General features: G+C 38.4%; 2 protein-coding genes across 3 annotated transcripts; one reads left to right on the top strand and one right to left on the bottom strand.

Annotated features, from left to right (window-relative positions):
* Positions 1-8,677: 8,677 nt before the first annotated feature.
* On the top strand, positions 8,678-12,322 carry RPL8 (ribosomal protein L8). The gene is made up of 6 exons (XM_086618540.1): positions 8,678-8,694; positions 8,936-9,079; positions 10,476-10,617; positions 11,033-11,251; positions 11,725-11,840; positions 12,124-12,322. The coding sequence occupies exons 2-6, from the start codon at positions 8,942-8,944 to the stop codon at positions 12,280-12,282; spliced, it is 774 nt and encodes a 257-aa protein (XP_086474666.1). The 5' UTR covers positions 8,678-8,694; positions 8,936-8,941; the 3' UTR covers positions 12,283-12,322.
* Positions 12,323-23,290: 10,968 nt separating this feature from the next.
* Positions 23,291-103,389, bottom strand: USP9X (ubiquitin specific peptidase 9 X-linked). 2 transcript variants are annotated; one of them, XM_086618559.1, is made up of 44 exons: positions 103,293-103,389; positions 101,230-101,375; positions 100,851-100,930; positions 94,560-94,672; positions 93,569-93,787; positions 92,284-92,399; positions 91,797-92,048; positions 91,581-91,719; positions 89,854-90,006; positions 85,843-85,947; positions 84,157-84,363; positions 83,107-83,243; positions 77,629-77,762; positions 72,953-73,040; positions 71,000-71,342; positions 69,512-69,607; positions 68,638-68,849; positions 66,678-66,918; positions 66,319-66,468; positions 66,087-66,207; positions 65,477-65,607; positions 64,952-65,230; positions 61,497-61,622; positions 58,830-58,955; positions 55,407-55,573; positions 49,447-49,555; positions 48,709-48,855; positions 48,446-48,592; positions 47,439-47,646; positions 44,204-44,424; positions 43,868-44,058; positions 43,250-43,423; positions 40,849-40,990; positions 39,922-40,672; positions 39,272-39,395; positions 37,766-37,991; positions 36,531-36,660; positions 33,022-33,207; positions 31,384-31,604; positions 30,189-30,277; positions 27,513-27,669; positions 26,870-27,082; positions 26,329-26,424; positions 23,291-24,877 (listed from the first exon to the last, which is right to left on the bottom strand). In XM_086618559.1, exons 1-44 carry the CDS (start codon positions 103,386-103,388, stop codon positions 24,743-24,745), a joined length of 7,644 nt encoding a protein of 2,547 aa, XP_086474685.1. In that variant the 5' UTR covers position 103,389; the 3' UTR covers positions 23,291-24,742. The 2 variants fall into 2 exon arrangements, with proteins under 2 accessions (XP_086474685.1, XP_009982043.1); XM_009983741.2 differs by having other exon boundaries at positions 47,424-47,646.
* Positions 103,390-144,179: the final 40,790 nt, after the last annotated feature.

Genomic DNA, 144,179 nt, shown 5'->3' on the forward strand with positions numbered 1-144,179 from the left:
CATGGTTTAGTGGTGGACTTGGCAGTGCTGGGTTAACTGTTGGACTCAGTGATCTTCAAGGTCTCTTCCAACCTAAACAGTTCTATGATTCTGTGGTTCTGTGAACAGGCTCCTGAGAGGCCAAGTCAGGTGAAACACTCTAGAGCCCCAGATATTGTGCTTTAAATCAGCCCCATATGAACATCTAAACCTACATAGGCAATTTATGCACGATTTGTGTGGTGGTCCTGAGCTCTGGGGTAGAGCCTGGAAGTAGACACGTGCCCTGGCAAGCCTCTCTCTCAGAACAGCCCCAATATAACGTCACCCTCCATTGTGTGATCCTGCCACAGAAAAGTAAATATTTTGGGACCGTCAGGATTACTAAGAAATAAGTAGTATTTTATTGCAGGGACTGATACACAAAGTTTCCTGTTGGCCAGCAGCCAAGGGGTTGCCTCCTCCTGGTGACATCTCTGAGCGCTCTCTGCATGCTTGGCTCCACTACTTTATTTTATGGAGATTTTTAGCAGACAGCATGTCACCGACCCCTCTGTCATAACCCTTCACCTGTCGTACCATCAGAGAACTGCCCTGAGGAAGTGGGGCTGAGACGTGTGCATGTGTACAAGCATGTGTATGTGCACACAGCTGTGTTTATTTTGCGTTGCATGTAAAAGAAAAGAGGATTATTTATGTTCTAATCATGATGTATTCCCCAAGCAAAATATTTTCTGCTCTGATTTATTGCTCTCTTTAGGCCTGCTCTCAAGCATTGTTCTTATATTTGGAGCCGGTCACATTTTTTCCATTTGGAAATGGAAATCTTAAATGTAATGGCATATTTAATGAAAAAACAATCCCACAGTTACTTGGAGGGAAGAAGAGTTTCACTTCTCTATTTTCCCATTTTATGTTTGTGGGTTTTTTTTCTCCCATCTTTACTTTTACTCTTTCTCCTCTCATCTCTGAAAAAAGGAAGGAAAAACAGTATCTGGATAAAAGGTAGGAGCAATATTTTTTCTGTTTTCTCATTTTTGGTTAAGACATTAGGAAAGTTCAAAAGGTTTTACCTAGACAAAGTCCACCGTGAAAAGTACCTGTCATTTTCTGATTACCACTGTTGTACCGTTAACGAAAAGTATCCAGCCAACAAATCTGCGTGAATTAAAAATGCTTGTGCACTATGTGGAGTCAGCATTTATTGGTGACTACAGAAGAAATGCCTTTTTTTTTTTTTTTTTACTTCATAGGGCTTTACAAAGTTTATGCAAGTGGCCTTAGAGCTTGGTTTTCTTTTTAATCTCACAAATATAAAAAAAAGATAGGTTCTCCCCACCCCCAGTCTTCTTTTGCTAGAGGATTGCTCTGAGGACCAAGGAAATCAAATTAGTTTTGTAGGTTGCACTGAGAAGATACAGGAGCATGCAGATCTTTAACCAATTGAGCTTTTCTCCCATGTGTTTCTCAGCAGTTTTGACTCAATCTCAGAAGAGTTTTTACACAGTCTGAATAAGTATTCTTTTAAAATATTTTTTAAGTCTTTCCCCCTTACTCCATTTTTAATTCTCCTCAGTAGCTCAGGATTCCTTTCTGGTTCGAGGCGTGAAATGCCTTCAGCTGTATTGCCTGCATGGCAAAAGGAGCAAGAACAAAGCAAGAGATTATGGAGGGGAAAAAAAAAACAACAACAAAAACCAACCAAACAAAAAAACCCAAACCCACAAAAACACAAGAAAATAACGATATTTTCTTTTTTAAAAAAGCTCATCCATCATTATGTCACAAGAAAAAAAAATAATACCAAAACATACACTTTTTTTACAGGTCTCATCTATCAAGCAAGGGAAAATCCTGTGCTATTCTATTTGGTTTCTAAGCTGAATGCACAAACTGCCCTGGCTGCAGCCTCCAGGGATGTTGTCAGCAAACAAATGCTGCCATTAAAGTGTTGGTAGGAGGTCCATCAGGAAATGCAAAGAAAAAAAATTTGGGGGGAGGTTGGGTAGGAAAAGCAACTCATAACTAAATCGGGAAGTACAGCTGGGTGCTCTTAAATTAGAAATCTTTAGGAGGTCTCCCACACATCCCTATAAGATTACAAGTTTCCTAAGGAGTTTTTTGAGCTGTGCATTGCTGCAGATATGCTGCACCTCCTCCAGCTTTTCGATCTCTTTCTTCCTAAGCTTCTCTATGGCTGTAAACCTCTTTCAGTTAACTCCCCAATGTCTCTGAGCAGCGTCTCACTGCTCTTCCGTCTCTCCTTCCAGTTCTCTTAGTTCCTCGGTACAATTTCAATCCCATATTACAGCTTCTCAAGAGGAAAGAGAATTAGTTCCCCTTTTGCATCAGCTGCCTCTGTTATTTACCTCATTAAGAAAAAAAGCTGATCCAGATGTATAACTAAAACAACAGGGTTTTTTTCTTAGACATTTTCTTGCATCGCTCTTCTCTGCAGGTAATTTTATTGTTGTTTTACAACACAGGTAGAAGGTATTTTTCCCCCATAAGAGTGTTACTTGGCCCTGAATCTGGTGGGTTGTCAATTTTTCCCTGTTTGCAGCTGAAAATAATTTTTCAGAAAACGTGATCATACTTCAATCTGAGAGGACTAGCACAGTATTTGAGCACTCCCTTGGAAGGACTAGTTCACAAAGGCTGTGTTGTGCAAAGATATCTTAATTCATGTGTAATGCCTGGATCTTAAGCACACATAACTTACATGCATGTAAGCAACTGGATTATCTCACCAGATAGGTGGGCAGTTTTTTCCAGGATCAGTGATTAGTTGAATATATCATTAGAGATAATGAAGGAAGTATTTCCTCTCTTATTTGACAATGCACAAAGCAAATTTCTTGCAAGACCGGTATTTCCAGAATACCTACAACAGCTACTGTGCAGACTTTGAGGTTGCTGCACACGGGGAATTATTATTACCATGTTTAGTGGGAGGAAAAGAATAACCGTCAATTACTATTTCCCAATACTTTCCCCGTTAAGACTCCAATTAATCTTGGTTTGAAACTAAAATAAAGGAGAACTCGTCATGCCCGTTGTTTCAGAACAATAAAGATCGTCAGAAATCAGGTGCTTTAGGGTACAAGCCTCTAGAGGTCACCAGAACCTAATTAATAAGGCATTGCTAAACTCATCTGGGAAGTGTAAATGCCTTTGTTTTGATTGAGACTTCCCACTTCTGCAGCTCTGGTTCTCCCCTCTCGCAAGGAATTCGGACTGTCATTAGATGGTGAATGACATAAAATGCTTGCAAACCCACATCCTCCTGGAGAGGCTTGGCTGTACAGAAGTCAGCTCCCTTTTGGGTAAGAAAACAGAGTCATCCAATATGCATCTTTTCCTCTCCGCACGGTTCCAATCTTACCTGCGTGCTGCTGTGATAAAACCTGCCCTGGCATAGCTGGAGTCTCTCGTGCACCATGGGCCATGTCTTTGGCACACCTTTGTAAGCCCAGAGAATGCCGTGAGTGTCACCAAAGTGAGAGGGATGCCAGCTCTTTCTCTTGTGCTGATGGTGAAAGCAGTAACTCAAAGGGGAGCACAGGCTGAAGGTGCAGTTCAGGTAATTGGCAAGGATTTTTCTACGTACATTTTTTCCCTTGCAAATTATGATCTGCAAACACAGGAAACCCTGTAAAGAGTAAGGTTTCTTTCTAGGCCACCCAGTGCTATTTCTACATACAGGGAAGGTTTAGAGAAGAGCTACAATTTAGTTATGATTAAGTGGTTTTGATGAGGCCAGAGACCTCATCTGCTCCATACAAGCACAGAAGGGAAAGCTCAAGTAATTTTCCTGGAGCTCCCTCCAGGGTTTAGGAATGAGACAGGCTGGGGAGGAGGGAGCTGGGTACAGTTAAGGAAGAATGTTTATTTCAAGACAGCAAACAGAAGCTGGTCCTTTCAGGACAAGTTCCTCTGAAGAGAGCAAAGGTGTATTTATTTTGGGAGTAGTTGCTGGAATGGAGGCCTGTTGTGTCTCAGCAGAGGGATTTTTGTCTCTCTGCTGAAAAGCCAGAAGAGTTGAGTACAGATGAGCGGCCTGTGACTTGTCAGGATGTTGAGGGTGGTGGAGGTGGGGCTGCTGTGAGAGGATCTTCACAAAGGACCCCTTTGCTTTTAGATACAGGATACTGCAGGCCCAGGACTTTTCCTTTGAGTCCAGAGAGTTTTTCTGGATGCACAGCAGGAGGTGAGGCTTTGCCCCTTTAACAGCCCTTTCTGTGGCCCTTACTTAGCTTCATTGACAGCAGGTGCCTTGTACCCCTTCTGACCTGCTTTGGGAGCAGCAGCCCACGGTAATAGGATCACCCTGAGTGTGTATGCTGGGGATTAGCAGGTATGTTATTTTTGCAGACTGGAACTGTGATGCTACAGCCTGACTGGAGTCCACATGTCAGTTCCTAATCCCATGCAAAGCCGTAGAGAGGTCAGCGAGACCATAAACAGAGGTATGTGCCCACCTGAAGGAGGTCAGGATTATTTTCATTGTAGCATACCTCTCCCAGAGAGGAAACACTCATATGAATCTTTGTTTGCGGAAAGCGCCACTCTTTATTTCCTTCCCTTTCAAAAGATGCACAGATAGAGTGAGGGGCTTTCCTTCTTAGTTTCCCTCTCAAGGCAGGGTCCTAGAGACACCTTGCTGCTTTTTCCCCCTCTCCAAAAAGCAACCTCATCAAAATTTCCTCAGTGGCTGCCATCTGTTGCAAGCAGAACACCACCCCTGTTGCTATTTACAGTGCAATTAACCTTTAGAAAATTAGCCGGTGACTGTCATGAAAGGATTAATTAAGGCAACACACCTTTGACTTGTTCCCACCATGCATGCAGTGTGCTGCATTTGCAGCAGCGTACCCACAGCTTCACCAAAACCCTTCCAGAATCATGGAGGTAGTTTTTAGCTTTTTTGCATTATCCCAGCAAATTTGCCAGCCACAGGGAAATGTGTGAGGAAGGGCTCTAACAGACACAGTCCCGCAGAAGTGGTTATGGACATTTAAGACCTGGCTTTCCCCAGCAGTGTGGGTGTTTCGCCGCTGCTGAATGTTACTGCCCTGGTAGCAAGGATGCAGGGCCGTGCCTCAGCCACCCCAGCTGAGTGTGGTAGTTTAAGCAGCCAAAGAAGGAAGGCACTGCCAGAATATCAGGCTGTGATGGGTAGCAGCTGTGCTTTGGAAACATATCCTATTTTGCCTAGCACTGTCAGACTTCCATCCAGATTTCTGTGCGCATGTCTAGGAGGCACGATGCATACACGCCGAGGCCAATGCCTCCCAAAAGCCTTAGACCTTGGCCCTTGTACAGCAGAGTTGATCCGTGCAGATGTGCAGGGTTATCTGGACATCCCCGTGCTTGCTGCGAGGCCTCGGAAAACGCTCAGGCAGATGAGCCAGTTCCCTCAGCTCCTGCATAGCCCGAGTTCTGGTGGGAAAAGAGGCCTTGGCCAGGGAAACCCAGCATGTTGGACCTGCCTCCGCTCCTCTTCCCACGCAGCTGTAACTTCTGGCAGAGAGGCACGGCAGCCGGTAAAGGCAGTAACATCTTAAGCCAAAGCAGCTGCAGTCGCCAGGGATGATGTTCTGAAGGCAAAAATCTCAAGGCTCAAAGCTGCACCGGAGAACAGCTGCTGCACAGCAGTGCTGTCAGTGGGCAACGCCAGGCGATTCCTGTTCTGGTGGGTGATGCTTTTGTCGTGCTATCGGTAGCCCCGTGTCTCATGCTGCGTTGTCCGTCACAGGCTTGTCCTGCTGTACCTCTGCCGCTACCACCTCCTCCTCACTCAGCAAAATCCCCTGTGGATGGGTTCTGGGGAGACAACGTCAGGCTGGGGAATGGGGGTTTAGTGAGGAGGGAAACAGCCTCGTTTCAAACCATGGCACCACCTCCGCCTCCTAAATTTTAACAGAATAGTGATGGTTGCTGGTGACCAACACTTTTATTTCTTCAGCAACAAGATTTGAAGGGTGTGACCCATAGCAACACTGTTCCGACAAACTGTGGACATCGTTTTTTAATTGCAATCAGGTGTGAACTACTTCATTAGCTTTCTTTGGATCTATGAATATTTGAAGGCACAGCTAAACAAGATATTTAACCTTACTTTAAGTTCAGTCCGCGCTTGGCTGGGTCAGGTATACAATGCTGTTATTTCTTAATTATGTAAATGTTTAGCTAACGCCTCTTATAGCAGGAGAAATAAATTATAAAGTTACATCATTGTTAATGCAGTTCTGTTATCTATTTGCATGTCTTCTGTGATTCCCAAACTCCATCAAGGCTAGAAAACTTAGGAGGCTTTCAGGGTTTCGCATCCAGGTATGTACCCTAAGGAAATCAGGAGCACATATAGAGATGAGACCTAGATGCATACTATTAACAGCCTCCTACTGGTTTTCTCTGACAGAAAACCACTCCAGAGCCAGCTTGGACGATACTGGCACTGGAGCCCTGGGCACACAGCATGCCCTGATCCAGAGGTACGTGTAAACACAGCCCGAGGTGACACAAATAGGTAATAACCATTCAGCGTTACTGGGAGGAGAAGCTGAAATAGCATCTGTTGTGATGGTGAACTCAGAACTCTTCACGCTGTTCCAGTACGGACATTTCTAACAATAATCAGAACATCCAAAGAGCTGGTAGGGAGGAGCAAGGGATTATTCCGGTTTCAGCCTTACTCTCCGTCTTGCAGCAAGATGTTAGCAGCAAGGTGACTGACCAAGAAGCCCACAACGTAACTGAGAGGTTGCAGCTTCACAGATGGTGACAGCCGTATGCGAGACTGCACCATGAATTAAATAATAATAAAGTTAATGTGAAGTACAGTTGATACAGGATAATAAAACAAATGAGTGTACATTACGCAACTACTTATCTTCTTACATAATTGATTACTAAGTCCTTTATTTAATTTGCCACAAAGAACATGAAAGAGGAGTGACCAAGGTAATTTGCTGGATATACCAGGCATTATTTGGATATTCACATGTTTTCTTAAGGCTCTGATTCCTGTCAGATTTAGTAGCAAAATCTAACACCACTCCTGCCTCCACAGCTGAAGCCAACAGGAACCATAGATCAGTCTCTAGTTATTCACACCCAGTGTATTGACGTAAACCAAAATAAGGGGCAGTTCGTTGTAATACATTGAGCTGCAATACGTGGAACGAGGGTCAGGCTGAAGAGCTGGCACACTGGCTGTTTGTTGGAGGGACAGTAACCTCCAGCAGATGGGCAGAGTGGACAACTGGCTGTGCTAATCTCTACCTGTGTTGGCTGAATCTGACAAGGATTGCGACTCAGAGCCTTTAGTATTAGGATTTTTTGCCTGTAATGAAGGATGTGACTTCCATTTGTCTTGGGAAGACTGATGGGGGAAAGCTTAACCTACCAAGAAATGGTGGATGCTTAGGTTCTTCTCAGTTAAAGCCAAGGAGAACAATTGCATATATGGGCCACGTATGCTGATGAACTTTTCCTCATTTCCAGTGAGTCAATCTAAAGTCAAATAGTCCACACCTCTAGTGAACTGGGTCATCAGCAGTGACCTCTTCAAGAAGAAGGGCTTCTGATACTGAATATACACCTAGTGGACTGTTAAAGAAGTTGAGGCACTTTTCATTCACTCTTCCAGGGTGTAGCACAAGTTGATAAGGAACACTAGGATGATTACCTCTGCTTTGCATTCTCTCTCAATCGTGCCCTAATTAATATAGATAAAAACCTGGCAAAGGCTGCTTAAAGCCGCTGCAGGGTTTTTATCTTCAGTCACTTCCTAGCCTGAAAACTACAGCTGTTAAACTGCACAACACAGACATCTTTAAAAAAAAAAAAATATAATCAGTCAAGGAGCCTCTTCCTGTGGACAGCATCTTCGGTCCACTTACTAAGAAAGGTTTTGGCATGGCGGCTTGGATCAGGAATGGTTCTTGGCTGGAGGCACTCGGTTGTTCATGTGAGGTCTCTAGGGAACGGGCCATCAGCCCTCCAAATTTTTAAACAGGAATTGCCTCACGAAAACCCCAAACAGGTGGAGCAACAAACTTTGAGACCCTTGACCAGAGCGCGGGGGAAGTTCCTTCCCAGCCCAAGCTGCATCAAATGGCGTCATAAGCCACCGAGAAGCTGCTCTCGCCGGCCGGCCGGCCGGCCTACCCCGGGCCGGGCAGCGGCCCCGGGCTCCCGCTTGGGCTGGGGCGGGGGGAGCAACCCCCGCCCTCCGCGGGTCTCTGCCGCGGCCGAGCCGACGCCTGCAGGTGGGCAGTGCCCAGGCGGGGCCCTCCGGGCGGGCGGGCGGGTCAGGCAAACCCCCCCCGGCGCCGCGTTACCGGCGCCGCCGAATCCATCCGGATCGGCCCAGGGGGACCAGAGGCCGCCCCAGCTCCGGGCCGGCGCGCGCCGCCCGGCCGAGCGGGTGTCCCGGGCGGCGGGCGGGCCGTTAGCGGCTCCCGGGGACGGGCAGCCCCCGCGAGCTCTCCCTCCGCCGTCAGCTGCCCCGCGCTGCCATCACCGCCGCTGGAAGCGGAGCTGCTCCCACGCCCCGCCCCGGAACCGCGACAGCTCGGTCGCCGGGTAGCGGCGCCGCCGCGTGACGTCACGGCCGCGCGACTGCCGCCTGCCCTCCCCGCGCCGGAAGGGTCTTGGCGCCGCGGTGACGTCGGCGCTTCCTTCTTTCCCAGCAAGGCCGGAGCAGAGGTAGGAGCCCGGTCGCCGCGTCCCCCATCCGTCGCCATCCGACCCCTCAGCCGCGGCGCGGCCGCCGCCGCCGCCCGCCCTGGCTCTGCCCCGCGTCTCTCCCGTCGCGTAGGGCGGGCGGGGGCCGCGTTCGGCCTTAACGTCCGCGGGGGATGGGGGGGAGGGGAAGGGGCAGGGGCGCCCTCGCGCACGGCGGCGGCGGCGGCGGCGCTGACGGCGCGCGCTGCCGCCTGCCCCATAGGGCGCCATGGGCCGCGTGATCCGAGGGCAGAGGAAGGGCGCCGGCTCCGTCTTCCGCGCCCACGTGAAGCACAGGAAGGGCCCGGCCAAGCTCCGCGCCGTCGACTTCGCCGAGAGGCACGGCTACATCAAGGGCATCGTCAAGGTAGGGCCCGGCAGGGCTCCCGGCGGGGCTCCCGGGAGGGCTGCGCGCCTGGAAGGGTTCTCGGAGGCGTTGGCGTCGCGCCGCTCGACGCCGCGCTCGTGTAAGGGGCCTACAGCCCCGTCGGCTGCGCTGGAAAAGCGTTTGGCCTCTCCTTACTCAGGCTTCTCCTGTTTTTTTCAGTGAGTCACGTTCCTCGAAATGTTAGATTGCTTGGGATTTACGGCAGCATTTAAATAAAAGAAGCTGGCGGCATGTAGACAGCAGCACGGTTTTCTGTCGGAGAAAATATTTCTGATAACACAGGAATAACAGCATGCTTTTGTATTGCCTGGGAACTCCCTGAACTTCATGGAACATGGGTGGGGAGAGTTGTCCACGTAGTTGGTTGAATGTTAAAAAAAACCCAGCCAACCAATATTCAAAACCGCCAAGTAATATTCGTCATCCTAGTTCTCAGCAGTAGGGGCAAGGCAGTACTTTTATTTGGGGTATGGTACAATGTTTCACACGTGTTATAGGTATTTCTTCAGGTGTCAAGTGATTTAGACTGCAAACGGTGCCATTGGGTACCTGGCTAGATGCCCTGAACATCTAGCTGTCTCTCCAGCACTTTAGATCAAAGTCAGCTGCAGGCTGTAGAAAGAACTTTATTCTCACACTCACTAGAATTGAGTTTGATGGTAAAAAGTAAGTAGGTAGCTTTGACTTGTACTACAGAAGTTTATGGGGAGTTTTGCCTGACAGGGTTGAAACAGCAGAAAAAAACGTTAATAGCAGACACCTAACAACATCTGAGTTTTCCTAGAAAATTGACAAATCTTAAAAAGAGCTTTAATTACTCGGCTGTAATCTACATAGATGGTTGTGTACTGGGATCTCAGTGTACTTCAGGAAAAGAGTTGACGTTTTTCCAAGAGAAAAAGAATTACCAAGTCTGTGCTTCCTCATGTAGGGCCTTATGTAACTTTGGTATACTTCATATCAGAAGGTTAGAAACATTTCCATTCTAAGAAAACACTTCAAGAAATTGCTGCTTGTTTGCGGTTTTGTCTCTGCCGAAAGGTGATTGAGCAACTAGTGAAAGTGAATTTCTTAGTATGGAGAGATCTGATATCTGCAGAATGTCAGGAATAAAACAGTTCAGACATGATTAGTTTCAAGCAGCACACTCAACAGAAGTCATTCTTTTGTGACACAGATACTTGAGGTTGTATTCTTACAAATGTGAATCTTCACATCATTCATGTCAGGAGAAATCAAGATTCTTCCGATAAAGGGGGATCTTAGTGAGAATTACATCAATAGTAATCATCTCCAGTTTTTCTAGTTCTTTGATTTCTGCAGAACCCATGACAAATGCTGTATCCTGTTCCAAAGCACGTATCTGTTCCAACAGGACATCATTCATGATCCTGGCCGAGGCGCTCCCCTTGCCAAGATTGCCTTCCGTGACCCATACAGGTTTAAGAAAAGAACTGAGCTGTTCATCGCCGCTGAGGGTATTCACACTGGTCAGTTTGTTTACTGCGGCAAGAAAGGTGAGTTAAGATGGAAAGTGTGCTGCCTCAGCAGTTTCAGAAGGCTGAAGCAGATGTCACCTGAATACACGAAGTTCAGGAACTATAAGTGCAGCTTCCACTAGCTTCAAGCAAACCTAGATTTCCTTCTTGGAGATGACGGTCTCCTCACACAGCCTGTTCGGATTAACAAGCCTAACCGCAGTTCCTGTCGAGTGTTAGCACTGTTCTGTCTAGAGTCCCATTTTGCCTGCCTTGCTGTTGCTCTGAACGTGAAACTTGTGTTTCAAGTCAAACAATAAAATGAGCCCCTGCCCGTTGCTCCCGAACCATTTACGCGATGCCCTTCTGTGCACAGAGGCCTGTGTTAAATAGAATTGCGATTCGGGTACAGGAGCCTGAATAAAGCTGTTGGTGCTCTGATTGTTCTTTGCAGCTCAGCTGAACATCGGCAATGTTCTACCTGTTGGCACCATGCCAGAAGGCACCATCGTGTGCTGCCTTGAGGAGAAACCTGGTGACCGTGGAAAGCTGGCCCGTGCTTCTGGAAACTATGCCACTGTTATCTCTCATAACCCTGAAACAAAGAAAACCAGAGTGAAACTGCCCTCTGGCTCCAAGAAAGTGATTTCTTCTGCAAACAGAGCTGTTGTTGGTAAGGACTGACAACGATGAACTTGTCACTGAGTTTACGTACTGCTAAGCAAGCTTTCAAACGGGGCCCCAGTTCCCAATACTGCCTAGAAAATGGTAGAATTTACAGACTGGACCCAGGATTATGCACAGGTACAGTCTGCGTGCAGCTGCCTAACTTGGATATTTGCCTGCGCTACTTTTGGTAATGGGAACTTAAACTTGGAGATTGTTTGACCTAGTGAGAGGACGGAAAAGCAGATGCCGATTGTCCTCAAGCTGTAATGGAACCACTCAGCCTGTAAAATCTGCAGTCCTCTGGGAGGAACTTGTGTGGAAAATGGCGTTGAACATACAGTTGGGATTGTTTGAGATTGGTCCTCAGAAGCTTATTCTTAGACCTTGAATATTATTAGGAATTAATCTCGTTCTTAAACTCTTTCTTTTGCACTCGTCTGTTAGGTTTGCATGTTTTCATTCCTGTAATTTTTTCAGGAATTGTTGCTGGTGGAGGTCGTATTGACAAGCCCATCCTGAAGGCTGGCCGTGCCTATCACAAATACAAGGCGAAGAGAAACTGCTGGCCGCGTGTCCGTGGTGTGGCCATGAACGTGAGTCTGTTTTCAATTAGCTTTCACTTTTCCTTTTTTTATGGTTTAGAAAGGATTTGTTGGATACAGGGAGGAGTCTGGCATACATCTGGAAAAAAAGCTTCACAGACTACCCTGCAATTGCACATTCAGTTAGGGTAGTTAGCAGCACTTGATAGTTACTGCACTGTATGAGAAATGAAGCAGTTAAATTTTTTGTTCCTTAAATCAGTTTTTTGCTGCTAAACATCATTACTCATTTCTGTTGTTAATTATATTGACAACTTGATTTCCTTTTCCACAGCCTGTAGAACATCCCTTTGGTGGTGGTAACCATCAGCACATCGGAAAGCCTTCAACCATCAGGAGAGATGCTCCTGCTGGGCGCAAAGTGGGTCTCATTGCTGCCCGTCGTACGGGTAGGCTGCGTGGAACAAAGACTGTACAGGAAAAGGAGAACTAAAGACCCGGTATGGAGTTTACAGAATAAATTTTTAAAACAGCTTGTGTGAAGTTCAAGTTATCTGTTACTGAAGTGTGGCTGAAATAGGGATAATACTCAACTTCAACAGGGGAAGTTGTGACTGGAGACGAGGGTTTTCCCCTTGCCTTCAAAAGCAGGAATTCTTTCAGCCAGCACTCTTAAGAGGGTATATAGAATGCAAAAGCATATTTGCTCTTCAGAGCAAGAGATTACTTCTGTTAAGGTGCAGGGTAGTTCACATACAGCAATCAAAATGATGCCTCAGATCCCAAAATGCCTGTGCCAGACCTCCACATATGAGTATGACTTTATGTTCATAGGAATTCCGTGGAACGCAAAGCAAGAAAAAAAGTTGTTTTCTATATCTACCCACAAAAATAGTAACCTGCAGCTGGCCACGCGTGTTTAGAGAGGAAAAGGTGATTAAAAAAACAACCACACACCTTGAGGAAAGGCACCAGATCACATCTGGGAAAAATCTAAAAAGCAATTTGACAAGTTTTCTTTCTTTTTATATATCAAAGTTTGTTCATGTCTCATGTTTTTGCTATGAGATCAGAAGCTCTTGCTTATATGTCTGTATTCTTCTGACATGGATCTAAATTTAATGCTCTTTTCTCCCAAACGGTATCAGAGGAAGAACAGTTAAAGTATTTAATGTTCAAATGACTACCTTGACAAGAGCCAAGTTAAGCAAGATTCCACAATACGTGAAATACCATAGAAGTTTCATCACAAGAGCCATTCTTTCAGGCTGTTGGTACAAAGAACTTCCAGAACAACTTCCATTAAATGCACCCAGAGGACTCACAGAAGCCGTGGTTTCCAACCGTGCTTGGATTTGTTGACTGCATATATTTTCTAGGGAAGGGGAGATTCTTACTGGGAGCACTTGCCGCCTTTGTTGCTGGTCCCCGGCTCTGACACGTAGCTCACAGGCTGCCAGGTCTCTACGGCCAACAGCTGGAATATCAGTGCACTAAATCTATAGGTACGGAATAATTGCATAAATAAATAAGTACTGTATTGCTGAAGGTGGCTACATTAATGTAACTACATTTAATGTAAATATACAGGATGCAATGCTAGAAGTCACTTCAAATTCACACAGTACAATGAAGATTTTGAAGGTCTGAGTCCATTCTCCAAACTGAGGAACAATTGTTGCACGTAACTGTTATTAAATACAATCTCTTGTTACGATGTTTGCTACAAATTGGAGGCTTATCTTTTAGGTTTGCCTCCGGTAGGCCTAAACACGCACACCACCTTCTGACTGCTGCTTTGGAAAGACTACCTGGAAACGAAAGCCAGGGTTGTAGAAGAACCCTGTAGTATGTTCCAGACATTACCCCATAACTGTGCTAAGCAGGGAGTTCATGCCAGTCAACTAAGGCTGTCTGTCTGTCCACGCATGAAAGCTGTAAGCACATGAAGTAAGTAATGAAGTGGTCCCTGGGACAATGCACGTTCATCAACAGGTGAAGCCAGAGGTGAAACAATGTGCAAGATGGTGCTTGAAAAAATTGCGGGGGTGTGTCTATGTGCGTGTGTAGGCATCAGGCTGCAGGAACCCCCCAGCCTGGTGGAACCACGGCACAAGTAGGCTGAAGGTGGCACAAAGGCCACTGATGACCTGACAGGACAAAATATAGAAGAGGGCTATCAGAACTTGATTGTTTCAGAGGGGAAATTAATCCAGAGGCTTCAAGTCCAGTAACATGTAACTTAAGTTTAAAAAGCCACAGTGATATTAGCAAGCGACCACAGCACAAGACAAACATTCTCCAGGGGCAAAATGCTTTCCCCAACCCCAGCCCTGTGGCTGCTAAAAATCTATGAAAAGAAATGGGAGGGAAGAGGGAATGAAATAAAGCGACTGGCAAAAAAAAAAAAAAAAAAAAAAATCAGAGGCTCTAAAGAAACCAACCTAAAATGAAAAACTTCCATAAACTGCAATGTGTTTTCCAAACTTAAGATCTAATCTAAGACGAGCTGTAGAATAGAGGGTGAACTTCAGCAGGTTACACGATAGGGGATATTAAGAGAACTAACAATGGTGACAAGGAAAGAATAGGAAAAAAACAAACCAAAACAAAACAAAAACCCCAAAAATAAACTGCTGAGTTACTAACAAGCTTACTTCAGCCTTGGAGGATCTGTGAAGGCACCGAATGGAAAATGAAAGTGGGACTGAAGCTAATGTCAGTCGCTGGCCTCCACGTGGGCTGAATGGAGTGTCAGCCACCTGTGGCAGGCAGGAGGTCCAGCTGAACAGTGTAGCAGCTCCTTCTGAATTTACACTGTAGAAAAATGAAATTAAACAAGACAGGGACACTGCAAAGAAACAGGGCGCCTTCCTTTACCACCTTGCTGGCAAGATCCTTGGTGTAGGCTTACTGCTTTCAAACAAGAAAAATGCAGTGCAAACGCGGCAGTATTGGGAAAACTGATAAGAGCATTTTGTCAGCAGGATCTGTTGTATTTAACCATGATCTGTGGCTGGTCCTGGGATTCATGGGTGAGAGATTTTACCATGCAGTGAAGCAAACTGATGGAAATAGTCCCCCTTGCTTCCCACCTTGGCTGGTATCGCCTCCCTCACGCAGGACACAGATGTCTGCTGCAACTCTGGGGTTACACACCTCAGGTACCGCTAAAGCCATGAGGTGCCAATCAAAGAAATCAAAGCTCAAGCGTTCCCCTTCTGCCTGCTTCCCCTGCGTCTGCATGAGTCACCAGCTCCCTTCCAGCAGCCAGCATGGTGGTCCCTCCATCTCCAGCTCTAAACCCCCTTTTCTGTTCAGAAGTTGCTGACCACAGACAGCAGGAAAGAGAACTGGTAACGTGATGGTGAAGTGGATGGATTTCTGAGCTTTACTGGAGAAGCTTTAATAACAAAACCACTTTTGAAGCTTAAGTTAGCAAAATAAATGCAAACAATGCTCAACAGACAACACATGGCATCCCTGCGTGGTCTTGAGCTTCTTCTACCCCCATAACTCATTGTATGCTTTTATGTTCACTCCTAGTAATTACATTTTAAATGTATATCATGTTCAGCAACCTCTTGCTCACACTAGCTGTTCTTACGAGAATGACAGAATACACAGTTGATTTGCTTATATGGTTTATATCCAAGATACTTACTTCATGGATGACTGTCTCAATTCCCAGCCCTAAGGCTGCACAGAGGACATGAGCTGCTACTATACATATAGTCAAACTTCAAAAACTACAGCCATGCTTATTATTAAAATAGTAATAAAATCTCTCACAAAGATTAGCATGGCTACAAGGACATAAAGAATCTTAAAATGAAGCAAACTCTGTTTCAAAGAAAGATGTTAAGTGCTCATGCAGGAATTCCAGTACAAGACACTGTTTGCTGAGAGAGAGAGACAGAGGATACATACCAGTGAAGCACTAAAAAGTCTTCCTTTAGGAGGGCTTCAAATTTCTACCTACTGAAAGACCAAACAGCATTTTCTTTATACTTTCTTGAGGGTGTATTGTGAAACACCAAGTTTCTTCCTAAGCATCAGCATCTATCACAAATTCTTTCATCATAATATAACACCTTCATTAACATTATTATCCCTTTCCGATCTACTGCTCTACCAGTACCTCAGCAGCCTGATGACAGTTTCACAAACAGCACAGTTGGCACTGAGACACACACAGCAGAAGCAAGACTTCATCCAGAGAGGGGCAAGGCTCACCTCTCCAGTGCTTTCTATGCCTCCACCTCCTAGTCCTACCAGGACGCCTGGAAACTAACTGCTTGCTCTTGATAAATCCGAAGTGGCGTGCGTTCCTGGAACACTCATGGCCTGCTACACACCAGTGCAGGGAGGGAGGAGATACAAAGGGAGATGCAAGGAAACTTAAGGTAGAAGAAGTTCAGAGTAAATCCATGCAGAGAGTTTTTGCAAAAAGAAGAGGGAAACAAGCTTCAGCAACAAAATCATAACGCTGACTTTGTATGTTAAGGTTACCTGGTAAGTGAGCATCAAAACCAAGAGAAATGCTTTGGGCCGTATTTTCAGCTAATGCAAAAACCAAAGGAGCCTCAATTCTAAAAGGTTTCAGGGAGTTGGGTGATCAATAAATCATTACATTATTTCACAGTCTCCATAGAAGTTACATTAAAAATCGGCTTTTTTATCTTGTGGCATTAACAAATTGAGGGCAGAACACATTCACAGGAGTCTCTTTATGTTTGTGCTGTCTTCATCAAAAGCTTTCTTCTCCCAGTTTACAGCAACCCCCAACCGGTAATGATCTATTGGCGTACACCCAAAATTTATCTTGAATTATTAGTGCTAACGTGCCGATGCCCACAGAATTCACACACATATCCACTCAGACGGGCTACATCAGCTGAGCAGAGCTACCATAAACTCGAATGTTACCTGCTTCCACGGATGTCTTGTTTAAATTCTTTTTTATTTCATGCTAGTACTACAAATTCCCAGTAATCCGCCATTGTTTTGTATTTTCATTCTTCTTCAAAGCCAGTGCCAAGAGCAAGCATAGTAAACCAGAGGTTTCCATTAGTTCTCCATTACACCCACTTCAAATTCATTTCAGGCGATGGCCCATGCTCTGGTAGAGCAAAGCAACTGGGTAATTGGCATGTTGGGGAGACACAAAGGTGACAGCAGCTATCCAGCAGCCTGTACGGGCTTTTAACAACCAGGAATGTGAAAGGACACTTGGCCCTGGCATACCCACTTGGTACGAGGAGATGCAAGTGCAGAAGCCATTGGCCCTCAGCAAACATGAGGATGGAGTGACCCCAGGAACGTTCCCATGCAGCCAACTCTTCTCCAGCGACTACAGTGCAATCGAGTCAGTCCTCATGTGCCGTAACAGATTCAAAGGCAACAGCGAACCTGGCTACTTCCCCCGAGTTGAGGACACCCCAGCTTTATTTCCCTGTCTTTGTCACAGTGAGTCTCTTCCGTCAACAACTTCATTATACCATATTTTAATGAATTCAACACAAGAGTCCTCCACTAGCCCATTCTTCAGTTAAGTCCACATTTTATTTATGGTTTGCTGTTGGTACTTCAATCAGATTTATATATACATAATCTAAAACCTACATCAAAATCATGTTGACTGCTCTGAAGACCGAGAGAAGTGACACGATTGAAGTTTTCTTCCACAGCTATATGGTAAAGTCTACATTCCCACAGCAGTTTTTTGGTTCAGGTTGCAGAAGTGTTCAGAAAGCCAATGCCAGGCCTCTCTCAGACTCGGAGTGGGAGGGTTACACAGTTCTCTTTCAGCATTTCAGTCTTACACACAACCACGGTAGCAATCAGTAACATTTCTGTCTAGACAAACACCTGGGCTGATGTGCAGAACACGGGCTTTTCACAGTCCGACATCTTCTCCCTTTCTAACCCGTCAACAAAGGCAGAAACCAACACACCTCCCTGCAGCTGCGTGATTTGAACGGTACTAGTTGCAAAAGGGTTTTTATGCTACTTCACATGGGTAAGGAGGTAGCAAGAGAGACTGAGTAGAAGTGGTTTGTGAGTCCACATGGTGCCACCTGAAAAATACCAGTTCCTTCATTTTGATGCAAACATATGTAGCTCCTCTTGGAGCCACAGTTCAAATGATTCTGTAATCCCTGCGGGGAGGCAGGGACCGCCCTGTGCCTGCCCAGCAGACAGCCTGACCAGGTATTTCTGCACCAGTATTGGCCTGACCCAGAAGAAACCGCCATGCTGCTGAAGCCACTCACTCACTGGTGTATCAGCCTGCAGCGGCTCGGCAATGAATGTCTAGAGGTAGAAAGTATCAACAGAACAAGCTCATGGAGCCTCTCGCTCATGCCACTCCCTGTCTTTGTTTGCTCACAGGATTCAACTCGGTAGACGGGTCTTAGAGAAGAAAAATAATAGGAAATGCTTTATATGCTACTTAATCGAGATCTTGCTGGAAATCAATTCTTCGGTGCCTGGGGAGGCCCGTGGTTCAGGCAAGATCACACTACGAGGGCTCACACCCCGCTGCTACCGGTGGTGCAAGCCCAGGCAAAGCATGCTCAGCCTTTCCAATTCCCTGGAGACTGCACATAGCTTGACCTCTCTCCCTTCAATTTCACCTCTTCTTCATCACACAGCAGGAAAAGTAGACAGAATTTGAGAGTATCATTAAATCGAAGTCCTAGCCTTCGCGTTCTAAGCTTTTGAATTTCCTTCCAGAAGACTGAGGACTCTAAAGCACCTACCAGATATTTAAATACAATCAAGTATATTAAGAAGCGTCCAAGTTTTTTTTCAATCAGCCTTCTTTTCCAAAGTAGATTCCAGCGAGACCCACCATCTTTATTCATCTGTAGGAACTAACTGTTCAAGACAGAAAATGAAGCAAAAGCAAACAAACAAAAGAAACCCCAGTAAGCTACAAGCTACTTGAATTCAAGACTGCCATCAGTAGCATGAATTTTTCATATCCCACATAAATTCTGAGAAGATTTAAGAGATGACAAAGCCCTCTTGGTCAAGGCTGCGGCTGCTGCTACTGCACACCAAAAGGCTCCGGTTGGGAGCACCAGGCAGCCTGGCAAACATGGCTCTTTCGGAGCAGCTAACAGCAGGAGTAGGTAGAAAAGGAGGTAAAAAAACCCAGCAGAGCAAGTGAAGGGATTTGATTCCAAGAAAATACAAAAACATTATGTAGAAAGTGATCCTGGCAATCCAGAGAGAGAAACTTGGTAAGAAAGAATGGCAAGAATTGAACAGAAATTTAGACGTGATGGACAAGAACCGAGCAGCATCTCAATAAATAAAGCTACCAAAAAGGCCAACACCTTTAAAAGCTGCATCCACAGAGGTATCACTACAGAAAAGGAACACATCTCCTCGCTTAATGGCTCATGTGAAACCACTCTTAGAATGCATTCGTCCAGTCCTGGTCACCGCATGAAAACAGAAACGGCACCATCACAACAATGAAAATGGACACGCAGATTAGGGAACTGGCTTATTTGGGAAAAACATTTAAAGATTTTGCTCTGGTAAGGACTAAAGGGGACATAACCGCAAATGCATCAGGAAGCTGCAAACTGTGCAGCTGACTCTGCTGAGGGCAAGGCAAACCAAGTTACTGGAACAGCAATTGTAAATTAAGAATAAAAATTAACATTATCAGACATTTTAAATAGTATAGACACAGAGAAAAAGGGAATGATCTTATTTTCCTGCACTGGATGTTTTTCTATGGTTAGGTTTCGGATGAATTCATAGAACCTGTTTTCCTTTTTTCTCCTAATTTCATTATTCATTGTTAGCTCATTGTTGAGAACTAGAAGACATTTGGACATTATTTTGACCACTGCAGAATGACACTGTCATTTCAGAATTGTGCTGATGTAATTAAGGCTATATTAAATTCTCCCAAGGAAACAGCCCATAGGTCAGTTTTATTATTAAAAAGGGGCTTTAAGGAATTTTGAAGCTAAAAAATACAGAGTTGGGTATTTAAAATCTGATGAAAAGTTAGCCCTTATTCAGGAGTGTTCTTCTCCTTCAGAAACAGATTCTCCTGTGCTTGTTTTGATTTCATTTTGTGTAGATAAGTGTAAATAAAGCAAGTAAGAGAAGTCATCTTTTGTGCCACTCGCTGACATCTGTGTCCATCCCTGCAGCACGCCACCAACTTCAACTCCTTATGGTGCAGAAATCAACACGGCTCATACAAATGCCGTTGAAATCCACGGATCCAACACAGCTTGCGTTGGAAAATGAGTTTACAGGATGAGGATCTCTGAATGTAAGTGCTGGAATCTATGCTGACACACTTCTGTGACCAGCCTACCATAACAGGCACTACAGGGGCAGGACTGAACACTTGCTCTTGTGAAAAAAAGACAAAAAAATGGCTACTTGACATTTTAAAATAGTCCAAGGGAAATTTTTGTACCTTAGAAATCAAAGGACGTCTACAGTACAAACCTTAAGAAGTTACAGAGTGTAGAAAGTGACAGTGCTCAGACTGGGTTAGAGCCCTTCCAGTGCCGTGGAGCTGCCTAGTCCGTAACAGCGGGCAAGTCTCAGTGAAAATGAATGTATTAACACGACGAGCCCCAAAGACCATTACACCAGGAAGGAGTAACGAACGCCCTGGAACAGTATGGAGGGCATATATAGCGTGTGTCGCTTGTGCTGCTGCTGCTGCACAGCGATCTTTACTGCACTAGTGCAGACCCATTCCAGCTGCAAGCCAGAAAGAAAACACACTGAGCTTTCAAGAGCTGTTTGCTGTCATCCTCCTCAGGAGACCACTTGCAAGAGGAACAGAAATCATGCAGAAGGACGTAGCCGGGTTTCTTTCTCCTCGCTTTCTGTTTATTGTAGTACCACTGTGCAGCACGTAGTATTTACAAAACAATTACTACTTTTCCCCCCAAAACTCCTCTTTTGCCTTGCTCTAGATAGAAGACAGGTTTAGACTTTATTCCCAAGACCTCATGGTTGTGAGAAAAAGGTATCGTGAACATGACAGCACAGGAGGTAAGAAGACAGGCAGCCAAAATTACTGTTGTCCTGATTATACTGTGCTGGAACAGGGCCACCAAATGGGAAACTCCCACATCTGTCTTAAGAAACGCGAGGTCAGCATCGGCATCTCACCATCTCAAAAATTCAGGTGTGTGTCTTTCACCACAGGGGTGAATTTGCTTTCAGCGTGGATTTGCAAGTGAGGACCAACAAGGTTTAACTAAGATATTTCAACACTTAATTGATTACTCTGCCAATCTCCTAACATGCCACTTCTTCCCTCTAATTCAGACAGTTAGTCTTCAACTTTCATTCGAAGTTAAATTCACTGCACCGAAAAGCCTCGCTGCAGTGCCTAGTAACTGAAACACACGCCAGCAGAAACGCTGAGCCACTTTGCCTTGACACAGTTTATCAGCCTATTCATTTCTGGCAACAAGACTCGGAGGTAGACATAATTTATTGGAACCAAAAATAAAGTAAATTGCTACAGCAGCCAATTTTTGCCCATTTTAGCTTTGGCAGAATGGCTAATCTCACTCTCTCCTGGAACTCTGGAAAGATACAGAAAGTTTTGGAACTGCAAGTGCTTTTTTGTAATACATATGCTGAAACACAACAGGTAGGCACAACAAAGTGGCTCAGAAGGCATAACAGCAATTACCACAACACAATTTTCTCATGTCATCTAAAGTAAAGTTTCACTCTGAAAAAAAATACGAGATATCTTTGTCAAATTTCATTTCTTTCTGGCTCAACTTCAGTAAGATACATTAGTTTTAAAGTAACGAAAACTTAACTTTTCAGAGCTGGTAGTTAGCAGGGAAAATGATCTGAAAAATTACTTTTCTGCTTGTGTATCACCAAAAAATGAGGTTCTGCATGGCAAGTAAGCTTTGACTGAACTCTGTGCAATCTCATTGCTGTCAATGGGATAACACCGGTGCAGGTGACCAACTTTGTGACCAAAGCTTCGTACAATCACTGATACACAAATGGTAACTGACTTCCTTTTACATATGGCTGTACTGATTTTTTAACACTAACAGCAGCAAGTGTTAAAAGCTTATTTTAGTCACTAAACAACAACCCAAACGTACAAGAAGGAGAAATTCTGCAGAGTTAAGGTAATGGATTTCCCCCTAGGTCAAACTACACATTAACCACCATGTAACACCACCTATGGATTTTCAGTTTCTGTGTATTTGATGTTACATTGTCAGGAACACGATCATTGCTTTACTATTTATTGGCTCATTTTATGGAAGACCAGAGATTCCCTAGTAACTGTTCTAAACAGAAAACAGGACTGAAATTAGCGATGGGGGAATTAAGTCTTTAGGCACTTTGAGGACTACTATTTTAAAGTGTGCCATCGATAATGAGGTACTGTGTATCGCCTAAAAATGACCACTGCCAAAATGCTGTGACAGTTACATGCATATGAAACTTTTTGCTTGTACAATATTTGTTAAGTACAATTCAAAATTGTTTTGCCCAAAGTGAAGAAAACATTGCACCTTTTACTGTAGCTATCTGCTTAAAAGCAGCGGCTGCAACAAACAATACAGGCCATCCTTCTTCAAGTCACAAAGATGCACAATATTTTCAATTTGCCGCCTGAAAAACAAGCGCCCCTGCAATCACTCTGAAGTCAGGGACAGAGGTGTGAATGACTGAAGAGAGTCACAGCCTTAAAGTGTCACAGGTTTGACATGTCTCTACAATCATTGCACTATTAAAAGCAAACACATTTGGCAAGGCTGAACTAGCACATTATATTTTACCTATATAGTAAAAAATACATAATAATCGCCTCTGAGATAGCTCGTTTAAGAATTACTGGTCCAAATAAATATGAACTATTTCAACTTGAGTCATCAGGCTAGAATTTTTGAATTAAAACCTCCAACAAGCATTCCCAAACATAAACGGGAACACTTTATCCAACTTTACTAAGTCCAGGTAAAATGGTATTACTAAAAAACTATGAAAAAATCTGAATTAACTTGAGCACTAGGGAAAACATGGAAGCATAAAAGCGATCATCGCTACGCAGCGTATTCAAAAATCTTCTGTGTCTCTTCCTTCTTATACTAAATGCACAAGAATGCACTTGCGACTGAATTTTCCTTTGTTCATTTCAAAACTACAGAGCTTTAATTTGATAAGCAGCTTTGTTTCTATCAACTCATTTGTAAAAAACACCATCAAGCTTGTGCTCATTAAATATATATATGTATATATAAAAACATACAAAAAGTACAAGATAAATCACATTAAGAAACTTTTACAGTGTAATTGTCCTGATTATTTTATTCTTAAGGGCCAAATTTTTTCGTGCACAGAATCTCAACGTGACTGTTGTTCCAGAATTCATCATAGTGCCACTGCACAGAATTCACCTTTCTGTGCAGTCCATTAAAAAAAAACCCAAAAAACAACACACACCACAGGACAAAACATTCTTCTTAAATCAAATTCTATTTGTGAATTCAGCAAAATAATTTCTATAAAATAAAACAGCAAAATATTTAAATAGTATAGGGTGGGCTGTATCTGTTTTGCAGGGGTATTTGGTTTTTAGACAGGTTCCAAAAAAATTACACACATTCAAGTTACCAATTTTCATTTAAATACAGTATTTACTGATGCGTTTCTTGAAGTCTTTAAACAAATGTTTATTCTGGAATAGAGATACCTCAGAATTGTATTTGACTAACCAGTAGTTTCTTTTATAATTAAACCCTGCTTCTAATGTTAAGATTTCCTGTATAATGGTTAAAGAGCTAAGACAATTCTCGCTTTCAAGTAGAACTGTGAACGAGCAGAAAACCAGCAAGTTAACTTGGTGCAGTGGCACTCACAAGTACTGTGTGATTTCGTTGACTTCCACTTCACTGGGATGCAGTAGAAGGAAAGTGTTAGAAGTTTATCTAATAAGCTCTACCAAAGAAACAAAACAAGCACACCAAATACAGTCTATTATGCTCCAGGCATCCTGGCATAGCAAATTTTTGCATATTTGTTTTAAATCTTTTAAATTCCTATTACTGAAAACTAAGTGTTCTTTATCCCACCCAGAGACAGAACTGTCAAACATCGGATGTGAGGAACATATGTGAAACTGAAAACCACTTGTTTGTCACATTTTCCCTCCCCATTTTATAGTCTAGGTGTAAGAAGAAAAAGTTTTGAGCAATACAGTTGTCACATTGGGACAACTGCTGTCCCGCTGTTTTTTTCCCCCTCGTTGGCTACACTAACTTGGTGTGAAGCCATGCTAAATGTTACAGCATAACTATAGCTTCAAAGTGATTAACCTAATACCAGAATGAAAAAGGCAATGAAAAAAGATCTAGAAACAATGTTACATCACCAATTTTCCACATCAACCAAATAATTAAAAGGTTACCAGCCATTACGTTGCTCATAGTAAAATCGACTCCAGTGGCAAAGAATTAACATGAAACTATTTTTGTGGTTGACATGGATAGGCTTTTTCGTAAAGGAGTTGATCCGACTGCCATGAGGCAGGCAACACTGGTTGCAGAGCGCAGCAGATATATCAAGAAATTATTTTTTTGTTTTTGTAGATCTGTGAGTCTCATCAAGACAAAAAAAATGTTTCTTGCTCAAGAATTAACAGTCAAACATTAATATACTATATACACCTTTGCCATTTACACATTAGCATCAGGCCATTTATTACAAAACACTATACACTTTCCACTGCAGGCGGGTTATATATTGACAGCAATTTTCTGCAGATAAGACAGTGAATAGACTCTCCACTCCATGTTGATTAGGAATAGTTTTTCTAGTTTTAAATATTAGCCAGACACAGAGAAAGGTTGGACTGTAAGGCCTGGGTGCACAGTCTTGATGGAGCAAGTTAATTGATTATGTGCATTTCACTAATCTTTTGTCTGAGGCGGGGAAACTTCTTCACTGCCTTCATAATTTTCTTGTGCTCGTTGGCCAGTTCGCTGAGGGTTGTTCATATGATGTGCTGCCGGGCCTGTATATGGCTGTCCATGCACGTGGTTATTCTGTAATAAAGCATAAACATTTTAAAGGGACATTAAACTTCTGGACTGTTTCGTAACCCGTTACTTGCTTTACCCTTTACATTCGGGCTACTGAAAAGTATTCTCAAGCACGTTCAACTTCTTGTGTAGTACTGTCTGTATGAACACACATCAGTTTCTTCATTTCTCTGAACCACATACTTCACTTACCTTTTTAATTTACACAGAAGGTAAACTTTCAACTTGTAAAGATGAAAGGATTAGTTAAAATAGTAATCTCAGCTTTTGAATAACAAACATTTACATGCAAAGCAAAAGCAGCAAGAAAGAGAGGGAGACGAAAGAGGCCGCCTATGTGCTGCAGACATTAAACTGTGTGCATGTTTTATCAAAAGATTCAACCGGCTTGATTTTTCTTTCCTAAAACAATGGAAAAAGCATACCTGTACTTATGCAGCATACTTCAATTTTTGAGAGACAATTGTAATGTTACAGAACTGAATGAAATCTAGACCAGTAGTTTTCTTCAGATTTAAAATTTCTTCAAATTTTAAAAGTCATACACACATCTGGCAAATGAAAACATCTCACCTATCTAGTGTTTTGCAGAGTTTAACCAACTGTGGAGAAACCAGGAATATGAGGATTGTGCGTGTTAGTGAGAAATGCCATCTCTTGCAAGAAAGTGAACACATCACACGGGTAATGGTGAGGTTACGGTCTGTGTCTGAACTCAGGAGCTCAGAAAGGAGTGGGAAAATCTGCACGACTTACCAACCGCTCTGCTGAGAACATCAAGTAAGGAAAGCAAGATGGAGAGGAAATGGGTTTGGGCAGGAAAGGAAATCAAATTAGAAGATTTGGAATATATAAAATGAATTGGAATAAAAAAAGGCAACTAAGTGGGAGATATACTAATTTAGTCAATTCAATAAAAAACCTGGTTATGATTTCTTTCAGATCTGGCTTTCCACTGAAAGGTATTAACAAAGCAGCCATATAACAAAAAAACAGATTTACGCTTTATATGTACTTAAGATTTAGAGATCAGTGTTCATAGCACAAGTTATACGCAACAAAGCCACTGCCATTTTTCTGAAAGCCTTCCAATTACTCAAACTGAAATTCAGGCCTTGAGGCTTGATTCTGTATTTAAAAACAAAAAAGCAACTCATAAAGTATTACCAATGTCAACAAATATGACAGAATCAAATTCAGTACGCACTACACTGATGACATTTGTCCCCATGCTATGGACGATTAATCCCTGATCTGGTAACATTAAAATTCTCACCTGAAACTCCGGTGGTGTAACTGTTCCTGGCAAAATGGAGGCGTATCTTTATTCCTCCAAGTGTGATATTTGACAATAATATGCTTCTGGCTAAATGCCTATAATTTGAGTTACCATAAATGCTAAAAAAAGCGCTAATCTGGAGCTCTGAATAAATGGTTCAACTCTGAGCTTTTACCTGTTGATACTGGGAACCAGGTGAATGGGGATACAGCGGGGCATCTTCAGGTGGAGAAGACTCATGTTCATCTGGGGCATCAGGATCATCTGGTTCCTAAAGTTTGAAAAAACATTTACTTAAGTAAAACATATTAAGATTATTCTATTCAGAACCAATCCTACATGCAAGTGATTGTTTCAAACATGCTTTGAGAAAAATTCCACCCCATCGTTTCACCCATAGCTTGTACTCTGTTACATAAAAATTCCCACTATCAACATGTTATTGAAATAATAGACCCATTCATAATCTACTTGAAATGGTCAATTTCAATTCCATACTGCTAATTCTGTTAAGTGACAGATGTCTATAGAAACAGTAATAAAAGCGAAAAATGCACAGGAGTATGTAACTGAAGCCAACAAAACCAGAAACCTGTATTTATGAAATACTTATAAAATGCGTTATTTCTATGACGACTGGAGATTGTTGGCAAGGTTAATTATTTGTAGAAGCATTTCACTCCAATTTTTCATCAGAAGTCAGATTAATTCTTTACCTCCTCTGGACAGAGTTCACAAGCTTTTGCAAGAGTCATTCTAGCACTGTGCGACCTCTCTAGGAAGTAGCCGTTTGATGTCTCATTGCTTTGTATTGGTGGAGACCAATTATTGTAGGTGTACTGGGGATTGCCAGTGTACGGTCTACGCTCCAGCTCATCTCCAAGCCATTCTACTGCCCAGGTCCATTTTCTCTTCAAATCTCCATTGCTCTGCAGGTGGAATATTAACAATTCAGAATTATTTCCTCTGTTCTTCAAAATAAAAATATTTTGCCCTTCCTATACATCAGCTATCGGAGAACAGACCACCAACACATATGCCGCTGTCTAAAAGACTCCCTGAAATACGCTTTTTTGCAAAGAAAACTTCAGATTTGAAACGAAGTCTGTAGATCTGCAGGTGCATCACAGAATCATGAGTGCGAGTTTAACCAAATTGCTCTCAATTCCATCTACTGACCTTCTGATACGGGAAGGTTCAAAGGATAGTTGTACCTGAAGTTGTAATTTCATCAAGGTGATGAAAACTGAATAATGGTGGTTTTGTTGTGTTTGTGGGTTTTTTTTTTTCTTTCTTTTTTTTTTAAATACACAGAACTGGAAAAAAAAAACATTAAGAAACAGAATGAAAAGTATTCACCTGAAGGATCTGGTAGGCTACAGGACAGTTGCTGAAGAGAGCTACCATGCACTTTATACACTGGTAAGCTCTTTTCTGATAATGATTCTTAGAGCGCTGAATGGTGTCAAATAGTCCATCCCTGTCATCTGGGATTCCCTTAAGTGCATTGTGAATCCTACAAGAAAACAAACAAGAATAAAATCAAAAACACCTTCAAGTGTTACAATGTTTTAGTATTTGAATTAAGGCTTCACTTTCAATGTAATTATAAAAACAGTAATTTGTATTCTGACTTCCAGTTTTAGTTAAGAGGTTGGTTTTTTTTTAAAGCAGAAAACTAACTTGACACATCACAGACATAACTTATAATTTTAGCACGTTTGGTAATATTGAAACTCTCTGAATGAGATATATAAAACTTCTAAGTATGATTAATTCTGATCACAGCAATCACCTTTAACCAGTTAATTTTTGTTACTCATTTCTAAAATTAACTGCATTTACAAAACAGACCTGTTAACCCAATAGGTCCTTACAGAACTGGAACAGTTAAATCCTCAACAGCATGGTTACTTGTGTTATAGTCATGCTTCTCAAAGATGCGCTCTTTTAGATGTGATTTCTCTGAAGAGGAATGAATGGTACATATTTGTGCACGGGGACAAGGGACTTGGGCTAACACCTGGAACTAAGCCTACTTTCTGTGCCTTCTGCTCTTGAACGAGGGGTAGAGGAATTAATTGCCACCCTGAAACTGTGCAAGAACTGAGAATTGACACACTTTTGGCTTTGGAAAAAAGTCGGAGGAGTGCAAGGAACCAACACTGACGTCTTGAAGAGCTACGTCCTTTACTAGAAAATCAACTGCCCTCTTTCCCGATAGCCCTGGCAACAGTCAGTGAACAGACTCCAGGCAGCTGACAACCTTGGCTCCGTCTGTAAAGTGATGACAAGCTTTACTTCAGCTGATTTAACTTAATGGTACTTGTAATATTATTATCCCAAACTTGGCACTTGAACTTGTCAAATCGAGAGAAATTTATGAGAGCAAGTCTGATGCTAAAGAACAGCAGCAGCCATCTCACAGAACAAGAATATAAGGAGCATCAAAGGATGCACACTAAGATGAGATGACGCTTGTTTTCTATGAGTTAGAAGACATTACATTTACTATGGGCAGTTACACTATTTGGGTTTTTTTTAAAGAGAAGACAAAGGTCATTAAAACTCTATGATTATCACAGCAAAACCATGAACAGGACAGAGCTCAAGCTACTGCCAGAAGTGGCAGGAAGAAGTAAGAGCATGACTGCAGATGGCCACTTAATACCCCTCTGCTGAAGCCTAACACAATTTCAACGAACACTGCTATTCCTGAGATGGCGATCTCGAATACGAAGTGATGAAGATCTCCAAGTATAGCGAAAGCCATACCATAACATTCAACCTCCTTCACACTCTGTTATTTCAAACACAGCACTATCCCAAACAACCACTTTGGTGATTTCTCACCTGCGTTTCCACCCTAAAACGTAATTTTATTTCACATCTATTAAAGCATGCCCATCCTCCAGCATTCTGTGAACTTAAAGACATCTCATGGAAGTATTTGTTTATCAGGAGAAAAATATAAAAAACCTGCATTGTATATGCATTACACCTACATATATATGCAAAACTGAAAAGCCTATGTATAAAGGGTATTCTCATCCCTTACCTAAGCTGTAATTCCTATAAAGAAAATGAGGAAATCCCTCCAAATTAAGTCTTCATGTTTTGGAGTGTGGTAAGCCAGACCACCATCTTCTTTTAGAGTATCTTCTAAAGCAAAGCTAGGCAACTGATAAAATCGTAAGAGTGCAGTCTACTTCCACAGGTTAAATACATGAGTTCACTCCAACACCCTTATTGCACATGGCAAGCGTACTCTTACTCCAAGTATTTTAAATGTCCTATGATTCTATGGTTGCAACCGATTTAGTAAACCCTACAGTCACTTACCATGAAATAGTGACATTTTGAAATATTGACAGGTAGTAGGTTGATTACATTTATTTGGTGTTGCCTCATCTACTACTATATAGAACTTCTAAGACATTGACTATTCTCTCAAATAGTCAAGTATTTGCAACAGTTGTATTTTTTAATCTCAACTTTCAAAAGTCTTATTCTGTAGACATATGAAAATCAGGTTTGGAACTGGATAAATATTTAACATATTGAGCTTAAAATCCTATTGAAATGTGACCACATAGAGCATATGTATGAAATAAGCTTTTCTCCAAAGTTCACACTTCATCCATGCCTAGGTATCACTACTACAACTGACGTGCTTCTTAGTAAGCCCAGGCTATCACTGGACCTTCTTCAACGAGATGTTCCTAAGAATCAACCTAAGCACCTCACAGTGAATACCAATGAGTTTAGCCTAAACGGCACCTTCTCTTGTATGTGAAAACATTTGGGTTTATAGAGCTAAGTAGCAAATTTCTCGACAGTAAGGAAGATTAAGGTGAAAAATTGTAGATTTGTCTCAAAAACTGAGATAAAAGCCTTAAAATAAAGGCTTTATTCCTTTATTTTAATTTAATATATACTTAAATCTTTTGAAAGGATTAGCAACAGAACCACTGTGAAAACAAGCTGTACAAAACATAATAGTGTTGAATTATAAGAACACAGGTAAATACTAACCTGTGAGTTTGCCAAGAGTCCTCAATTAACAGGATTTGCAGAAGCAGATCCAAATAAGGTCGAAGCTCATACGTATATGAATATGCAACCTTAAAAAGTAAAAATGCAGAGAACATAAGAAAGCATTTCTTGAAACATGTAGATTACATGGTGCAATACAACAATACAATTCATTTGAAGTGAAATTTAGTGGAATTTAAAAGGATATTTCTAGACACAACGCATACTTTTTTTTTTTCAAAAAAAATGTTGATCATGTCAGTTTTTTGGGGGTTGTGGGGTTTTTGTTGTTGTTGCTGTTTGTTGTTCATTTGTGTTTTAAAAATATAGTAGGTTTTGTAAAGGATAAAATGCTTCCTTAGGAGTTTAACACAATTGATCTGAAGCCCCAAGCATGAAATGCTGAAGAAGCTACCTTAAAAAAATTACCTTTAGGAAAGCAAAACTACAAAACTGTATTTTTCACTGATATTGCTACTTTTAGACAGTATGTTCAAAGGTTATCTTCAAAGGTTATTCTAAAATGTAAAACGCATGGTTAGCAAAATACCAGTAAAGTGATTTTTGTTATGATTCTTTCAAGTGCCAAACAAAAGGACACAGGAAAATGTGATGTTTACATGGAAAAAAAATGGGTGAATATAAAGACGAGCTAGCAGAAGTCAAAAATTTTTTTGGAGTGGTAAAGTGTGACTAACGTTACAGAGATTACAAAGGAAAAACAAGACAGTCCCAAAGGTTCTTTCCTGAGTCTGAAGCCAAATATGTTCTGCAGACTTGTAAAAAAGAACCTTACAAACACACTCAGAATAAATACAAGAGAAATCTTAGGAAATGATTCTAGCTTTCTATGCAACATAAGAAGCTCTTTTATGGATAATGACAGAAAAGCTGAAGGAAATACTCTTGCAATACATAAAGACCACCTCAGTCTACTTATTTCCCATCCTTAATGTAGAGTTCTTAACTCATAAAAGGTCGATCGCTTTCCTAAACTCATAAAAAGACTTCCCATTGTACTCTAACATGATGCATAGATCTAAGAGTGTAAATATTGACAGAGGATGTCACCTTAAGGAAAGTTTATTTATCAAGCATCTGTTCAGTATTTAATACAACATTGCTATATATAAATACAGAATCTTGCAGCATACACGTTTATATTGTCATCTTTCTCCTGGCTTTTTATTTTTACCTGCCAAAGAAGCTCACTGAGGACAGTGGAAGAGAACTGAGGATTCTCCCAACAGCAGAAACGAAGCAACTTGATGGTCTCTTCAGAGTTGCTGCAATCTTCAATAATTTTCTTCACATAACTAGTTCTCACAAACAAAATGTCTGCTACGTTCTGCTGAAGTGCCATTATAGGCTGAGATAAATTAGGATCGCCGTAAGGGTTCGCAAGTGGGGGATTTCCTAGAATAAAGTTATTATAGTTGAAAAGGTACTGAAGTATTTTCATTGTAGACACAACAAAATAGAAATTGGTGTAGCTCATCAAAAAAACCCAACAGATAGGCAATAGGAAAAAATTCAGAGAAGTATCTGTCAGAACAGTCTCATCTGAATCTCTAGAGTGTAGAGAAAAGTAATACACTCTTGAAAGAATAAAAATTCATCTATCTTAGTTAGTAAGCCTCGTTTTGCATAAGGAAAGACTGTTGATTTGCTCCTGATGTTTCTAAATTTAGCAGTGGTTTTAGGTATTGTTTGAAGATGCCCAGAAGTCCAAGGGAGAACTTTTCTAGCTTAACATGTTGAAGCAAAACCATAATTTTACTCTGCGAATAGTAATCATAATTCGTAGTCAGAGTAATGTTCATACAAAGTAATTTTTTTTAGCACAACATTATGAATACAATGAATATACAGGTATTTTTCACAGGTAGAATATCTTTTCAGTGTAAGCCTCAAATAATGCACTGGAAAAACAACCAAATCAAAATTGCCAAACAGTTCTGAAGCTTATTATAGCACAATAAAATTTTCAGTTCATTAATCTTACTACTGCACATTCTAGCCTATTGACTTAATAGCCTGACACATCAAGCTGTAATGAGTTTGCCATTAAATAGCTTCTCTACAGATTCCTAATTAGGTTTTCTAAAATATGCTTAACAGAACATGTACATATTACAAGCTATAAAGTCCACGTAGCCCAATATTCTGTCACTATTTCTCAAAAATAACTGCACTCTATTCAACTACTGCAGATACTAATGATTTATACTGTGGTTGATCAATTTCTAGCTGATTCTTTATCTTTAATTTCTAAAAGTGCTGGCTTCTGTTTGTTTTCTTAACTGTGAACAAGCATCAATTCATTTTCAAGACCTCTCGACAACAACGCAAGATCTCTTCACTGATAAGCAGAATTAGCTATTTCAGAGCCTGCTGTTGTGTTTTTCCTGTACAGATTACTTCTGTACTGGTAACATGAAAGTAACCTATTATTTTACTGCATACTCAGATTCAAAAGATCGTTATGCAATTCTTTACTACAAGCTTAAACTATTCTAAAATCATTACTATTTTGTAATCAACAAACTTATTACTTTACTACTCAGTTGTTTTCCTGTATCTTTAAGAAATAAGCCAAAAAGCACAAAACACAGATCAGATTTCTTCTGTCTTGTGCTTTTTCATAGGTTGCTATAGCAAATCAGTTTTGCTTATGATAAAGAGATTTCTGTCTTTAAACCAAAGGAGCTGCTAAACATAAAAGGCAAACATTTTTCCACCTAATCCAGTTTACGCATAATAGCTAAATATGCACAAAAGACATTTACTGATACATTCAATTAATCTAAGGAAAACTTAAAATTCACTATACCATTGATAGAAGACTGCATCCGTGATGACACATTGCAACAACGGATCAGTTGTGACACAACAGTGTACAGCTTTCCCAGTTCAGCATACTGGTATTTAATTGGAGGACCTGGACCTTCATCCAGAGCCACAAGCATGAAGGTTGCAGGAACATTTAGTTTCAGAAGTTGTGTCTTCTCTGCTACACCTTTCCATGGGAGAGAGGGAAGAAAAAAGATATATCTTGTTTCTGGCACTGACAGTATTTTTTTTTTTTTTTAAAAAAGAAAAATAACTACAGTTTACATGATTTGTAACTTTTCAGTTGCTGGGTTTTATTTTAACCATCATTTATGCTTTCTAGGGAAAAAAAACAATCAAATCAGTAAAGATGCACAAGAAAATTACGTTCAGCTAAAAAAATCACATTGAAGGAGAGTTGTAAAGGACTACAATTTCTTAACAGTGCTCATTAGAACCTAAGCAATCGGCATTTGTGTTAATAGCAAAGCCTCTGAGGAGTCTTTTGGACAAAGAACTAATATTTTAATTGTGAGGCCCAGGATAGAATGAACATCCTGCACAGTATATTTTGTTATTTTTCCGTCATGTCCTAGATACATCAATTACACATTTAAGACACTTTCAACTGTGCCACACTATATAGTAAGTGTAAATAAAAGTGACAAAATCAATTTAAGAAAAAAAAAAAAAAAACAAACCCGAGAAAACATCCAAAACTAACCAAGAACCCAATCAACTAAAAAACCAAACATGCAGGTAGTTTCACTGCAAGAGCACCTCGCATATACTACACCAGAACTTACCAGTAAATTCAATATGCCCCTTTTGATCTTGTATTTGGGTTCTCAATTTGGTTAATAGTCATGATTTTTCACATGCTTCCAAGTTTTTTCTTATTCTGAACTACAACTGCACCTTACCTACCATCTTTCTGATACGAAGGACGAATCCAGATAGCACCTTATTAGAGGTCTTTTATAGTTAGGTCCATTATGTTAGTTTTGCAGTTACATCCTTTGAAGAACTGATCTCTCGTTTGCTTTGATGTGAACAATATACTATTTGATTTCTCGAAAGGTCGGACAATTTAATCTTTTTCACAGAACTTGGGGCATTGCATGAATGATGTATTGTGGCTTTTGCAGAATGAATGCTCCACATCCACATACAGAAGCCTTCAGTTAACAGTAGAAAGACAAGCAAAACTGCTTAATGTTTTCATGTTTATCCTTGCAGAATAGATTGTGAAAATGATCAGACCCACAAATAAAATTTAGTTACGCTTTTCTGTCTGGCTTCTGGGTGCTCTCCTAGTCAGTGGCTTCAACTACACTGACCGGCTATGAAAAGCTAGTAAAGAAGAAAAGATAAGTAAGAGTAGAAGAATTGCATGTCTCTTCTCTGTAATGACATAAAGTCCACTCTGGGGGTCTTGATGGAACCCTGCCTGACAGAGAATGCTTTGTTAGACAAAGAATATGAAAGCAACATACAAAAGCGAAATTAACACAATTGCCTAGATTCATTTATAGATAGGAAATTACATTTCTTTCGTGTGGGTAGGCAATTTTAAAGAGCTTCCAGAACTCTGTGTGTGTGTCAATTCTATGTGGATATACTGAAATAACTCCATTTGGACTGATACACTTGCTTAACACCCTAGCCACAAAGTAATCTAACAGAAACTCAAATTTGCAACTGTCCTGCATGAGCCAACAACCAGCAACGGCTGAGCTGCTCAGTATTATGGGCATTCTGTAAAATTTCCAAAGGAACTGGATCTCCTAGCTTCATACTACTTTAGATGAAAGGACGAAAATATCTTGTAAGATATTGGAGTAAGACGGAGAGAGTATTCTTCCACTATGGAAGCATTAGTATCATATCTTGTTTAGAATTTGCTGTAGAGAAAGATGCTTTGTCACTTAGGCTACCACGCGTTAAAGAGAAACGGGCCCCTGGCAGAAGACTCAAATAACTGGGGAAAGTAAGAACCAAGAGCTCTGCGACAATTCACTAGATATGAACCTGTGACTACCCTCATCAACTTGAGAGTGCAAAAGCAATCCTCTATTCATTTGATGTGCATTTTATTACTTTCAATCGCTCTTCCTCAGGGCAAGTATGTAAAGCAGCAACAGATTAACTCACCTGAGAAAAAGTTTATTCAATCAATCATCAATTGATTTTCAGCATGCTGACAATGCTAAGAGACAGCATGATTACAGCTGTTCGTTTCAATGTGATTAGGACTGATCTCGGCTTAACTGCAAAAATGGTTTTTGTTTGGAATAATTACTTCAGATAATATTAGTATTAATTTATTCTATTCTTAGTATACAGGCTAGTGACTTTCTCTGCAGAACACCTACATAATCCAGAATTTAATATAAGTTTTTGCATACTTCTAAATCTATACTTATTTCTATTTTCATAACACTGGATAACAATTAAGAATCTGAAGAAAAATGGGTGATTCTGGAAGTGCCACAGCCAATATTTCATGTGGATCACCACAAAACTGATAACCATCTCATCTCAGTTACAATATGTATAGTAGGTCTTAAGCGTAGCACCTGCAAATATAGGTAGTCCTACTAGTCCTGCATTCAAAGGTCTTAAAAAAAAAAAAAAAAAAAAAATCAATCATCTCTGATCATACTCAATCTCTAATTTAATTTTTCATCAGAAAATTCAGGACTCTAGTCTTTATGAAAAGAATCGCTGTCTCAAGTATGGGAGAACTTTACTTAAGCCTTTCTGTATTGCAAAACCACCAGCTTTTCTTGCCTATTTATCTTGGAGGAACTACAGTACCTGATAAATTTTTAGTAGAATTTCCTGATTCTTGCATTATTTTACCTCATATGATGTCTATGGAGAAAGCATTCTCGCAAACAATGGTGTCTATGAGCCTACACAGACTGAGCTATTTTCTCAGCCTCCCAAAGAGTTTTTAAAGGGAAGACAGATAGAGTCAGTGTTTTGTGTTCGTATCTGTGAACTTCAAAGGTGAAGCAAAGAAACTAATATTCAAAGGGCACAACTGGAATATATAGATAAAGCATGACCCATCTGTATTGACGTTTTCATAAAGGAAAATCATGCATTCCCTTTTATGAGCTTTTATCTTCCTCAACTTCTTCAGGCTCAAATCAGTTGACAGTCCCACATGCTTCTTGGGTCTCATGATCTCCCTGCAAACGAGCCCTGAACAAAGCACCATCTCTCTTGCCATTTTCTCACCCCCACATTCTCTCAGAATGACACACTCTTATTCCTCCAAGCTTCTTGTGTTAAATCTTCCAAGGATGGCAGGAAGACTAAAGCCTCAAGCTCCAATCTGGATGAATGCAGATGCTCTAGAGTGCATTTATATGGCATTTAATGATAGCAATCTGCCTGAGGCTGAAAAACTGGATTCTCCTGCTGTTACCTGTGTAACTGGTTCATTAATAAAAAAGCTTATTACAGTGTCATCAGTAAAAGTGTGTGTAATTTGCTTACCTAGATTGGCATACATCACAAACAGATTGAAATACTGCTGCAAATGGCGCCCATGTTCAGATACTTCCCTTCTTAGAAGATTTAGTACCGCTCTCAGTAAGTGATCACTTAAACTTAAGTTATCATAAGCCTATTAAAAAAAATGTTTTAATATTAGTGGTTGAACCTATCAAATCTTTATTTAGGTTATACTTTCTATTATGGTAGAAAACAGAACTGGTTAAAAGGTATGGGATTCATACAAGCTCCAAAACACTAGCAGCTGCTTAGCCTTCTGTATCTCATAGACAGACAGACATACAGGGAGTAAGACTCTCATCACTAAATACCATATAAGTTCAAGAAATTATGCAAGTATAGAAGCTTTTAATTGAGCTTTTTCTCCAATAGCAGCTAGGCACATGCAGTTCCACTGTGGACTTCACAGACTAAGACAGACAACCAAATCACCTCTACGGGTGTATCTCAAATACCTCACTAAACAAAACATTGTCAAAGGATATGTAGCTTTAACTGAAAACAAATTCTTTGCTGAATACCTTCTCAAAATGTTTCCATTACTGTAAGTGGAACAATACAAATAAAAAGTGTCTTACTGTAGATGTTGAAAACATGACCAAGCAAAGGCTCAAAAAAGTTGATATTTTAAAACAGTCCAAACGAAAATATTGTTCTGACAAGTATTACATTAAAATTTTGGCTGTTTTTTTTGTTTGTCAGTTCTAGGTTATAAAATTAGGCAACACACTGTCTACTCCTATGCAAAGTTACAATTTTTGACAATTTCAATGTTGCAGGATACAGGGGAAGAAAACTTAGGAAACTCCTACATGTTTTAGTGGTTTTTAGGTTTTTGCCTTTTTTTTTTTGGTGTGTGTGGGGTTTTGTGTTTGTTTTTTTTTTGAATTCTAAATGAAAAACAAGAGTTCACTCCTCTACACATTACTTTATGATAAGACATTACTTTCATTTTGCAGATTTCACACTCGTAACTCAACTCAAAGTTCTCACTACTTAGTCTTCACAGAGGTTTACAAATGAGGGGAAACTGATCCCCTCTGACAGCAACTCTCACAGAAACTGGTCAAATTTACTTAACGTATGAAGTGCAAAATGGACTGTATAGCTTTCCTGTCAACACTGATGCATCGACTCCAGAATTTACTGTACATTAAATAGCGATAATGAAGAAGTAAGAGTAAGTTTCAAAAGTTTTTAATTAGAAAATTAAATACCTGACTGGAAGGCCCAGGAGAGGCAAAAGGTGAAGGACATGGTCCGTCTTGCAATGAAAAATGTGCAATAAATACTATAAGTTTTGCAAATGCACCCCTCACTTCAGCACTAGGGCATTCCAAAAGATACTCAGAGAAGCGGTTTGAAACATTAAAAAGGACGTTGTGTGCAAACCAAAAGCGTACATTCTTGCTGTGACGAAGAAGGATGCATAACGCATCATACCTGAAATAGACGACGACACAACTGAGAGATTATGACCAAATATAGACATTAATGAATTTTGGCAGACATATTCCTCCGCAGAATTTGAAGAAAATACATCTTAAAGGTGATCCCTAAACATTTTTACTCACAAAATGCTTACAATCAGATAAATTGTAATTCCTGTTGTGATACTGTTACTAGTAATCACAAATTTAAAAGACACTTCAATTAAAAAACTAATCACTCATAAGAACTAAGACAGGATTACATCCCCTAACTCCCAAACTACTACTCAATGCAGGTCCTACATTAGCAGCCATTATTCCCTCTGTCTTGGAACTGGAGGAGAGGGCGACAACCAGTGGAGAACATGTGAGGTGGATTTCATGAGCTGTGTATAAGACATTAACGAAGTATCCAATCTACGAGGAATTTATATTCTTATTTACAGATATAAAGAAACCCAAAACTCCAAAGAGTAAAATATCTGTTCCAGAGAGGGTCTTATGTGACTGTCCTTCCCACAGCAATATTAGAACTCCTCTTGACTTCTTAGAATAGCAGAAGTAACTTAGCTACTCTCAAAGTTGCTACTGGAGAAAAACTTGAGGTGCATATTTGCCGTGTATTACACAACTACTTACTAGTAGCTGTTAAAACTACTGGTCATCATGAAACTAGATGTTCTCTCTAGTTCTACCAGCCATAACCCACATTTCTCTCCCCAACACAGAATAACCTAGCTTAAAGACTAAAATGCTGTGGTGCTATGAATAAGACTGTATTGTTTGTTACATACTACAGATTTGAATTACAGGGCCTGTAGCAATGTACTTAAAGCACTCTGCTAACAGACTCTAGAAGATTCTATACACTTTTCAGAAACAGAACACAAATATAAGCTGCAAAAAAGGGCTGAAAAGAGCTTTGCTTAAAACTACTCAAACCATGAACAAACCATTCTGGATTAAAGTCAGAATAAATAACCTATTAGTTTTGTGCTAGGAATAGACTCTACTCCTTTGTTCTTTTAAGACAGACAAAGGTAGATTTAAGCTCTGTTTGAAAATCAATTTTGAAGCTGTTCAGCTCAGTAGCTCTTTATAAGACTCAGTTTCTTCTCAGTATTTTCTGTTCAGGTTTACCCTGCTTTTCATGTGCTCTGTGGCCACCTACTTGGAGGAGGGACGAAAACAGGACAGACCACTAACACCTTTTATATTCATATGTATGTAACTGGGATCTTTTAACAGACATCAAACTTCCAAAGCTGTAATTGTTTTTAAAAGACAAGATACCAATCACTAGCAGGGCCACGGACTATTTTCTTTGTATGAAATCCTGTGGTGAAGAGAAATCTAGCAGCAAGCTGAATACTAATCATAGTTATTTCTTCTGCTTCAGGCAACAGATGATCTTGTCCTAAAGAGAAACCAAAATACTCACATGTAGACAAAATAAAAGCAATTTACTTTTAATAATTTAACTGACTCCAGATTACTATTTTGTCTAACGCTGTTCCAATTTTAACAGGAAACTTGACCAAAACAGTCTCTAGCTTCTGTAACGTATCATTTGAAAATGCAAGCTTTAAGACAGTGACAAGTACCGGGAGGCTAACATACCTCTGATGTCTATAAGTTCAGCACCTCGCCTTTGAGAACTGTCGTCAGCATAGCAGTCCATAAACTGAAGCATTTTAACGTGACTTAGTACGTAAGCTGAATAATAGCTGAGAGTTTATAAAAGTATTTTTTGCTAAATATTCTGGCATGTTATCACTGATGAACAACTCAACAACAGATGTTAAAGTGCCAAAGTCCAGAAAGAAAAGAGTATTCAAAGCAGAACGCACAAAATTTTCACTGGCTACACAAATTCTTGACAACCCCAACCAAAACTCTTCTTGCAATAAATTCATCCATAATTACCGCACTAAAATACTAACCTGGAGGAGGATTTAAGTAGACGCTATTACAAGTAAGCAACTTCTTTATGAACTGGAAATATTCTAGGCTGTACTGCATACGATTGTGCATGAACTGCACGTTCTGCTTCCGTACACTTCGTTCAATGGCTGATGGCATTTTAATCTGATGGGGTTTAGTGGTGATAGCGAGTTCTGAAATATATTTTATTAGTTCATTGTCTTTGTCTATTGTGTCCATACGTTCATAAAAAAGAATATAGGCATTCCACCACCTCTTCTGGCGTCTGTAGGACATACGCTTCATCATATGATCAAACACTTCTCCCATGTATTCTCCACCAAAACACTGGTTTTTCATTTCTTCATCATCATCCATTTTACACTCTGTCACATCTCCGTCATCAAATTTATACCACCGATTTTTCTCACCATCTCCACCATTCCTCTGGATAATGTAAGAATAATAATGTCCACCACTGGCCTGGCCACTGTGTACAAGTACACCAACAAGCCTGTATTTCGTGCTCCCAGAGTGTTCGTTTTCTGACTGTTCGTTTTGTATTATCTGATTTTCAGGATTGACGTCATCTCCTTCCAATTTAGCTACACCTGCCACCGTGTAAGGCTCCATGTCCAGCTCTCGCGGAAATTCAAAATAATCATTGAATTTGATTGCACATTCCCTTTCCCAGTCATAATCAAATCGTTTCAACTGGATTGCAAGAACTGGAGGCAACTTCTTAATCAACAAACGTTTCACTGTATCAACCTAAAAAAAGACATGAACAGTTACCAGCTCTTAAGTTTCCATTCATACACTCTTATCAACAACCAAATTCAGTAATTAAAGGATAATTTTTTCTCCCTTAACACAAACTAAGACTGAACTTAGTACGGCTGTAACACCACAGCTGTACACAAATTTAACATCTAAGGAATCGTTACCTTTTTGTTGCATTTTTCACAATGATATGCATTTGCACCTTCCAATAAATCTCCTTTGACGTACTGTTCCAAAGAATCAAGAAGGTTTTGGTGATTTCTTATATCTACATTCAGAGTTGTGAAGGATTCCTCGCATTCATACCTACCAATGAACAGACAGATGTAAGAGCAAGGTAGAAATGTGTTCAGCTTTCGTGTTTTACAGGAGCTACACAGCACCTTACTGCAACAAAAGTTTTATTCAGCATTTGATGTCAAATTCTGGCAAAAGGAGTTAAACAGTAAAAAAAGAACCAAACTCTTTTATTGTAGTCTTCCTCTGATTACATTACGTATCTGCACATTGTATTTTCTGATCTGAGCTAACTATAGTTATTTTATGAAGATCATAGAAATGATGACTTGTATGTCTCCACTGAAAAGATCATGGAAGTTGAATTTTTTAGCACATCTTGTTTTTAAAGCAGCTAAAGAAGCATGACAGACTCTTGGCTAAGTTAAGCTAGTAGAGAAGCACAGATAGCAAAGCAGAGTATTTTTCCATTGCTGAACTTTACTGTCAGGAATGAGACTGACAAACATAAACACTGTGTCATACCTAAAGACATCAGTTCAAACCAGATTCTTAAAAAAAAAAAAGCTTTTTAATTTTCCTATCTGAAAAAACCTGAATAGCTGCCTTCATAAATCCACTTTGCATATGTATGACTGGCTTTGCCTTACTGCGTTCTGATATAACCTTCAAACAAATTCCCAGCAAACAACCAAACAACCAGCAATGCTTGAGACACAACTAGTTAAGACATCTGGAAAACAAATTTTTGTTTTTATTTTTACAGATAAAGAAGCAATGAACAAATTTAAAAAGTTGCATCTATTCCAACATAACCCTGCAGGGCTTGTTTCTCTGATGCGCAATCAAGCATACAAAGTGTTTTATAACAGTGAATAAATTAATATTTAGAAACACTTCAAATAAAACAGTAATACTCATTCATCTATTAAATAACTTCCAAATTTAGAAAGGCTGTTAATCTGCCATACCCCAATCCAATAGTTTAGTTTATAATCATTTTTCTCCTCCCTAAACTACAATCAGAGTAACGTTTTTATTAAGAAGTACAATTATGCAAATCCAATAGAGTCCAAAAAAGACAAGTAATACTTCAACATAGCACATAATATCAGAAATGAATGGTAACTCATGTTGCTTCACATCTGTTTCTTCCATTTAATTACCCATTGCATATAAAATAAAATCAGTGCTTTTATTTTATCTTGCAATATCTCAACTCGTTTCTGGTCACACATTTTAACCCATGAAACTTAAGACGTTCCACTTGTAAGTTCTGCTAAATTCACACGAGCTCAACTGAAGCTGAAAGATCACCACAAATCAGTTTGTGTCAGTGTTTTTCCTGTATTTTAATTGCTAATTGCAGGATAACACTAAATGACCAACTTTCACAATAAAAAGAATTTCCAATGGTAATATGCAGAGAGGTTTATATCGTTTAAGAATCACATAATTTGGAAGATGTAGTGAACAGTAATAAGTTACTGTGTGAAATTCTGTATCACTAAGAAAAAAAAAAGCCAACTCTTGAAAAAGAACAAGCCCTCATTAGGTCATCTTGAATCTTGCACACAATTCTAATCATCCACCTCAGAAGGGATATGGAAGAAAAAGTCTGGAGAAGCACAACTGCGCAATGCCTAGTTCTATTACTTTCACAAAGTCTTTGTCATTGATCACCATCACCAATATAGCACTACAGACTTACAGTCTGATTTGGTACAGGTGTTTTTTGTAAAAAAACCCTACAAAATGCCCTACATGAAACTGAATTTCAGTATTAACATTTGAAGTTAATTAAAACCAGCTGAAATCTTAAGAAAAAGATAAAACTTTCTACATCATTCTCCTTAATGATAGCTTACACAGTGAGTATGAATGGAGTTTTACTCACTGAAATTAAAAATTCATAATTGGGTCAGCTCTACCACACATTGTGGAAAACAGAAGACAGCAACAGCTGTTGGCCATGTCTTAAAATCTTATACATTGCATTTTGCCCCTAAGTTGCTATAATTTTTAACATGAAAAAGTTGTATCTTTTCCCCCAATGAAATACCCAATGCTTCACATACAATCTGCTAAGTAGAAGAAACAGTAGTCATGTATTTCATGGCACTTTAAGACAAAACTTAAAGTGTTGAAAAAATGTAGAAAAAATAAGGTAGCAAATTCTATTAGCTTTGAAAAAAAAACGACAATAAACAACCACGACAAAAACTCCACTCTTGATCCTGTAGTCACTTCTATATATATATATATCCTTCTATAAGGATACAAACACAGGTAGTTCTTTTGTAAGAAAGAGAACCTTAAAACACTTACCGATGTGGGCATCCTTGACAAATCTTCTGATCAGCAAAGGACCCTCCTAAAACTTTACTTAACATTGCTGGATGGCCCAAAGCTTTTAAAGCTTCATCTAAACTGTCCACCAAGGAATTAAAAAATTCTAAAGCATCATGTTGTTCACGTAGATTTACAGGTTCACCCCAAAGTCTGAAAACAAAAGCACGTTCTTGTCAAATATTTTTTGTTTTGTTCTCCAAAAATTTCTTTTCTAACATAACATTATTCAAGCTATTAATCCCTCCTTCTTAGTGGGTAAACTTTTACTGGTTTGTCATGTAGTACACCAACTGTTACTCTGTCCCTGACATTTACTGGTAAGCAAAAACAAGCTTTTATGTATAACTTTATACTTAATTCAAAGTCTCAATATCAAGGTCAAGAACTGCTAGAATTCAAAATAATCATCTTGCTACAAATTTTGGTTTATTAACAGACTTCTACAGACTGGTGATGAGGTAGGATAACAAATATGATGCTGCACAAGTTCTGCTGTTTTACACTTAACATAGCTATCATTTCTTCTACTAGGATTAGTTCTGTTGCATTTCGGTGATCCAGTGAACAGACATCAATACTAAACTTTCTATTTACCTAAATTGTTTCCAAAACCCTCTTGGTACGTAGTACTGTAGCCTGGAAGCTGCTAAATGACCAAAAATTACTTGGAGATGCCTCAGAACTCCAATATTGTATTCTTTTCTATCTTCTGTTTTACTCAGTGCTGGTTTGTCTTCATACTGATGTGGATAACCAAACACATCATCTCGTGGGTCAACATTGCTCTGAAAAGCAAGTAAGAAGTATTACACTATTGTCCCCACTGCAAACAGTGGAAAGCAAAGCATTAGTAACTTAAATTTGTTATAATGTTTTCATAAAAAAGAACTGGATTTTAAAGATAAGCAAGTTCTATGTAATTAAATTTACCTCATTGTCCTGCTTTTCATCCCCAGACATGTCATCATCTACATCACTGCCTGTGCCTTCAATTGCAAGAATCCCATTCCTGATGGCTGGAATCATGTACAGCTGCTGAATGACAGAATTCATGTAACAAGTGGCACCAGCGTTTTTTAGTCCTACAAATCCCTTTGGCGGTCGAGGCCCAACAGGTGGAAGATATTCCCATTCTGTAAGCGCTTCACAAGCTAAAAGAAAACAGCAGAATGTGATTAGGGAACTTTTTTTTATAAAACAATTTAGACCATCAATGCAGTACAAAGAGCAGTTGCATAAAATTAGCTTAGTCTGCATCATACTGCAGTTTAATAAATAAAAATGTTCCACCAGGAACTTAATTGCTAAAATTAACACAACTTCTATGAACAACAGTTCTATCTCTAATCTTAACATTAAACTATTTTCTTGTATTGCATAACTAAAAAGGTGGTCAGACAAAAATCCAGTCTACGTATTTATCCAACAGAAGTCTTCCCTCAAAAGCAGCAAGTTTCTTTGCCGAAAAATTAAGCTGAATGAAACTAGAACACACAACCGATTTATAAGCCTGTCACAAATTTATAATCCTTTTAAAATTACAGTATTTCACTTCTGCTTTGCTTTTCCTTGCCAGGCTGGGAAACAGTTTTAGATAACGCTATCTGCATCACTTCTGATAGATTTTTTTTTTCTCCTCCTGAGTCTTCTCCCTCAGACCTCTCACATCTCTTTAGAGTACATTTACAATCACAGGTTTCCCACACTGACCAGTTGTTCTGTTTAACAAAAAATTTCTGATGTAAAAGGAAGTAAGAGAGCATGCATGTTTACAAGCAAGCTTTACTTGGTATATGAAACACACAGCATGCACAGTTCACACATGTGTTCTCTCTTCTGTCTGATGTACCATGGAGATCCGGCTTTCTATTGTGCTTACCAAATATTTGAGTGGAAGGAAACACCATAAAATCCTTTTAATTGTGAGACGCTAACAAATACACTACTTCCCAACAGAAAAGAGTGAAGAAAAAAGGATGAGGCACAGAGGAAAAACATAAAGCTGCCCTTTTCATTTGTTCATTTGAGATGGAATCAAACAGGAAGAGACTGAAAAACTAACTCAACTCACTGATACCACCAACTGGGCAAGTAGCACTGTCATTCTGAGAGAGAGTGGACAATTCCCTCTCTAGTTGCTTATAGTTTTGCTAAACTACGTAAATTCAAATATTCTGTTAAATCACAGAATGGTTTGGGTTGAAAGAGACCTTTAAAGATCATCTAAGTCCAATCACCCTGCCAAGGGCATGAACATCTTTCACTAGATGTGGTTGCTCAAAGCCTCATCCAACATTACCCTTAACACTTCTAATGATAAGGCATCCACAACTTCTCTGGGTAATCTGTTCCAGTGTCTCACTAGCCTTATCGTAAAGAATTTCTCCTTTATGTTCAATTTAAATCTACCCTCTTTCAGTTTAAAATCGTTGCCCCTTGTCCTGTCACTACAGGCCCTTGTAAAAGGTCCCTCTTCATCTTCCTATAAGCCTCCTTTACATACTGAAAGGCTGCAATAAGGTCTTCCCAGAGCCTTGTATTCTCCAGCTGAACAACCCTAACTCTCTCAGTCGTTCTTCCTGTATCAGTTTGAGTTTGGTGTGTGTCACCCCCCTCCCACCCTGTCCCTTTTTGTCCTGGTTTTAGCTGGGACAGAGTTAGCTCTTCTTTTTAGCAGCTAGAAGAGCTCCGTGTTTGGTTTTACTCAGAGGCTCGCTCTGAGAAGAATGCTGATAGCAAGCTGATGTTTGTAGTTGGTACTGAGGTCTCAAGGACTTTTCAGCTGCCGTGTTCTTGCCAGTGTGCAGGAGCACAACAGGATAAGGGGGGAGCATGGCCAGGACAAGGGGTCCACGACTCTCCTTACGATTTGTACTTGGACTTAAGATTGACGGCCAAACTGGCCAATTAGTATTCCATATCATGCAGCGTCATGCCCAGTATAAAGGTGAGGGACAGCCGGACAGAAGGGCTTTTTGCGCTTTGGCTCTTTCGCCGCTTTTGCTCTTTTGCACTTTTGCTCTATTGCCTTCCCCCCACTTCCAGTACTCCCACTCTCGGAGTACTATCTCTCTTTCCTCCTCTCTATTTTGGGGCCTCGCGTTTGTCCGGGATTGCAGCTTCGGGACAAGACGGGCTGCGGATAAGAGGGGGTGGTGAGCATCTACACTGCGTATTAAATCATGTGTATTAAATTGTTCTTATCTCAACCCACGGGTTTCCCGTTTATCCTTTAATTCTCTCCCTCATCTCTGGGGCTGGGGAGGGTGAGTGAACGACTGGGGCGGGGGTGTGTGGTTTGGTCGCTGGAGCGGCCTAACCCACGACACTTTTTTTCCCTGTTAATATTGCAGCCAAAATGGTTTAGCTATCCCGTTTAGGGCTGCAGAAAATACGCTGCTTTTCATTAGTAACAAAATCTGTGTTAAGTATGTGCCTTCTGTCATCCTTGTGAAAATCAGCCCAAGTGTTTCACTTGACTATCGGCTTTTGAAACACTAACATTTCTAAGTTTTTGTGCTTGCAGCAATTGCTATAATCTTTCTCCAGTGAGAACAAGAAAGTTCTTTAAGTGCAGAGCTGTGCTGACACAAGGCCAAAACTGAGAGAACAAATATTTGAGAAAGGACTATGACAAGCAAAGAATCAGTACAGAGCTAAAAAGGGAAACAGAACAGTGGATCTGTGTCTGTGTGCGACAATGACGACCAATTAGGTGAGCAATCAAGAGACTGGCACTAAAACTAAGCTGAAGATACCTGATGAGGTTCTGGGATTGGTTAGGCAGAGCCTGAAATGATGAGACAAAAGTAGAAGACAGAGACCAAATGAGGTTCCTGGGAGCTGGTATAGACAAAGGGGAATAGCTAGAGATTGGGGTAGGGCGGGTCAGACTGTGTAAGTGATTTGGGAGGGAACTTGGATGCAACCATATAATGTCAATCAGTACATTTACTGCATAAAGAATAATAAAGGCTACACTAACAAACTTTTCTAAATTTTGTGAGCCTGATTTTGCAACATTAAAAGCAGCCACAAACAAACCACAAACTAAAAAACCCAGCATTAGTTCAGTTGATAATATAAATAAAACCTATATATAATATGCACATTCAAAAGTAGAAAATAGATAATTAAAAATATTACATACTAGTGATTGCTGTACCTATGTAATACATTTCAGTCAAGGTGTCTACTATCTGTTTGAGATTTCGGACACATCCAACTGCTAGTGCAACTAGTAGCTCAAAGCCAGCATTAATAGTAGCTGGTGAACTACAGACTGGTATGGCCTGCTCAGCAGGCAACTCTCCATTTCTCATGTATTGTAGATAAACATTGGATGCCGGAAAGATGAAATCATCTATCAACTCCTAAAAAAACAGAAGAAAATAAATCAGTTGTTACCATAGAAACGTACACTATTTTACAACAGAATAAGAGTTATTATATAAATGAATGTCTAAGAACCAGAGGAGTACTTAAAAAAAACAAGAGTTAAAATTGACACCAATACCATAACGAGCTTTTATACTTAGAACAGAGTAACTCCATCCTAAAGTGGTTCCCTGCAAATCCACTCCCCCACTGCAAGTTAAAATAAATCTGTATTATTACTGATTGGTAAACAGTTTCTTTTGCCAAACTAGTATCATCTACAAAGCTCTTTATTAATTAGTGCTGAAAAAAAAAACAGCATTGCTTTTGTGTAATATCAGAGGCACAAAGAAAACATGTCTGATTAAAGAGATGCTCAGATGTCATGCATTTGTTCAAACCTGTCGTAAACATTAACAGCACTAATTAAGGCCATGTGGAGAAAAGACAATATAGAGGAAATGAAAGAAAGCAATCCTGTACAGGACTATCCTGCATATAGCTCACTATTCTTGTGTGATGTCTGCCAAGTCTTGGAATAACAGTTCACTAGGTCACAGAACTCTACACACAGTGGTTCCCAAGAATGTGAATGTTAAGTACTCTCATGAATGAAACGTGTAATTTTTTAAAAAAAATATTTTAAAAGAAAATATTAAACTCCAACTAGAAGCCCTTGTCAAACAGTTAAATTGGGACCTTTTATGGTTACAGACCACAAGATGCGAAGCTTCTTTTTACCTATTTATAGTGAAAAAATTGAAAAACTCCATAGGTCAAAAAACTTGAACTTACTTTAATGAGATTAGCACCTCCTTTTTCACAACCAATATGGTATTTCTTCTCAGGCGTCTGGAATGCTAACAACTCTTTTGTTACTCCAAGGTGACCCTCTAAGATAGTTTCTTCAACACCTGTTTCCCCTGTTCTTTTTACTTCATCCTGCCATTTAAGAGAAAGTTAGGATACTCTAATATACACTTCCAAGCTTAAAACTGTACTTTACAAGACAGCAGCAAAAAGCTGATTATCATAAATAAATTGATCTTAAAACTTACCCTAATCCTCTTAAGCCAGTCAATTTCATTATTGAGAAGAACTTCAGCATTGGGTACATTAATATTACTGTTGTAAGCATAGTTAAGAAGATGTCTTAAGAGAGTGAAGTAGTCTCCAGAATGCTTAGCTCTTTCTCTTGCAGTACTCTATGTAAATCAAAACCAAGTTATATATAATTCACATGTTTCTACTTACAGTGTAACACTAACATATTTTCCCTAAAACTGGAAGTAAATATGAAAGAAAAGAAGTGTAAGATCATTTTTAACCTTTTAGAAGTTTACAATTGTATTTAGCTGTTAACGAATTACTTCTGGACTATTTTAGTTGCAATTTCTATACCTGAACAGGAAACAAACAGTGAAGTGATCAAACGTTCAAGAGAGCCATGAGCATGAAGCATTGAAAAGCCCTGGCAGGCCCAGCAGAAGGCTGCAATAACTGCAGGTATCTATCTGATCTGCTAATGATTTTTACTTGAAGGTTAGTATTCACTGAAGACCAAATGCATATAGGAAAGCTTATTGTTCATGTTCTTATCAGAAAATGCAAAAAAGTCTCTTTCCCCCTCATCTAACTCAAATTGAAATCAACTGTGCTGCTTGCCTATAGGTCAAAAGGAATCTATATTTTAATGACTGTTGTTAATAGCCATTTGTCTTTCTTGTACATATTTTGTGTTACTACTTTTTACAGAAAATCACATTGTTCTGAAGCTTTTACCTCTAAAAACTTACCCCTAGAACAGTAAACAGCAGGGTAATGAAGAAAAGGAGAGGTCTCTGTCCCATGCAACACCTGGTAGCCATTAAAAAGAATTGCTCCTGTGCCATCTGACGAACAGTTCTGTAAATCATTTAACAGAAACATTAAATACAATCTCCCTATCCAAACAGGACACTAAAAAACCAATTAAATTCGTGCTTATCTGCTTAATGCCATTTTCTAAAATGGCACATAATGTAATAAATGGGAATACTAAATGGGAATACTTTAATTATTCATTATCCATCATATTGTTTCTCCTTGTAGTGAAATTTTAGACACATGAATTACTATTACAAAACCAGTTCCACAAATCAAATATTTAAAGGTAAAAGAAAAAGAAACTTATCAGCACCTAACCACTAAACCTTCACGAAAAGAAACTTATCAGCACCTAACCACTAAACCTTCACAACTGCCAGCAAACACTGGATCACACAACAAGTAATTTACAACTCTAAGTTTTTCTGTTTTTTCTAATTAAGCACCAGTTGTGCCTGAAAGACAAAATATAACTACCCTTGTAAAACTGCTCTTATGTTTTACTACAGCAGTTTGCTGATCAAAATTTATCATTAGTAAGAAATGAGGAAAGATGATCCCCTGAAAATTCAAGTGGCTAGAATTAAAGGAAATTTTCCATCTGAGAACTTCATCTAACCACTGGAATAACATGGGCATGTATAAGCTTAAGGGAAAAAATAATTTAAGGCAAACCCTATTCTTTGAAGTTGTAAGATTAATTGTCTGAGCACTGTTTGTAAAAACCGACAGAAACAACTCAGCTTGGATGGGGAGAGAATAAAAATCAATGCTGTGCTTTATGAAAGTATCTCAGTATAAGAAACTGAATTTTACAGTGTCTTTTTGGTGTGGCTGTCATTGTTTTCTGCCCATGAGATCACTGTGGAAAGCACACGAAAGAATCCTATTTTCTTCAGAGTTCTTTCATGTGCAGTTAACTGTGCTTCAAAAACATGTAATGACCATGAGGTCAGAGCAAAGATGCACCTAGGTGAGCACCACATCTCCAGTATACACCCAGGAAGGTGCAAAAGACGACAGAAATATGCAATAACATTTCTCCAGAACACACACACAGCTTCTAGCAATTCATGGCTCAGGAACGCTACCAAAAGCAGTATTTCATAGCCCTCACTGGACAAATCCATGAAAGAACCCCTCAAACTATTTTCAAACTGAAGGTTTACACTGCTTAAATGTCATGCTTAAGAAATTCTTATACAAAGAAACACTGTTCTCTATTTACTCTCCCTTTGCTACTTCTGGATGTTAAACGTCTCTGTGGTATTCTCCTCCCACCATTTATCTCTTCTCCAATACGAAGTGCCCCAAGCTATTCAGCTGTTCCTCAGATGGAAGTCATTTCAGAGCTTTGATCTCCCTTGTCATCCTTCTCTGATCTTCGCAAGTTCTCCTACACTGCTTTGAGTTGCAGAAGACTGTGGGGTGGAGAGGGGTCTGTTCTGTTCCCAATAATAATCGACATTTTATGGGAGCTGATTGCTGAGCTGACATTTTCATAAAATGTCTCACAGAAATTTCTTTTGAGATGCAACTCTTCAACTGCTTGGGACACATCACACAAACACTCCTCAGGCTCATGCACTTAAAGGCAGAATGAAACAGATAAAGGTGGTGTTTTCCTAAAGTAAGAAACGTGACCAACGAAACACATACTTCATTCACACTGTTACATCTCTAAGGAGTATGCAGTATTTGAACACAAGTATTGTATTTTCGTGAGGCTACAACAATCTAAGAGCTCTTAAAGGAACCACACGACGGATGCAGCTACCTAAACGCAGGCACCTAGTGTAGAACCGCGTAGAGCTGGCAGATAGGACACAGTTGCATGATGAACTCTCACTCACCCAGTGAAACAGCTGGAGGCCAAATGCCTCCATTAAGACAGGCAACCTGAGTCCCATCCTATTGATAGCTCCAGGATACAGATTTCTGTCTAGTTAACAGAATTCAGCCTCTTCAATGGTATGAGTGCCATTGCTTTATATACAGACAGTAAGGACTTCTATTTATTTGAGTCACATACATATGACTGCCAAACACTTTGTAGCCATCAGTGGAATACTTCTGGGTTACAGAATCATTTAGGACTAACTGTTGAGCTATCTACTGTTGACTGAATGAGTCTTGTATTCAGGGGTCACCACTATAAAATCAATTGCCTAGGAGAGCAAGAACTGCTCTAGTATCTAGTAGTCAACATTTTGCATTCTGTTTCTCGATTTATAGGTAGAATGGTTATGCTATAAGGAAACAGCAGAAGCTCCATACAATCTCAATCTCTGAAAGAAATAAAAACCATCAATCCATCTGCTCTTTTCCAGAATGATCCTATTTGTCAGATCTGAACTTGATAACCTTCCTTTTCTTTTATAGTGCACCACAAACATTTTCTCATATGCATATTTTTGCTCACATTGGTCCCTGATTGAGGACAGGAGATTAGAGAACAATAGCTGAAAATGGAAGGATATTCAGAATTGTCTGGTATTTGCTAAACTTTCTCTGCACTGCAAACACTAAATTTGTTTCCACATTAATTTAGAAGAGGAACTTTTTTTAGCTTAGTTCAACTTCACTGTCTTCATTTTCAAAGCAGTCTTCCATTTCTACTTATGTTTATGCTACTCTAACCATAATGTAATAATGAACAGTTGCATTCTAAGTGAGATTATCATACATATATCTCAGAAATTTTACAAGAATACGAGAGCACAGAGCTCAATGGTTAGCTTCTTGTACTGACAGTATGAACCATTTTTCCATACAATAAATTCAGCTTATTTCCCACTCTAGTGGAGAAAGAAAGCAGAGATAAGGAGCTAAGCATAAGTCCACTTGGAGAAGAGAAGCTCTTAAAGATTTTATCCCCTCTGACAAAAAACTCAAACAAACTACATCCATTAATGCTACTCTTATTTTTAAATGGCAAAAAGCTAACATATCTGAGGAATTAAGCCACTGGTGTTCAGACTTGGAGCGACATACCAACAAAACGTGGAAAAAGAAGCTTCAACTTGGGGACACATCTGGTTTCTTCCAAATTTTAGGAAGAAAAGTACAACGGCCAACTATTCACTAGGCATAATAGTATGAAATAGTTGGGATTCAAATTCAGTCAACAAAGTTCAAATTAGCAAGATGAGTAACCAGTGAAAAAGACTGGCAAAATCATGGCAGATATTCCCATCTGTAAAACAAGACTAGTTTTCGCCAAAAAGACCTTCTACCTCCATCACAAACTGTGTTAGACAGAACCTGCACAATGAAATTCAGAGACTAAACTGTTTAAGACTTATAGATTAAGAAGTTCCCGATTTGAACCAATAGATCACTTCCTTGGGGAAATACTACCAGTGCAGAAAAATTCTCACAAAGAGCATCTGCAGTTTCCAAAGACTGAAAGAGTGAGAACAAGTCATTTTAGGAGTAGGTTTGTCATTGGTACTATTCTGTTTGTAAAATCAGAACACTGCTATCTTGCTAGTAGCTATTTTAGTATGTTACATTGTGCTGTAAATATAAACCAAACCAGATTAATTATTTTTTTAACCAATTAACAGTTAAATGTACTCATTCTATGGTTTTTGTTTGTTTTTGAGTAAACATGAATACAGCTATTCTGTGAGTTTTTGCAGCAAAACAGGCATTATGGAACCAGCATTTTTGGAGTGAAAAGGATAACAAAATAGATTCATAGTAACAAAAGAATATACTAGTCTTTTCTTTTCAGTTTTCTTGATGACAAAATCCTAGCCTGTTAATCCAGACTGGTGAAAGTGATAGAAACTTTTAACCCTGTCACCTGATAAATGGTGTCAGAGAGAGAGATACCCTAGCGGTGATGAACACTTTCTAGCCTATGTAAACTGACAAGAATCTCAGTTTATGATATTCAAAGTTTAAAGAAAGGTTTTAAGACCATTTCATGAGAGACATGTCACACCAGAAGCAGCTCCAGAAGTTTTAATGTTGTAATGCTGCCAATAAATAAGCACGGAGATCACAGATTTGGCCACTATATTAGATAATAATCTTTAAGTTCTCCAAAGTTATTATTTGTGCAAATACACTTCTTATTTACAAACTAAACCTGAGAGCTGCTCACTGGACTTAATATGCAAATAAATACTTCTGTCTGCAAAGTGTTGATATCAAACACTAACTGAAATATAAACAAATGCTGGTAAACATTTGAGAAATGTCACTTAAATTCTAAGTACAACTCCAGAAAGTCATATAACTACAGTGAAATTTATTATAAAAATTATCACCCATTACTTATATTTTTTCAATTAAGATAATGTAAAAAAGCCACAAATCTGATCAGCCTTTGGACCTACACTAAAAAAAAAAAAATAAAAAAAATCAAAAGATGGGCAGCACTAACACTTGCTCAAGCTTTTCAATTGTACTGGTTCTCCAAATTTGACATGTGGCCAACATATACTTACTGTCAAAATAACAACTTTATATCAGCTGTTGACAGTTTTAAAAATAAAATTTAGTGATTTCTTACTCATCCGCCTTAAAAGTTACCAAAAATAGCGAAAGACAGCTTGTTTCAGTTCATGTGTAAAATTAAAACATTAGTTCGTCAGCATGTTTTGTTAAACTTAACTAATTTAAGTGATAATAACAAGCTTCAGTGAAGCTGAAAATTCAACATCCTATATCACAGGTTGCAAACTATTAAAGCTTGTGGGATTCCGCTAACAACACTCCACAGTTTTATCAAAGTGTGCAAGTAGTCCACTGTAAAGAGATAACTCTGATGACACTGTTGATCCTTTTGTTATGGTGAATATTCCTGAACATAAGACTTTTCAATCTGTTTTATCTAGAAAAGTAAAAAACCCAAAACATGGTGCTGAAATTCTGACCCCAGTTATCTTAGAATGCCACAACCTGACTCCATTTAAAATGTGCTGAAAGGGTTAGACACTTTACTAATTTCTGATCTCTGTCATTTCTCAAAGTTAAAATATTCATTGAACAGCAATGGAGATATCTGACAAAACTAGAATTAAATCTTTAGTAACAATTCCCAGTACTAGTAACCTTAAGTTTAACAACAACATACAAAAACCTTTCCACCTGAATGGCTTCTAAAAATACACACCCCAATACTTCACATCGCAATGTCAGACGGGCTGGAAGTTACAAAACACGCATCACACAGATGCTGTCTAAGGAGAACTGTAGGAATAGCCTGAAGATAAGAGATCCCTGAGCTCTACTGCAAGATTGCAAGGCAACTGAACCACATTGCTCTTGGCAGCTCCCGCTTGTTTTCCCTGTCCATCTGTCCCCCACCAGTGCTAAGAGTTCCACCAAGACGCTGATACTGCACCAGGTTAACAGCTCCAGTGTGACAGCTCTACAAAACACATGAGTTTCGTGAAGAGTCACAAGTGTCCCACTCTAACGCAAGAAAACCATAGGATTAAATCTTAACGTCCCCCTCTCCTCAAACAGCCAAGCACTGTGTCTTATCTTTACTTATCAGAAAAAGTATAGGAAAGTTCTTCTATACCTAAGTCACTTAAATATTCTAATGTAGTGAATATTCACATGATTTCTGAAAAACACGAAGTACTTCTTATTTCATTCTAAATAAGTTGTCCTAAAGCCATCAGTAGCACATTATCAGACATTCATCTGGCTTGACAATGTTCTCCTTAGAAGTACAAAGAAGACGGGACTGATAGAGCTACCACTTTAGGATAGGTATCCAAATCACAGAATTATATTGCTAAACAATAAACTAAGGCAACTGCAGCAAAATCACTTAAATAAGAACTCACTGCTCTGCGTTTAGGCTTCATATTAATTTTGAATTGTAAAATAATATGTGATTAAAAACCCCACCAGTAAAACTTACTTGCTGTGACAGTGCAATAGCAAATCAATGATAAACGTCTGCCATGCCTTTTCTTTACTGAGTGCATCCAGTGCCGTTGGAATCAAAGCAAAACACAGGGTCATCACCTCCAATGCTTCACAGCAAACCTGTTCGTCTTCCATGTCTGGTTCATTTCCTGCGTTTGTCTGTGAAAATAAACAAGACAGTACAAAGTGGGTACAGAAAAAAATCCCGAGAAACCCAACTGGCTCCAAGGTATACACACTGAATATAAACACAAACCACAAATTTGTGTACTAAGTGATTATCAGTGCCAAATATTTTATGCACTCCACTCAGATGTGATTCAAAGCACTATGTGGGATGACCTGAACTTCCAGTACTGTGCTTCTCAAAAGACGACTCCAAGCACGAACTTAAGGAGTCAGAGGTTAAATAGGAAACTTGCAGGCAAAAGTTACACCAGTTAGTACTGTTCGGGTTTTTCGTTGGTTTGTTCTTGAGTTTTGTTTGCTTGTTTTTTAAATTTTTAAGTAAGATGCTTTTCTTCACTCCTCAGAACATGGAGTTTAAGCTTTGGAAACAGTTACTATTTAAACAGAGAAAAGCTGTAGAAAGCCTGTAGTGCTGCGTAACCCACCAAGAAGTCCAGTTTTACAAAGTTCTGATACTTACAACTTATTTTTCAAAAACACAAAACAGCAGAAACAAATTTCAAACGTAGGGGTTGTGATGACTTTTGAAATATGAAAGGATAATGTATCTAATTAGTACATAGGTGATCCTTTCAATTAAACATTTGAATCAAGTGAGTTGATTTTGGTGCATTTTCCCAAAATAAATACTTTAAGAAAAAAAGCAAGTGCTCTCTGCCATCTAAGCCAAAATTAATTAACTTGAAGTTCTGAAGAAACTGAATGCGAGCAGGTTTCAATCTTAATTCATCAGTAATCATGGCTGCAGGTTAGCAACATTAACCAGAGATATAAAATAAAATTTGTTTAATATACGGAAAGGTTATCAAGAAGGAGTAGGTAGAAAGAAGAGTTTATAATCCAGAAGAGAAAACTAATTGTAAACAGCAGCAGAAGGGGATATAGCATGTCTCAGCCTGTCAACAGCCACTATTTTGTCTTTGCACAACAGCTAAAAATCAGGGACAGTCACTGCCACTGCATCGAGAGGATGTGGTTAATTCTGACACATCTCAAGACATGAAAGTAAAAGCAGAATGTTTCCGACAAGTTCAGGACTGCACCTGCTCTGCACTGAAGCCCTGTTTTGAAAAAAAAAAGTTATTTCTGCATGGGTGCAGGGATCTAGTAGAAGGCAAAGTGCATTTTATACTCAAAGTACTTCCCTCTACTCAGGCACCTATAGCTGCCGGGTCTGTACAAGCAGTACACTGCAGATGGTAAGGGTCTTCTCTGACCTAAGGAGGAAATGGTGGTTTCATACCACTGAAAGTTGCATACTGTCTTCTTCAACCACTGGGAGGACTCCCACACTAGAATTTTTCAAGGCAGGAGACTGTAGAAAGATTATGCTCTTAGAATAATTTATCTTGACTTTAAAGTTTAATTGAATTCACCAGTTATGTTGAGAAGCTTCTTATAGCGCTCAGAATATTCTTTCAGAAGTCATACTTGATGGGACTACTCTGAAATGCCTCTTAAAAACACATTTACCATAGCTGCCTTTGATGTTTTTAGGAATCCTGACATGTCATTCCTGATTCCACAAAAATTGGTGTCCTTTTGCTCTTAAACTAACATTTAATGATAAATCTCTACCCCACAGACTTAGAAAAATGCTCCTACAACCTATGAGCTAAAAGTCTAAGGTTTAGTGATCAACTTAGAAAACTGAAAGCATTTTTCTTAAAATACTTTTTCCTCTAAGCCAGTGTTTGCCAGTCACTGCTACGTTCAATCTTTATAAAGCTACCATAGGAGTTACTTCCTCCCATCTATAATCCAACACAATTCTCCTAAATTAACAACGTGTCTTTTCTTGCATCATAGTCTTCTATTTCTGCAACACTTTCCCCTCTTTTAATGTTATTTTAACAAAGTGTACTTTATTCCCTTTTCTGCAATTTCTTCTTCTTTTTAGTTTCCAATTTTTTCCTTCAATTCTTGTTTCCCTTTTGCTTAGGATAAACCAAATACATCTATTACTGCCATTTATTACTAATGTTCATATAAGTGTCAATAAAAATTATAATTAAAAATGACACACAAAAAAACCTTTGAAGGACGATTCATAATGCACAGCTTACATTTCACCTATTTTAAAACTTCAATTGTTTGAAAATGTTTTTACAAAACTTAACTGTACAATTTTTGCCCAGAAAAACGTCACAAAAGCCCATTTAGGTGTGTTTTCCTTTACGTGTATTTTCTCTAGTGCACTATTGCTCTTAAAACAGATGTCTAGATATAAGAGCATATCTTCATGTGCCTGGACTGTCACGCTAACTAAATCACTTTCTACATCCAAGTTGTATCACCTCTCCGCTCAAAAAATAGCCAAAAACCCCTCAACTTATTTCATGAAGTCATTCTCATGGCAGTAGAAGCAGATGCCACTATACCACTAAATAAGCTAAACAGAAAGGTGTTGCATTTTGCTGAAGTAAACACTCTTCCTCTAACTGATCATTCAAGCACAATATGTCAAGAATAAAACTTCCCTATATATTCCACTCCCTTATGCTCTCAGGCAAGTATTGATGAGTGCGAAACTTGATTTTATAAGGTGAATAAATGAAGACGTTTAGAGAACAATTTGGTTTTTTTTAAATCACTGGCAAAATAGAGTTTACTATTATTTCCTATACCTGTAAGCAACATATATTGAACACAAGGTGTGTGGTAACATACCAATATATAACCCCCAACTCCAAACTATTTGCATAAACCACGAGAAACCATGAAGATGGTGTACATATCTACACAATAAAAGGAAAAAAGCCATACAGGATTAGCAATTATGTTGTTTTACCTATTAGCCATGTTTTATCTATCAGCTCTTGTTTCTCATTCTAGACTGCATATATGCTTCAAATCGATTTCTGTAGAATAGATCTTTTAAATTGGAACACTAGAAAAATTAGCATTGCAAAAGAGTGCTTATTTCTTATTTAGTTACGGTATCTAACTGGGCTGAAAACATGCTACAGCAACTTACAGAACTGGCGCATTTTTGAAGTGACATCAGACTCAAGTTACAATTAAATAGTTACTGAGAAAAGGAATCTGGAATAGAAAATTAAACTGCAGTACAACAACTGACATATCATACTAGACTCTGAAATACATAATCACCAAGGTAACTACCTAAAAGCTCATCACACTCTAAGCCTAACCTGGCTGACACTGTCCCTTTAGTAAACAAAGGAACAGTTATATAGAAAAGAAGTTGCTTAGGAATTCTTACCTTTTCATAGATTTTGCTAATTTCCTCATTTGAGCTGAAAACCAGCTGAACTGACCCACAACCTGATGCCCAAACAATTTTTTGTACTGCCCTAATAACACAGATATCAGGGATGTATTTTGAAGCCTGAAAAAAACGAGAAATAAACAAAAAAAACCCATTAAAACACAGTTGCAAATAACATTACAATGGATTCTAACTTCTCACAAGTGCATTTATAGAAAGTTTAAAATATAAAAATTCAAAATTTAACAAAGAATTTGCCCTTAAAGAGAGGAAAAAATGTATCTTGAAAAGCATTTGTACTTCATATATGTAACATTTCATTTTTTAAAAGCAGGTAGCATGTATTTTAGATATATTACAGAACCTTACACCATAATGCTACAAATACCAGGAATTATAAGAAAGTGAATATTTTTGATAAATAACCAGCAACTCTTTGATTCTGAGTAAGATTTAGTAGAAACTACCAACTTCAATGCTAAAACATTCTTGTTTTAGGGAAAAAAAAAAAAATCTAACAAACCACCATGCATGCATCTAGAAAGCAGCTAGCCTCTTAAATAATGTAACAAGTTCCAGTTATTTTAGGGTTTGTCCCCCCCCATGACAGTTATTGTGCTAGCTAGGCAAACTAAAGCTTATCAAGTATGTGATTAATATATAAAAGGATGGTTCTACGTTCAAGTTATACAAGGTTTAAAATTAGTAAGAACACAGATCTTATGAAAGCAGACTCACTCTTCAGTATTTTGAGCACAGTTGGAGTTAACACGCAGTAGTTTCTACTGACATACAAACATTACAAAACATACTACAACTGCCATTATATACAGTTTGCATCAACTTTCAAAAAAACCCCGAACCTATATGCAGTCTACAGTCACAGTAGAACTGTCAAAAAAAATGGGCAATCTTTAAAAGCAAATGGCCAACAGTTCCCAAAAATTTCAAATTCCATTTTTCTAATGCTCAGACTTAATAAAAGAAGGAATCTTTAAGAAGCTTAACTAATAAGCTAGCTGCATCAGGAAACCTGAACAATACGCATTCTTGCTACTGATACGGACATTAACAGTAGTTCCAACAAAAATAACAGGCATTTCACCTTTGCCACAAGCAAAGCAACTTTATAGTAGCAGCATTAAAAGAAAAATTTGTCACACGCACAAAAAACCATTTTCTTTTTTAATCTCATTGCAGTTTTGAAATCTTAAAGTATCAAAATTTTTTTTTAAAAGTGAAAGATTTCTTTGTGCTGTAGTCTACTGTCTTCATGTCAGATTTTATTTTTTTAAAATTTTAAAAATTAAAAATTATTATTTCTTTTAAATTGTGAGGTTAGCTGTCAAAGAGCCTTTGACCATCAAAACACTAAAAGAAAAAAAAAGTCTTTCAAAGGCAAACTACAATATGTATGTAATATAGCAGTTTTCACAATTTCAGAAAATTACAGACAACACTAACAGCAATATTGTGTAGACTCTTGTAGAAGAGATTCAGATTTTGTTTGATGTGCCTGGTAAAGGAAAAGTTAGTTATTTATTTATTAGAAGCCTTCCAAAAAGGACAAAGGCACAATTAAAAACCTTTTTTCATAACACACCTCAAAAGACATTTCTTCTGCGGAAGGAAGTTAATTAAATCAGAGCTCAACTGGCCAATTTTAAACATACAATCACCTATGAATAAAATACCACCACTAATGGAAGGCAGATGGTTCAGTCTTGCAGTTTTTAGCACATTGTGCTTTCCTTAGACACTGCTCCTCGTTCAGAAGAAATAGTGTACTTTTCCACATTAAGATGGTAATGCACGACTGCTTTTATTTAGATAGCTCAGAACTGTTTTAGAGAGAGCTTTGCAGAGATTCTATACAGTACAGCAAAACAACATTCACTGCTTCCACACGGGAAACTGAGGGATCTCGATATACTGACGAAGAGGAAGTCGCAGTAGTTCCAATTTTAGCTTCTGCTGAATTCAGTACAATTCAATAATGTGTTCGTTAACATGACTCATAATTCCAAACCCAAATGGGGTTTGGTCATACCATACGGTACCATACAGATAAGACTATTATATATCTGCAAAGCACACTGTTTAACCCTACTGAGCTCCACAATCCCATTTCCCTTGTATCATTAATGCATTTTCTATATATAAAGACACACTGGAAACAATTTGAGATTTTTATCTTTCAGCATTTAAAAATCATGCTCAATATTTGAGAACTCCCTCCCCTTTTCTGTGTTTCTCTTCAAGAAGAGAATGCTCCTCAGAAATCAAAAGATGAAAAACAAAAAAAAGAAGAAAATACCACAAAAACGTTCCCAAAATACCCATTAACTTCTTTAAATCTATTACATGAAGTTTCTGAAGTTCTAAGTGTAACAATATTCACAATTCATTGAAGAGCTTGTGCAGCTTGCCTATTTCACTTAAGCCTCTTTACACTATTAGATACTGAATTTCATAATTGCATATGCAAAGAATTCATTAAATACTTTTAATTAGTTAACATGAACCATATGACTATTACCTAAAACGTTTCATGACATTTTAGAAGGAAAATCCACATCTTACAAAGTAGTAAATTTAAGGATTTAAAAAAAACCCACAACACTACATGAAAAAAGGTGATGCAGAAAGGAATTCACTAACCTCATCAGATATTTGCTGTGCAAGACGTATTGCTACATTTCTTAGCATGCATTCTGAAGTTGGATTAGGAATGTTTTGTAGGGCATTTTGTAGCACCACTGCCTGGTCGTGCGTAGCCTGGTTTATCTGAAAGAAAGTATTTCTTATACTTATTTTTACATGGAAAAGAGAAAGCAAGAACATATGAAAACACAGTTACTTGGAAAAGTTTGGTACAAGTAGAAAAGATTTGAAAGGAAAACTACTTTCAGAAACTGCAAACACCATGAAAAATAAAGCCCTTAGTTTTCAAACAGATACTATCGCGTCTGAAGACACTGTATGCTACAGTGCATGATCACAGAGTACAAGTAGTTAGGAGGAGATGCACTTGCTCAAAACTACTTATGTTTGGGGGTTTATTGATCAGACTATTTCAAATTAACAGAGCATTCAGAATTACAATGCCTCCTTCCCTTTCTGTTGATGTAGAAAAGGAAGGGTTTGCTAAAATAATGGGTCTCCCTCTGGATTTGCTAATAGTGTCCAGACAGAATATGGCTGCAGTGTTCATTACAGTCAAGTACATGTTAAACATTTGAGTTAGTGCTCTATTGAAGAATTCTGTTCTTCATCATCCCTCCTGTTCTTTATAATACTTTCACAACAGAAACAGCAGCAAGATAAGTTTTTATCTTTTCTGTATTGGTTTGAGCATGGAGTTCTTTCTCCTTGGGCTGACAGAGCTCCGTAGTTTTGACAGTTCAAATCTGAAATGGCTGTTTCCTTCTCATAGACAAACTTGTTTGAGAAGACTCTGTGCTGTGATTAGAAGTTAAAGCTTCTTGTACAAAAGAGTTTTTCCATTTTCTGGTACCATTTCATCAAAAAAAACCCATCTCAAATGCTGCTCAAAAGACACATTGTGAAGTTGGTCTGTACACCTGGCACTGGTCATATCCCTTCACTTTCTCAGCTTCACTAAGACACTTGATTCGGGGAGCAAAATCACAGAGCTCCCACTGAAGACTGTGACAGAGCTTATACAGTCAATTAGCACTCAGAAGCGGGCTGTGAAAGAATCAAGTAACACATATGGGAGCAAATCAGGATCTACGTATCAGAATACTATGTTTAACAACATTATTCATTGAATTTCCTTTGAAAGTAAGGAAGAAAATTAAAATTTAAAAGGTCCTAGTGAAAACAGCAGACCGGTAACCGGAAGAGTGCAGACACAGTCTTGTTTACCTCCTTCTCTTAAGTACTGACAGAAAGCCAAGACAGAGTTATGCTATGCTATGTTATTGCAGCCCAGAAAGCCAACCGTGTCCTGGGCTGCATCAAAAGGAGTGTGGCCAGCAGGTCGAGGGAGGTGATTCTGCCCCTCTACTCTGCTCTTTATGAGACCCCACCTGGAATACTGCATTCAGCTCTGGAGTCCCCAACACAAGGAGGACATGGAGCTGCTGGAACGAGTCCAGAGAAGGGCCACAAAGATGATCCAAGGGCTGGAACACCTCTGCTATGAAGACAGGCTGAAAGAGTTGGGGCTGTTCAGCCTGGAGAAGAGAAGGCTCTGGGGTGATCTTATTGCAGCCTTCCAGTACCTGAAGGGGGCCTACAAGAAACCTGGAGAGGGGCTTTTTACAAGGTTATGTAGTGATAGGACACAGGGTAACGGCTTTAAACTGAAAGAGGGTAGACTTAGATTGGATATAAGAAAAAAAATTTTCACTGTGAGGGTGGTGAGGCACTGGAACAGGTTGCCCAGAGAAGTTGTGGCTACCCCATCCCTGGAAGTGTTCAAGGCCAGGTTGGATGAGGCTTTGGGCAGCCCGGTGTAGTGGAGGGTTTCCCTGCCCATGGCAGGGGGGTTGGAAATAGACGATCTTTGAGGTCCCTTCCAACCCTAACCATTCTATGATTCTACGATTCTATGCTACTTATGCTTTAGATGTGTTAGATGAAAGGTATTTATAAATATCCCACCTCTATCCCAAGCTGTAAGCTTATTGGTGCTGCAGTAATAAAATGTATCAAGACCAAAGTCCTTCAAAAAGGATGATGATAGTATCAAGAATAACCATGTTTTTTCCAACAAATCAGTTAATAATTGTTGTGGTTTCAATGTTTCCAACACTTAACAGTGAATGTCAGTAGTCACGGACAAATATTACTACCTCCTAAGTGGTCAGCACAAATCTGTTTCAAACAGTACTTCAAGACTGTAGTTTCAAACAATACTTCAAGATTCAACTGATGTTGAACTATGTTCCAAACTCGCTTTGAATAAACATCATTAGAAAATAGGGCAGCAAAATTCACTCATTTTAAATAGACAAAGGACAGAGTGGCAAACATGTTTGCTTTAAGACATTTCTACTATACTCTAACATCAGACATGAAAAGGGATCTTCACCTCTTTGTAATTGTCAAGAGTTTTGACTTCCTTGAAAATGAATGAATGAATCTGGTATCTTCCAACAGATGGAACTAACCAGAGCAGATATATTTATTTTTCAGACTTAAGACGAATGTACTTCTCTGCTTCAGAGATGGACCTTAGTAAATATTCCAGAAGAAAGTGCTCCAAAGTGGAGCCTTCTATGTATTCTTGAGTATAGGTTGATAGCTCAAGCAACTATTTGGGATGGAACCTCACAAAAAGAAAAAAAAAAAAAACACAAAAAACCAAAAATCTAGAATACTTGGAAGCAAATGACCAAGGAGGACAGCAGCAAATTTTGATTTTGGAGGTCTATGCTGCACACTTTCCGTAAGAGGGTAGAAATAAAATCCTGACTCACAACATATTTGTCCAGATGTAGAAAAACTAACTAGCCATATTAAACATGCACAAAATCTACTATAGACACGTAAGATCACGGTTCAGAACACCTGTGTTACACTTTCTCTTTGCAACTACGAGAAATCTTATCGTAGGACACCTTTGCAAAGTTCATTGTTCATAGCTGGATGTACCTAGTTCTCTGCAATGGACAGATTTAGGAATCTACCACGTCAAGGGCTTATTTTTGTGCAGAAGGAGGACTGGCATGACTCAAGGTCCGTTCTGTTGGTTTATGCTCTAATCATGAATAGGAGATACAAGAAATTCAGAGGCACATCCTTCAGTAGACTCAACAGCTCAAAAGAATCTGAGTTCACATTTATGGAATAGATGTACTTGAAAACAGAAAGTTACCTGTACTGACAATCATGCAAACCACTGAAAATCATATACAGAGCAGGTGGATCTCACACCTAACTATTCTACAGTCAAAAAGAAAGAGGATTTGTTTAGGAAGTTGATCTTTTTTTAGAATCATTAGACAACATTATCCGAAAGTACCATGAGTCCTTGACATGCAACTCGCTCGAAGAGATTGTCAATGGAAAGTAGGCAGATGCTGTTAGAGACAATATCAAAACCAGAGTACACTGCTATTTGCATCAAGGAAGATTTATATTACCGGTGAAATTGTACTTGTGCCTTCCACAACTGGCTGACAAGCTTCTGCCACAGCTCGAACATGGCCGTATCCAATTGCTGTTAGCAATAATTTGGCTATTTTTAGAGCATTAAGGTAGGCACCCCTTCGAGTTTCCATATCTGCATTTGGCAGGAAGTTATTTCTAGTCAGCATGCTCAATACAAGAGGCAAACCACCACTTTTTAAGAAATTGTATTGGAAGTCACTGGCGTCTTCTCCCAGAGGTGCACTGGCAGGCATCAACAAGGCATAAACTACCTGTAAAACAAAATACAGAGTTAAGTAACAGGAATGCACTAGCATCAATATAGATGATTGAACATGAGACTATGCTGGAACAGCACTTCAGCAATGGCCACACACCAGTTTATTCCAGTAAATTGTTAAGTATTTTCAATTGTTAATTTCAAACCAGAATTTGATCTTAGGCTTCCACAATGTTACAGAAAGGACTGCCGAAGAGAGAGTTGAAGATTTTTAAAGAAGAGGCAAAGCATCACAAACCTCTGTTAGATACAGCACTTGTGAGGCAGAAGGACCAAAGAATAGAGAATCAAGGGATGGACTGAGGCTGCTTTCCCCAAGCTTTGCATGATCTAAACAAATAGCTCTTAGTTTCTCAACCGTAGTGTTATCTGCAATAAAAACACAGCTTATAAACATTTTATAACACAACTACTCCAGAACAAGCCAGTAGTATTTACAATTATAAACCTGAAAAATTTTAAGTGTATTTTTGCTATATTTGTACTGCAAGAAGTGTATCTGACGGACAAGAACAGTCTACGAAGTCTTCTGCAATGATTATTTCTGTCAGTACAAAGTGATCCTATTAAAGTAGTGCTACAAAAGCACTTCAAAACACAACACTTCTCCCCATTTTCACTGCGCTGCACTCCGGTACTGAAGCACAGTACCAACTGCAAACTATGCAACTTTATACAATATACAAGAAATAACTATTTGGGAAATACAATCTCATGACAACTGTCATGAATTATAGTATCAATAAATTATCAGAAAGTGGAAAATTCCTAACTTCATTTTTATATAACAGGTGAGAAATTATTATATAGGATATTACAATATGAAACAGGATAAAATGAAGTTTCACCTGGTGGCATGAGCTTCATAAGAACACGCGCTCCATCTCTAAGAGGTGGCATATTTAGGCTACTGCCCAAGTCTGCAACTTGCCAAAGAAAAGAGATGTATCGAGGATGCAGCGACATGATCTTAAAATAAGCAAACAAACACAGGCCCCCCCCAAAATCGTTAGTTAAAGACAAAGTATAGAGAAAAAATGCTTTTAAACTGTTCATTTCAGAATCTATGTATGCGCTTACCACTCCAGGCAAACAGCTTTCAACTTCTGGATTTGGACCATCGCTGTAGTGATTGCCATGGTTGCCCGGAGAACCAGTTGAAGAGTCAGAAGAACTATCTGGACTTGAGGGCATATTAGAATTTATCTGTGTAAGCTTAGCCGTAATTAGCTGAAAAACACAATCATAGTTTTAATACTATGCAAAAATGAAGATTCTTTACTAAATAAGCATCTGATATAATGTTAATGGCATAATACAAGGAGGAGGAATGGAAATATTTCACAAGAGTAAGTGATCCTATGCGTGGTAATTTTCAAGCATTTACAAAAGGGAAGCGACATCTGAACTGACATAAATAATCAACCTGCAAGACTTACCGTTTTATCTTTGAGATTCAACTGCCCAATTAATTTTCTGTCATCTGCAGGGTCCACCAGCTCACCACCAATGAACAGTTCTACTTTTGTGTGCGCACTATTGGCTTTAATACGATTGAGAATACAACGCCGTACTTGGCCAATGGTGTCGTTTGTATGAGACCAAATATCCAAATCTTCCACCTGTCGGCCTTGGTTTGGAAAACGAACTACCAGTGTGATATGTTTACCACGGAAAGCTCTGAAAATAAACAAACCAGACAAAAGTTATTTTTACCCTCAGGAGATAAATTCTTTTTCCTGCCGTATTTGTGTTGCAGATATTTCAACGTCAAATCTTTAAGTATGGTGGTGTACTCCAGCACGAGATTATTTTGTGAAGGTGCCAGCAATTATGCAAACATAACATACACAGAAACCTTCAAGAAGCCACACTCAGCACAAATGCATTAAAGATATGGTCAACTTTACAGTCAGGTTAGGAACATTAACAGAATTTTACGAAGTTTTAGATTCTTTCTCTTGCTTGTAATTTCCTGATCAAAATGCGTAAATAAAGTTCAGACTGGCAACTATATTTTGCTCTTTTAGCAAAACAACTCAGTTTTAAATACACCAAGATCAGCAAAAGCCATCGGCTCATCAAGTCTTAATGCCTTCTGTCAAAAGTTTTAATATTAGAATTCCAACTTTAAAACCAAAATGCTTTAAAAAAAAATTCAAAGAGGTCAAAAAATAAGAAACGTTTTCACACTAGCAGTGATCGCACTTCACACAATGGCAGGGAGCTCATTAGGAAAGATGTGCCCAGATAAGCCCAACAAATCAATCCAATGCAACAAAAGAAGGCAAAAATTTCTCATAAAAGCTCCTTGCTAACAAGACCTGTGAAAAAGTTAGTCTAAGCATCCTATATAAAAAAGATGCACCTGCAATCAACAAGAGAACTTGGTTAGGACTAATCAATCGATATATTAAAAAAAAATGCCGTAGGAGCACTACAAATTAGTGACACACCATGAAGAAACAGGAGCCTCTTCAATTTTCTTGACAAAAAGGGCATTTAAAATAACGGGACAACAAACTCCACAATGTCTAAACACGTGTAAGCTGCATCATAAATCCACAGCAATCTCAGTGTATTCCTTATGTATTTTTAGACTTACTTCCTATAGATAGCAGCTACTAACACTGAAACATTTAAACAGTTTTCTGTTCTCTTTCCCCTCTCAGGAAACAGAGTATTTTGTTTGCGAAAATACCTACACAACATTGGATTTAAGTGTTTCCTTTTTCTTTGTACCGAAGAGTTACAGAACAAGCAGTTAGGACCTAAGTTTTCACTCAAGATCAAGTATAACAAGAGTGAAGGTATACAGAAAATAAATATACCTCAAAGCGCTGTTCTCTTCTTCCCCTTTTTATGAGGGACTTACACAGAATATTTTTATGAGGAATTTACATAGAATATTTCACTTAATCCTAAATTAAAGCTTGCAAAGTAAGATTAGCACCTCTGTAAACAACTCTGGAAGATGAAGATACACATTAACAACATGGTTTTTTTATGACACAACCATGAAAAACAAAGAAGGTTTGCCCATGCTAACTTAAAGAATGGTATTGCTTTTAAATAATTATCTGAAAAAAAAAGAAACACCTCCAAAATAACTAGTCACAAGGTATGTTGTGCTACTTATAGAACGAAACACCAGAAACAAGTTTATTCCCAGGTCTGCTGTCCCTTTTATATAGGCCTGTACTTGCCTGATCTTTCAATTTTATTTTTTTTTTTAACTACAGAGCAGAGTTTAAATGTATTGGCAGAGAAAATGGAATTTTCAATCTCTATAAATACATTCCCTGAATAGAAACCCTTTAGAATGTAAAAATCACAAAGATACTAGTAATACTTTAGTTAACAGAAATCAAAATCACAGTAGTGCATTTTCACACATACCTTGACATAGGTAGAATAGTTCTCTCTTCGTGGTAATCACTGTCACATTCATTTATGTACTCTCTTAAAACAGTCAACACTCTCACCATTCGTATTGCTTCTTGTCTTGCACAATTGATACTATCTTTATCCCCATCCAGTACACATAATGTATCATAGGAGGCTTTTAGACGATCAAAACAGGACTGAATGAAGTCTTCATGAATCACTACCTAATTACATTAAAAAATTGGTGCAATTACAAAAAAATACTAAAACCCATCTTTTCAGTAAGATAATCCAGTGGTAGAAGTGAAAAAAAAAAAAAAAAGAATAAATCCCCCACAAAACCAAACCGGTAGGTTAATCTACAAAGCTGTTTTATCAATGGGAGTTTAATTTAGCGTGTGTTTCAAAAATCTTGCATGTCATCAGTAGCTGTAACTCTACAGTGTAAACTTGTATTTAAACAGAAAAAGTGAAAGGTTGCACAGAGAATGCTACATTAGACTTTCTCTTATTCATTTCCTCAGACTATGCTGAAGAATCTCTAGCTGACAATCTAGTAGAGGTTAACTTACTTTACACTAACACAGCACATTTACAGGCTACCAGAACAACTACCCCTACGCCCTCAATCAGGTAACCCAGTTCTGGATTAAAAAAAAATATCAGAGTTCAGTCTGTAAACATCAGAAAAAACCTAATTCTGAATCTGACCAGAACCTGGTGGCTGGACTCAGGAGTCTACTCTCCAAAATTTGAAAACTATTTTCTGTTTTCAAAGCTGTCGAGTATAAAAATATCACCAAATTCAATTTTATCACTGTTTCTCTATCAGATTATATTCCGGTTTTCCTCTGCGTGGTGTTTTTTGTTTTGTTTTGCTTTTTACCTGATTAACTTGTAACCTTGGGCCAAGATTAGTATAGATCTCTTTAAGAAGATCTATTGCTCTGTTTGCAATGTCATCGTTTCCCTGAATCACAACCTAGCATAGCAAAAAAAAACAAAAAAAGAAAAGAATTAGAACATATTAAAACTTTCTGGTATAAAATTTAAAACCAAAATTACTAAATAAGTATCTTGACACAACAGTATGCCTAATTATTTTATGAGGTGAAAGTAGCTAAAATGCTTTGTTACAAAATACAATCAATACAACTTACGTTAAGAGTCAAAATCAAGAATTAACTGAAGGAGTTCAGAGTTTGCAAAAAGACCTGGTGCTTTATAAACGGAACGAAAGTAGTGTTTATATATTCATCTTCACATTACATTTCCATTTTCACTAGTTGCAAAGAATAAGACAACTATTTATTCAGATGCTTAAACAATCTACATCACCAAAGATCAAAAATAGAATTTAAAAGCATTTCAATGGCTGTGAGTGGGTAGAAGGGGGACAGGCAAAGGAGTTCTATTTCTAACCTGATGATCTATATTTTAATTACTAGCAACCAGGTCTGAAAGTAGCCCTTACAGACAACCCCTGCAGGATTCTTAGCTGAAGCTTCATGAGTTCTGTCATGTGCCACACAGCAGGGTAGATCCAAGCTAAAACATGCTAGCATTATGTGGGCACTTTATACATCAACATGATGTGAAAACTTACTTGTATAAAAATTGTGATCTACTTTCGTTTTAACTATTATTATTATGATTAAAACACCTAACCCTTCAACAAGTCACAACCAAAATTACTGAGGACTGCTGTTTTATATGTGGCACATTTCACAAAACACAGCCACTTTAATCATGCTACAGCATGCTACTGTGGGTTCTAATGCAGCTCTTGAAAACTAGAAATACTGTGAAAAAATTAAGTATGAAATTAGATACTGATGTTTCCCACCAAGAGATCTGGCAAGCTTCAGAAAGCTACAATCTTTCCATTGAAATGCTATAACCGTGTTTAGGCAAAAGGCTGTGGATATAAGAGAAAGAATCAGACCAGTGATCACTTGGTCTAATCTCAAATCACTCCATTTTACCATACTAGAACGAATGACATGAACTAGTTTATCAAGTGCACAAACCAAAGTTTAGTTAGTTCTAATGTGTGTGTGAGGAAGAGAAACCCACAAGTCACTTGGAACGATCTTTTCTTCTTCAGCAGTATAGGCAAATTTCTAATCTCATGTGCATACACAAACATATTCGATGTTTCAAATAACTTTCCATTAAACATCAGTCTACAAAGTTACCAACTTGCACACTTGATGGGAAGACAGTGGAGTCAATATCCATGCATTTAGTTTGAAAAAATAGCTTTTTGCATTTTCAGTCTACAACTAATACATGACATATTCCTAAAAATATAAAAAGAGACTGAGAAAGACTTGGCAGTTAACCTTTCAGATGTTTCCTCCAATTAACTTACCCTCCAAAGGTAGTCTAATCCTATCAATTCCAGATCATCCATCATATAGGCTCGTCTCTTTGCTACTAGCTTTCCTTCTCGACAGTTCACAGCTTTGAAGAAACGTTCAAAACATTTCATTCCATTTTCTGTTAATAGGGAAGGATCCAGCTGAAGCACATTATTTTCAAAGAAGTCCTTATTAATGTCAGGGTCTAAGTCTGGTTCATCCCCCATTAGTTTGGAATACCATTTAAAACAGGCTTCGCGATCACAAAGATAAACTGCATTTTCAGCTAAACACTTCCATATTTGCTTCGCCTGAGGGGCACAGAGCCACAGCTGACCATCCTTCAATAAAAAGCTTGAGTAAAACAAAAAGACAATTAACAGCACTGTCTAATAGACATCTGGAGTTACAAGTCAGTAAAAAGTACAGGCAAAAAGCTGTATATGCATATTATACATGTATATATCGTAAGTACAATCCTAAAAAGTTTATTTACATCATCAGTCCACTCACAATTATCCCCATGATTTCTTAGTAAGTTTGAATGGATTAAGACGTTATAGTCAAACAAAAAAGGAATAAAATTCCACAAAAAATGTTTTACACAGAAATACCAAGCACTGTTTACATATTATATACTAACAAATGCACATCTCCTAATATAAACTAGTTTAAAAGTCAGATCACAACGTAAGACATTAAATTATTTCTGCAACCATTCACTAGATTTTAGCACTCATATTAGCAAAATCTCAAAACAAGGTGTCAATTCTATGGAATAGAGTCATAGGCAAAAGTCAATGAAGTGGAAAATTTTCCTTAAATTGAAGTAGGTTTTTCATTTGTGTTAAATTATGATTTGAGAACTTTGATTCTGAGAGTTAACGCTAAGAATGTTTCAGGAAGAACAAATTATAATCAAAGCTCTTCAGAACAATTTTTCTAATTCAAAATACCTTTTCTTTGTAAAAGAAATCAGGGACTAAGTTATGGCATTGCTTTTCAGAAGCTGCTATCTACATATTCTACATTTGACAGCTACGGGACTTCATTAATTCCTTTATATTAACAACTAGTCAACTTAAAGATTTTATAATTTTTAACATGCAGAAGCGATAAATGAAGTCTGCTATTCATATGCTATTGTGTAATTTAATTAAACAGTTGTTTAACACTTCAGTTTAATTCATAAAAATTATTGGTAAAATTAAAAAAAATAATAATCTCAGAAAACAAGTGAAAAATACCGCAGAACTTAACCAATTGACAGATCATGTATTTTTATTTGTCTAAAAAAAGTTAAAACCAAGTAAGAAAAAGTCGAGTGAGACAGAGCCTAAAAAGCATCAACATACTGCAGCTCTGTGATGTGCAGAGATTATCTTACTTAGATAAGGGTTCTCTTAATTTTACTCAAACAGCAGCTGGCCAAGTCATCCAAATAATTTTTTATTCCAACTTCTTTCTAAAGTTCAGTCGCTGACAACCTAACACCAGAGTCTGACACAAGTATATGTCAGTTTATGATCAGGGACTTTGGTGTGGTACAACAAATAGGGACACATGGGCATATGCCTACATGAAATATTTTACATTTTCAGGTAAGTTATCCCAATATGTATGTAACTGTACACACATGGTACTCAAGTCATTACAGTTCTGCACACAGACAGAAAAAGCCCATACAAATCTTAGTGTGGAATCAGAGCCTTGGATTGCAAAGATCCCCACAAACTTTATCTGAATATGCCAATACTAGCACAAAAAACCTCTCGGGGGAAAAAAAAACCAACACATCATCAAACCAAAACAAAAACATCCAGTGTATCTTTACATTTGAGTTTTGAAAGAAGTTAACACAGCAACTTTAAAACTAGGTAAGAGAAAGAGACACTGGGGTCTGTTTGTTTTTTTCTCTCTGAAGTATTCTTACAGAAGTTAAGCAAATCAAGTTAAAAACTAACCGTAAGAAGTTAAGTCGCTCCTGCACTTCCTGCACATGACTGTATCTGCTTCCTGGTCTTACAGTCTGAGGATCATATTCACCATGCTCTGCAAACACAAAAGGTTTTATTAGACAATACATTCAAAAAAAGAGATGCTAAGTCTAAAAGACAGGATGTGTTTGAAGACTTGTTACTCTGAACATAATTAAAACCATTCAAAGAACAATAAACCTTCAGCACAATGTATGAAAATAATTTTCAGCAGCCTGCTATCAGTTAACGTTTCATCCTAACTTAAAATGGGTATAGGCAAAGATTACTGAGGTCTGTAATCAAATCAACAAACACTTATGCCCAGATACACGTGATCATCATTCAGTGTAAGGAAAGTATTACAGAAGAATTAAAACCTGCATTCTACTTATTTGAATCAATTTTTCCTTATTTCAACCAGGCAGTTTGAAGGTCAGTTAAAATAGAAGTATACCGAGCATATAATTCAGATTATCCAGTGTTTTTTCTGAAGATGCTTTAGTTTCTTTACAGAGCATCTTTTCCAAAATGAGTTTCCCATTTTTAGTGTTTTTCTCCTCCAGAAGAAATCACGACTCCAGTCCTTTAGCACTGCTGTAAGTAGCTATGTATGTGTCATCACTTAGAGGAGGAAAGTATACAACAACTTTATTTACTGCAAGTTTCCAAGTACAAAAAACAAATGTCTGCAATACTGACAAGCTTGAAACAGAAGTTGAGAAATTTTAAATCAAGGCAACAAGCAAAAATATTTGACAATCAGCTGTTTGCTTCATTGGAACTTGATTTTGGTGTGGTTGTGTTTGGGTTTTTTGTTTTGATTTGTGGTTTGTTTTTTTTTAAGGAGACACAATCTAGATCTATACTTGCACTACCTTGATCTGTACTAGTAACATTCCACCATGACACAGGTACATTATGACAGCTCCATTATAAACTAATTGATGCTCTGTTTCTTATTTGCAAAAGTATACAGATTGCAGGGGGGACACATGGATTGACAACTCCAAATAAGTCTAACAGCTACAGTGCATCACCAGTGATCCAAAACTAGGAGAAAAATAGTTGTCATAAATACGGTTCTCTACATACAACCGCAAAGGGGATATTGGCTTAAAAATTAAATAAAAGGGAAAACACAAGACCAGTAGTTAACTGATGTCTACAAAACTAGAAATACTACATTCATCAGAAATCTTTAAAAAATTTAAATTATAATCCTAATGAAGTGAGCATAAATGGATAATTATCAAAAGAAGACGTGAAAAAAATTCTGAAAAAATAATCTAAAAGTAGCAAAATAAAAATTAAGTATTAGAAGTAGGAAACATGAAAAATATGCTGTGGATCTAGCAGAAGAAACAATTATGGTAGATAAGTATATTGCAGAGAAATTAAAATTAATTACTTCGACTGTTGTGTGTTTTGGTGTGTTTCTGTTTGATTTTGTTTTGTTGAGGGAGGAAGTGGTGGTGGTGTTTGTTTGGTTTAACTATGGGGACCATCTGGGCTTTTTTTTTTTCTGAATAGAAATTAATTCACAGACAGAAGCATCAATAACGGCAAGGATAGAAAAATTTAAGTATTAAACACCAGTCAGTTGCCCAAAGGCAATACGGATGCACTTAAGAATTCTGAAAAACTCTGAACTATGAAAATATTCAGTCTCCCTAAATACCCTCCACTTCATCTTCCTTCCACATTCGCCCAATTTATTTTCTACACTGCATCCCACAGCAAGCCTAAGTGTGACCTTCTTTAAAAATTCTTTCTACATATAGGAGCACAAGAACGAACAGAGAAATTATAGATCAAAAAATGAGTAGTTGAAAATTTAAGTACAATTAGTGATAAACACACATAGAAGATCACATGGCACAATTTCTACAAATAATTACATTTTATTAACATTTTGAGTTTCCTGATTACTTCAGAAAAACAGAAGGTAAAGAAGAACTGGCTAGCAACCTTTACAAATTTTCAAAAGGTCTTTGATAAATAGTCAAAAAGATGAAACTGTGCCCTCCTCCTTCAGGACTATACAATGCAACAGCAGTTGTCTCATCGCATGGAGGACTTTGCAGAGCTGGAGGAAAGGCTGAGTTCAATAGAAGAGAAAGTCATAGATCATGGAAAAACATCCTGAAACACAGATTAGGCTTTTCTTTAACTTTAAAAAGGCAAGCATATAAAAGGGAGTATAACAGAAAAGAATATGCATTAGTGAATAAAAGGAGAATAGGAACACTGTTCTCCATCACAGAACACAACTATGCAAGCTTTCAAGGAAAATACGCATGGCAAATTCAAAATTAATTAAAAAATAAATAATCACAAATTACACAGTAATTGTGGCATTAACTACCAAAAAGGTCTGTGGGAAATTGGATTTTATTTTTTCCTATGGTACTTGTTTGACCTCTGCTGTTTGGATGTTTGCTTTGAATTTTCTCCCTTTGTCTCTTCTTCTCCAGCTCAGCTTAATTCTACGGCTGTCCAGTTCTTTCTTTCTGTCCTCACAATCACAATCATCTTTCTTCTCGTTTCATTTATTCCCTTCTCTGTCCCCCTGCCATCTTTTCTCCTCCTCCAGGAAGGCATGGAAGGAAAACTTCACAGTACTCTCTATGTTCTGCTCTATTTAGTTTATAAAACTGAAACTGAAAGAGACGTTGCACAAGAACTGTGTAGTGCAGTCTTAGAACAGTATCTGCAACATCAGGAGATACTTTCTGGTTGCCCTTACCAATGTAATAAAGCATCTAATAAAAAAAAAAAATCCATACAATTATTCATCTGTTTTTATACTCTGATGCAAACGAGTAGAAGTTCTGCAGCAGCTTTGTTTCAAGAAAGCACAATTTAATTGCTTTGTAATTAGATTCAATTTAAACTCTTTGCACACTTGTAATTCCTATCGTGCTGAAGATGTTTATATTACTGCTTTACCAAGTCATTACAGCTGGGGAGGGGCAGAGCAATGGTATGTCAGTTTTGGCACAAGAAAAAAATTATGAAAGACATTAGCCTATTTTTTCTGCCAAAGTCATGAACAATTTGATAGGTAAACAACATTGAAGGCAAAAGTAATTTTTGACAGAGTTTAAAAATAACTGAAATTAATGAATAATAGTTCATACATTAATAGTATGTGTAGGCTTTTTTTTGGCAAAGACAATATTGCATTAGAATATTGATTATGTTTCCTTCATAACCCTGAGGTCAAAACCTCAGATTTCACAGCTGGGCAAAGTCCAAGAGGAGAGAATCATAGATTCTAAGCAATCCTTATAGTTAAGATGGGAAGTTCATTATAAATGAAATTGCATTTTTGTATCACTTCAGCAAAGCTAAAGAGCACTCCAACAGCTTACAGAAGTTACATGAAATAATATGTGTTCTATTCCACCTTCCCAGAGAAGACTAAGCTAAGATAGTATGGCTTGAGAACAGAACAAAGCATTTAGTATGATTTTACAATTAATTAGTGAAATGCTATAATTAATTAAGGAACTTAAATTAGGGTAAACTCTCTCATGTATTCCTGAATAGAGAAATATAGCCGCAGTATGTAGATTTAGCTTAAATGTCATTCTCATTGACCTATACCTGGCTGAAGCTACCATCTCATACAGCACCACTATACAAGCAAGTCTTAAAAGATATCCAAAATACGTCCTTGATCAAGTACTCTCAAATTAAATTAATTAAAAAATTACAGGTGTCTAGGCAACTTACCTAAGCATTGGAAGAAACACACACACATGCTTTACAATGTGCAGATATCCTGTCCTCTCTGAACAACCTACATTGAATTCCTACATAACCTACTGTATAATTTTTGAGATGTAACTGAAAGGCTGGTAGGATGTTATGATGCCAGAGTAGAACGGTCCCTAGTTCCAGTCCATAGAGCAGATGAGGGGGTGGGGCAGAAATCTCCTCCTCTCACTTCTGTTGGCTTAATTCAATATATTAAGTATTGTGGTCCAGTGTAACAAGGAGTTTCCTGGTTCACCATTTTCCTTTATTTCCCTACTTCTACCTCAGTAGCTAGAAAGCTAGTCGAGAATAAGAGTGTAAACTCATCAGCGAAGGGTTGAGTTTGCCTGAAATACATAAATACTAACATGATGTGCTGCCCAAGTGTGGCTCATAACAAACGCAGCAAGAAAGCAACTAAACAGAAATCGAGTTGCATGGTAAAAAGAAACGGTGTCCCTGTGCTCTAAATTCCTTCTCCCTGACAAATTCCAAACACTGGCTTCAAATCAAGGTGATTAACAAACTTCTCAAAGGAGCCCACAAAAATTTGAAGTGAGACAAAATCCAAGATTATTATTAGGACTTTCCACAAAAATAACCACTCTAGCCTAAGTAGGACAAGACGACGTTTATAATCCACAAATAAACAAGAGCTGCCAATTCCCCATATTCTGCTATAAAACACACCACATTTTCAATCATGAAACAAAATGCTTACATTTTAAGCTTTTCTTGCCCAATCAGACACCACAAAGGCTATCTACCCCGCAGATGCTTGAAAATTAAACAAATAAACTCAATAGTTATTTCATTACGAAAATTGACTTTTAACTCCATTTTCAGCTGGAGTTTTCCACACACTCTATTTATGAGGCAATTTTTATTTTAAAACTTACCTTTAGCGTACTGCCTCATGCTTTCCATGTAGGCAGACAGATTTTCTGCAACCAATGTGACGAGGGCATGATTGTGCTGAAGTTGATTGATTAAGTCATGTCGGTAAAACACATGGGGACTTCGTTGAGTTTGACTGAAATGAAAATACAAGCATTGTAAGAAAAGCAGAGAAGTCTTGCACCTAACAGTTCAGAAATCCATTTAAGAAATTCATCTTTGATGTAAGTCCCAAATTTTCCTAAAACATCTCTAATAGAAAGCACATTAAGTCTCTGACAATGTTTTTCTTTTTTCTTCTGACACATCAACAGTTCTTACCAGTTATTAAAAGCAGTTAGTTAATGAGCATTATACAGTTATAGTATGTATGAAAAATATCAAAGCAATCCGAGCAGCTCAGCATGCTGCAGGGAGAATATCTGCAGCAAGACAGGAACAGAAACACCTGCCCACATATTGCATAGTAAAGACAGACCCTCAACTGTAGCATAACTACAATACATATAACCACAGTTTCTTCCACATCCGTCTGATATTATTTTCTAAATTTAATATTAAAACACTAAGTAAAACTAGGTCAATTTTCAAAACGAAAGCTCATCATCTTAAAACTATAGTGAAAGAACACTAGTGAATAATCACACTAATTCTTTCAATACTTTGAAAAAACTGCACAACCCTGCATTGTTTTTTTTCTAAAAATATCTTTCTGAAAAAACGTTGGTACAAACATAAAAAAGCTAGTTATGCAGAGACTATACTCTTAAAAAAAAACAGAAAAGTTTAAGAAAAGAAATATCTCAAATAAATAATTAGATGACAATTTAAGTCTGTTCTCAAGATCTGACCAAAAATGCTGCTCTCAAACAATACTAGACATATTTAGATTACAAAAGCAAACTGCAAGAGAAAATACAGAGCCTGAGTCCAAAACTCAGAAGCCATGAACACTATAAAATTCTAGAACTTAGCAATTAATCACCTCTGCAGAACAGTCTCAAAATGCCTCAACTTCCGTAGATCAAAGCACTGATGTTGGCTAAAATATGCAAAACTTGTGCTGCTCTTCCATGGTAAAGAGAAAAAGAAAAAGATGGGAGGAGGGGGGAAGAAAGTAGAACAGAGGCGTTCTTCATTGTATTACCACTCAGTTGATCCTATAGCCTGCCCTGAAGAAATATAAATGTGATTTTGAAACTATTCTCCTTTCCTTCAACATTTAAGAAAGCAGACCTCAGAATTAGTTGAGTGGATTACAGGCAGAAACTCTAATCCCTCCTAGGAAACAGGGTCTCCATACTAGATGACCTACAGCACTCTACAGTATCGCCACACCTTTTGTGAACAGTAGGGAAGGCAAGAAATCCCAGTTCCAGCACCAGCTGATAATGATCTTGTAGCTGATAACACGTACAGTGAAATGTGGTTAATAACAACAGATAAATTGATTCACTGGGCCAAAGATCACTGTCAATCTGGGTTTAAAAGACAGAAGCCATTAACATCTTTCCAATAATTTTGTTATCTGTAACCAACAGAATTTGGCCTGCTAAGCGTAGAGGTCTTCAGAAGATAAAACTTTGTAACATGCAGAGCTTTCCAAAACAGTTTCAAAGAGAGACTTAAAATACAAATTGTGTTAAAAAAAAAAAAAAAAGACCCAGACATTTGTTGGAGAGTATCCATTTGTTGCTTCCAAAATGGATGGAAGCATGACATGAAGGAAGAAAACATACAGGACTTCATATACCCAGAAAGAACATCCTCCATTTTCACTTTGAGAAACTTTCTAACTACTTCATTCCATCTCCACCAGCCCTCCTTGCTCAGCATAAATCAATAGCAAAACGAGCAAAAGATTGGATGTCTCTATTTTAATCTGGCTACCTGAGATGCTACCTCTAGATAGAGAGATGCGTTTATGAAGGACAACAGTAAGTAAGGACACCGATTCTTTGGGAAATACGTATGATAAAACAACTAATGGAACAAGCAGAAGCAAGATGAGGTATTTTGCTGAATCAAGCTTTTGGCTGTATATTTATGTACTCATAATATTATGCATTTGTATCAATCTTAGAAAGTATCACAAAAGGGAGGCATGATCATCAGAAGACTAAGCAAATCTTCTGCACTAGATGTTTTTTACTTTTCTCCTTTCTCAACTACATGCACAAACGGTACACTTGGACACATGGATTCATCTTGGTTAGCAACTACTTCTAAGAGTGGAATAATTTTAAGAACTAGAGTTATGAGCCATGAGTTGTGAATTCTTACACAGCATTTGTAAGCAACATGTAAGATGTTATTCTGATCATCTGCTAGGATGGAGTCAAAGGCAAGACGATCGATTTTAGGCACAGAAAAAAGCTGATCTGAGGAGACTTTCTAGCACGCTTTCTAGAATTAACGCAAACTCCACATGCGACTATAGAATCATTCCTTAAGCATTTGAGATGAGACTAAATGATAATGTTGCCATTGGGACATATTCCTTTAGTAATAACTTCAATTTTTCATGCTCCTCAGTTAACAGCAAAGCTTATCTTTTCATTGTGTTTCTACTAAATGGCTATCAAAAGCCAACATATAAGAAAAACTATTAGCATTTTGAAATGGGTGCCAAAGTACTTTGGAAATACTGAAAAGGACATCCAATAGTTAGAATGCATGTTTATTTGCTAGAAAAATACTGGCAAATTGACAAAGGAAAAATTTAAAAACAATTAATTTAAATGAGTTTTTTAAAAAAATATTCATCTGCACATAACTTGCCCAACATATCACTGCACATGTAACACCACTTTTGAAGTCATGAGTTCTACTATGTCATGAGTTCTACCACTAGATAAACAAATGCTATGTACCATTACAAGCGGACATGAAAGGTTCAAATAGCAGTGACCAGATCCAGCAAATTCTACTATTTAGGCTAAAAACTGACTTAAAGCTAGCATCATTGATGCCTTAAAGTACTAACAAAACCCCTAAACTCTTACAGAAGGTCCTCTCAATGTTCAATTAATTCTTCTGAGCAAGTAATTTAGGAGACCAGTCTTATACTGCTTAAATAGATACAGGTCAAGCTTAAGTGCTTGAAATTGGTCTACAGGAGGCTCTACCTCCATGAACCAACATAGAGAAAATTAAGATGATTAATTATCTGTACATTAAAGGTCAGTATGTCAAGTAATAAAGTTGACTATTCCATAATATCAATAAGTATCCTTACATCTAAACAAGAGTATTTTCCTACGCTGTTGCAATTCTGGTTAAGCTAAACTTCCTGAAACACATAACATTTCCTTGTGGTCAGGGAGTCAAATTTGGCCAAAGCAACTGTACAACCAATTTGTCACTTTGCTCAACTGCATGAATAACTAGCAATAATTAAATCCTCCTCCTCAAAAGAATCTCTACAGTGCCAATGGCATACGACAATTTATACTTATTCTTGCCAAGGATCCGCAGCCTTAGTCTTTCCGGACCAAACCTTCAACTGCCAGTACCAGTCCACTGAACCACCCCAAAAGAGTACTATACAGAACATTGGATTAACGTTGTACACAGAAAGCTCTGTGAAATGTTTGAGGCAGTTGTCATAAACATTTGTTTTAATCTATTTTCAATCCAAATTCTAGAAGGATGCTAGAAGATTAAAGTTTTAAGTCAGATAAGGTAAGCTGATAGAACAGGTACTACATACATGCATTGCAATTTCCAAACTGTATCAGTTAATAGTTATCAGAAAACCAGAGGACTGGAAAGTCACTGATTACTTCAAAACGACATTTTCACTCACTAGGCTTCTCAGTCACCTGGGCAGTAATACTACCTGACTAAAAAAATTCCCTCAGCGGTATCTTGCTAGCAAAGGCTCTTCCACAGGAAAAGGTCTTTTTAAGTCCCTTGATTAAAACTTTGCATTAAAAGTTTACTTTCCTGCCACACGCGTTTTTCAAATTCTGCACAAAAATGAGACATTATCACATACTGCAATGCAGACTTCCCTGAAATCTGAGAAATGGAAGAGATGGTCTGGCAAAAAAAAAAAAAGAAAAAAAAGAAAAAAGAAAGAAAAAAGAAAGAAAAGAAGATATATTCAAGCCATCTCACTGTACATATACCATACAGGGAACCTACATTTCCACAATCAAAAGAAGTCAGGTTCCTCCAGAGATTAATTCCGAGCAGAAACCTAATCAGTGCCTTGAATGAACTCTGTGTCAGTAATTACTTAAAGCAAAACCTTTTTGTTAAGGCACTGTGCTAAAAAGTATCCAACTTGTTCAAGTACCATGAATAACCAGGTAGCAACATTCACCTAGATCTTACAGCATGTAAAAGGTTAAGGACTCCAAGACACAAAACCCAGACTTACCTGCTAATAAGCAGGTAACTTTGTAACCTTGTTGGAAAAATTTCAAACAATCATTAATGTGAAACCATAAAGGATTAAAATGTCATGAAAACTGAGAAAGATGTTGCAAGCTAAATGAATAAAGAAATCTCCAAAAGCCAGGAATGAAATATTATCACAGCTCCTTGAAACAGTATCAGTGAGAACACAGCATTGTGTAAACTGAAGTCTTTTCTTCAACTTCCCCTGCCTCAATCCTTCTTGTAAGCAGACTGTAACAGCAACACTGATGTGAATAATTTACCTGCTTACAATAATTAAAACAAAGCAATTACACAATAACAATAAGCAAATAACATTTTTCTAGAGTTTATAAAAAATCCCATGTGGATACCAAAAAACATCAGTGGCACAGAATCTCAGATATTTCTCTAGTGCAAAGATACTTAAAATTATGAAAATAAGCACAAATATTTTAACAAGTCCAAACAGGCCACAGTTTTTCTTCTTTCCTTCCTTTTAAAAACAAACACCCTCCCCTAAAAAAACCCACCAAAAACAAAACACAAAACCAAAAATAAAACCAACCCACAATAAAACAAACCCAACGCATTTGTAATCTCTTCCATTCAGGACAGAGAATCAGCACAGTATTTTTTGCCAGACAAAAAACAGTCACCTTTGATTTCAAGAAAATAAACTACATGATCTGTATAAATTTATCAAAGAATAAGGATGGGTGGGTATGTCTGTGTGTGTGTATATGTGTGCATACATACATACGTGCACATAAAATATATTTATGCTTTGTAAGCTAATTGCATTGTTAGGCAGAGAAGTCCATGGATAACAGAAAAACAAATCCACGTTTTCCACAAATCGGATTACTATTCTAAAAATTAATAAAAGTATGTTTGAGGAAACAGTCAATGCTCTCTTAAAGAACCTAGGTGTTTGAGGCTATTTCTAAGCATTAAAACAAACTCAGTAATATCTTCAACACAGGTTATGATTTCACCTAAGCTTTCCCTGCCTCTTGTAAAAAAAAAAAATTGCCTCATTCCAATCCATTCAACTGTTAACAAACAAAATTTTATTTGCATTCCATTCTTACCTCAAGTTTTGTGGTGCTTCACCAAACAAACTGCAAATTTCTCTAATCTGTTTCAGTGCAGGAATGACCCATTTGTCATTTGTGCGAAGCTCTTCTATAAAACGATCTATCCACTGGATCTTCTGTGTATCTCGATCCTTAAAGAACAAGTGCTTATAATTGAAATCAAGCATATTGCAGAAACTATTATCATACTTTGTTTCCAAGATAGAACCGAATATACAAGGCCACACAAATACTACATCAACTCAGTTCTGAAGCATACAAGCATAAGAAAAGTATCTGAGCAGCACTACATGTTGGCAGAAGCTATCAGTGCGTTACAAACTCCCTGCCTTCAAGCACTCAAGCATTCAGTATGTGTTTAAGAAAACCTGTAGCTCAGTAGGATCATCAGTGTTCAAATAATTTGCTCTTTCCCTGCTTTCAGTTATTTCTACTTGTACTCAGAGTAGACTGCTATAAAATATCAAGAAACAATGAGAAAACGTTTCTTAACAACTAAGAAATAAAACCTGCTAGTGGCTGTCAAGACAGATAATGGATTAATTACAAATCACAACGAATTATTATTCTGGCAGACTTCCACAGAAGTTCGGGTGGGGAAGCAGAGCATGTAATAGTTTTCGGTGTCCTTTGCTAGGTCCTTTCTAATATTATACAAGACACATAAGGACTTACTGACACTACCCCACCCCCACCCCCAAATTAGCACCATCAAGTTGGGAAAAAAAGGGGCTGCATTTCCTTTCTTCCTATATACTTCGGTAGGGTTCTTTTCCAATTCTTCCCATGTGGTCATTACAGCATGCCACCAATTGCAACAAGACCGGCAAAATGATGTATTTCACTCTCTCCAATTAAAGCATGAACTGTGTTATTTAAAATATATCCCACAACATTTTAAAAATACCTGAATGCTGGTAGAATAATACACATCTAGGACAAGGAACACTTTTGTTAAATTACCAAATCCCTTGAATTTTCCACGGGGGATGGAAGGAAACTGTCAGTGACTGCTATCACAATAGAACATACCAGATTACTCACCTGTGAACAGCTGTAATCTAAGATTTTAATATGGGCACTAAGAGCCTGGTCCATGATATCAACTGGTACATCATCACTATGAGCCAAATTCCACAAAAGGTTCAGCACTTTGTGTGCCATCACACCATCCTTGTCATCCTCTGCAAGACGACGAATTAACTCAAGTAGTTTCTCACGCTGTTTCTTGCTTGCATTTGTCCAACTTGCCTAAGAAAAGATTTTATTCGATATGAAAACCAGTCTTTTTTTTAAAATGCCACACATAACCTGCACCATTAACAAATGATGCAATAATAAAGTGATGCAACTATATAAAGAATTTTCACATTAATTTCTTTCATTAAAAATAAACAGCTCATTAGATCAAAACATGTCAGACTCCATTGAATAGCTCTTCTAGCGTTTACAACTAAAGTGTATTCAACTTGAGACTTAAAAAAAGGACCTTTAAATAAAGATTGCACATATGCTTGTAAAAGTTAACAATACCATTGACGAGTTCATCAACAGTCGAAGTAGAGCAGAATCAGCTGTTTCTTGCAAATGATTTCTCAAAACTCTTTTGCTTATAAAAAGACCTCTCAAGTAACTTATAATCACTGAGTAAAATTTTAATATCACTCGTGCCTCTGAATCTGACTGAAACAAACATCCTCTGCATTAAGTTAACCTTTTTCTGAATAAGTTTCCCACATAATCTTACTTCATATCCATCTCTCAAGGTCAGACACAACTTGCAACAAGTTTTCACATGGAATTCCTGAGCATTTACTTCAGTATCTAGGATTACAGAACATTAGACCCATATTTACCCAACTAGGAGACCCCTATTAATTGGAGCACAAATTGCATGTAAGCCAAAACATGACTATAACACATTTATCTCAAAACAGAAAACTGAGTCTACAAAGCTGGCCTGCATTTTCTAGTACCGCAGATCATCTCCTAGAAGTGCAACAGGAAAACAAGTCAGATAGCACCACTGCTGGAAGCTACAAACATTGATGTCGGCATACAGAAAAAGCCAGCGAATAATGTAAACTTTCAGAAACAAGCTGTTTTGCGATTTCAGTCAAATCACTATATGTTTAAAAACATTCAACATTATCTTCCTGAGACTGTTTCATTCTATACCCATGTTAACCAAAGAAAAACTTATTACGTGGTAAAGAGGAAGTCGGGAGCGGGGAACAGAAGTCCTTGATCTCTTCTACTTGTAAGATTGAAAGCAGCATGCCCCGTAAACTTGATGAAACCTACTCTAATGCTATGAGAATAACATCATTTACTAAACCATCACCACTTTAACATTTGGAAGAAATGCAAAAAGGTATTTAGGATAAATAACTAACTTAGGATGGCTAATGTCACTTTAATACTGCTGGCCACATCAGATGTTCATAATCCAGAAGCATTTGAACCAGAAAACAAAACTGTCAATTAAACAGCGTAACTAGTCTTAGCTTTAGACAGGAAGTAAACCAAAAGTGTCGCAATCAACACTCATTAAAGAATCACACAATTTAGCATTTCTAATACCAAGTACTACAGATTGTTGCTATACACATTAAGAAGTGTTTCAACCTCAAGGAAACTGCCTGTATCTAATGTATGTAAAAAGTAGACTGAGTCACAAATTTGTATCCCAACCCATTTTCTGCATACAGCCAAAACATGCATAGTTACCTTAAAGCAATCAAACAGGTGATCAAGCTGTTCAGGAGAGAAATCCCAAGCTAATTTTGCAAGGAGATCATGTACATTTTTTACAATGGCTTCATGTTTTCCTGCCTACCAAGAACACAAAAAGAAAACAGCATTTGTAGCAATCCATAGTAAGTTAAGTAGTAGGACATCCTACATCATTTTTACAAGACGACTTTGAGGTGGTCAGTGAGAAAGGTGGTTCGCTGTGGGAACAGCGTGGCAAACTGAACACTTACTTCACTGTCAAGTCACAATATTTAGATTTTCCTTATATGCCTAAGTATGTAAGTGTACTCTGTGTGTGTGCACTCAAGAATTTTATATTTAGAATATATATAAAAAAAAATATATATTTAGAATATAAAAAAAAAAAATACTGTGACATTGCAGCATTTAACAAAAGCATGCTGGGACAGTAGACGATAAAAGTCTAAAAAGGTATCTTAACTTACAAACCAGTATTTTCATTTAATGTAATGTTGTTTGTTTTTTTTTTTTAAGAAAGGACTCAGAATCCATTTCCTCAATGAATTTCATTGAGGTGTTTTAATTAAGTTGTAAAACAATTTTTAGTATTTCCACAGAGTTTCTCAGGCTGAAGTACTTCCTTTGTGCTAGTGGATTCCTGGACAACTAAAGTTTTCTATCACAAACAACTTTTTGGCAGACAGCAGCTATTATTTAAAGTCCAGCAGCTTATGAAGTCTAACAATCAAACAACTAATGGTAAGATGTTGAGTTACATACTAGACACCGTTTTAAATGAGAGTTTGCTGTATATTACAGTATTGATATTTAAGGATGAAGACAATAAGGAAAAAACAGCTAGCTCCATTTTAACTCTGAGCAAGAAGAATATTTCCTTCTTACATGCCCAGGCTGGGAAATGCATTCCTTATTTTAAATCTACACTCAAACCCAATGATTTTGGACTACGTGAATCAATAGCTGATTTACTCTAGAAAGTGTACAATAAAAAATGCGGAATAAACATCTGGAAAACAAACTCTGATGTAATTAATCTCATATTAAAATGCATGCATGAGCAGTTTTGAAATTAATCTCCTCTGAAAGCTTGCATCAGTAGTTCACTTAAAAACAAACAAAAAAGAGACACTAATAGCTTTGTTATATGCTGGGCTGTAAATTCTTTATAGTGTGCCACAAATTTTTCTTTAAAAAAGTGAACTTTAGTAACATTCATTTTCATGTTATGGGTCAGATTACAAGAGAAGGAATTACTAAACCATTTATTCCACTTGATTTTGCAAAACATAATTTTTTTCTCTGGCCAGATCATTTCCTGGATAGAAAGAAAAACTGAGAACATACAGGGCAGAAAGAGCATCTACAACGCAACTAATAAAAAGAGAAGTATACACAGCTGGAGGGCAGTGCAAGACGACTAATAATAAGGCATATAACAATCCTGTCTTGGGAGGTTTTTAACAGACATGGGGAAGCCCTTAAGAACATAAAAGGCTGGGGAAGCAGTACAAGACAGGAGGAGAAGATAAAGAACCTGGTGTGTGAACTGTCAGTTTGCTGTGCTGAAACAGCAAAGGGCATGTTAAGTTCTAGTTAAATGCTTCAGAATGCAAGTAATAAGACTCCAAAACTAAGCTCTGCAATTTTATTTCTTGTCTAACTGGATCTTTCCCTGCAACTCAACAGGCTGCAACTTAATGCTTGCCTTTAGAGACTTCCAACACGATTGCTTGAATCAAATATACTTCTATTTTGTGAGCACTCGCCTTGTAAGACATGAAAACACTTCAATAAAACTTCAAACTTATGTTGCCTTCTAAAGGCAAAAGCACCACGATTTTATTACTTTTACTAAACTACTTATTTCTATTGTAGTTGTGTACCAAGACTCTCAGGGCACTTCTATACCATCAACTGAAAACTCATGCATGCTCACCCTCTAAACCCAGGCAGCAACATAATGGCTCTAGCTTGAAAGCAAAACGGCACCATTGCTGCACCGAGCCAGAGCTAAAATAGCCTGCCTGTTACATAAAACTACACAGTAAATCAACGCCTCGCTACTGAATTTCATGCTCCAGCTGCTCTTAGAAGCAGGCATTTAATAAGAACTTTTAAAAACTACTAAACACAGGGAGTAGTAAAGTCAGTAAAAGTCATTCTGTATTAGCATATTTTGGTATTGTTACCTTTTAGTCAATTTTAATTTCATGGCCAAAGCCAGAGTGAAACCATTCAGTATTACCTGAATAATACTTACGGAATTCAACTTCTACACAAAAAAAATACAGGGCAAAACTACAGCAAGTGAACTGTAGCAACTACCTAATTGAAAGCGAGGTATTTGAGAGCATGGGAGATTTATTGCTAAATTTTTTTTTGCAACTGTTGGAGCGGACTATCCCTGTCTTTTAAGGGTTGCACCACTTGCTCGTTCACACTTTTCTGCAAGGTTTAACCAAGCTTATCCACATGTTCCATTTCCAGGCACTATGAATAATATAATTGCTTGAAGACTTTTTTTCCAAATTTCAGGGTTTATTTTATTTTTTCTTTATGAAAGAGACTAATATAGCTAACACAAGTCTACTAACAGCAAACTAACTTGTCAAAGTCTTTTTCTTTCCCACAGACTTCTTATAAAGACAGTACAGAAAGGTCTCCAGACCAGGAGCTGAAAACTAACAGTATGATCACAGACCTTAATTCAAGTTATCTATGTATTACTCTGTTACATGATGTAATTTTCCAAACAGGACTTAGGGATAATGAGAAAATAAAGACTTTCTAGAATTTCAGTCTATGCAGTTACTACCATGCTGGAATTGAAGTCTGGAGATTACGAAGCCAGAGATCTTATGCCAATCCTACACTACATCACCTGTCATCCCAAGTACTTTACAGGTAACCTGAAAATAGCATGCCTGAACACAGGGACACCTGGCTAAGTCCACTTAAGCCAAACTGTTAACAGTTTCAGAAAGACATGAACACACGTAAACTAGGGATATAACATACCCAATTCCTGCATTAGCCCTTCTTGTGATATAACCCTACCTGCCCTACAGTGGGATGGGGGAAGACAATCAGAAGGGTAAAAGTGAGAAAACTCGTGGGTCAAGATGAAGAGTTTAACAGGTAAACCTTTTGCTACACAGCCCCATATAAGCTACTGTGAAGAAATTTAACTCTACCACTGCCAAAACCAGTATAGCTCTCTATCTCGGAAATCAGATTTAGCCTTCCCACACTTCAAAGACTGGCCTAAGGGCTTACTTGTGCAATTAAGTTAGAGTTTCACTACCAACTACTTATGAACAAGGATATTATGTACTCATGCTTGTTTCTATCCTAAAATGACCTTTTATGTTCTGTCTACTCAGTAATTAATAATGATTTTGTCTCTTCAGTTGCCCTTTATGTGCAATAAACTCATGCAGCCCATAGCTAGGAAGCCCAGTTTCACCAATCATTTAAGTAAACAAGTCAATATTGCAAAATTTATTGTTTTTCAAAAACAATCATTACAACAAAGGAAAGAATTTGCTGTTAAACCACTTCTAAAATAGTCATTATTATAAGCCTTATTAATAGCACTCTGCCCAGGAAAAAGTATACAACTGTGGTGAACTCAGAAATTAGCAATATACATTCTTAATGCATTTTAAAATACTAAGCCATAATGTATCACGTTCCTTCATAATCTAGACTTTGCTCAACGCTGAGGGTTCCTTAATGCTTAAAAAAGGATGATCTTTGCACAATGTTCTGAATTGTTCCTTTAGACTTTCTATGCATGTGTAATTGACCCTTCCTACTGAAGGCATTTGAGAAGATGATTTTGAGATCCAGCATCCCAGAAAAGAACATCATTTGATTTCAAAATTTTCTTTAGTTTTGACTAACACCAAGCATAAGAAGCACATGTCGCTGTCTTCTCAATACATGACACAGAACGAGATCTCTCCTGTGCAGTAGTAGACAAGCAGTTGAATTCTTTACCTGTGCAGCCCAAATGTTGTCAAGATCCTGCAAAGTGAGGGCTTTCTCTTTGATGACAAAACGAAGAATTTTCTCTAACTTCTCTACATACTGAGGTTGATGAAGACTATCTCTCAACACAATTGATAAAATATTATTCTGCTGGATCCATTCCTGAATATAAAAAGAAAGTAGTGTCATCTCAAATTATTGGAATGCTGTCACTGGTACTCAAGCTAAAAAGAAAAATTTCAACCAGTTACAGATTAATGACTTTATATACAATATTCTAATTGGGAGAAGTGAGAAAGATGCAGCACGAGGAAGGTATTTATCTCTAACTTTCAAAACCCAGCATTTTAAATAATCCAGTATACCAGTCACTGTGATATCTTAACGGGAAATACTGTTTCAGGCATATTAAAATCATGAACTCAAAGCATAAGAATGTTCAAACAATTTCAAACATAAAAAGCTCATGGGAAGAAGAGTTAACTCCCCTATTCAAGGAACAAAATTTTTCTCTTCCAGTTCACAATCAGTAAATATCAAAACCAAATTGTCTAAGACAAGTCTAGCTTTATTGGTATGCCTACAACATACCACGTAAAAAGGGCAGAAACAAGGACCGAAATATAAAAATGTTAGATTATTTACGTACTGCCACTTATAGGAGTTTTAAAATACTTCTAATTGAATTAAAAGCAAATATTCAAGTCTTTTTTAAGCAGACGCAATTTTTTTTTCAGTGGTGTCATTGACACAGTCAGTTTAGGGTCATGTATATGTTGTTCTGACTGAAGCAAAGCAGTGTGCTTTGAGCACTGAAAAAGAAAACAAACATACAGCATCTTACCTTCCAACAGTGACCTTGACTACAGACTTAAAATATTCAAGTTAGTCTCCTGAAATACTTAAATCTAGACGTTTTCAGTTAAAAAGAGGTCTTGTCTGAGACACCAAACTACAGGGAGCATGTAAAAAGAGATCTATTTCTTCCTATAGTTTTAAAAAGTCAAACTGCAGTAATTCTTTTTTTTTGTCAGCAGTCCTTTTGCAGATTGTAAACCTCACAACAGGTAGCCAGTCACAAAGATGAGAAATAACACTGCAAAAATCACTTAAAACAATTAAATTTTACAAAGTGAAAACTATCCTTACTTTATAACTTTATAAATGCTCACTTTAATAGTTCCCTACATATTTACTCAAGCATGAAACAGTAGTCGAAGTATGTAAATATTAAATTAATAAATAAAATGTGATTTTCTAGAAACTTCTGTACCAGAATCTAGTTTCTGGACTGTGAAAAGTAGAGTAGTTACTTAGAACTCTAATGAGAAAAAACTACTCGAAGCATAAAACCCAGACTAGATCTTATTTACATGAACATTCAATTTCTAGGTACAGTGGCACTAGAGTTTCAAATGAATCACACCTGTTTCATCTAGGTTTGTTTTTAAACATTATAGAAAAACCGTATTATTCAAGGATCCCTTTTTAAAGCATGTTTTTAACAGCACTGAAAATAATTCTTAACAGCAACTTTGAGACAAATACAGCATTTTTTCACAGAAAGACTAATATTACAATGTGTTATTACCATGATGTGATACCTACTGTTTATAATACTAGATATGAGAATCAACAGTGTGTGCAGGAACCACAATACATAGCTACTTCTAGAAGCAAAGTAGTAAGGAGGAAGAAAATCTATTCAATGAATTCCAGTGAAGAGGAGAACTTACTGCCATTCTTTCAGCTGTAAGCCATTCTTCCTCTTCAGGATTACCATGCCGATGAGTATAATATGACACACTGGATATTACTTTGTTAACTTCATTTAGTGCATTCATCTTACCATTGAAAGAAGAAATTTGTAACAACCTGTAAGAGAAATTAAATGTAAGAAGTGTGGGAAAAAAAGTCAGAGGTAGCATATCATATTAGGAGTAGCATCTTACCTAAGTATCATTTTTAACCTAAATATTTCTAAGTTTTTTACAGTTTCTTCTTGTCCTGGAACTCTTGAAGCTAAGTTCTTTAGAGATTTGATTATCATTGAAAGAGCATCATTTTTGGCTTCATTCTTTGCCTCTTTTTTCAGTTCATCATCTGTTAAATTTTCTAAAAATTGTGGAACCATTTCTATAATTGGAAGGAAGTATTTCTTCACTGTATGTAATGTTAGAAATTCGTAACATTGTCCAAATGGCCTAAAAAGAAAGAAAAAAAAGGGATCAAAGTGCCATAATCTGTAATTATATAATATTAAGATAGTAAGGAGCAACTAATTCAAGAAACTTAAGCCTATTTACAAGCACATGAAAGGTTAAGGTAAACACAACCAGTTAAGAGATGGAGCAAGGGGAAGCACTTCAAGAAAAGACATAATATTTTACTTAGTCTAACTTTTCGAAATATGTAAATTATTATTTTTAAAAAACTTACTTGATGAGAGCTGCAATTATCTGAACATTCAATGCTGATCCACTCATGAAGCGATCATGCAAGATCTGAAATCCATTTAATGTGCCAAACTTGTTGATAAGATCTACTAGCCAACCCTGCAATATAATAAACAGTTATTTTTCGACATTTACAAATTATCACCTAGAAATACTTTGAAGTACCTGTTAGTAATAAAACTTCCTTTAAAAAGGTCCTTACACAATAAACTGTTAGAAAATAATAGAATTGACAGTGAACTTGCCTATATAGTTTAAATATTCAGTTTTAAGGAAATGCTTAGAAACAGGCAATGCAATCTTTCCTGTTATCATGTCAAAAAACAGATTCTGTATATTAGTTATTCAAATAATTTTATCAAATGTATAGGAATAAAAATGACTATACTTCAGGTTCATCTTTGGGTGCTAAGCTACTACAGAAATCATGACGATTCTGCTATTTTTTTCTGGTCCTGGATGTGATAATGCTACATATGAAAGCAGTTAAGAATGAAAAATAACATTCTGCTAAGCACGGTTAGCAATGCAAGGAAGTCCAAGGACATCAAGTTATTTATCTTTGGTTCTTACTATCAATAGCTAACTAAAAAGAAAAAAAGGAAGAAAGCAACAAAAATATAACTGGGTTAGCTCCCGAAGTTATTATACCAGTGCCATTTGGAGTACAATTCTGAAAAATTCACACCCAAAACCAGAACAGATTAGCACTCTGAGCTGCCAGTTAAAAAAAAAAAGTAAAAAATAAACAAAAAACCCCAACAAAACAACAACCACCAAAACCTCCCTTCCAAACCACCCCACCAACTTTCCCCTCCAACCAAAACAAAACACAAACCCCAAAAGCACACTGAGACTAGCATCCCATGTCCAATTAAAAACATTTCTCCCATCATTGGGAACTCTAAGAAAATGGAGAGAAAATTCCTAATTTATCACTTGATCTCCTCCTCAAAATATGTCACCTACAAAATCACGATGAATGAGAATCGACTGGCAAACACAAGCAAGTCAATTAACAGAGTAGGAATGGCATTCCAATAGAGCTGTGCCAGCTTACTGCAGAGAACACTTAACACAGTTTGACTGTGGACCAAAGACTTAAAGGGTTAGAAGGGGAAATTTAACCAATTGCAATTTAATGTGCAAGTCAAAAGCACCAGAATATCTTAGTGATACAATGAAGGGTTTCCCCCCCCCCCTCCTCCAAAAACACTTCCATATGGCTGCATAAAATTAAAAATACAGGTCTGAAAACACTCTCATACCTTTGGTGATCGTGGGTCAGGAGGACGGGCATACAGTTCATCTTCAGCGAGCTGGACTCCTGCAGGAACTGTTTCTGAGGGACGAGTACCATTGTATAGATGGAATTTGCAGTGAGGATTTAAGGCCATGGCAAGAAGTTCAAGAAGGGGAAACCAATCTTGGGACAGCTTGGCCACACAGAGTTCCACTAGTCGATGTGTGTTGTTAATAATACATCTCTATTAAGAAAAAAACAACAACCAAGAATATGGCAAGTGACTGTATGATGAACTATAAACTTTGAATCATTTGTACCTAGCATGTAGAGTTTAAGAGTTTCACAGCGTTGTATTTTAATTTGTATTTCCTCTAATAAAGGCTTTAAACAAACTTTAAACTATCTGTTTTCAGGTAAAAAATAAATTTAGGAAAAACACACAAATATTTTTGGTTATTTGAGACATTCATGAATCACCACTGAACTATCAACTTTTCCTTCTTTCACTCATTTCTCTCACAGATTTTAATTTATGATGTTCTTAATTTCTAATACGGCATGTGACTAGCTGTCAAACAGGTAGTTTTTACATTCAAACAGCTGCTACAAACATTCAGAAGTTAGCAGGTTGCTAAAAGCTTTTACTAAAAAAAGCCAAATTTTAATGTCCTAGCATGCACATAAAAATAAGCAGGTCTCTAGACATCTGGCCAAAAACAGCCTGTCTAACAAGAGCTGCACTACTGAATATACAAAGTTCAGTTCCTCCCCACACCATCTCTCATGTTTTATTTTGTTCCAAACCCACCAGAGGCAATAAGATGAAACAAGGATAGAATGATGACTTTCCCTTCCACCAAGAGCCATGTATACAAGAGTTCACCCAGTGCTCTTTTGAGGTAAGTTTCAAAAATGAGATTCAGTCTCTGCAGTCTCCTCATGGTCACAAAAAGGCAGTCTCCTTCCTCATTTAAATTACTATGCTTTTCAGAGACACAATTTTAAAAACTCACATGAATCTCAAACTTCCAGCCACTCACTGCCTCATCTGTAAGGATTTTTGTGAAAGATATCGTTAACCCATCTCGAAAAAATCGCTGGCATGCTTCGCTTTTGACATCAAGGCCTATTTTAAAATACAAAAGAAAGAAACAAACTATTAGATATGCCATTTAGTTAGTTGCTACGTGAACTTTTAAATATTGAAAGTAGTGATTTGGACTTCAAAGGTTTGGTGTTCAAAGTTTCAGGATTATTTTATAAAGAGAAGCCTTGGATGAAGATAAACTTATGTAAACTTGAATGCACAAAAACCTGACAGATTAATGTTCTAGTAAAGCCACCTCAAAAATCGCACTCCTTTGGATAATTTTTAAATTACTTTCAAAATAGGTGATAGTTTTTCCCCCACACCCCCACTGGTAACATTCAAAGATATAGTAGCAAAAATAACAGTAAGTACAATCTTTATCTTCCATTCTTCTAGTACACAGACATTTATGTTGTTCTCTTACTTAGTTGCTATGAGTAAAACTCAGTGAGTGAAGAAGAGAAAGTGTTGAAATCTGCTTAGCTTCCCAGACACAATTAACCTGAAAAAATAAACATGAATCCTCTGTCTCTCACCCTCACTTGAAGTACAGTTTCTTGAAATTCCACTGCCAGGACCCAACACACCTAGATCCCAACACTGCCATAAACCTTTGCAGCTGTCATAGGTCAAGTTTAAAATTAGAGAACTGTGCTCCATAATTTTAACTATTTTAAAACTCTGGAGTTATTTATAACCCAATATTTCAAGAAATCTCTATTTCCCCTTTGAAAATTCAGTTAGGAAATCTAAATAGGGCTAAAAGTCAAAAGAAAAATATACTGAACATGTATCAGTACAGACTGGAAACAACAAAAACCACTGGGAACATTATAATAAAAAAACCCCGTGACCTGCCTGCACAATTTCTTTACGGTTTAATTTTCAATCAGGGAATCTTAGCATTCCACAGCCTACAGAATCCAGATTCACAAAAATTATTGCCATTACCACACCCCACCCCTGCAACTTCCTTAATGAGACATCCTGGCAGTAACTTCCACTAGTTTGGGAAGGATTGATTTGGGTTATCAAATTAAAGTTCCTCATAGATACAAACAACTGCACAACAGAGGTTCCTTTCAAAAGGGGTCACAGAACATCTGCGCTGCTTCTCAGTACATACCACAAACGCTTTCCAAACTCCTGTAACAGGGCTTGCTAGCCTCTACTCCTACAGTGCATGCAGCTCTCAAGCAACTCGAATAAAGCAGGAATCTTTGGAGAGCCCCGTCACCTCCCTGAAAACTACTCCAGTGTTCCCTCTTTTTATCACTACCAGAGGTACGTGATATACACTATGTGATCAAGTATAAAAACCTCCACGTTACCTTCCTATGTAGCTTGCAGTCTGGATAGCTGACATCCCTATATGAGGCAGTAAGAGCTAAGACAAGTAACGAAAGGCCACAAGCCACAGCAGTGACATGACAAACAGAGAACGACACTGCCTAAAACCTAGGCACTTGCAGTAAACAAAGGACTTCATTAAATTAACTCCTTAAGGAGGTAAAGATGACAACTTCACCCTATACAAAACAGAGGATGGGAAAAGCATCCAACATGGTCAGCCTGACCTAGGGGAAATGTTCCTTTCTGAACACAAAAGTAACAGTGAACTTAATTCTTCAATAGAAATTTAAAGCAGGCACTCAAGTGACTTTAATGCTCCTTACAGTACCAGTATACTGTACTGAAGTGTCTCTCAAACTTTCAAGTACTTCTTAGACCATCTGCCCCCACAATGGCTGGCCAGCTTCAGTCAGCAAGACATTTCAAACCAAGTTCAAGAATACCAAAACAGAGCATGCTTCAAAATACATTGTCCTTTCTGTACTTCACTGAACTTGGAAAGAAAGGGAAGATGTAGAACCTTAGAAGATACTCTTATTACTCCTGGATACACAATCACCTTCTGCCTTCTCCCACAATGCTGCATATGGCTGAAACAACAGATGACATTTATGGAAGGAACCAAAGCTAGGTGTCTACAAGGACCAGAGTATCATCAAAAGTAGGGTATAGGAGTCCTAGAAGACAGCAGGTTGGGAGAAGCAGCAAGAGTAATCCAAAGACAGTGAGAAGAGAAACAGCAATTACACTAGACACCTGGCCCTGGCACCTACTGCTTGAATCAGATTCAGCATCACTAACTCTCAGGTAAGACCACCAGCAACTATTTTTCTCCCTGTTGTCCAAATTCTGAGGGCAGAGAAGGCTAAGAAAGAATATAAAAGATGAGTAAGCGCATGCAGCCTTGAGCTAAGTATTTAGAAAAAAGTTGGAGAAAACCAGGACAATTATATATAGAGAAAAAAGTGAGTAAGAAAGGAAAAGGTGATGTGCAACAAACAGTATACAGGAGCTGCAATTAGGAAACTGGAGAAAGAACAGAGGACCATCTCAGTTCTGCACCTTTGCTTAAAAGCAGTCAATTTGCCAGATAAACCACACAGAGTGTATTAATTCTGCCACAGGAGCAGAAATGCTCTGGGTCTGCAAAACTTGTCAGTCCACATGCCACTGCAGATGAACAAACTCTGCTGAATCCAATGGGTATTCAACAGTACAGGGTTGGAGCACCAAGGCCCCAAGCAAAATCACCCAGCTCCTCCTCTCCAGGACTTTGGATTACACAACTTTGTAGCTGCAACCCCAGAGCTGAGCTGACTCCACACACCGGTGTGGCACTGTACCAGTAAAGCCCCTTCAGACCTAGAGCCTCAGGAGGTGCAGCACAGAAACCTCTCAGTGGCTTGGCAAAGTCTGGCTCAGACCCTGCAGAACTGACAGCGACCTGGATCTAATAACCTCTACGGAAACCCACACTTGCTCATGGGCACAGTGGCTACATGTGGAACATGCAGATTCTGGCAGACTTTCGATAACTCAGGAGTATAACAGTCCTCTGTACCAAGACACTGCACTGGCCCTGCCGTAGTTCATTTCACCAAATTGGTTCTAGACCAAACACAGGGCTAAGAAACTTTGGAACATGACAACACAAATCTGATGTTCTTGCTTTAGACAGATGGCTAAAAATAAGCATTTCAAGAAGAGGCAGAAGATACAGCTTCAGTAAGGAACTCAAGAGCGGTCCCACAGAAATGCAGATGGATCATCCAGAGTGCAACGGTCTCTAGAGAGGCTGTTGGAAACAACTCCCGTTATTGGACTACTTAGATTTTGGATGCTCATGCACACATACTTTTTTTTTTTTTGAGGCTCTAGGGCGTGCCTCTCTCCTGTTTCCCACTCTGTAAGCCTTTGTAATTCATAGAAACCAGGTTTGGGATCAAGGTTGAAAGTTTAAGTTGTGCAGTGAAATCTCATTTCAGTTTAAATAAGCTACAAATTCTAAAAGTTGCTTTGCATCTTGCTCATGTGTGTCACATTGGAAAGTTCTGGCAGCATGTTAAAAATTGAATGTCAACATTAGGAGCAATAAAATCCACAACAAAGGCAGAGCAGTGCAGAGTCACTGAGGGGATTTTGAAAGAAAGATGGAGAATATTCTAGCCTACAAAAAAAATAAAAGCTTAAAACAAAGGTGGGTTTTTTTTCCACTTTTAGATTTATAGCATCCAACTCACTATGACATTTATTTCTGGAGCAAATCTCATTACTCAAAACACTTCATAAGTATTCCAAAATTATTGTGAAGATAAACATCAGTCTTGCTATTAAACACTATTTTTCAAATAGGTTTTCTTGTATTAGCAAGTAACTCCAGACTATCATTTGATAGTTTCATAGCTTGCTTAATGAAGAATAACACATGGATGCCTACACATAAAAAGATAATCTTCCATAAATAAATACATCTGCCAGGAATAATGCAAGTCACAGTCTAGACAGGATTCATACTACTCTGTCAAATTTGCTCCTCGCACTTGAAGGTAGTAATGATGACATTTAATTCTTCTGAGTACTTTCAATTTGGTTCAGTTATGTCCCTTTCAGTTTCAGTTCCAGAAAAGACTTAAACAGGATGGAAATATCACTCTTATTTTATAGACAGGGTCACAAAGAGAGCAGTTACCCCAGAGTCACTCCAGAATGCCAATGCTGATGGCCACTGGCAATGTTAGGAATAAAAGCTACTTAAGAATCCTAACCACTTGATAAAAAAATTTAGCAGGCTCTTTTTAGGTTTTGTTGCTTCACAATCTAAATGAGTTACAGACTGCAATATAAAATTCATATAATTCAACAGCTGGTTATTTTTCACTTTCTCCTTTCAGTTCTTCCCTTTTGAAACAGAACTCCTCAGATTAAGAAAAATGCCTATAGACTGGTAGCAAGGTGGCCAATTTTAGATCTTACTAAGATAATGGAACACATTTTCAATCTATTAAAAAATGTACACAACAGAGTAATTTATATTACTTCCCTACATAAACACTGCTCTGAAATAGCGTCCATCAAGTTTTGAGCTACTCAGTGTCAGTTACACCAAGTGAGCATTCTATCATATTCCTTGAGCACTAAAAGTTGTTTTAAAAAGAATCATCTTAGCCATCATGTAACTTCAAGTAGTAAGGGAAAAAAAAAAAGGCTAGGATGTAACTGTAAAGATAACACAGTTAAACAACTACTTCTAACAACTTTCTTTGTTTCCTCCTTAGCCAATAATCCTTGCATACATACACACATAGGAATTCATCTAGAGGGCAAGAGGAAGAATGATTAAATAGCAACGCAGAAGCTCTTTTCAGAATTGGACATCAACAACTTAATAAAAAACAAAGTACATAAAGCATATGAATAGACTTCCACTGTTTTTCACAAATTCAAGAGAAAAAAGAATATTTTTTTTTGTTTGGGAACTTTCAACTAAGTCTGACTCTTTGGAGAAGTATGTCGAAGTTACGAGTAGCCAAAAGTCTCATTCTGCTCCTACTCATTGCATTGATAGTTTTTCTGTTTTGGTTTTTGTTGCTTGCTTTTTTCTTTTTTTAAAAAGATAACTTAACAGTTGGCAGTATATACATCTCCTCTCTGATAAATCACAAGTAGAGAATAAGAGAACATCTTTTTACTGCACCATTCCAACAGCCCAGACACCTAGATGGCTGCCTATTCTTTCTCTAAGTTGGCATTTCTTTTACTTTTTACTTTTACAGATGCAATCACTTGAAAATTTTACACTCACCTTAGGATTCCTGCCAGACCTAGCTACATGCAAAGATGTCAATTTCAAATGCAACTACGGCTGATAAATCAGTGCTGGCAACAACATGTCATTATCCTATTTTGGATCACAGGGGTGCACCATAACTTTCGTTTCTCAACTTTTCGTTGCTCCAAAGCAAAAAAGACTTAGCAGAACACAATCAAGATTACTCAGAATATCATGACTACAATCAGCTTTTTATTCTTAAGAATGCCTAAGAATAACCTTTATTAACATGGAAATCAAGTCGTCCTGGTCCAGCTATGTAAAAGTAAGGAACAGGCACTTCATATGTCACTATATTTAAAACACAACTAGCTGGTAAGCACAGATCTCCTAGAAAAATATTTTGATCTGGCTTCTAGTATTACTCAAATCCTGGGGCAACAAATACCGACCAAAACAAGAACCAAAGAAAGTTCCCAGGAGAACAGAACTTTCCAGAACACATGATGAACTTTTCAATCTGACTAGTACAATCCAGCAAACACACGCAGAGCCCTGATACGGAACCTTCCTACTTCCCAAACAAGAGAGACACAGCAATCAATATGGTAGGATTATTTATCTAAGTCATGCTGTTTAAAATTCTAACTTTTCTCTAATATTCTCAAAAGTATCTATGTGCCAAATTTGAAAAAAAAAAAATTGAGGCAAGACAATTGGAAAGCAAGATTAGTAACTTATTCTTAAAAAAACAGAATCCTTTGAATTTTAGTATCTGTTATAAAGACCAACCCCACTACATCTGATATCAAAGTGAATACAGAAAACAGGTAGGACAGGAATGACAAGATTTTTACTGCTGTGAGCTTATTCAACTTCCCTTCTCATGCTAAGGCATTTAATTTCTAACTACATTGATGGCTTTCTCAAATATCTGATCTACAAAGGTTTTGCATGCTATTCTGACATAATCTTCAGGACCAGGGTTGTAATAGAAATAATTAATAATTTTTAAGCCCCCACCTGGGATTCAAAAGAACAAGAGAAGACCTCACATTGGCCCAATAATCTTTAATTGTCTTTTCAGCTTACCTTTTTTACTTAGGTCAATAGCAGCTTCTAGAAGAACTTCTAATTCCCCTTTCGGCAATACAGGAACAACCCATCGAGGCCTGTATTCAGAAACAAAACAAACCCACCTGTATTTCAACTGTGCTTCTTAAAAACCAAGAACCCTTGCCCCTTTGTAATGCTTTTAATATAGGATAAGAATACACATTTTTAAAGGCCCTGATGAGCACTCCACTTAAAAAAACAACCCTCTGATTTGAGCCTCTTTCTCTTTACAACTCTAACCCAATAATAGAAGTATTTCAAGAAGTCTAGTGAAACAAAGATGCAAGAATCCCGATTCCACTATCAAGACATTTGCACAAATACTCTAAACCCTCTGAAAAAACTGTGAGAATACCTGTTGATCATGTCATCCAGCTTTGCCAGGTCTGTGTGTGGAAATGCAGGCTCCTCATCTTCAAGTTGGGGTGGAGCATCTCCTTGGCCCTGCTCATCAGGCGGGGTAGCTGGGGAGTTCTCATTGGAAGAATCAGGTGAAGAAGTCTACAATTGGTATTGGAAAATACTTTAAATACTGCCTGCACTTACATGCCACTTATTTTGGCATTTTTCCTTCACATTACATTTCAAACAATCACCTGAAGTAAGTACCTGTCATCATACAATACAGTAAAATAATTTTATTTCAGATTTATTAACAAAAATTAGAGTATAAAGTGTGCTACATGCTTTCTATCTCGACAGTTTAAAAATTAAACTACTTTCCCAGTGAGGAAAGTGTTTGTTTTTTTTGTAACAGACTACTACTTTCAGCAGGCCACCTATCCAGAAGGTGAAAATAAAGACTATAGGGATGCTCCAGTTTTTACAAATCTTCTGCAGAAAAGATGACTATTTTAGGTAGAAAGACAAACTTCAGCAACAGCACAGAAGAAAGTTATAATGAAAAACGTTTTCTAAAAAAGTTTGCTAAAAATGAGTAACACACTACTACAGCTGGCTACTAACCAACCCTCAAGAACATGATCAGTTAAGCCCATTTTGATAGGCCATACAAAAGACAATGTATTTTGTAGATGCACACTTATTTGTTTATAGAAATAGTATGAATTGACAATAATAAAGATTCAAATCAGAACAGCAAGATTTAGAAGGATGAGGGAGCACCGAAGCCTCAAGAATATTTTTCACAAGTTGTACTGCGTCTGACTTGGCATGGAGTTAATTTCCTTCACAGTACCCTGTATGATGCTGGGTTTTGGATTTGTGACCAAAACAGTATTGATAACACACCAGTGTTTTGGTGGTTGCTGAACAGTGCTGGCACAGATTCAAGGCCTTGTGTTTCTCACTTCGATAGCCCAGCATAAGTAGGCTGGGGTGGGTAAGAGGCTGAGAGGGGACACAGGTGGGACAGGTGACCTGGACTGACCAAACAGATACTCCATTCCATACAGTGTCATGCCCAGCAATAACACAGAGGGTCAGTTTTTTTCCCCCAAGGTAGCTGTTGCTTGGCTACTAGCTGGACATCCATCAGTGAGTGGTGAGTGACGGCGTTTGCATCACTTTGTCTCCCTCCCCGTCCTTTCACTTATTAAACTGCCTTTATCTCAACTCATACGATTTCTTACTTTTCCCTTCCAATTCTCTCCCCAATCCCACTGAGGCGGAGGGAGTGAGTGACAGATAGGGGCTTACTTAGCAGCCAAGGTCAGCCCACCACGCATTCCAAAGAACAATTCATTCTCAGGAAGTAGGAACCATTAAACCTCACGGTGTTAAACAAATACCATACTGAATTAAATGATCAAGTGTGGCTTTTCTTTTAAATAGGCATGGCTGCATTGTTTAAAATAATATTTTCTGGTATTTTTTCCCTAACAAAAAAGAATCATCACATTATGATGTAGTATTTGAAAGTTTTTGCTTTTCTTTTGAAAGCAGGACAACTTGTTCGATAGAAACACTCCAAGTTGTTCAGGAAGTCTAGTACAATGAACGGAGACCTAGATGAAGCAGGACTTAAAGAGCCAATGTCTGTTTGTAAGCTGTTTTATCCAAAAACTGCTTTTGCAGAACTGAGCAGAAACTGACCTCACAGACAGTAGTCTTACCAATCTGTGGCAGGTAAGTCTACAATGTGGTTCTGAGGAAGCTTCTGATATTACTCCAAGAAGACTTCTTGTTCAAAAGAAATACGCTTGAACAAACTATGCCACTGTCTGGAAAAGGTGCATGTTTTGCAATGCAGTGCTCCTTAACAGTAACTACTTTGCCAATAGCACTATCTTCATCTCTCAAAATCTTTTTGTACTTCCAGACACACACACACAAAAAAAACCCATATCTAACTGAACTAGACATCTCTAGGAATACACAAACTCAAATAATTCGGAAGCACTATTTCTAAAGAACTGACCTCTTTATTTTTAGACAACTTGATTGTTAATATCATACCTGATTCTGCTGGAGGGGAGGCTGGGACTGTCCATCAGGAGCCTGGCCCTGGCTATCATTCCCTCCTACCGGAGAGCCACGAGTCGTGGCTGTCATACTCGACACAGGGCAGATCTTTGCAATTTTGTCTGCTTATGTAGTTGTTCTGAGAGAAGAAATTATAGTCCGCTTAGTAAAGTTGAAGTACCAGCATATGCTTGCCTTAAAAAGCTCCAACTCAAGAACATGCCATCTTGCAGAGACCATTGCATAACCTGAAAAAAAAAAAAGACAGACGATATGCTATATTGACACGTGCATAGAAAAGTAATTCGTACCTGGAAAAGAACTACAAAACCAAATACATACCTATAAAGAAACTTTTATTTTAGATTTAGTATTTCTTTTTATTGAGTACAACTGACATTAGAAGAAGAAAACATTTGAAATATTTAACATTTTAATGTTCTAAGTAAAAAGTACACTGATAATTACCTCTGTACCACTGAGAAACTTGACATAGATCCAAAATGCATACTCTGACTCTACTGTAATTTAATTGCTACATTAGATTTTCAATTTGAATTCAAGATGCTGATTGAAGTCTACATAGAAATGACCTGGTTAAGAGCATAAACACCCAAATTAGTCTTTCTTTTTCAATACTCTTCTCTTGACGCTGTCCAACTGCAGATGTCAGAGGGAGCAAGAGATTGCTTCTACCTCAGCTAAGACTAACAGAGACCCTGCAGACAAACTTCTATTAGCACATCTGTATTTACCCAGGGCAGTTGACATGTATTCCCTTCTTCCAGCAGGCACCTATGAAAGTCTGGGTCCACTGGCCTTTCAGGCCCACTACAAAGCCCATCACATCACCATCAAGTATTTTAGTGGATTATATGAAGAAAATTCTGACATCAGATTTATTTGTTGATCCTGTAATCATGATATATCAACAGTTCAATAATCACTATGTATCTCAATTTCACTGTGTATCACTTAAATACACAAATAAAAACTTGCATTAAGTTATACCAGCAATTCCACTCTATACTACAGGGCACTGTATAACCACAGAAGATGAAATGAAATTTTCCAGAGCAACTCAGACTTCCAAGCACTACATAAACCAACAACAGTACTCAAAGTTCAAAAGCCAAGTAAAAGGAATTGTATGAGCTTTCAGCAAGATTCATTTCACAGTGCTAAGTTCCTGATTCGATCAGCAGAAGCTTTGAGTTGGCAAGTTCAAGTGAAAATTCTGCTGTAACACTATACATATTTGTAACTTTTATTATGACATCTCATCTCAAATTTATTTTCAATGCTATATCTTTTTGCAAGACACTCAAAATCCTTTCCTAAATTGTGCAAATTTGCAAGCCCAGTTACACATACAAAAAAATTTGACTGAATACACTATTCCTCCCCTGCAGAGGAGGAATTAACAGCACCAAAAAATTTAGAGATCTTTAATACTGTCACTAAAATGATGTTCACTTTTGAGCAAAACTGTATTCTTTGAATACAGTCAATTGTAATCCATGCCCACCCTTCAGAATTCATATTCATAGGGCTTAGTAAGCTTGCTAAGTCCAGAACAAAGGCATTACCAATTCAAATTTTCTTTAGGAAGAAATTATTTTTTAAAAGCAATTTTTAAAACTAAGTTATTTTAATTGGTGCACTTTTTTAAAAAAAATGCTCTCATCTGAGTATTTATTTGTTTTCTACTGATGTTTAGAAAGATAACTAGGCAGAAAGTATTAGCAAGACTAAGTTTCCTAACATACATTTTTATATATACACATATACACACACCTCCACTGCAGTCTACTGCAGTCCAATGCAGTCAGTTTCCCTGCACTGATTGAGGCTTCTAGGTACTTGCACAAACCAATGAAATCAAACTTCTGCCAACTTACATTGAACTTTTCAACAACCCTAAGCCAACTCTATTACCACAACAAACCTTTCCTTCATCACCACCATTCTTCCTTAACAGGCCTAGTTCATCATAGGACCTCACAAAAACTTGTGCTGGCACCAGGAGTGAGGTAGCAAAGAGGCAGGAAAAGGGTGAAACAGCTTCTTTCAGCTGCAATCCTGGTCTAGGCTGGCTTAAACTGCAGAAAGAAGTGACCACTGGCAGCTGTGGTTCCACAGTAACTTACATGCAGTGTAAGCTGCTTCCATCACATCTCTTTCCTATTCTAATGCTTTTGGCTGAACTATCATAAAGTGAACCAGTTCAAAGTACTACAGGAAACAGCAACACAAAAAAAACCCAAACTTACAGAGACTGCGATTATTTTTCAGTTTCTTTAATTACCTGAACTAGTGTACTGCGAGGCCAGCGAGTACTCCTCCTAAGCCAGCCAGGGAGCCAGGACAAAACCACCACTTTCCTGTTAGACTAATTTACACTAGCGCGGATTTACTCTCAGATTTTGCCTCTGTGCTTAGCTGAAGAGTCTTGGAAAAGCATTCTTGTAAATTCCCTTCTGCTCAAGGCAAGTGACATAATTTACCTAGGAGATACAAGAAAACTACTACTGAAATAACCAACTTACTCAAAATCTTGTAAAGTCACAGAGTAAAACAAAATCTGTGTAACGAAAACATACAGAATTTTGTAGACACTAGTAAATACACAACATTTATATAAAGGACTGACGTTATCTTTTTCTTCCTCCTATTTAGTGATTGTTTGCTTAAGACTCTAATCACGATACTCTCTGTATATTACTTAAATTACATTCCCAGAAAAGTGTATTTCAGGGCCTCCAAAGAAGTTCACTTGGCTTGGCCATGTGGATAAGACAAAGCCAGCTTCTTAAGTGAGTTCATCACTTCTCCCTATCCCCAATTCACGTGATGTCCTGAGAGATACTTAAGTAAATTCAAGTTACACTGCAGCTAACTAACCCCACTCCATCTCCAGTAAATGATCCGATTGCTTCTTGTAGTATCTGCACATTCTAAATTGCAAGAATATCCTTGTTCAGGTATTTTCCTTCTAATTACAGAGTACACAAGCACATTTTTGTAAGCACAAATCATCACCCAATTTATTTAAACAGTATTAGATGACAGTAATTTATCAGTCCTTTTTTCAGCCACTGATTTAACCATTTATGTTTTAGAGAAAACATCAAATGCATGCCCACAGAGAACACACTACTGCTTTAATCTCTCTAGAACTGATTAACCATGAAATTTTGAATTCCCATCACTTCTTTAATTCAGACTATTCAATTTCAATCTTTTTAGAGGCACAGTTTGGCTCAGTTCAAGAATAGCCTTTACCTATTTATAATTAATTTGATTTTTTATAAACAAATGTAAAACAATGCAGCGACACCTTGGTTTTGAGTATGTAGACAGGCCAACAGAAACAATTCAAACTGCCTGTATACAGCTGAATTCTAATGGAGACTCCATATGACTTTTTATATAGGTCTCATTTCTACTGTATTTGATTTTGGATTCAGCACACAAAGTCATGTTAAAAAAAATAATTATCATCTTTACCCAAAGATTTGAACGAGTGTTTTGATACAGTGTCAAGACGGAGACAAATGCCTATTAAATGACAAACTAACTATTCCATTGTTAATCCAGTGATGTACGAGGTTACGAAGACCAAGTCAAATTAATCCCACTGACATTTGCTTTTGATTGCCACAGGACCAATTTCTGATTTGCCATGCTTTTTCCATCTTCTTATGTCACCCTGATCCACCACTAAATTATAGGTGAAAGTCAGCTTTTGCTTCACCTGACTCCTTGTCATTTTAGTAACACCCAGAAAAGACAACTACAGGTTTTTTGACTCCTCATACTCCCTGTTTAGAAGACAACACCCGCTGCAAACAGTATTCCAACAGAGCATCAGCAGACTGCAGAGAGGATGCCGGACATAGAGCTGCCCTCCAGGAGGGACCTCTGTTTCTAGGCTCAAACATGCAGTACAGTTGCACATTGGAGCCTCACCTCAGCTTCCACAGCGAGTAACCTCGCATCTGTGCAGCAGAATAGGTTAATTTTGTTTCGGGTAGAAAAGAAATCAAGCATTTTTTCAAAAGCCAGGAAAAAGAAAAAAATCAGACGCAGGTTCCTGGGTAAGTGTAAATGTATTTATATGTACGTATTACTCTGTTACAGGATAACATGTAACAGCAAATGCAAAGGATGGCATTTTAGCATATAACAATCAAGGAATATACATAATTTTCTAATACAGTTGACTTCTAGAAGTGCTTTCATCTGAGTTTCTCAAAGTCACCTCCTCAAAAGTAACTGAAATATCCCAATACATAACAGCCTTTCTCCTAAATTAGCTACTTATAATATAGAGCCTCAGAAAAAAGCAAATACAAGATGACAAATGACAGCAGCAGTCCTCAAAATACAATTTATTATTCATGTGCATTACCTAAGCCCTATCTAGGGACACAGACCTATTTTTCCTTTATTTGAATTTTCCTGGTTATACACAAGTGAGGACGTGCCACGAAATCTACTCAGCAGTGTGGTAACATGTGCCTGAATACTAGTCTACCCAACATGTAACAGCAGCACTTTCTAAAAATCATACAACTATGCTAAGAAAAAATACTTTTTTTTCTTCAGTATTATTTATATAACGACATTCCTATTTTAATGGGATTCACAAAAGATGTGCTTTTTCATCACAAGTGCTGTACTGCAAAAAAGCTTAACTGCAGCAATACAAATTTCAGGTTGAAAGGCATCACAGATTTGTTTCATGTACCATTTTGGGAACTGCCTTCTTAAAATCCTACTAAACACTGACTCATCACAAGGGTTATGACGTGATTCTATTCTAAAAACCCTAGACTTATGAATCTAACCTACCCTATTCTTTTGTTTCAATCAAAACGCCTTCTCATCTAGAAACACCTCCCCAAAACTGTAACACTGACCTAATTCAGTAGTTACAATCTATACACACCCCCACACATTTATAATTTTCTTTCTTCTCTGTGCCTTGTGTCTTTCAGGAAGAAGGAAATTATTTCTATAATCAGAATAGAAAACTGGTGGTCCCAGTAATTTGCTCATTAACACTGACATGCACTAAAACTGAAATGTATTCAATGATTAATGAAAAACTTGTCACTAAGCTACTATTCAGTAAAGCAAGAAGTGTCTAACTTTCCATGTTTAAAAAACATCTGATAAGCAGCAATCAAAGAAAACGTTATTTCAAATTGTTTACTACTAAGATAATTAATTTAGATTCCTTCTAGTAAAGAAGTGAGTGTACATGAGACTTAGTAACTGCATCAGGCTCCAACAAATTATTTCAAAGCAATAAATTTCTAAGCGATAGGGTAAAAGTTAGATTTTGACTAACTATAATTGCTATGAATTAAAACTATTTTACTTGAAAAACAGGTTACTTCTTCCAGTAACCTTTTTCATTGATCTTTCCACATTATACATCTGAAATTAAGACACTTGGCAGCATAAGTTTCTGGAACATTGGGAACTCCATGCAAACGTACAATTCTATTTGCCGTCAATATCATATGACAAAATAAAGAGGGATGTCCTGGAACAAACTTCAGTTCTTTCAGGATTTTTTTTTTAACTTCAAAGCTTACTGTTGAGACCAAGTGTAGCAAAGCTACATCTATTTAATTGTACGCAACTTCACTTCATACAAGATGCTCCTACACCTAACATTCACACTAAATTAAGCAAGCAGTAAAAGCACAGAAAGCAAAAGAAAGCATCACCACTTATTGTCAGGTCAAGGGCAAAGTAGAGTGACCACAACTCTCAATCCCATAAACATAGTCTCAAAGGAGTCACCTAAATGCATTCACATCTTTGAGTACCAGTTACACAGCACTCTGTGCTGAAGAGACTGTAGAGGAATGCTGCAGAAAATGCTAGTTTTAAACAATGATGTTACCTCCTCCTTGAGCAACAAATACAAATATTATCAGGTGTGACAGGCTGATCCTCCTGTCTTCCATCCATATTGTAGAGCACTGGGGAACTTATGCAGAGGTCTGGTTGAAAATTTAAAGATGGAAGATTTAAACATTCAAAGATTGACGTCTTGAGGCCTTAATGTGAATGAGATTTCTGGAAAACAAAGTTCAACAACCTCGAAGAAAGGAAAATGCCATACTTACACCCTGTGTTGAGAGCTAAAATACTCATACATGTGGCATAATTCAAGAATAGGGACAGAGAAATTCAGTATTTCTCCCATCACTATTTAAAAAAGAACCAAAACAAACCCTAAACCAAACAACTAGACATAGAAGGCTTAATGATAAAAAAAGCAGTTTGTTTTGTTTTGTTTTAATATAGTTCTGTTACAGCAAAACCATGTGGATTATTTCATCTTTTGGAAAATAATTTCCAAACAGAAAACTGGACAGTGGTACTGGTTTCTCATGTAACCAGACTTGAGACATACTCATGAAGAGCAGAATCTGACTAAATTTAACTGTTTCAGGAGTAACATGTAGCCTAAGCTTACAGTTCTCAGATTCCCTTTTCACATGATTAGAAGTAAAGTTTCTCCTCAGGCTTCTCTGGCTAAAGCTGATCCCCTTCCATCAAAAGTTTTTCAGTCTTAATATAAAATTCTTATTGAAACGCCAAGCTTGGAGCCCAAGAAATTCCAACCAAAGCAAACTGTATTCAGGCTAAAGCTGAGAACTCAGTATTTGGCCCTGCATATCAAGGCAGCAAAACTGATGTATTCAAATCTATTAACTTCTTGTTTCCACATGGAATAACTTCCCAAAAGACTCAAAAAAAACCCCAAGGAAATACATTACACCACTCAAAAGACTGTCTTACTTCAAGGCAATAATCTATGATGGTCAGACCCGGACAGCAGCAACAACGTCTTTTAGGGAAAGACATTCACTTGCCAATAATTCTTGATGCGTTTAATGGTTAGATGGCGTATCACTGGTTACTTAAAGCACACGATTCTGCTTCCCAGATAATGTAACAAGAGGACAGGTCTTCAGATCATACACTTAGTTCTGGCTACCAAACAGAGAAGTCAATTTCAGTTCCTGTTCCGAAGAAGCATTTTACTCATGTGACAGTAAACAGAGAAGAATGCCAAAGATCCAGCACCAAGAAAGCAAGCAGTCAATGTCTCACTTACAAACCCAGCAAATGTTAAGACAAAATATCATGCTCCCTTCACCAAGCTGTGTGGCCTTGCTGCCGTGCTTTCCTGTCAGCACATGTTTCAGGCCACTGTCATGAACAGAGCGCTGAGCGAGACAGGGCCTCTCACCCAGCACGGATGTTTCTTCACTCCAAGGAGCTTTCAGTGGGAGCTACACTCCTTCCATTGGTATGAAACTGTATCGTCAATGATATTCACTATATCTGAATGACAGAAGGAGGAGGGACATAAAATTTATAACACCTGCAATTCTATTATTTAAACTCTTGTTTTAAACATTTCCAAGTCATGAAGAAACTACATTAGAGGCGCTGGCAAGCAGCTAGATAATGTGTAGTTTAATGCTGAGATGAGGATTTCAGTCATGACAGTAAGACAAACCAGACTTTCCAAGAACATAACGAAGTCAAGTGAATAAAAAAAAGTACTGGTAAATACATGCACTATAACCTAAAAAAAGCAAACTTAGTAAGTCACTTCTTCCTGGAAAACACTAACATCTATTCTAAAAATTGCTTAAACATTTTGAACTATGACTTTCATTTACTATTCAACCCTTTCCTTGAATTCACAGTGAACATGCAAAGTAGTTGGACCTCCTCTCACCTTGTCTTAAAAGAACGAGCTACAACAGGAAACAAACTCAAAACTAAAATAAAAAAAATCAGATCTAAGAACTTTAGTACATACATTTGTTTCAGACAATCAGATTCAGTCTCATGCTGCTAAGCAACATAATGCTTAGCATTAAATAGTAAGGCATGAATAAACCCAAAAAGGTGTTCTTGGCAATACAACCAATCAGGATTGAGTTGATACTGCAGGTCCAACTGCAACCTCGGTCCTTTACAGGCAGCAGTAGAACGCTTCAAGCAGGACAAATCATGGTTTAATGTCTACATTTACATAATGTTCTAGATTAAAAGGAATACACACGTCTGCAGTTGGTATCTATTATCTGTGGACTAATTATTATTATATTATGTCTAGTTACCACTACTTCACAAAAATAGTATGCCTAAAGTTTGCACCAAAGACTCATTAAATACTCTTGGTTCCTTATTCCTGATTATTAAATCTGTATTTCAGTCGTGGCCATATCGAATACGTCAAGCTGTTCATCCAATTCTAAAATTGATGTAATAGTTACACCTCTCCAAGTTATATAGCAGAGTTCACTGTCCAGAAAACTTTAAGAACCCTGTTTGTTCCTTAAAGCATTAATCCAAATGCTAATAATTACAAGATGTTACGCTATTAGGCTTTTTAAAAAAGATTTAGTCTTACTTCATTTTAAAAAGGGACAATTAACTTCTAATGTTGCTTCATATTCAACTTGAATGCTCTGCCTTTTTGCTACAAAAAGTATTATTATTATATGCTCAAAAGTCAGGGGGAAATCAAAATACGTTCTCAGTATTATGAGTTGCAAAAAATATAGGTTTAATTTCACTTAAGTACTGAAGCTTTTCTCAGCAAGACACGAATTTTTACAGCAAAGCACTACGGAAGAGAGGAAATTTAAAAATTTCTGAGCATTGCGATATCAATGGCCTCCTACTAGTTGCTGAAGCACACTATAAAAGGGGCATGAAAAGCTTTGGGAATGTACAAAATGGTACGTTATCACAAACTCTGAAAGAGAGAACAGATCAGACACCTAAACCTACACAGTAGTACTCATCTCCATGTTTTCTCTGCATGAGAATGTGTGTATTACAGTCGACAACTCTTGCCAATTAATATTCTTCAAAAGAGCACACAGACGCAAACAGTATTTCTGTACTGGCATTGAAAGTCCTATTTTTTTTTACTTCTAACAATATCTAGCAGTGGTTCAGAAAACAACTGGACGATGACAGATAGCAACAGGTTCAGTTTCCTAGTGAAATGAGTCTTCACAGTTGTTTCAGGAGACCATATAGGTTAGTACAATAATGCACATAGAAAGCAAAACCTCATTTTTCTTGCACTTAAAACAAAATTTATTTTTAGATAAAAATATTACAATATACTAACAAAACAGAATGGTGTATCCCAGAGTATTTTTTTTCCCTTCACGCAATTAATTTAATATATGGTCTCCAAATTCATTCTAATTGAGTATACTTATTTTTTAGCTAATACGTATTTCCTAGTACATATGTATATAATTCATAATTAATACATTTAAAACATCCTAGCAACCACCATATAAATCATTAAATACATGTTAAACATCTCCGTCTCTTCTGCCATTATATTAAGTAATATTTCTGCTCTGAATTTAAACACAAAAGATGCATCGATGACATAACAAAAACCTCAGCTTCCAATATTTATAATATATTAAAACAACTTATGCTAAATATTTTAAAATCAGAAAACCCACATAAGCTGCGCTCAAGAGTTTCACAATATGATCAAGAATCCAGAGAAATCTACAGACCTAACTTCTACTAGATCTTGAAAAACAGGATATAGTCCAAAATAGCACAGAAAGGAAGGGAGGCAGGAGGAGGGGGAATGGAGAGAAGAAATCAAACTACCATCTCTGGAGATAAACGCATTTAGTGAAACTCACAGCCACTAAGGCAACTTCCTGCAGTCTAATAAATAAGATCAATTTAATGCTTTATCATAAATGTGAAAGATGTTAGAGACTACCTGAATTTCTGTACTTCATTTTCACATGCTTGTCTGATTAAATTTAGAGTAAACAAAACAGGTTTTAAAAAAATATAATCTCTACTGATTGAAACTGGAATTATTAACATGATTTTAACAAACAGGGACAACATTCCTAGCCAAACCCTCCACGTATTAATTCTCAATCCCGTACTGTTCAATCTTACCAGTAACATAGACAGAACTATAAAGTTAATAATAAATTCTGCACATGGCACACAAACTAATGGGGTGACAAAACCATGAGAACACGACACAGACTAATCTGCATCATTTAACAGCCAAGTGTCAGGTCATTTACCTATGAAAAAAAAGGACATACAGAAAACTTCATAAATATTGGGAAACATGACTACAAGCATGGTTATTCTAGAAAAGCAACCGCGTATGAACACCACAATTGCATGTTTGTAGCAAGAATAAATCTCAGTACTGTTGTCTAGCAAAACCATAGAATTTTGGTCACAGAACTGATAAGAAACTTGTGAATTACAGCCTTTTACACCTAGGAAAAAAATAAGTAGCAACAAAGATACCCTCCACACCAATCAGCTGCTTCAGTAAGATGCGAGTGCAATCACATATCTGAACCCATTACAAGACTGGCTACAGAACAGAACACTAGAGACCATCCACCTCCAAGGCAGCCTAGTTGTTCTGGAGTTTCCAACTGCTGTTTATCTTATTCCCTTGCAGTAAGGGAATAAAGATGTCCTTTTAAGGCTGCTATTTCTACTCTGTTCAACTTTTGGGCCTATCAAAGGAGAAAAAGAAATGAGAAGCCAGCAGGCAAGTACTATATGAACTGTATTTCTAACTGACATTTTCATTTCAAAAAAGCTATCGTTGCCAATCAAGCACATAAACAGAGAAAAAGCAGTGAGGATCTGCCTTTTCCCTACAACTTCCAAGAAGAGCTACACAACTTTCTACAAGACATAATATTTCCTTTTCAGTTCTGAAGCACAAAGTTATAAGTGATGAGAGCTTTTAAGCTGTAGACTTCAAGAACAGAACCAACACACATAAAATGGGTGTTTTGCAAACCTCTGGCTAGTCATGCAAGAAAACACTTCTTGGCTGTTTGAAATAGCACACAGAGCTAAGATGACCAGCTGATATCGCTACCAACTACACAGAGCTACACGTTCAATTAAGAACAGCGTCCATACACAGAAACCATCTTTACACATAACTTTTAAAGCACATACGATAAAGAGTAATATATTCAGTAACACTATTCTTGATATCAAGCGAGAAGTGGAGGATGCTGAATGGATTCTCAGAACACAAGGTATCACTGAAGCAGTAGTTCCATCCATTTTGATTCTCCCACTTAAAGGGGTTAAAAATTGCATCTTCCAACACAGAAGGAATTAAGTACCATGACACTGCTATGGTTTTGCATTGGAAATTAAAGCAGACAGTAGATATAAAATATAGATAGAATACAGAACTAAACAGGGCGGAAGGTTTAGTAGGTTTGAAACAAAAATCAGTAACAGCAGAGTGTAAAAAAATTACTACCAGCTATGCACAGGAAAGAATATAGGTAAGTCTTCACCATTAAAAAACAAAACCAGAAAAGCATTTCAGCAAAAGGCTCTTAAAAGGAGTTAAATCATGCCAAAGAGCAAGCAGTAAATTTTTACCATTTTTACCAAAGTCTAGTTTTCTTGAAAGCAAGAACTTGGCAACAAAGTTAATTCATACAACCCAAGTATACTAGCTTCTGCAAGGTAATGTTAAACAAATCAAATCTGATTCTGTTAATGTGTAACCTTCTACGCAACTCAGCTTACATAAGAAAATGGTCTATTATATTTATGTTTTTGTGCTGAGCAGTACCCACTTTTAAAGAACTAAAGCAAATTAAAGCAAGGCCAAAATTTTGTTTGTAAAAAGCTGCCAGTCTCACTTTTGTTTCATTTTGTGAGACAAATGTCATCAATACTACACTTCGCAATAGCTTAAGCCTACTTGATTTTGCTTGTGTTTGGAAATTACATCACTTCATATTCACAGGAAAGAATGGGGTTTTTTTGCATTTTGTTCAGATGTGCCATAAGAACAATTCACATCATAATAGTCACATTCAAGTTAACATAAATAAATAAATGCATCTGCACAGAGCTTTCCTCTAAATTGCAAACTCCAGTTTCTTAACCACTTCAATTCCATTTGTAGGAAAGGATAATCCTTTCTTCTTTCATGATCAAATCCTTGGACTGTTAACTTCATAAAAGCTTTGGGGTTTGTATCTGATATTCTGAGGGTAGCAGTGAAACCACTGACACGTACCCAAAACTTTAGTTCTGCAACTTATGCAGGAAGTTTTTATTGTTATTTTAGGTTGCATCAGATTCCATAATTTCTCTCTAAATCAGGTCCTACGCTTAACCAGAGAAGAACATGAATTTTGTAAATTCCAAAAAGAGGCCACACTCACTTCTTTTTGGGCTCAAACCCTTAATGATTGCAAAGAACCTTTACCCTCTAGCTCTGTCGACCTTTGAACTTCTTTGGAAGTTGTGTTCTTCTTTTGCTGCAGGGCTCACAAAGAAATCTCAGATATTTTTAGCACATTTTGTAGGCAGGATTGATGAAGCTAAAACTATGAAGTATCTGCCTTCTCCTCCAATGAACAGAACAGCACATTTAGGAATATTTTTCAGTTGGAAGGGACCTGCAATGATCACCTAGTCCAGCAGCCGAAGGATTACAGTAACCGCAGACAAAAATCTAAAAACTTAATGAAAACAGTTTAAATCAAAAGCATTCCCTTTGATCTGCTATACTAGAGCAATTTAGGACTATTCACAACTTCAATTTTTCCAGGGGAACAGAGTGAAAAAATGAAGTAACACTTCAACGTTCCATTCTTGGAAGATCCCGCCCAAGCATACAAATGTTCAAATCGTAACTTGTGTCCAGTGGCATTCCTAGCCTTGCCTGCCCCCAGAGATACATAAATACATGGTGGCTTCTGTTATTTCTGATGAAATCTACACATTTTACCAGACCACTGGTAGGTGATGAATGGCTTTTGCTACCTTCATTCTTTCTCAAGTACTTGAAGGGAAACATAATGGCATCTTCCAGGCTCATTCCACTTGTGGCTTTAAAATATGAAATTACTTACAATATACCGCACTTAAGGCTTTGCGAAACTCAGCACTATAAATGTTTGAAATGTTGTCTAAAACCACTCAGCCAATGAATTATAGCTATTACTACAATGTTATTTCTACATTTTACTTGCATGCTACTCGTTGTTAAACCATTCTTAGACACAGCACTGGACATAACACCATGGAGTGCAGTACCCCATGTCACTACCACAATTATACTACAAGGCTTCTGTTCGAAAATTGAAGTTAACATTAGCCTGCAAAAATCAGGCTAGCCCCTTCTGACTCTCTTCATGTTTTCTATGGAGAATTTAAGGACTTCTGTAAATTATGTTAAGCATTACGCTACAGAAAATTATTCGAAGCCTATACTCCTAATATCCTGTGACATCATCAACACATTATAGAAATTTTCCCTCAAAATATAAAATTAACACAACTTACTGCTTGGTTAACTGCAAATAATTAAAGTATGGTACAGCATCTAAACCAGATATTAACTTGGAAGCATTTTACATGCTTGAATCATGACAAAAATAACTTCGCGAAACACCTGGATATTTTTAAATGCTTTAAATTCAAATAACTTTAAGTATTCTCATTATTGTACTAGCCTTAATTTCACTTTCTTTTTTAAACTCTGCTTTTCATGTAGTGTTCAATCAGAAAGCACAAACTAAGCACAGAACTCAGACACTCTACCATCATGATCATCAAGCATAATTTAAAATGTCTCAAGTACCGAAGAAAGTGATATCAGCATTAAAACTCATGTTTCAATAAGCTTCTTCCTAAGTGCCTAACAAACTTACCCAAAATTCCAACTAGTTTTCAATGTACTGACTGCCTAACTCAGCCTGGAGATTTTCATACAGTTCCATGCCAGCTATTTGCAAGTAAACATTTTGCCATTTCCTGTTGCCTCACAACAATTTCAGTTCGAAGATACCTGCTTTGAAAAATCAAGTTTGTACAAGCTCACTAGAAGTGTTATAAGCTGATAGCTTTTTTTTTTTTTTTTTTAAGACTGTCTGCTTTAAACCTGCACCATTTCAACTACATTCATATAAGCCATCTGCCTAAGCAGACTGAATGCTCAAGAAATCACTGGAAACATCTACCTGCTCCAGAACTTGTGTAACAACTTCCCTTAAAAATCCTGGCCTCTCTGCAGGGAAACAAGACGTGGCAACAGGAACAGCAGTTTTGTCTTCTGTCTTAATGCTCCTTCTGCCAACACAACAAAGGTTGTAGTTTGATATAAACGCAAAAACGTATATAGCAGAGGAAGATGGACAGGAACAGGTAAGTCCCTAGAAAGTACGTTAAGAACAGAGCAGGGTTGGCAACAGGAGAGTTATTGCCACTATATCCACTCCCCCACAGAACCAAAAGTGACTGCACTGTCCCAAAAACTAAATATTCTTTTATCTAGAAAACCTACCAAAAAGCATGTCATAACCTTCTTTATTGGGAAATGCAGGAGATAACAATCAACTACTACCACATCCTAAGGACTGAAGTAGGGTTTAAAAACTATTGCAGCTATGTCTGAAAACCGAAAAGTCATTAAAAAAACCCCAACTCACCACACACAAAAAAACAATTCAAAACACACATTACTGCTAATCTGCCTGTACCGAAAACGGTTAACTGCTAAATCTCATAAACCCCCTTGCTGGACAGCACCTCCCTTCGGTACACAAAACAGACTATGAAGATACGGGTTTTCAGCTGAATCCACCAACAGGCCAAGAGAGACAAGAGGAGTGTCATAATTGTTATTTTTAGGGACAGTGCCTAAATTAGCACAAAGCAACAGCAACAGAACTCTCATAAGGTAGTTTTGCCACCACAGTGAGCACATGGATTTTTTCTGCTTCCATTGTTGCAATCTCAGGGAGAAACAGCAATCCTATTCCCCAGTAAGAATATTATATCCTGGTAAATTTTAGAACAGGAATTTCATGGTATTTCTGCACGTAGACAAGCCTTAGCTGGAAGTACAGCTCCTGTTTGAAATCAGGTACATCTCCGCTGTCACGAGAAGAGGAGAGCGATCTCACTCGCTTTCATCCTAACCACCTTCTCACCACTAGTTTGAGCCCCTGCGTCACCACACAGTCAGCCAGATCAAGAAGCCCACCCGGCTCAAAGGTAACTGGGGGAAAGGAATTAAAATCATTTTAGTTGTCAGCTGCATCACATGCCACGTGCACAGTAACAAGGGTGCATGAAACAGGCCCAATATATAACCATAGATAGAACTAACTCTTTTAGCATCAGTGCAAATCTATCCTGAAATACACTCTGAAAGTGGAGGAAAACAGAAGGCAATGGAATGTGGATAATTACAGTTAGGGCATATTTAGCTATGATAGCAACTGAGGTTCACATACATTAGAGCAGAGATGAGTTTTGACAACACAGAAGTATCATAAAGACCAAATTTTTTCTCAAGCATAATGGATATCACAGGAAAATTGCACACAGATAAAGCTGTTTAGTATATGATACACGCCAGGAATGTCAGCTCATGAACAACACAAGTTCAGTCATGAAAGAAATATTAAGTAGCAGGAGCAAATAAGGCTAAGTGCAAGAAGCCTAAGAAGATGAAGGCAAAAAAACTGTCTTTGCCCTGGAAATTACGATAAAACCAGCAGAATACTTCACAGCGAGTTAGGAAAATTCATTTAGCAGTAACACTTTGAATAACCTGTCCAGAAGTACATAAATCAGGGACAAAGGTACAGCAGACAATGCAGATGATGTGAAAAACAGAAGCTGTCAAAAATTTTACTTCTAACAACAACAAAAAAGTTTACAGTTTCATAACTGCACAATTCAAATATCATCTGAAAATTCAGGCCAAAAAAACGAAATGAGAGTTGACAGAGTACAAGTAACTGAGTACAACAGCTGTATCCACTCTGACAGTCAGCATCTTACTACTTTTTAGCAAAAGAAATTTTCATATAACAAAATTTTGTGCCTGTGTGAGCGAGACAGAACACGCTCTCTAAATTTGTCAAAGTCTCGATTTGTCATTTTTCTCCTACATAATTTGGGATCTTCAGAGTAATCTGGTTTCCACTGTAATTTCATTTCCATCAAACTAAAGTTCCTCTCCATCAAACTAAGTCCCCTGAGTAGGCAGTAACCAACTGAGGCACCAGGAAGAAAAATTGTCCATACCTTATTTGTTGCAGAAGTTAAATTGTGTTTCATAAGAAAAGAAACAGAACTTCAGGAGTCAAAGGGAAATCTCTGGGTTGTAAGACAGCTATATAGAACTCCTGAGAAGTTAATTCTGTCTGTGTCTTGTTCATGTATGTTGCTGGAGAAATTACAGATTTTTCAGATTTAACTCTTTATCCTCCTCTCATTTTCAGGGTACCATGATAATGGCAAAACTGAGGAAGAGCACAGGAGCACAAGAGCAACTTAAGCTGTGCCTGTAACACCTGAATCAGTTGAAAAGTTATGACAGCAGGTGCTTTTGAAGTTTACAGACTCTATGCCTCAATTCTTCACCAATAAAACAAAAGACAACACAAGCCCTTTAATTTACAGAGTGATGTGAGAAATAATATGCTAATGTTTGGGAAATGTACAGGCTGAGACTGAAAAGCATCTATCAAGTTTATTAAAAGACTAACAATTCTAACTCCGTATGGGATTTAGACCAATGCAACACATGCATTTACAGAATGAATTCCAAAGATAAAATACTGAATGACAATCCCATTCAATCTGTCTTCCAAACTGAATGAGTCATGAAGGGGAAAAAATCCACTAGTTTAATCACAGAATGTTTGAGTTGTAAAGGAGCTTAAAGATCATCTAGTTCCAACCCCCTGCCATGGGCAGAGAAATCCTCCACTACACCAGGTTGCTCAAAGCCTCATCCAATCTGGCCTTGAACACTTTCAGCGATGAGGCATCCACAACTTCTTTGGGCAACCTGTTCCACTGCCTCACCACCCTCAGAGCAAAGAATGACAAGTTTAATTCTCACATTTCCCTATTTTCTACTTTTATGTAAACCTAAGAGGAATCTTAAATTACCCATGGCTCAAGTGAAAATATCCCCCTAAAATGGTAAAATACTTAAATAGATCATCAGTTGTGCATTCTCTCCGAGGCTCTTTGCATCATTTGTTTTTCACAGCACACAATTTTTAAGTAACTTCACTGAGCCATCTGATAATTCAACTGAAAAACGGATAATGGAAGCATTTTAAAAATCAAGCTTTTAGCTCTGCTGAGAAATCCACTCTGAAATAATACAAATCCCAAGTCCTGATGAAATAATACATACTATAGTTGGGAAAAAGTATGTATTATTATCCATAATATTATCATCTTATGAATATCTTATCCAAATTCAATTTATGTTTTAACGTGGGAGGAGGAAATCAAACTTTATGCTTTATCAAGCATCTGAGCAAAAATAAAGGATCTCAAACATCAACCTCATATTTACACATTGAGCAAAGCAAAGAAAAAAAACTGATTACACACACCCTGTGACTAGTTGTTGTCTGTAAAGACAACACTTTATTCCCAGCAAGAAAGTCTCTCCAAAGTGTACACTAAACATCATCAATTTTGGTGAAACAAAGCATTAGTTACCCCGAAGCATTAGCTACCCAGAAGTATGAGAGAGAGGGGAGGAAAAAAAAAAAAATTCCAACAGAAGACAGCCATTAAAACAATCGGGCGCTCTGAATTCCTAAGTAACATTTTCAAGGGAAAATGGCACAAGAAAAAAAAAAAGAATGAATTAAACAGAAGATATTCAGGAAGGAAAAGAAAAAAGGTAAATGCAGAGACACTAATTTTATCAGTTCAATAAAAAAATCTCACTACAGCATTTCTTTAAAGCAGACTAACACCACCAGACCAAGCAGGCAAGTAGGAGCAAACTACAAAAATTTAAAGAAAAAAAAAAAATCCTCATTTTTCACTAAGAGCAAACATCTTACAAACCATGAGAAAGTATTTTATGAGAAAACAAACATTTCCAGAGCTTGTGAAAGAAGCAAAGTCGTCCATAATTACTGCACTAGTCTACAGAAGTGTACCCCAAAAATAATGTCTTCGTAATTCCTATAGATGCAAAAAACATTGCACCTGAACTGTTTAAACATCAACGTGGTTGTTAAGGCCCCCTCTCTCTCTCTCCCCTTTCTGTCACAGAAGTTCTGAGAAAAGACTTAAATTCATCAAATACAGTCGAGAAGTTGATTATGTTAAAGAGATATGGAACAAAGAATTCAAGTGGACAACTGTCATTTGGAGGTTAAATGACATACAATGATACACTCACATTTAAAGAAAAATGCTGTTAGAATAATCGAAAGTAGAACCAAAAGGTTAGTCTTCACTGAAAACCCCTCAAACTCTATTTTAGGTGTAGTACAGTGCAAGCACATAGTTTAAAGCATGAAGCAGCTCTCACAGGAGAGACTTTGATGCTCTGCTCTCAACTGTTAGTTACTTGCTGCTGGTCTAGATAATGCATACAACTTCTACAACATCTCAATCTTCCTGTGTGCTGCTTGCACCTGAGTATATATAAAGCATAGAAACAAACAGCACATCAGGTACCGGGTACAATTTCAATTTTAGAAAAAGATGATGTTCTGAAGTACCTCAAAAATAATGTCCGCATAATTCCTATAGATGAATTTGAACAGTGCATTTGAATCTCCAAATCAAATTCTCATTTTGGCTACTACTTGCCAGCAACAAAACCAAACAAACATCTTGTTGGTCATTGACTATGCTGATACAGCTGCCTCCAGGCACCACATCCAGAAGTTGCTACTGGTTCTAAATATTCATTCCATTGTCAAGAAAGTGATACGAAGTAAAAGGAAAATTGATGACAGGATGCATTACTGAACTCTTCTTCATCTGCTTGAAAATCTTAGGATGGTGCAGATAAGTTAAAAACTTCAGTCGTACACCTGCTAACCAGAGGCTGATACTGATCACATGGGTTTTTTTGCATGGCTGAATACACATTAGCTTAAAGCAAGGTTCCATTACCACCATGCTAACCTTGCTGCATCTGTTGCCACTGATGAAAATGAAACTTTTCATTTCACTTCAAAGCTTTTCTTTTTATGAAAAATAAAACAAAATGCCTGTTTAGAACATGCAAGGAAAGGGAAAGGAATTAATGGCTTCTCAAATGCCATAAGGGGAATCCATGTTTCAAGTCACATATTCACTAGACATGTTACAAACTGTCAACCACAGCAATCTGGCTAAACTGCTATAAAAATAAGAACGTAAGAATTTTCAGGCAATCTGGAGGTTACCCTCCTGTCTAATTACCAAAACTATTATAAAGAAGCTCCAACACAGCAAAAAAGCTATAACGTACTTAAGAAATCTGACATTACTATCTCACGCAAGGAAAAAAGTCAGTACATAATCTTAAAAAAAAGTCTCACTGCACATCTGTGTGCATGCGCGCATGTGTATATATATATACACACACACACATACACAAACACAATTATAAGCAGTAAGGAAAAGCACTTGGGATTTTAAGGTCCTACTGTGATTAATAAACCACTGTCTGGAAGACAGGTTAAGGCATTACAGAAGGCTGTGCAAAACTGGAGCCTGAAACTGTAGAACAAGTCACTGGAGTTTTCACCTTCAAGCTCCAGAGAATTTATGTCACAATTAAAAAAAAAAAAAAAAAAAAAAAAAAAGGAAATCCTCACAGCTAAAGGATTCAGGAAGATACACTACAAGGAAACGTTACAAATCACCAAATAATTAACATTTAATTTCTAAATTAGAAATATACAAAGTCTAACAGAAAATTCTTATTTAATTTTGAAATTCATGGACTTTTTCTATTGAAACTTACTTAAAAACACACTACAGTGCTTCACCACTAAGCAGAAAAATTAAACACCAAAAGATGCAAGGCTCATTTACTGAGGTGCCAGTGTATTTTGAAACAGCGTTCATTCTCAGCTTATATTAGAAAAGTAAGAGACTTTTCTTCCCTTCACTGTCAATTTTCATTCCTGGACAAGACGACTGAAGTTCCACCCACAGCCAATATAGGCCTGTCACCACTACCCCACACGACAGTGCTGGCAAGGACACTCCTCTCCAACCAAAATAGCCTGTGTGGTAACAGAGAGCTCCAACTTGGCATCCATCACTACTGTGTTTTCTTTGCTGAACACATTTCTCAACATCCTCCTTTTTCTTCTTTCACCATTTCGGAGCATTAGAGCTAAGACCACCCTAACGCAAAACACCACCTTTTCCTCTTCCCACACATCGTCCCACTGAAGCCAGACAAAAGGTTAAGCAGCAACTAAGTGACTTAAGGATTGAAGCCTAAGGAATTTATAATGTACATTTTTGTGTCATTCCACATTGCCATTTAGCTGTTACAAAAAAAGTTTTACTCATCTTAAACAAAGGCTCTCTCCTAGGGACAATTTTCTATTACTTGAGATTTGAGTATTTTACATGAAAGCTTAATGAAAAGGTAACCCTGAAATCGCCTCCATGTACTTTAAGATCTGGAAAAAAAGGTTTCTTCTGTGAGAGTTCTCCATTGACAAATGTACTTCTTTAAAGGAATGATGCAATGTGGAATTCCCCTCCTATGAGTGAATTCATGGCTAAATGCTAACTACCAAAGAGAATGATTTGCGAAGATGTCCACGCAGAGATCTACATGCAAGAAAATCATATTTTTTCTGTTGGCAGTTACATGTGCAAGAAAAATCAAATCATAAAACAGGGTTACATACTGTTCTTGTAAGCAGATCAAGTATGCTGCAAACAAGTTTCCCATGATAACATTCCTGATAGCTATCCATTACTTCTAAAGCAGTCTTCATTTTAACTTCAGGAGGAAAGCTGAAAATACTAAATTTTAAATCTACATCTCATGGATTTATTCGGAGGTGTACTAACAAAAAGAACCTAACCAAAAGCAAGTAATCACTCTTGCAGTTAATGCTAAATAATTCTTTAAGAAAACCATACATCAGTAATCTTTCCTTTAGAAAGTAAGCCTGTGAACACACGTGTATCAAAATGGTTTTTATTCCCAGCGTTTTAATTTTTATTTGAAAGCACATCAACAGCTAGAAAACAAAAAGCTTTGATATCAAAGATTGAATTCAACTCTCAAATAAAATGAGTAACTAATGGCTTCTTAAAAAAAGAAGCGAATATCAGAAAATTCACTAGAGAAAATGCAAAAGGAACTGGCTGTGCTCTTAAGCTCCCTTAAGAAAAAAAAAAAAGACGCAAAAAGATTTTACACTAAGTCACAAGTGGCTACTTTTAAGACCTTACTTTCCTCCTCCCCTTTATTGTGAGGAAAGTCATTAACAGCTCTCCCGTAACCTTACCAATACTCACTATTTTAAATGATTTTACTAAACCAGATATACAGAAAATGCTCAAAGCATACAGTGGGCTCAAGAGGACACTGTAATGTCTCGGAAATGCAACAGTTGACATTTCGAGGGTGCAAAGTCATGACAGAACAGCTTATCTATTCAAGACTCTAAACAAGAAGATCTAAGCCAAAACATGGTTCTGCCATGAAGTGCAGAAGGAACGTCTGTTAACCATATTCCCAAATCATGCTACAGCCTTAAGTATAACAAAGACAGTCAATACAACATAGCTGTTTCAAAAAGGTATCTCAACTCATTATGAAACTGTAATTCATTATAACAGTGTGAGAATTTTAAGGCGTTCCTACATCAATAGGAGAACAAAAACTAGATTTAATATATGAAAAATGTCACTGCATTTTTCTAACACATACATTCAAAGAAGTTCAAACTTCCTGGTAGAAAAATTGAAGTCTCACTGCATGCAAGCATATGCTTATGAAAGACCTTCTTTCCATCCCCTGCCCCTGCTATAGAAAGACTGTTTCTTTAAAGTACCATTCTCCAATACAAAGGCTTACCAAACTGTTATTCCTAAACATAACCAACTGCTTGGCAAGACCACTAAGCAACTAACATTTGTCACTACTGTATATCGCAGAATAAGAACCTCTTAAGAAACATGAAGCAAAATAAAGATTGTGGTGAACATTCTACAGTGATGGTAAAGGGCAAGTATAGCAGTATAGCTTAATTATTTTTTCTTTAGGTTTGTGTCAGGGAGACAGTATGCATAACAAAGCTCAGTTACGTAAAAAAACCAAAAACAAAACCCAAAATCATTGTGTATTTATATACAGCAAACATCGTGGACAATAGAAGACAAGTCGACAGCAGCAGCAGACAGGGTGGCTAGCTTTGTAAAAGGCAAGGTACTACAACAAAAGATAGACATTATCAAGCTGTGTTCCCAAAACATACCCTCAAGTACAGCTTTAAATCTCAAACTCTGATTTTAAACAATGGAGATACGGATAATAAAACTGGATGCAGCTACACAGAGTTTCAAGAGGAAACATATCCACGTTGTAAGAAAAAACATTTATGTGTTCAGATTAATACTAACACTAACATCCAGGAAACAATTTTGTAAAGGACACAAAAGCCTTCACATGCACAGCTTTTCAAGTGAACAGAAAACCCAGCAAAGTTTCTTACATCTTCAGACAACGACTTCACACTGGCCTCTGTCTGCAAGTGCTGGATAACCAAGACTACTGGTTTGATTAAATAATGTTTGTGATTACAAGAAAAAGAATTAAAGTAAGTGTAATAGTTTTAGGGGTTCGGAGAGGTTTGGTTTGTTTTAAAAAAAAATAACAAAAAATCATACTTTAAGTGAAAAACAGTAAGTGATACGGTTGATTCACTTACTTCACAAATGAGGCTATCCTGCTCAGGATGTTTTCAAAATATATCTACAGTTTTTAGATCTCTTAGGACATATAAAACAGTATTTCTGAAAAAAATAAATTATATACACACACACACATACACTCAGAGTACTGCCTAACACAAAAGCGCTTACCCGAAATAAGTTCTGAACTTATTTCTGAACTGCAGCAGGAAGGATAGAAATATTTCCCATGGAACTTAATATATTTTCAAGACACATCTGACAGAAACATAACTTTAAAAACATTTTAAAGTAATCTGATCAATTAATAAATAATAACTAAATTCCTACTTATTTTTATCCAAAGTTGTATTCATATTGGAAAGTTCTAAACTAATTTCAATTTTCAATGCAAGATGTCTTGGAATAAAGGTATTACAAGTACCTTTACTTTCTTAAAAGTCTATTTAATTTTGTTTAATAGACACTAATCTACTATTTTTGTTTATCCTGAGTCTCGCTTGGAAGAATTCTAGAATATTAATAAAATGCATAAACCTAAAAGTGTGCATTTAGAACAAAGAGTAGTTGCACTGGTTTATTTCTGCATCACAATGTGGGGGAAAAAAATGTTTATATAAGGGTGACAGTGTTCCACAGAAAAAGAGAGAATAGACAGTTTTGCTACCACTATCCTTATTGATTACAATCTCCAGGTGTAGTCTTCCTGTGAATTCAATGGGCAGAAGTATCACCACGAGGGCAAATTCTGCAAGACATGAAGCAGCAGCCTGGAAAGTTTAAGACAGAGGCTACCCAAAAGAAATATAATTATGAAAGTCTACACAAAAGCAAAGTGCCAAAGATACTGGAGAGAGAAGAAAAAGTTTAAAAGTTACTATGATACAAACTTACATTTATTTTTAGTTAGATTCTTCCCCTCAAAAAAAAAAATGCTGATAGTTCAGTTTCTTCCACTGCCGCTTTATGAAACTATGTTTATGTTTTTCCTTCAAAACTGTGGTTAAACATCACCATTGTCCAGCGTATTGCAACAGAATAATCAATACATGTATTTCATATTCTTCCCCAAAACTCTTGATATTAGCTACTGTACTTTGTTGGTTCAAAGATAAAGAACCAAAAGCATTGTTTAAAAAAAACCCCAAACAACAGCAAAACAAGAAAAAATTAGAAAAACCCTAACACATTCCCGCATGACTTAGATTTTGCTGAAATAAATATGTTACTTGATCAGGAATATTTATGGTGGGGAGTCCTGCCTCAAAGTAAAACCTTAAAAGATCAAGAATAAAGTTAGCTGCCTACACATTTCAGTCACTCCTAAATATTTCTTACTAGAGACACTATTTCAATCCCATAATAAAGGTCAATTCTCCAAACACCTATCAAGAGTCCCTTCCTAAACATAACAATTTTAATATCCATTTGTCAGGCAATGGAGAAGCCTGCTGGAAAACACAGGTTACCTAGTCCATCTGTCTTAACAAGTGTTGCCACTGGTATACTTTAACACTGCATATTAATATCTAAATTCAACATTTTTTTAAAAAATACGGGCCCCGGTTCTGTAACTAGGTCAGCAAAAGCAGGCCTTGTGCTAACTTTGAGCCTGTGACTTCAGAGGGTCTTTGGTCTGATACAAACGTCCAGTGATATGAATACAAGTGCAGAACTGTGAATCCAAATCAAGTTGTATAGACAACATGAAGACAGCTGAGACAGACACAACATGTCTACAGTGAGCCTGGGAGTCCCTTGAACGTTTAATTAGAACAATTCTTTTCTGAAATAATTTTTTTTTTCCTACATAGCTGTGTGTTGTGTGTTACTGTACATCTTCAAAATACTTTACTGGACTTCTGAGGGAGCAACCTGAAAATGAAATATGGCATCTTAAAAAACACTTCAACAGTTTTGGATGCTTCCATAAGAACAAAATGACTTAAGAAAAAAAATATCTTCAAGAGCTGCTCTCTCTCCATACAAACAATGTCGAACAAGGTGGGACAGCACAGGGTAACAGAGTGATTACCAACACAGAAAAAAACAAACAAACAAACAAACAAACCACACAACAACAACCCATCCAACTTGTAAAATCCTCGGTTTTCTTGAGGACAATAACAGAGAACAACCGCGGCCAAACTGCATGCAACTAGCCCTGCCTTACACCTTGGCCGAGGGGAGAGGATTACATCGCCTAAAATCAATGGCAACAGACAAGCCCTGAGACACAACTTCGAGGAGAAAGCGGCAGGGTGAACTAGAGGAAGAAGACGCGAAAAGCCACGAACGTGGTGGGGTTTTTTTTTTTGTGCATCGAAACAGGGTTGCTGGAAGCCGAGAGTAGAGGAGTGGCCTACGTGTTAATAATGTTTACAGCGGGCGTGAACGAGCTGGTGCTGGTGCTTTTCATTGAGACCGTAGGAAAAGCGCCTCGGCAGGGCCTTATTTCCAGGCGTCGCCCGGGCCTACACAGCTCCAATCACTCCACCTCAGTAATGGCGTTCGGTGCGAAGGGAAGCGAGAACCAGGGGAGGCAAAGCCGGGTGCAGCGCTGCGGGGAGCCACCGGGCCCTCCTCGTCTGGCGGCACCGGGGAAGGACGGCGGGAGGGGCCGCCCGGCGGCTGGCAGATCCCCCCGAGGGGCATGGGGCGGGGAGCACTTCCACCCCCCGGCAGCCGGAGAGAGGATGAGGAGCCGTCAGCCATTTTCCCTTGCCCTCCAAAACACCAGCGATGCAGGGCCACACGCCGGGGGCGGCGAGGGAGGCGCTGCCGCCACCCGCCACCCGTTATCCCCACCCCCCCACCCCCGCTCTCCGCCCCGCGGGGCCCGGCTCGCCCCCTCCTCCCCGCCGCACCCCGCCGTCCCGCACCCCGACCCGAGGAGCCCTATCCCCGGGGAGCGCCTCCCTCCCTCCCTCCGCTCCGCTCGGCGGCGGCGACCGGCTGCAGCACAAACAGCTGCCCCCGCGCAGCCGCTTCGCTTCGCCTCGCCGCGTCCCGGCCCGGCCCCGGCCTCGGCTCCGGCTCCCGGCCCCGCCCGGGCACAGCGCTCCGCCACTCACCCCCGCACGGCTTCCCCTTGTCCCGCGGCTGCTGCTGCGACGGCCCGGTGCGCTCCTGGGTGCTGCCGAAGGAACGCGGCCGGGGACTGCCTCATCCCAGGCAGCCAGCAGGGCAGAGTCTCATGCCAGGCCCTGCGATCCCGGGCGTGCAGCCGGCTGACTGAGGGGGCGGCTCCGCTTTCCCGGTTCCCCCCCCCGGGCGAGCGCCGTGTACTGCGACGGGAGGAGGGAAGGCGAAGCTGCCGCCGCTGCCCGCGCTTCAGATCCTGAACCCGGCCGCTCCGCTCTCTCCGGCGCCGGCGGCACCGCCGGGGCGTTTTTCCTGCGTCACCAGCTCCTGCCCGGCGGCCCTGGGCTTCGGCTCCGGGTTGGGGCTTGGCCGGGGCCTGCGCGCTCCGCTCCGCCCCGTCCGGGGACCGGGTGCACGCGGGGGAGGGGGCGCGCACGCACCCCGCGCCTCTCGCCGGGGCCCGGGGCTCGGCTGGGCGGCAGCGGCCGCTGCGCGCGGGGGCAGGCAGGCAGGCAGGAAGGCGGCAGCGGAGGGGCCGGCCCGGGCGGCTGGAGCGCTCCGCGCTGACGGCTCCGTGCGTGCGGGGGGAGGGGAGAGCGGGGGAGGGGGGAGGGAGCGCGGCGAGACGCGGCGGCGCACCTCCGTCTGGCGGGGCCCTGGGCAAGATGGCGGCCCCGGCACAGCCTCCCGCGCTCGGCCCGCGCCGCAGGCCTCGACCTGGCGCGACAGCAGCGGCGGCAGCGCCGCCGCTCGAACGCCGTGACGCGCTCCCCGCCCTCGGCCCCCCCCCCGCCCCGGGCCGCCACTCACGCCGCAGCGGCCCGGCCCGGGCAGCGGCCCGCCTGCCCCCCACCCGTGTGCGCGCGGCGGGGCGGCGCGCGCGAGGAAGACGCGGCGGGAGGGGGCTGGGGGGGGGGTGGGTGTTGGGGTGGGGTGGCGCGTGTGCGCGCACGCGACCGCTTCGCGCCGGCTGGGCTCGAGCGGGTTCTATTGTGACCCGCCGGGCGAACCGCGCCGAGGGCCCGGATAATGACGTCAGCGCGGCCGCTGCCTTCTGGGCCCGGCCCGCCCCGCCGCCGCGCTCCGTCGCGTCCCCTCGGGCCTGGCGGCAGCGGCGAAGACGATAGCACCGTTCCGCCTTCGGGCCGCCGTGCGGACAAAGCCCGGGGGGAGGGGGCCCGAGGCGGGCGGCGCTGGCGGGTACGGCGTGCCCGCTCACGGCCCGGGACCGGGAGCACCCCGGGCAAGCAGGGGGAGAGGCCGGGTTGTCCGGTGCGTGTGCGGCGGCTGCGGCTTTCCGCCGGTCAGCTCAAGTCCGCCAGAGCCTTTCCTCAGGCACCGGCTACCTCTAGGCCTCGGGCCCGCCGTCTGAGAGCGGGCTTTGGGCAGGGCCTCGGAGCTGGCAGAGGTGCACGCGGGGGTGACTTCATTCCTTACTGAAACGTTGCCTCTGTCAGAACGGCTACCTCGTTCCGGGGCAGTACCGTTTTAAAAAGCCAAACGGATCTTTCATTGCTCTTTTCTTCCTGAGACATTTGCGGTTATGTACATGACTCCTTTTGATTATGAAGACAGTAGAATCCCAGTCTATCTAAATGCTTTATATAGCAGTCGAGGTGCTTTGAAACTTGAGTTTAAAACCTGGGAGGGGAAGCATGCTTTGCAGAAGGACACAAGTTTGGCAGAGGTGGGGAACTTGGTCTCGGAGAGTACCTGAAATGGTGCTTAATGTTTTGTTTTGTTTGTATTCCCAAGTCAAAGTCTGATTTCAACAACATCATTCAAGAATTTCAGAGCAGGAAGTGAAAAATACAGTATCCAGCTGAAAACACAGGAGGAATTTAGGTCGCATGGGTTGGAATTTGCTCAAGAGGCTGGGGCTAACAGCCCTAACTCTTGTGCAAAATGTTTATCTTCTGGACCGTGCAGTGACAAAGACTAAAATACTGGTTGCTCATTGCAGGCACCGTGGGTGGGGGTTGTTCTGTAAAAAGCTAGAGCTCAAACTGAAGTGGCGATATCTACTGTTAATTCCTATTTAAATGGAGTTAGTTTTTTGCCTTTTTTTTTTTTTTTTTTTTTTTTGCAAATCACTAGGTTATATTATTTGGGAAGGAAATCTGAAGTACGTTTCTTCAGTAACCACTCAGTAAACAAAAGAAAGGATGCAGCTGCTTCATCACGGTACAGATGCAACAGTTTGTTTACTGAAATAATAATTTCACATGCATTTTTTTCACCAACAATAAAAAGAAGCCATAACCATGGTGAAAATCTGTGTAAGTGTAAACCTATTCATGTTTGGGTTAGAAATATGTGTAATCATAGAACAGCCCTTTTATCTCTTGAGATTTTCATGCCTCTCAGCATGTTACTGTCGCCTCCTTTCTCCTTTTTTATCCATTATCAATGACTTTGGGCTTTCCTTCCTATTTCCAATTTATCCAGTTTGTTCTCCTGGCAAAGGGTTTAAAATTACTGCACCTATAATGCATTTAACTTTCCTTACCTGCCACAGTATTCTCCCTCGAGCTCTTTGCTGTTTATGAGTTACAGAGGTACAACGGCACCTCAAACAATTGTACATTTTTTGGCACTTATCCTTAAAAATAAATGGCTGTGTTTATTGGTGTTCATTTCTTCCTAGTCTTAAGTAGACCCTGGTTTTAATGACAGGCCAAATATTGTATTTCTTCTAACTACGATGGCTTTTTTGGCAGAGCCAAACAGTGACACATCAGTGAATTTTTATAATGTGGGCAATTGTCCACCAAGAAATTGACTGTCAGTTCACATAAAAGTCAACACGAAAAAAAAGATACAAACAATACTTGTGGAAACAATACTGGTACAGCTTGTAGCAAATATTCCCTCTTGTGAAGAAGGGTTCCTTCAGCCAAGAGAAAGAGTGAAAGTTCTGATTAAGTTAATTGAAACCTTGGGTTTGGAACAAACTAAGAACTGATTCCTCTTCAGCTTTCCAGGACCTTTGGTGGTATTTTTCTGATTTTAGATTACGTACAATTTGCAGAAGCGTAATGAGATACAAGCATAACATAAAAGGAATTTTGCACTTCTGTGGGGAAAAAAGCCCACGACTTCATGATTATTCTCTCACTTTTGTATTTGACCTCCTTTCTGTTTTAAAAGTATATTCTGAAGTGCATTGACAGACCAGCAGTTGCTTGTAGTTGTGCTAATCAAAGGTCACAATAGGCTGAAGTAGACAGCTATTTATGGCACCAAATAAAAGAAGATACTGGGATGGCAGTGGTGCTCTGTGATTCCTGAACAAGCAAGCTGCACACCAGACTTCTGACTGGGGAATTCTTCCTGTTCTCCCGAGCAAAAATATACGCCTGTACCTCTTCGTTCGGGCTTCCAGAGTCCTCTGGGGCACTGCCGTGGCTCATCTTGAACAGCACTGCTTTGCTTTTGGAAAAGATTGGCACTCCTCCCCCCTCCCTCCCGATAGTGCAAATAAATGTTACTGGTTTATCTTTGTGCAGCAACTATGGAAACAAAAGGATATGAGTGAGATAAGTAGCTGATCAGAGTGTCCATGGTATGAGGACAGAAGTCACTCAGAAAACTCACTAATTGTTCTAAAGTAAGTGTCCAGAGAACTATGACAGAATAATTTATTTTAATTTATATATTAAAATAGTTTATTATAATTTATTATGACTGAGCCGGTCAGTCTCACCTCTGAGTCTGGCAAAATCATGGAGCAGATCCTCCTGGAAGCTATGCTAAGGCATGGAAAATAAGGAGGTGATTGGTGACAGCCAACATGGCTTCACCAAGGGCAAATCCTGCCTGAAAAATTTAACGGCCTTTTATGATGGGGTTACAGCATTGGTGGATAAGAGAAGAGCAAGTGACATCTACCTGGGCTTGTGCAAAGCATTTGGCACTATCCTGCATGACTTGCTTGTGTTGAAATGGGAGAGATGTGGATTTGACAGATGGACCACTCAGTGAATAAGGAGTCGGCTGGATGGTCGCACTCAAAGAGTTGCAGTCAATGGCTCAATGTCCAAGTGGAGTCCAGTGATGAGTGGTGTTCCTCAGGGGTCAGTATTGGGGCCAGTGCTGTTTAATATCTTTGTCGGCGACACGGACAGTGGGACCGAGCGCACCTTCAGCAAGTTTGCTGATGACACCAAGCTGTGTGGTGTGGTTGACACACTGGAGGGAAGGGATGCTATCCAGAGGAATCTTGAGAGGTGGCCCCATGTGAACCTAAAGAAGTTCAACAAGACCAAGTGCAAGGTCCTGCACATGGGTCAGGGCAATCTTATGCACAAAAACAGGCTGGGCAGAGAATGGATTGAGAGCAGCCCTGAGGAAAAGGATTTGGGGGTGTTGGTTGATGAGAAGCTCAACATGAGCTGGCAATGTGCCCTTGTAGCCCAGAAAGCCAACCGTGTCCTGGGCTGAATCCAAAGAAGTGTGGCCAGCAGATTGAGAGAGGTGATTCTGCCCCTCTACTCTGCTCTTGTGAGACCCCACCTGGAATACTGCATTCAGCTCTGGAGCCCTCAGTGCAGGAAAGACATGGAGCTGCTGGAGTGAGTCCAGAGGAGGGCCACGAGGATGATCCGAGGGCTGGAGCACCTCTCCTATGAAGACAGGCTGAGAGAGTTGGGGTTGTTCAACCCAGAGAAGAGAAGGCTCCAGGGAGACCTTCGAGCAGCCTTCCGGTGCCTAAAGGGGGCCTAAAAGAAAGCTGGAGACATGTAGTGATAGGACAAGGGGTAATGGCTTTAAACTGAAAGAGAGTAGATCTAGATAAGATTTGAGGAGGAAATTCTTCCTTCTGAGAGTGGTGAGGCACTGGAACAGGTTGCCCAGAGAAGTTGTGGATGCCCCATCCCTGGAAGTGTTCAAGGCCAGGCTGGATGAGTCTTTGAGCAACCTGGTCTAGTGGAAGGTGTCCCTGCCCATGGCAGAGGGGTTGGAACTAGATGATCTTTGAGGTCCCTTTTCAACCCAAACCATTCTATGATCCCTCAGTAGTCCTTTTGTTTATTTCCCCTCTGTACACAGCTGCTGGTATGATTACTAATGTTTTTGCAACGTTTTTAATTCAATGTGAATATGTTGGAATTGGAAGTGCTTCCCTGCAGGCTTCCCTGCTCACGCCCTGCAGTCAGCCTATCAAACAAAAAGTGAAACCAATTACAAACTAGGTGGTTCTGTTGTTCGTTGACTCACCCAAAAGAAATGAAAAATGAAACGTTTTGGTGAGGGAACGATTCAGAATTTAGAAAATCTCTATGTTAATAGATGCATTTATCCCCAGTTCTTAAACCAATTGACACCATGCTGCTCCGTAGACAAAAATGAGACTTATAACATTGCTGATGTATAGTAATGCTATGGAGCTTTGCAACTGGGTAGCATAAAAGAGCAACAGAAGAGAGAAAGCAGCATTTTACCACAGACCCATGAAAGATCATTTTTTTCCTTCCGTTTCAGCCTCTTAGATGCTGCATTACATGCTATCTACCAACTTTCAGAAAATAAAATAGGCAATGTAGCAGATATGGGAAGATTCTATTAAAAAGAAAATAAAATACTGCTTGAAAATCAAACAAGTTACTGCCTGGACATTAGGATTTGTTGTAAGGGATCACATCAAGGACCGATCTTGCAATATTTGCAGTATTTTTGGGCCCAATTCAATAAATCCCTTAAGCACACACGTAGTGCTCTTGGTTTACATGATTTTTCATTGACTTATTTGAGCCTGTGTGTAAGTGCCAGTAAGGAAAGAGTACTTTGAACTTGCTGGAGTCTTTGGTTTATGCAGCATATGTTTTGGATAGTATTTTGGCAATAATGATATGTGAGTATATGTCATTTTGTACAACATCGAATCATAGGATGTCATCCCTTTCAGAAAAGAACTCATATTTTTCCCAGTTGTAGTTTCTGATGTAAAGCGTAATTACATTATAGTCGTAAGAGAACATTCTATAGATGATTAGATGATATTTTCATACTGGGAATAATAATGAGTCCCAGATACAGCATGAGTGGTGGACAGCGTCTGATCTTTCCATGCTTGCGCTCAGCACGCGAGTTGTGTTACCATTGGTTGGGTAATACATAATGAGAATGAAAGACAATTCCAGAGATATTCCCCACGGGAAATGGGTTTCATGGGGGCACCCCAGTGACCAGCTTTTCCCTGAGGGCCAGGAGCATCGGGGGCTCCCCAGGGTGTCCGAGCAGGCTCTGGCAGCCCATCCCACCACCCCAGCCAGGAGCAGCCAGGGCCGCTGAGGCAGCCCCAGCCCTGGGCATCAGGCACCTCCCTGCTTGGCTGGGCTGACATGAGGTCCTGGACAGGGATATGGGGATGCCCCAGGGGAGGCTGCCAAGGGGCCCTTTTAGTGCCCTCAGGGCCCTGATAGCTCTATATTTTCTAGCCGACATGGCAGGTGATCAGTGTATTGGATGGGAAAACGCCAAGCTGCTCAGTGAGAACTTTGCCCTCTGTATCCCTTAAATTCATAAGCAAAACCCAGTCAAGTTACTCCGATAACAAATAATTGAGATGAGTTTAAAGTGTTTAGCATATAATTACTGTATCTGAACACCGTATATGTAAGCTTTTCTATATGAAACAAAGCCAGAATCCAAATGCAGTAAATTTTAAAATCTATCTATTATGTATGTATTCCAAAACTCACATGTAATCTCTACCTTCCATGCTATCCTGAGTTCAATAAACTTGGGAGGGGAAGGGTGTCACCCTGAGGTATCAGACTGTAGTATATAAATTAAGACTATACATATAAATTAACATTCAAAATCAGGAAAAAAAAATCCTGTAGAAATAATGTATGAAGAAGTCGCAAAAACTGTTCTGGAGTGATGCTTTATCCTATTCTGTTACAAATAAAGTGTAGAGTACAGACATTTCATTTTAGTTTCTCCTGAGATGGCTGCTTGAATTACCATTCCTCACACCAATATAAAACTTCTCTTCATAGTCGTAACTTTCCATCTTTCCACTTTTGATTTCTGGTTGTATGAGATGTTAACAGTCATGTTGGAGTGAGCGTAATGTCACTCTTGAAAGACTCATAGAAGCAGTTAAACCCAATTTATGCTCCATACTTAAAGGTACAAAAGAATGCATGATTAGGTAGAAATCATAGAAATTTGGTAAGAAAAAGATTTTGTAGGGACCTGTGATCTCTTACGTTGAAGAAGGAATGGTATCTCATTAGGAACAATTCTTATGATAAGAAAAATATGGTGTGGCGTTTTCCTGTTATTCATTTAGTTGTTCAAATAAGGGTTAAATGAATAACATAAACAGAAATTCTCTGTGTGTCTATCAAATATCACAGAGACTGGTTGTGAAAACTTCTGTTTACAGGCCCAAAAGTGTATCTCGTCCATCTTTTAGAGAGGGAGCAGTTCAGAATACTTCATTTTTTTCTGTCTAGTTGGTTCCTAGCCGAACTGTCCTCGGATAAACCATGTGGTGTCCATGTGAAAAGCATCCGTCTCATAGGATTTGGACGGAGTTCAACAACTTGATTTGACAACCATATGGTCCTCTTCATCCACATGAACCTTGAACAAGTCTGACTTCCTTCCAGCCTTAGGAGTAGAGTGAGGGAAGAAGGGAACTGTTCTTAAAACTTGTCAATGTTATTCTTAAGTGTGCTGGGTGAGAACATTGTCAAAAAACTGCAAGAAATTCTGTAGATTAACCAACTACTGCTATTTTCTCGTTTTTTATGAATGCATCTCTGCACACAGAGTGTTTGTCATTGAACCAGTATGTATACTTGAAGGAGACTGTTTTTTACAAAATTGTATCCGTTACCTATTACATGATGGTCATTTTCACTTACTTAGGGTTTCTAAACACAAGAGTTGCTATGTGCACAGTAAAACTGAAGCAGCTTGTTTTTCTAAGGCTGAGCATCTTACACTCTTCCAACCTTGATCTCCCTCTAACCTTGAATTGCATCCCTCACATGCTAAAGTGCCTGTTTTATGTTAAATATGTTGGACTAGTCAGGAGCTTAATTAGCTAATAGCAAGAAGGAGGTGTAATAGCTAAATTGTACTTGCCTCTTCAACAGTGAGCACTTCTTTTGCATTTGCTCCTCCTCTTGCTAACAGTCTTCCTAAAATTTGTGGGAATTAGCTTTGGAAGCCCTTATCCCTCATTCAAAGTTTACTGAAATTGGCTGAAAGGTTCAAGGGGAACTGATAGGCAGAGGGGCAGCTAGACAACAGGATTATGTGAAAGCAGTATCATTAAAAAAACATGAAACGTTTCAAAACAGGGTGGTCTGGTAGGAGAAAGGCTACTATTGCAGTTTGGAATGGAAAAAAAAAAAAAGCTGTGATCAGAGAGAAAGAAAACAATAGAAAAGGATTATTTAAGAGTAAACCACAAAATTAAAAAAAACCCACACTAACATGATTTGAACCAAAGCACAGATCCATTTCAGATCTTGTATCAATAGTTTTGTCAAAGATTTTATAAAATAGCTTGTCAGAAAGGCTTAGATCTAAAAATATGTATGGGAATGAAGTTTGTAATGTTGTAAAACCAATTCTCTTTTCTTTCTTGAGATTGAAGATTTTTTTTCCAGTCTAGAGGGAAATTTAATGGTGCAGCATGCAAAGTAGTAGGATTTTGGAACCTTTAGTTACACATTTGTCACTCCACTCTTCTTTGCCAGAAGTTTTTCTCAGCTATTTATATTTTATTGCCAGTTACCTGCAAAAATAATTCCCATTGTCAAAAACTTCTCTAAAAAATAATTATTTGTCTTTTCGTGAAGCAATATCGTAATCAAATGTCTACATTGCTGATTTGTGAAGACTGAATTTTGTTAACTTCAATTATATTGCTATTCCATCATCTCACTGTGACAGGTGATTTCAGAACATAATGCAGATAAACTTTATGCCGTATTGTCTTTCATGTAGCTCTATAGCCTTTCTGAGATATTACATACATTTAAATTATATTTGATAAATATGAAATAACTCATACTAGGACTTTTGTAGTAGTAGTGTGATTTTAGCTGGGAATAGTAGTAATAATGTTTGAGCAATAGCATTGTCTTTGTAGCCAGAATGGTATTAAGGCAATAAGCCAGAACTTGTAAGGAGAGATAATATCTTTTATTAGATCTGAAAACAGGCTTGTATACATCAAAGCTTGTCTGTTTTTACTAGACGTATCAGTTGGTCTATTGAAACAATATATACGTAGATCCTTTATCATCCAAAGGATATCTGCTTTTTCTCAGCACATTAATTATTTTCCTTTATTTTTTATCCTATTGTTTTGGGAAGATAAATATAATTCAGGATCTAAATATATGGAAAAAACATCAAGGGACAAAAGCTAACCTTTATGCTGTAAACAAAAGTTTATTTCTGTGTTTTGCCTTTTTGAATATTAAGCAAAACGCGCTTTAAAAGTCCAATTGACTTGTCACTGCTTCTATCTTCTGCACTGCTCTCAGTTACAAATTAAGACCAAATGGACAAATCTAATACCAACAAGTTACTTTACTTTTTGAAATCTTAACTACTAGAATTCTGTATTTTTTGCTTTTAAACTTATTACTGGTTATTTCCTAAGTTAAAATGAGAGTCAAATTTCAGATCATAATGTCTCTTTAATTGTTGTCCTTTCCTTGTGTTTGTACTTTTACATGGACATGCAGTAATACATGCTTAGGGGTCCTTCTATATTTTTTAATCTTTAACAGAAAATATGAAACAAAAATGAACAAAATAATATATTAGCTTCCCAGAAACAAAGTAGTTACTCCTTTATTTTCTGAAATGACAAAAAAATATCTTAAATCATCCATGTCTTGTGCTGTTTGGTTTTTTTAATTTCTCTGAATGAGATTTTTAGTAGGTGAACCAAAAGGACAGCAGTTCTTAAAGATTTTAATTTGTGACTATATATGATTACAAAAGACTAATTCCTTACTCTTCTCAGGTGGAGAGCCCAACTAAAGTCCATGGATTAATGCCATTAGTAGTATTCATTTCACTGAGCTATAGTAGACTTTGAAGTTTTCCTTGAACCTTAATTCAAGGAATGTTACAAGTATCAAAAACATATGGCTGAATGACCACAGACGATTGCAGTTGAGCACAGATCGAGCCTCTACTTAGTAGGCTAAATCCGTAAATCTGTCATAGGTCTGTCTCTATTTCAAAGGAGAATGAGGCTCCTAAGATGTTAAACTATACTTGTTTCAGCCGGATACATCTGACTGGGCTGTAACCACCTACAAACCAGGCACCTTGTTGGATATGGCTGCCTGGCATCCCCGGGCAGTCCATGGGGAAAGGCAGGTGCTCCTCGAGCACAACTCGCCCTGCTCCACCACTGCTCTCCAGAGCTGTTTTCCTTTCTCCCGTAGTTTTCTTTCTGCCGTAGCTGCGGAGAAAGTGCAAATGGCTACGTAACTTTCAGCCTGCTAGCATAAGGTGATATGAAAATGGAGTTCTCGACAAGGGGGGTGTCTGCCCAGAAGCGAGTTTTGCAGCTGTAAGCAAGCTGAGCAAGGAGCCCACTGTCAAGCGAGCGCCTGTGGTCAGGGCCAGGAGGAACCCTGCAACTCACGTTTCCCTTAGTCAGCACGCAGGCGGCAAGTGGATTACAAACTGCCCGGGCCAGAGGAAGAGAAATGTGCTGCTCAGAGCATCTGAAGTATTCAGAGAGCAGATATAATGAGTAATTCATATAGTGGAGTTGATGACAACCACTTATCTGTTTTACCAGACATAGATGAGGTGCCATAGCAGCTAATGGGAGAGAAAGATAGGGTGAGAAAAGAGATGCGATAATAGGAGTCTTAGCAGAAAGAATTATTTCCAGAGAACGGTTTCTTTAACTTATCCTAAACAATGAGATACACTGTCCAAGTATTACCTACATAGTAGTTGAGAACGCTCGTGCCAAGAGCAAGCAGCTGTTTGATTCAAACGTGTTTATGCCCTTTGCTTAGTGTTTATGGACATTTATATGATTCAAGTTTTGGTCAGCTGTTCAGGAAATGGCTGATCTTCTAAGTGAATATCTGTCCTGCACATGAAGATATTCGCTGTTTGACTTCAGTCAAGCATTACTACTCATTTCCCTCCTTCAAAGGCTTAATTAATTGTATCAGCGAGTAGAAATTACAAGATTACCACTGTTTCATGTGTAGATTACAAATTTTGTGTCCAAATTGTTCTTGGGAGCCACACGTAAATTTATTCTTCAAATAATTGTTTTAAAATTGTAAATGACTCAGGGAATGTGGGGGTCATCATGCTGCACACATTTTTCAGGTGTAGCATCTTGGGAGTTGCCTTAAGGGTGCTGAATTTAGATGCTAATGGTGTTTGCAAGAACCGATTCATGACAGACTAGCTCAGTCTCATACATGTGAAGAATTCATTAAGATTATGCTTGTTTTTTTTTTCAGTTTGTACATGTGGCTGATACTTTTTTGTTCACTTACTTTTAATGGTGAGCAAAGGTCATCCTTAAAAGCCACATAGATGCCCTCAATGGCAAAATTCAGTATCAAGTATTTTAAAGTCATATTAGTATTTCGTACTATCTGAGATAAGTATCTGATTAATTTATCTGGAAAAGAGTTTTCTCAAACTGTTTCCTAATTTTCTGGAAGGAATATTGCTTTCTAACTCTAAAATCTCCTAGTTAAAGATTAAAAGCTCGGAAATTTAGGATTACTATTCTAACACTATTGAATTTAACTTGGAGCACATTTACAGACTTCAGGTTGTCTTCATATTGTACAGAGGAACAGCAACAGAAGCAGAGAAACAACAGGAAATGCATTGTTGCCTTTCTCATCTTTCTTTCATGTGTTCATGAAAGCCCATCTAAATTTCTTATTGATAATATTCACTCTCATATTGGCCGAAAACAAATATATAAAGGAAGAATAAGGTGCCTATTTTCAATAAATGTCGCTTGGACTCTGTCATCCCGCGTTCCAATTTGGTACACAGAACACAACATACTGAATTTTGAACATGCTGGAAAGCCCTGTTATTCTTGCTAAATCTCTTCTTTATCTTATTAAAGAAAAATACAAGATAAAAGTTTTAGCTTTTATAAAAGCTTAAGCTTAATAAATATTACAATTACCTAGCTAACTGTTTCCCACATAGCTGTAGGATACCAACACATTTCCTCTGTTCCGGAGCATATCTTTTAAAGACATTAGTTTCTTCCACTAAAACCTACTGTAGAGTAAAGGTCTGAAAAATTACTTACCATTGAGTACATTACTCACCTTCTATGAATGTAAAATTTTAAAACCAAATGTTTTGTAAACTAGGGGGGAAAAAAGTACTATTTCTGCCTAAGTAAACACTACACATTCACTTAGGAAACTACTGCATATTAACAGGGAAATATTATTTAAAACAAATACAAAACGAAGGTGTATAATTAGCCCTGCAGCTTGTCACAAAACACTTACTGCTTGATCGGCTCACCCAACAGTAAGCAAATTCTCCTCTCAGATTCTCACCACACTAATTAGCTTTGACTTGCTATTCCTTCTGTGTATCCAGAGAACTTTCTTTGACTTCATAGATATCCCTAGCTCTGCAGGATGAAATAATCTATAAATTCTGTTATTTTGTACAGTAAAAATGGGTGATGTATTTAACATAGGCAAATTATAGTTAAAAGATCTATTCCATGGTAATAAAAATAGGAGTTGTCAGTATCAATTTTATTAGAAGTATTAAATAAATATATAAAAGTGTATAACGCACACAGCCTTAAGTCCTTCCCTGTCATACATCTGTATGTAGTGTATTTTTAAATGATTACATACTATGCATGCCTAATTATAAACTAAGAAATAATTATGTAGTGTGGCTTTTCTAGCACCTTAAAAATGCATAGATATATTGATTATGGAATATCAGCTAAAGATGGTAGAATATTTTGCCGCAGCTATGAGCCTTGTAGGAAGAGGAAATATTGTTTTAACATGTCAACTGTTAAAGAATTCAGACAAGCTTTCAGACATACAAAGCCATTCTTTAGAATTGAAATAAAAGCAACAGATTTCAAAGATCTGAGGGTTGAACAGAATGATCTTTAAAGGTCCCTTTCAACCCAAACCATTCCATGATTCTATGAGTCTATAAGATAAATATGAATTGAGAATGCTTGCTCAGAGTTTAGCTGGTTATGTACCAATCAGATCATCGCTTAAAAATAAAGGTGATTGGTACATGTGAAGTATGGAGCATACTGCAGGAGAGGGGGAAATCCATGAGACGGAGAAATTTCAGGCTTGCTACATCCTGAGGGGGAAAAAAGAGAGACATGTACTTTATTATCTGTAGAGCACGGAGAGGTTAACAGTGGAGAAGCGAGTTTATAAAATGTCAAAAAGATATCCATTAAGTCTCTGGCATCTGGGATTGTGCAGAGTTATAAATGAGCCTGTAGTTCCCAGCCTCATCTTAAGGAGATTTCTCCTGAGGGTCAGGACTGAAGGATTAGGATGAAATGACCCTTTTGCAAGAAACATTCACCCACTGGCAAGTAGGTGTTTCTTCGTCTAGAAGTGTTTTGTGTGAATTCTTCCTGGGCCACAATGGTTATTTACTTTCTTTTGCTTGCTGTCATGCACTGGATGAATTATGTTACATTCCTGGACACTCAGGGTAGGATCCAGGATTATTCTGCTGTGGTTTGGTGTTTCCTTTGCAGTTGTGACGAACAAGGAGTTTTGCCTTGTTTGATTAGGTGCAGTCTAGACATGATTGGTGTACTTTAGCCCACAAGGACTTTGCTTCTGATCACACGCTTGGTGGGAACTCGAGCATGATTTGAAGGCTAGGATGGACAGCTCTGTCCATCTTTCCAAGTAAAATCTTCTCTGGTATGGAATGTAAGGACTTAATGATTTTCTGCACAGATTACAAGGCAGAATGGTATGAGACAGTCAGAAGTGTATCACCAAAGGGAAGTCCCCACATAGTGCTTGAGTGTCTCTTCAAAATAATGTTTATTACTTTAAAGAGCTATTGCTGCATAAGGGTGAAAGAAAAACAAAGGGTTTGCTTAAAAAAACTAAATTCCACCAGCTGTATTTTTGCCAGTGATAGAACACAGTGATGAGAAACAGTATCTAACAAGAAAAAAAATTTCTAAGAAGAAATGAGATAATGCAGGAGAAAAAGTTATAATAAATGACAAATACAAAGGGTAAATATTGCTAATGCAACCAGCAATAAGTTTTTTTTTCCATCCTAGAGAATTCACTCTAAAAACATAAAAGGAAATGCATTTTATTAATGAAGGCATTAATGTGATGAACTTGCAGATGACAAATTTACCTCACATAAAATATAAAAGCTAAAATTGTAGGGTACTAGGAAGGAACTGAATAACAAACAAGCAAACAAAAAAGAAGTAATTTGTTCTAAAATCTCCTTGACTCTCACCAACACAGGAAAAGCTAAAAGAAGGAAAATGATGAGTTATTAAGATTTTCATTAAGGTGTTACTTTATTTTGTGAGAAGGGACACTTCAAGATGGTTGGGGAGTCTTGTATTTTTCTTGTTTAGGACCTCAGGGTGAAAAAGTTAATTTCCACCTTTTTGGCTTAATTTTATTTGACTTTTCTATGAAACTCAGATACATGCAATCGCTCTGTTAGTCCCCAGCTCCCTCAGATGTGTTTGAAACCCAGAGCCCAAAGAGGTCAGGAAGATGTCTAGTTCCTGCAAATATCATGAATGGTTGGGTAGAAGGGAGTGACCAGCTCAGCATCCTGCTGGGAGAGGGCAGCAGGTTGTCGTGCCTGGCCCGGACAATGGCTGGAGATGGCTCACACCCAGCCCTACTGCAGGCTTCCTCTTGCTCAGCCAGCAGCCAGGGAGGGTGGCAGGTTTTTTAGGGTGAAGCAATGGGATGTCAGTGGTGGGGAGAGCTGAGC

The sequence above is a fragment of the Tauraco erythrolophus genome, chromosome 1 (assembly GCF_009769465.1).
Source record: "Tauraco erythrolophus isolate bTauEry1 chromosome 1, bTauEry1.pri, whole genome shotgun sequence".
NCBI lineage: Eukaryota > Metazoa > Chordata > Aves > Musophagiformes > Musophagidae > Tauraco > Tauraco erythrolophus.

Bases quoted from the DNA above. Each gene is read 5' to 3' on its own strand.
- RPL8 (XM_086618540.1), top strand. From the start codon at position 8,942: ATGGGCCGCGTGATCCGAGGGCAGAGGAAGGGCGCCGGCTCCGTCTTC. The intron at 10,618-11,032 runs GTGAGTTAAGAT...TGTTCTTTGCAG, and splicing joins TGTTTACTGCGGCAAGAAAG to CTCAGCTGAACATCGGCAAT. The intron at 11,252-11,724 runs GTAAGGACTGAC...TAATTTTTTCAG, and splicing joins TGCAAACAGAGCTGTTGTTG to GAATTGTTGCTGGTGGAGGT.
- USP9X (XM_009983741.2), bottom strand. From the start codon at position 103,388: ATGACAGCCACGACTCGTGGCTCTCCGGTAGGAGGGAATGATAGCCAG. The intron at 48,593-48,708 runs GTAAGTTTTAAG...CTTAAATGGCAG, and splicing joins ACTGGCTTAAGAGGATTAGG to GATGAAGTAAAAAGAACAGG. The intron at 24,878-26,328 runs GTAAAAGCTCAG...GCTTTATTACAG, and splicing joins CTGGTTCCCAGTATCAACAG to AATAACCACGTGCATGGACA.